The sequence below is a fragment of the Crinia signifera genome, chromosome 8 (genome assembly GCF_055691185.1).
Source record: "Crinia signifera chromosome 8, ASM5569118v1, whole genome shotgun sequence".
Classification (NCBI taxonomy): Eukaryota; Metazoa; Chordata; class Amphibia; order Anura; family Myobatrachidae; genus Crinia; species Crinia signifera.
In genome coordinates this window covers 15,367,671-15,489,566 of record NC_139224.1, presented here as the reverse complement: position 1 = coordinate 15,489,566, position 121,896 = coordinate 15,367,671, and the positions used below count along the sequence as shown (strand labels likewise).

The window sequence follows — 121,896 nt, the reverse complement described above, 5'->3', positions numbered from 1 at the left end:
GCACTTTCGTCATTGATGGCAAAGGCAAAGATGGCCATCCCTACTTCCGGGGATATGATTGGCCGCTTCCAGCTATTCGGCCCTATTATCGGACGTCTGCTGAGATGCCGGTGATCAGCTAACGGAGGAGGGAACCGCATCTTTATTGTAATAAATTCGGCCAGATGGCATTCACATTGGATTACTAGTGAGAGATGGGCATTATAGAGCGAAAGCTGCTCTACAAGCCCCATATACCAGTGACACCACCATAATGTGCAGAGGGCGAGGAGGAGCCTCAGACATTGGCAGGTATTCAATGCGGCTGGCGAGGGGGTTAAACAGCGAGGGTTGCAGAAAACCAGCGATCCTCGTTGTTTTGAATACAGCGCCGGCCGCTCGCTCTATTCAATGTCCTGGGGAAATCCCCAAAACAGCGAGACCCGCGGCTAATGCAGAAAACTCGCTGTATTTAGCCGCGAGTCTCGCCGCATACGCCAATTCCCCCTAACTCAAAAAATGGAGCGAGGGGGAATTGGCGTATGAGGGGGCTGCGTTGAATACTGACAGGGTGAGTGGTGACAGCAAGCAGGAAGCTCTGCTCGCTGTCGCCGCTCGCCCACAGCATTGAATACCCCCCATTATCCGTGTATAATATAATGTGTATAACAATGGCGGAGTCTCAGACATTATTCGTGTATAATATAATGTGTATAACAATGGCGGAGTCTCAGGCACAGGAGGGAACAATGTTTACACTGTGAGCCGCCGCTCTGGGGATGGGAGAGTTCTGCAGAAGAGATCATCACCCCCCCTCCTCCGCCCTTCTCTGGAACTGGTCCCTTTCTAGGAAAATGCTGATAAAGCCGGGGGCGGAGCCTGCAAGAGGCTGTCAGCCAATCAGGGCGCTCCCAGCTCTGTGTTCTCGGGAAGTGTGGAAATTCCCCGCTCTGTGTTCCCGGGAAGCGGTGATACAATGTAGCAGCAGCAGCAGCCCAGCGCCCCCTCCCCCCCTCCGTGTGCGCCTCCGGGAAGCTGCTGCTGCTGCCTGCGATGTATCATCATCACCGCCTGCCGGGGAGCTGCTGCTGTAACTCCTCGCGTTCCAGCAGCACTAAAGCCATTCATATAGTTATATAAATACATCTGCTGGACTCGCAAGGCTGAGAATTTGCAGCCTTGCGAATTAACCAGAACAACCCCCTATATCTGTAGCAGCCACTACTAAGTCCAAAAACCCAGTCGCTCTATACCAGAAACAGGATACATGCTGGGACTTGTAGTTCCACAGTATAATAATCACACACCGGTTACAGCCGCGCTACAGATCAGATACAGTGGGAGAATATAACCGTGCACTGAGCGCAGCGTGGCACAATGCCTGCAGCAGGGACGCGGGATGCTCATTCCGAGTCCATGTCTACATTACCAGCAAATAATGTAAAAACTATGTCGACTTTTTTCATGTCATCCAATAGTGGTCAACCCATTGACGTGCCCTGGGAAGGGAAAGCGCTGTCAAGTGCAAAGGATGTGGCCGACGGGGAGTGGCAAAAAGATTGTGTCCATTGTATAGCGGAGGTAGGGCTATGATGAAGGGATTCAGCCCATTATGAATGCCGACACAGACCGTATGATGAAGCGCACAATGTCGGCATGTAAAGTCTCCCTGCTGTGATAGCCCTGAATTAGCTGCAGTCTAACCTTAAACCTGTAATGCGACATTATGATTGTGGACATTCAGAATGTGGACATGCTTGCTGTCGACATGATGTGCATGTTGACATTTTGAGATCGATATTATGACTAGGTGGCCGTGCGAAAATTTTGCATGCAAATAAAATACAATGAATCTTATAGCGAGGTTGGTGGTTTGTAGTAGGATGAGAGAAGAACCTCTTCAGTTGTAGCCATTGTTTATTAGTCAGTAGCCGAGCAAAATAGATCATCTTAGCCGTGCCGCGTCGACGCATCCGGGGAAAGAACTCCAGGGCCAAAAGTCCATTTTGATCTTCGATACAACGTGCAACTGTGAATTAACAATTTGTCAGAAGCGTAGAACTTTCATTGTGGGATACTGTCACTAGGTCGACACACATGAAGGTCGACATGGGGTTAAGTTGACAGTCAAAAGGTCGACAGGCACTATTTCATGCCCTACCATCCACTAGGGTGTGGTAGGAAAAAAAAATAGTGTGCCTGAAGCACGGTGAGGACAGTGAGCCATTTGAGGAGACGCGGTGCACTTTTTTTTAGTGTCCATGTTGACATTTGGGATAAAAAAAATGTGAAAAACCCCATGTTAACCTTTTGACCTAGTTCATGTCAACCTAATGACCCTGTCGACCTAACCCCAAGTCGACCTTCAGGTGTGTCGACCTTCCCTTGTCAACCCTTTGATCCATACCCCTCGTGCAACATATTTATGTTTGTATTTAACACACTACTGTATTTGTCAAATACACAATTCGCCAACAAAAATCATCTAGAAATTATATATATATATCCCACTGCCACGTGTGTTCCCTATATACATGTCACCAAACATAACAACACAGGGGTTTATTCTAGTTCACTCTTTCTGACAAAATCCTTCTTAGATGGACAAAAGCATGTGCACTGCAGGTGGGGCAGATGTAACGTGCAGAGAGAGTTAGATTTGGGTGGGGTTTTACTTCAAAGTGAGATCTATATTGCAGTGTAAAAATAAAGCAGTCAGTATTTACCCTGCACAGAAACAAAATAACACACAAATCTAACTCTCTCTGCACATGTTACATCTGCCCCCCTGCAGTGCACATGGTTTTGTCCATCTAAGAAGGATTTTGTCAGAAACAGTGAAACTAAAATAAGGCCAAGTGCTGGGATAACTCCGTCTTGTGCATGAAGCTGACAATCGGCTCATAGGACTGAGGGGGATATCCATGGAGACAGGATAATCTGTACGTACACATTGGCCCTTATTCTGGTTCACTCGCCAAGGCAAATTCCTGCTCAAATGGACAAAACCATGCGCACTGCAGGTGGGGCAGATGTAACTTGTGCAGAGAGAATTAGATTTGGGTGGGGTTTTACTTCAAAGTGAGATCTATATTGCAGTGTAAAAATAACGCAGCCAGTATTTACCCTGCACAGAAACAAAATAACTCACCCAAATCTAATTCTCTCTGCACATGTTACATCTGCCCCCCCTGCAGTGCACACGGTTTTGTCCATTTGAGAAGGAATTTGCCTTTGCCAGTGAACCAGAGTAAGGGCCTTTATGTAAGCAAAGTGTCTATAGATTGATAGATAGATATAACACAGGACGGGAAGGATGATTCTGGGAAGAAGCGGAGGAGGGTATTATTTAGGGGCCGCCTGACTATTCCTGCGCTCACCGTTCATTTCCGGATTCCTGGAAAGATCTCTGGGTACTTGAGGACTTTGTCACTGTGGCTTCTAGGAAACGACAATGGTACACAGTCCCTGATGGCAGGGGAAGGGGGGGGGGGGGGGGGGAATGTGTCGGCTCTGTACATTACATTAGCTGTGTAATGACGACAGCTGTTAGATCAGACGTTGGCGCCTCTAGGCATATATAATGGTGGTAGGATTGTGTGACCAGCACCTACACTGGTTGGTATAAGGTGGATCTGCCGTCATACAGAGAGGTCCTGCAGACAGACACACTCGGAACCGGTAAATATATGACGTCACAGGCAGCTCTGCGACCTCTGACCCTAACAGTATGGGGACTGAGTGACCGGACACGCTAGTACACATACATACAAACATACATGTATCTGTTATCGTACCACACACAGTATTTACCCAGCAGCGCAATGCTCCGCAGGACTTCCCCGCACATTGATTTATTAATTAGGTGTAATAAAAAAATAACGATACAGAATTGTTAAACCTCTGACTGATCACTGATCACGTGACCATTCAGGGCCAATCGCAATCACACTATGATTTATTGGCTTAACAGACTGATTCCTAACAAGTGAGCATTGTATGTAAAGCTTCTTCTATACTTACGATTATTATTCTTATATACAGGTACAAACTGAAAACCGTAATATTAGTGTAATCGTATCAGCGCCCCCTATAGGATAGGAAAACCAGATGTTCTCCTGTAATATCTGCAGTATGTCCTGTTCTCTATGTCCAGTGCTACGGGACCCTCGGGGCACCATATAAATAATCCTGATGTATAACACCAACTCATAGCAATATCCAATAGTATCAGAAATAATCCACACGGCCAGTTCATTATCACATCGTAGGACGCTTCATATTACAGGACAGATGGCGCACAGACTGCGTTATAGCCGCGTCTCAGGTCCACACGGCCCCAGTGAGACCAAACTCTCCTCTCAGCTCCACATAGGAATCCAAGTAATAACTGTGATAGCTGGAACAGCCACATTAGGGCTTTATACAGTAACATGCGGGCAAGTGACTGGCGGGGACTGGCACCTGGCACCCGCAGCTAACTCATCATCGTCTCCGAATGTGAAGAAACCTCGACCTAAGGACAACAGATGTGCAAGATATCAGACAAGACACATGCATCCAGCCTGCTGAGAAGCGCTATACATACATGGCACGTACATAGCCGTTACACATGGTGAAGTCATACAGTACATACATACATACATAGCCATTACACATAGTGATGTCATACATACATACATACATAGCCGTTACACATAGTGATGTCATACATACATAGCAGTTACACATGGTGATGTCATACATACATACATACATACATACATAGCAGTTACACATGGTGATGTCATACATACATACATACATACATACATACATACATAGCCATTACACACAGTGATGTCATACATACATAGCAGTTACACATGGTGATGTCATACATACATACATACATAGCCGTTACACATGGTGATGTCATACATACGTACATAGCCATTACACATGGTGATGTCATACATACATACATACATACATACATACATAGCCGTTACACATGGTGATATCATACATACATACATACATAGCTGTTACACATGGTGATGTCATACATACATGGCACGTACATAGTCGTTACACATGGTGATGTCATACATACATACATACATAGCAGTTACACATGGTGATGTCATACATACATGGCACGTACATAGTCGTTACACATGGTGATGTCATACATACATAGCAGTTACACATGGTGATGTCATACATACATACATACATACATAGCAGTTACACATGGTGATGTCATACATACATACATACAGAGCAGTTACACATGGTGATATCATACATACATGGCACGTACATAGCAGTTACACATGGTGATGTCATACATACATACATACATACATACATACATGGCACATACATAGCAGTCACACATAGTGATGTCATACATACATACATACATACATACATACATAGCAGTTACACATGGTGATGTCATACATACATAAATACATACATAGCAGTTACACATGGTGATGTCATACATACATGGCACATACATAGCAGTTACACATAGTGATGTCATACATACATACATACATAGCAGTTACACATGGTGATGTCATACATACATGGCACGTACATAGCAGTTACAAATGGTGATGTCATACATACATACATACATACATACATGGCACATACATAGCAGTTACACATGGTGATGACATACATACATACATACATACATAGCAGTTACACATGGTGATGTCATACATACATAGCAGTTACACATGGTGATGTCATACATACATGGCACATACATAGCAGTTACACATAGTGATGTCATACATACATACATACATACATACATACATAGCAGTTACACATGGTGATGTCATACATACATGGCACGTACATAGCTGTTACATATAGTGATGTCATATATACATAGAAGTTACACATGGTGATGTCATACATACATACATAGCAGTTACACATAGTGATGTCATACATAGCAGTTACACATGGTGATGTCATACATACATAGCAGTTACACATGGTGATGTCATACATACATACATACATAGCAGTTACACATGGTGATGTCATACATACATACATAGCAGTTACACATGGTGATGTGATAGATACATATATACATACATAGCAGTTATACATACATACATACATACATACATAGCAGTTATACATACATACATAGCAGTTACACATGGTGATGTCATACATACATGGCACATACATAGCAGTTACACATAGTGATGTCATACATACATACATACATACATAGCAGTTACACATGGTGATGTCATACATACATGGCACGTACATAGCCGTTACACATGGTGATGTCATACATACATACATACATACAGACATACATGGCACATACATAGCAGTTACACATGGTGATGTCATACATACATAAATACATACATAGCAGTTACACATGGTGATGTCATACATACATGGCACGTACATAGCAGTTACACATAGTGATGTCATATATACATAGAAGTTACACATGGTGATGTCATACATACATACATAGCAGTTACACTTAGTGATGTCATACATACATACATACATAGCAGTTACACATAGTGATGTCATACATAGCAGTTACACATGGTGATGTCATACATACATAGCAGTTACACATGGTGATGTCATACATACATAGCAGTTACACATGGTGATGTCATACATACATAGCAGTTACACATGGTGATGTGATAGATACATATATACATACATAGCAGTTATACATACATACATACATACATACATAGCAGTTATACATACATACATAGCAGTTACACATGGTGATGTGATAGATACATATATACATACATAGCAGACATACATACATACATACATAGCAGTTATACATACATACATACATACATACATAGCAGTTATACATACATACATACATAGCAGTTACACATGGTGATGTGATAGATACATATATACATACATAGCAGTTTTACATACATAGCAGTTATACATACATAAATGTCATTTACAGTAAGTGGCACATATCAGCTACACGTGTGTGTGTGTGTGTGTGTGTGTGTGTGTGTGTGTGTGTGTGTGTGGGTGTAGAGAGAAGTTTAATACATAAATACCACGTACAGACAGTGGCCCATACTGTAGCAATTACACGTTTGCGCGCGTGTGTGTGTGATATATAGATACCACGTACAGACAGTGGCCCATACTGTAGCAATTACACGTTTGCGTGTGTGTGTGTGTGTGATATATAGATACCACGTACAGACAGTGGCACATACTGTAGCAGTTACATGTGTGTTTGATACACTGGTGCCACGTACAGAAAGTGGCGCTTGGCAAATGGGTTTCCCAGCAGAACATTACACTCACTTGCCACAAAAGTCCCTGACAGTACTGAGAAGCTGCAGCTCTTCCTCGTGGTGGTCACGCAGCCAAGCTTCCACCATGTCGGGGTGCCTGGGGTCCACCTCTAGGAAAATATCCCTGTAAGAGTAAGATGAGAACAAGATCAGACCTGTACCCCAGTATGCCCCCCCCCCTGTCTCCAGTGAGCCGGGGTCGGTGCATCACTGTAATGTCTCCTACCCATTAGGTGATAACAGGCGAGGTGCAAGACGCAGGATCCCCTTAATCACATCCATCCCATCAGGACCCCCATCTAATGCGGAATGATCTTCATACCTAGGATCAAGAAGAGACTAAGAAACGACACATCATTGCCCACCGCGGCTACTGTCACAATGTACAGAGCGCCGTGGCTTTACCTGCGGATCTCCGGCTCCAGCTGGGACATGTCCTCTGTAAATATGTAAGGAGGGTTACTGACCACAACACCTACAGGGCCCAGCTCCAAGAGACGCTCCGTGGGATCTGCGAGACGGAAGCCAGCGAGACAGTCGTTACAGAGAGGAAGAGAGGAATTAGAGAGCAGGAGAGAGACTTCCCCTATCTTACCTGATAATATGTCGTGCAGCAGAATCCGGATCCGATGCTGAAGACCAAGTCTGCGGGAAGGACAAGGAATCAGAGCCATGTGAACCAGTGGTTCTCAAACTCGGTCCTCAGGACCCCACGCAGTTCACGTTTTCCAGGTCACCTGACATTACTGACTGACACATTGTAAAAGATCCACAGGTGGAGCTAATCGTTTCACTTGATTCTCTGAGAACCGACTTTGAGAACCTGTGCTGTAGACTAAGTACATTATAGACAACAGAAAGACAGAAAACAACAGCAACTCAGAAAACCAAAGGACAGCTGTGAGTGAGCTCACTTCATCCTCACATCATACTGCTCCTGGCTGCTGAATCTGGCTATTCAGCTGTGATATCACCATTTCTACATCTGCTAAAACTTACCACTGTTAATGCTGTATGTGCACTGTCAGTTTTGAAAATGCCCAGCTGTACCTCTAATGCTCTTCCATTAGATAGTAGGTGTCCCCCAACACTTTCACATAATAATCAGCTGCATTGTGGTTCCCCCATATAATAATAACCGGCTGCTTTGTGGTTCCCCATATAATAACCGGCTGCTTTGTGGTTCCCCATATAATAACCGGCTGCGTTGTGGTTCCCCATATAATAATAACCGGCTGCTTTGTGGTTCCCCATATAATAATAACCGGCTGCATTGTGGTTCCCCATATAATAACCGGCTGCATTGTGGTTCCCCATATAATAATAACCGGCTGCATTGTGGTTCCCCATATAATAATAACCGGCTGCGTTGTGGTTCCACCATATAATAACTGGCTGCATTGTGGTTCCCCATATAATAATAACCAGCTGCGTTGTGGTTCCCCCATATAATAACTGGCTGCGTTGTGGTTCCCCCATATAATAACCGGCTGCGTTGTGGTTCCCCCATATAATAATAACCGGCTGTGTAGTGGTTCCCCCATATAATAATAACCGGCTGCTTTGTGGTACCCCATATAATAACCGGCTGCGTTGTGGTGCCCCCATATAATAACCGGCTGCGTTGTGGTTCCCCATATAATAACCGGCTGCGTTGTGGTTCCCCCATATAATAACCGGCTGCGTTGTGGTTCCCCCATATAATAACCGGCTGCTTTGTGGTTCCCAATATAATAACCGGCTGCGTTGTGGTTCCCCATATAATAAGAGGCTGCGTTGTGGTTCCCCATATAATAACCGGCTGCATTGTGGTTCCCCCATATAATAACCGGCTGCGTTGTGGTTCCCCCATATAATAACCGTCTGCGTTGTGGTTCACCCATATAATAACCGGCTGCGTTGTGGTTCCCCCATATAATAACCGGCTGCTTTGTGGTTCCCAATATAATAACCGGCTGCGTTGTGGTTCCCCATATAATAAGAGGCTGCGTTGTGGTTCCCCATATAATAACCGGCTGCGTTGTGCTATTACAATCAATCACCTCTTTGCGTTGTCCTGCGTCAGATTCACAGCAGCTTCAGTTTTATCAATGGCGATCACCCGCGCCTGGAATACAGACATGAGAGGAGTCACATGGTGATGTGCATGGGCGGGATTCCCAACAGGTAACCCACAACCCCCGGCACTGCTATAACCCATACACATACTGCTGAACCGTATACACAGAGGACTCTGCACCAATAGCGAGGCAGCGATAACCATAGAGCTGTCCTGGAGGTTCCGCTACCTGCATCAGTATGGCTCTAGTTCATCTTTACCGCTATGGTGGAGGGAACTCAACGGGGATAAATAGGTGCTGATACCTGAGGAATGCCCCGGAGTAGCGCCAAAGACACGGCTCCCGATCCACAGCCAACTTCTAGTACCGTGGTCTTCGCAGAACGGCGCAGATCTGCGCCATCCACAACCAATCCCACCAGTTCCTGTGTACGATACAGTAGAGATCACAGTCATGCACGGAGACGGCTGTAAATAGCAGAGAGTTAGGAGTAAACACTGCAGAGTTAGTGTACGGGGAGATGGACGGACCATTCTCCATACTAGAGACATCTATCATTACCTGACAGATATATACAGGTATATACTATACCAGCTACCTGTGCATACGCTGCTCCTCTTACCACTACCGCAGATCTACCAAGCGATGCTCACCCAGAGATGTGACCCCAGATCCCGCAGTGTCGCCCGTTCTGTGCATTATACACCAAGTACTCTGAGATGCTGTAGCACAGCCGCACTTTCCCTGTAAGGTAACATATCTCCTCTTACCTCTGTCTCCGGCCGCGGGATGAACACAGGAGGCCTCATTTGTAACGTCATGTCCAAGAAATCCCACTCCCCAATAATGTACTGGACGGGGACCCTGTAACGGGGAGAACATTACTGTTACTGACGTACTTTGCAGTGGTAGAAGCATTATAAGAGATACGGACGACCACCCTGACCAACAAGAACCCCAATCTCACATGTTCTGAGGGTGGAAATACAAAGCCCAGTACTGTCCCTCTGCGGGTGTCAGCGTCTCATCCTTATGCACACTGTCCTGTAGGTAAGTGGATGTAACACGGGAGATCAGAGCCCAGTAATGTCCCTCTGCAGGTGTCAGCGCCTCGTCCTTATGCACACTGTCCTGTAGGTAAGTGGCTGTAACACGGGAGATCAGAGCCCAGTAATGTCCCTCTGCAGGTGTCAGCGCCTCGTCCTTATGCACACTGTCCTGTAGCTAAGTGGATGTAACACGGGAGATCAGAGCCCAGTAATGTCCCTCTGCAGGTGTCAGCGCCTCATCCTTATGCGCACTGTCCTGTAGGTAAGTGGATGTAACACGGGAGATCAGAGCCCAGTAATGTCCCTCTGCAGGTGTCAGCGCCTCGTCCTTATGCACACTGTCCTGTAGGTAAGTGTCTGTAACATGTGAGATCAGAGCCCAGTAATGTCCCTCTGCAGGTGTCAGCGCCTCGTCCTTATGCACACTGTCCTGTATGTAAGTGGATGTAACACGGGGGATCGGAGCCCAGTAATGTCCCTCTGCAGGTGTCAGCGCCTCATCCCTATGCATACTGTCCTGTAGCTAAGTGGATGTAACACGGGAGATCGGAGCCCAGTAATGTCCCTCTGCAGGTGTCAGTGCCTCGTCCTTATGCACACTGTCCTGTAGGTAAGTGGATGTAACACGGGAGATCAGAGCCCAGTACTGTCCCTCTGCAGGTGTCAGCGCCTCGTCCTTATGCACACTGTCCTGTAGGTAAGTGGATGTAACACGGGAGATCAGAGCCCAGTAATGTCCCTCTGCAGGTGTCAGCGCCTCGTCCTTATGCACACTGTCCTGTAGGTAAGTGGATGTAACACGGGAGATCAGAACCCAGTAATGTCCCTCTGCAGGTGTCAGTGCCTCGTCCTTATGCACACTGTCCTGTAGGTAAGTGGATGTAACACGGGAGATCAGAGACCAGTAATGTCCCTCTGCAGGTGTCAGCGCCTTGTCCTTATGTACACTGTCCTGTAGGTAAGTGGCTGTAACATGGGAGATCGGAGCCCAGTAATGTCCCTCTGCAGGTGTCAGCGCCTCATCCTTATGCACACTGTCCTGTAGGTAAGTGGCTGTAACATGTGAGATCAGAGCCCAGTAATGTCCCTCTGCAGGTGTCAGCGCCTTGTCCTCATGTACACTGTCCTGTAGGTAAGTGGCTGTAACACGGGAGATCGGAGCCCAGTAATGTCCCTCTGCAGGTGTCAGCGCCTCATCCTTATGCACACTATCCTGTAGGTAAGTGGATGTAACATGGGGGATCAGAGCCCAGTAATGTCCCTCTGCAGGTGTTAGCGCCTCATCCCTATGCACACTGTCCTGTAGGTAAGTGGCTGTAACACGGGAAATCAGAGCCCAGTAATGTCCCTCTGCAGGTGTCAGCGCCTCGTCCTTATGCGCACTGTCCTGTAGGTAAGTGGATGTAACACGGGAGATCAGAGCCCAGTAATGTCCCTCTGCAGGTGTCAGCGCCTCATCCTTATGCGCACTGTCCTGTAGGTAAGTGGCTGTAACACGGGAGATCAGAGCCCAGTAATGTCCCTCTGCAGGTGTCAGCGCCTCGTCCTTATGCGCACTGTCCTGTAGGTAAGTGGCTGTAACATGTGAGATCAGAGCCCAGTAATGTCCCTCTGCAGGTGTCAGCGCCTTGTCCTTATGTACACTGTCCTGTAGGTAAGTGGATGTAACACGGGAGATCAGATCCCAGTAATGTCCCTCTGCTGGTGTCAGTGCCTTGTCCTTATGCACACTGTCCTGTAGGTAAGTGGATGTAACACGGGAGATCAGAGCCCAGTAATGTCCCTCTGCAGGTGTCAGCGCCTTGTCCTTATGTACACTGTCCTGTAGGTAAGTGGATGTAATACGGGAGAGCGGAGCCCAGTAATGTCCCTCTGCTGGTGTCAGTGCCTCATTCTTATGCACACTGTCCTGTAGGTAAGTGGATGTAACATGTGAGAACAGAGCCCAGTAATGTCCCTCTGCAGGTGTCAGCGCCTCATCCTTATGCACACTGTCCTGTAGCTAAGTGGATGTAACACGGGAGTTTAGAGCCCAGTAATGTCCCTCTGCAGGTGTCAGCGCCTCATCCTTATGCACACTGTCCTGTAGCTAAGTGGATGTAACACGGGAGATCAGAACCCAGTAATGTCCCTCTGCAGGTGTCAGCGCCTCGTCCTTATGCACACTATCCTGTAGGTAAGTGGATGTAACACGGGAGATCAGAGCCCAGTACTGTCCCTCTGCAGGTGTTAGCGCCTCATCCTTATGCACACTGTCCTTTAGGTAAGTGGCTGTAACATGAGAGACCAGAGCCCAGTAATGTCCCTCTGCAGGTGTCAGCGCCTCGTCCTTATGCACACTGTCCTGTAGGTAAGTGGATGTAACACGGGAGATCAGAACCCAGTAATGTCCCTCTGCAGGTGTTAGCGCCTCATCCCTATGCACACTGTCCTGTAGGTAAGTGGATGTAACATGTGAGATCAGAGCCCAGTAATGTCCCTCTGCTGGTGTCAGTGCCTCATCCCTATGCACACTGTCCTGTAGGTAAGTGGATGTAACATGTGAGATCAGAGCCCAGTAATGTTCCTCTGCAGGTGTCAGCGCCTCATCCCTATGCACACTGTCCTGTAGCTAAGTGGATGTAACACGGGAGATCAGAGCCCAGTAATGTCCCTCTGCAGGTGTCAGTGCCTCATCCTTATGCACACTGTCCTGTAGGTAAGTGGATGTAACACGGGAGATCGGAGCCCAGTAATGTCCCTCTGCTGGTGTCAGTGCCTCATCCTTATGCACACTGTCCTGTAGGTAAGTGGATGTAACACAGGAGATCAGAGCCCAGTAATGTCCCTCTGCAGGTGTCAGCGCCTCATCCTTATGCACACTGTCCTGTAGGTAAGTGGCTGTAACATGTGAGATCAGAGCCCAGTAATGTCCCTCTGCAGGTGTCAGCGCCTCATCCTTATGAACACTGTCCTGTAGGTAAGTGGATGTAACACGGGAGATCAGAGCCCAGTAATGTCCCTCTGCAGGTGTTAGCGCCTCATCCCTATGCACACTGTCCTGTAGGTAAGTGGCTGTAACACGGGAGATCAGAGCCCAGTAATGTCCCTCTGCAGGTGTCAGCGCCTCGTCCTTATGCGCACTGTCCTGTAGGTAAGTGGATGTAACACGGGAGATCAGAGCCCAGTTATGTCCCTCTGCAGGTGTCAGCGCCTCATCCTTATGCACACTGTCCTGTAGGTAAGTGGATGTAACACGGGAGAGCGGAGCCCAGTAATGTCCCTCTGCTGGTGTCAGCGCCTCATCCTTATGCACACTGTCCTGTAGGTAAGTGGAGTTAACATGTGAGATCAGAGCCCAGTACTGTCCCTCTGCAGGTGTCAGCGCCTTGTCCTTATGCACACTGTCCTGTAGTAAGTGGATGTAACATGTGAGATCAGAGCCCAGTAATGTCCCTCTGCAGGTGTCAGCGCCTCGTCCTTATGCACACTGTCCTGTAGGTAAGTGGCTGTAACACGGGAGATCAGAGCCCAGTACTGTCCCTCTGCAGGTGTCAACGCCTCGTCCTTATGCGCACTGTCCTGTAGGTAAGTGGATGTAACACGGGAGATCAGAGCCCAGTAATGTCCCTCTGCAGGTGTCAGCGCCTCATCCTTATGCACACTGTCCTGTAGGTAAGTGGCTGTAACATGTGAGATCAGAGCCCAGTAATGTCCCTCTGCAGGTGTTAGCGCCTCATCCCTATGCACACTGTCCTGTAGGTAAGTGGCTGTAACACGGGAGATCAGAGCCCAGTAATGTCCCTCTGCAGGTGTCAGCGCCTCATCCTTATGCACACTGTCCTGTAGGTAAGTGGATGTAACACGGGAGATCAGAGCCCAGTAATGTCCCTCTGCAGGTGTCAGCGCCTCATCCTTATGAACACTGTCCTGTAGGTAAGTGGCTGTAACATGTGAGATCAGAGCCCAGTACTGTCCCTCTGCAGGTGTCAGCGCCTCATCCTTATGCACACTGTCCTGTAGGTAAGTGGATGTAACACGGGAGATCAGAGCCCAGTAATGTCCCTCTGCAGGTGTCAGCGCCTCATCCTTATGAACACTGTCCTGTAGGTAAGTGGCTGTAACATGTGAGATCAGAGCCCAGTACTGTCCCTCTGCAGGTGTCAGCGCCTCATCCTTATGCACACTGTCCTGTAGGTAAGTGGATGTAACACGGGAGATCAGAGCCCAGTAATGTCCCTCTGCAGGTGTCAGCGCCTCATCCTTATGAACACTGTCCTGTAGGTAAGTGGATGTAACATGTGAGATCAGAGCCCAGTAATGTTCCTCTGCAGGTGTCAGCGCCTCATCCTTATGCACACTGTCCTGTAGGTAAGTGGCTGTAACATGTGAGATCAGAGCCCAGTAATGTTCCTCTGCAGGTGTCAGCGCCTCATCCTTATGCACACTGTCCTGTAGGTAAGTGGCTGTAACATGTGAGATCAGAGCCCAGTAATGTCCCTCTGCAGGTGTCAGCGCCTCATCCTTATGCACACTGTCCTGTAGGTAAGTGGCTGTAACATGTGAGATCAGAGCCCTGTGCGGTTATATAACCCAGAACAATGACACAGCGGTCAGTCTTTATGCCCCTGTCAGGCACATTCTGTGTGTTACCAGGTAACAAAGGACCTGGCACCGTCAGCGCTGTGCCACGTGCAATGTAATCACCTTCTCATGCGCTCCTCTGCCATCCTCTCTATGAGCGTCAGCTGTTCTGCCGAGATGTAAACACGGGACACGTGTGACGGCATGCTGTGAAACTGTGGGTGACATGAAGGACAACACAAGGTCATGTAGAGCACATTGTACATAGACTACGTGTTAGCCGTAGCAGGGAGTGATTACACCTGGGAAACAGGAGGCAGACTGATCATCCTTCATGTACATGTAATGCAGCACTTCTCTTACTGATACATGATGCGCTACAAGGAATCCTATACTTTCTTATAGTCTGTATCCAAGTAATAACCACATGGCACTCACTCCAACAAGGGTGACATCACAGGGCACTCACTACATCACTCCAACAAGTGTGACATCACAGGGCACTCACTACATCACTCCAACAAGTGTGACATCACAGGGCACTCACTACATCACTTCAACAACATTGCGAAGCACTCACTCCATCTCTCCGACAAGCACGACATTGCAGACACAGTGCACTGTCTCCATCTCTACATCACTCCAACAAGTGTGACATCACGTAGCACTCACTACATTACTCCGACAAGTGTGACATCACGGCGACTCACTACATCACTCCGACAAGTGTGACATCACGGAGCCCTCACTACATCACTACGACAAGTGTGACATCACGGAGCACTCACTACATCACTTCAACAACATTGCGAAGCACTCACTCCATCTCTCCGACAAGCATGACATTGCAGGGAGCAGTGCACTGTCTCCATCTCTCCGACAAGCATGACATTGCAGGGAGCAGTGCACTGTCTCCATCTCTCCGACAAGCATGACATTGCAGACACAGTGCACTGTCTCCATCTCTCCGACAAGCATGACATTGCAGAGCGCAGTGCACTGTCTCCATCTCTCCGACAAGCATGACATTGCAGGGAGCAGTGCACTGTCTCCATCTCTCCGACAAGCATGACATTGCAGACACAGTGCACTGTCTCCATCTCTCCGACAAGCATGACATTGCAGAGCGCAGTGCACTGTCTCCATCTCTCCGACAAGCATGACATTGCAGGGAGCAGTGCACTGTCTCCATCTCTCCGACAAGCATGACATTGCAGACACAGTGCACTGTCTCCATCTCTCCGACAAGCATGACATTGCAGAGCGCAGTGCACTGTCTCCATCTCTCCGACAAGCATGACATTGCAGACACAGTGCACTGTCTCCATCTCTCCGACAAGCATGACATTGCAGAGCGCAGTGCACTGTCTCCATCTCTCCGACAAGCATGACATTGCAGACACTGCACTGTCTCCATCTCTCCGACAAGCATGACATTGCAGGGAGCAGTGCACTGTCTCCATCTCTCCGACAAGCATGACATTGCAGAGCACAGTGCACTGTCTCCATCTCTCCGACAAGCATGACATTGCAGGGCGCAGTGCACGGTCTCCATCTCTCCGACAAGCATGGCATTGCAGGGAGCAGTGCACTGTCTCCATCTCTCCGACAAGCATAACATTGCAGACACAGTGCACTGTCTCTATCTCTCCGACAAGCATGACATTGCAGATACAGTGCACTGTCTCCATCTCTCCGACAAGCATAACATTGCAGACACAGTGCACTGTCTCTATCTCTACGACAAGCATGACATTGCAGGACACAGTGCACTGTCTCCATCTCTCCGACAAGCATGACATTGCAGAGCGCAGTGCACGGTCTCCATCTCTCTGACAAGCATGACATTGCAGAGCGCAGTGCACTGTCTCCATCTCTCCGACAAGCATAACATTGCGGACACAGTGCACTGTCTCTATCTCTACGACAAGCATGACATTGCAGGACACAGTGCACTGTCTCCATCTCTCCGACAAGCATGACATTGCAGAGCGCAGTGCACTGTCTCCATCTCTCCGACAAGCATGACATTGCAGACACAGTGCACTGTCTCCATCTCTCCGACAAGCATGACATTGCAGGGAGCAGTGCACTGTCTCCATCTCTCCGACAAGCATGACATTGCAGGGAGCAGTGCACTGTCTCCATCTCTCCGACAAGCATGACATTGCAGACACAGTGCACTGTCTCCATCTCTCCGACAAGCATGACCTTGCAGAGCGCGATATACTCACAGTCTTGGCTCCGAGTGCATGAGCCACAAGTATCTCGCTTGACTCCTCTGGCTCTGGGATTCCATGATCCTGAAAGACTTTTTGCCAATGCAGAGCCAACTGCTCCGCAGTAACCGCGCCTGTCCCCAACTGCCTGCACAGCGCTGGAGCGACTTTGGGAAAGAGGCGGCGCAGGATATAAGGTATAATTGGCATGGCCTGAAACAAAAGACAGATGAAGGAAAGGACAAGGCAGTAACAGGAGCCCAGCGCTGAGCAGTGCAGACTCTGTTCCCAGCTGCGCCTTCATTTCCTAATCTGTTCTAGATAACCTCAGTTTTGGGCAAAGGTAAAAGCTGGTGTTCTATACAATATCAGGCACAACTTAAACCAATTAAGCAATAACGGTGCGTACACACGGGCTATAATCGCTGGGAATATGGTCGCTGAGCAACCATATTGCCAGTGATTGGAGTGCGCACCGGCGCTAAATTGCCAGGTGCGCGCTCCCGTGTTTAGCCCCCTTATGATCACAAGCTCCTGCGACCAGCTGATTCCCTCTGCAGCTCCCCCCGGCAGAGGTTCCCTTACATCAGCAACCATCCTGGTCACTGATGAAAAGGAGACACTGAGCAATATGGGATGCAGTTAAAATCCCGGCGGTCGGGATCCCGGCGTTCAGAATCCCGACGCCGGATTCCCGAACGCCGAAATCCCGACCTCCGAAATGCCGACACATTCTCCCTCCTGGGGTGTCCACGACACCCCTGGAGGGAGAATAAATTAGCGGGATACTGAATCCGAGCAATATATCGCCCCCGTGTGTACATAGCTTTATGATGGTTTTTAAATATGCTTCAAATTTGATATTATGCTTCTCCCAGAATATAGCTGGAAATCTATAACTATAAACACAATTAATTACTCTTGTGATTAAACTTTCAATTTAATTATAAAAAAAAAATAACCTAATATAAAAATAACAAATGTCACAATTCATATGGCCAAAACAGAGATGAAATTCTATCAATCTTCCTTCTAAATATTAGTATTCCATATAGCGGCAATGTCCAATGCTAAACTTACAAATGGTATGCTCTACCTCCCCAAATCCTTTTTCAATGGTTAAGTCCATATATTTCATATGAGGATATACAGTATATAGCAGCACCAAAATCAGGGAAGTGTGTTTTTTTGAAGGTGAACTGTTGTTCCTTTGTGCTCTTACCCCAATCAGAGTCTGGTGAATGTATAATGTCCAATCTCCCCTTCAACGTTGGACATTGCCGCTATGTGGAATATTAATATTAGAAGGAATATTGATAGAATTTCATCTCTGTTTTAACCATATGAATTGTGACATTTATGTTCTTATTATATTATGTTATATTTTTTTATAATTAAATTAAGTTTAATCACCAAAGAGCGATCTCTTAACTAATTTTGTTTTTAGTTCATAAATTAAAAGCTGGTGTTGTTCACTGCGGATGGGGGACATTCCTGAAATGCAGTGAAAACTGCATTGTAGACATACATGTGCACTGCAGGTGGGGCAGATGTAACTTGTGCAGAGAGAGTTAGATTTGGGTGGGGTTTTACTTCAAAGTGAGATCTATATTGCAGTGTAAAAATAAAGCAGCCAGTATCTTCCCTGCACAGAAACAAAATAACTCACCCAAATCTAATTTTACATCTGCCCCCCTGCAGTGCACATGGTTTTGTCCACCGAAGAAGGAAGTTACCACAAGGAGTGAACCAGAATAACCCCCTATATGAGGAGGCCTGTCCCCTGCCAACTTGGGCCCCCCACAGGTACACCCTAAAAGCGGAACCATAATGGATTGCTATTGTCATCCCTTAGTGCTTATTAGACTGTGGGGATTATTCTGGTTCACTCGCAAAGGAATAATCACTCTCTAATAGGGATGGCCATCGACCATTCGAAATCGCCGGGACACGGAGCATAGTTCCGCCCCCAACACCCGTGAAACCCCTCCCCGTGTTTTGATTGGCCCACAGGCCAATCAATCAAACACAATGGATGACCATCGATATGTAAAAATATTGATGATCATCCATTGCATAGTTTAGCACAATCGATGGCCAGTTGCAGAATTGCCATCGATGGCAATGGCAACGATGGCCATCCCTACTCTCTAATGGACAAAACCATGCTGCACTGCAGGTGGGGCTGATGTAACATGTGCAGAGAGATTTCGATTTTGGTGGGGTTGGGTGGGGTTTGTACTACAAACTGATGTCTATATTGCAGTGTAAAATTAAAGCAGTCAGTATTTACCCTGCACAGAAACAATAAAACACCCAAATCTAACTCTCTCTGCACATCTTACATCAGCCCCACCTGCAGTGCACTTGGTTTTGTCCATTAGAGAGTGATTGTGCCTTTGCGAGTGAACCAGAATAACCCTCTATTAGTAAAGTCTCGTGACAACAAGCCATATCTCAGCTGTACATGCGGGCGCGGCCACATTGGTGTGTGGCGAGAGGACCTTGTTTCTTTTCTTTAAGCAGATTTCCCATTATTGGACACTTTCTTGCAGACTATAAACGATTCTCGGTCCCCGTGAGTTACTATCAGAGCAGTCACCCGGGTTCACATGACCACAGGTGACCCAGAGGCGGGAGGCGCTTTGTAGGTATTTCTAGGAATACCGGGCGGGGACGCGCACAATGTCACCTGGGAGATTACAAAGCTGCAGCCAGTAAATATTCTTCTCTGACAGTTTAATGAGAACTGGCTGACGGGCGAGATGTGCACAGACTCGCTATTATGTCATTCCGGTTTGGACTGATTGTGCGGGCGCCAGCACTGTCTCAGGAGAAGGTCAGGATTTTTCCTACTGACGGATGAACCCTCGGCACATTTATATGAAGTCATCCCGCAGTTTGCAGAACCTGTAATGGGGATTCTGGGCTATCCTCTGGCTCCTTATAAAACCGCATGCAGGGATACTCAAGTTCCCCAAACAGTTCACTTTTGCAGGTCACTCGGCAGGTGCACAGGTGCACTTCTTATTCACGGACACATTTTAAAAGTTCCACAGGTGGAGCTAATTATGTCACTTGCGATTCTGTGTGGAAACCTGGAAAACGTGAACTGTTGGGGGTTCTTGAGGGCGGAGGTTGGGAACCACTGGTCTAGTGTATGGCCAGCACAACTCTGGCATTATTAAAGATATTGGGGGAAATTTACTAAAATAGGAATTAGACTTCACACTATGGGCAACCAATCAGATCCTGTCTACTATATTCTAGCGGGTGCTAAATAAATAAGTAGATTCTGATTGGTTGCCCATAGCAATATCACATGTGAAGCCTAATTCCCATCTTAGTAAATTCCCCCATTGAGAGTTATGCAGACCTGCTTCTCCTCTAAATTGCACAGCCCTGCAATCAGATAGCGGTCACCCCGCCCTGTACAAGGCTGCGAATGGCTTGCGAAAATATTACAGCCCTGTGAATTGCTGCTAATCCATTCGCAACTCACTCACCACCTAATGATTTTCTCAGCGGCTGAGCGCGCACCCCATCGTACAGCATCGCACCGCCGGCATCGGCGCGTGTGTGGGCTGCATAAGGTGCGTACACACGGGGGCGAGATATATTGCTCAGTGTCTCCTTTTCATCAGCGACCAGAGATGGTCGCTGATGAAAAGGAACCTCTGCTGGGGGAGCCGCAGAGGTAATTAGCTGGTCGCAGGAGCAAGCTCCTGCGACCAGCGATTACAATGGGGCAGAAAACGGGAGCGCGCATCCTGCGATTTATCGCTGGTGCGCACTCCAATCACTGGGAATATGGTCGCCTGCAACCATATTCCCAGCGATTATAGCCCCTATCGCCCTCGTGTGTACACAGCATTAGACGTACCCGGGGAGTTGGGAATGCCCTCACAGTGACAGAAAAGTGTGGTGTGGTTATTGAACAGTTCACTCCCCCTTAATCTGCGGGCACATGTGAAGGTCCCGCCATATACCGGCCAATATTGGGAGGCAATGCCTTAAATCCTACGGGAGGGGTTCCCAGATCTTAGCTCTGTGACTTTCTGGAAAGCGCTGCCCTGCACAGTAGGCTGCCCCCTAGAGTCCACCATAATCAGGATTTACCGCCCAAGCGTTTCACTGATGCCACATTAGCTTGTAGAAAATAAATGCCACCCCAATGTCTCACACTCTGTGGTCTATGAATACTTAGTACAATGGGCTGAGTCCTCCTGCTATGGAACATACAACATTATATTATATTAATACCATACTTGCCTACCTGACCCTCTCCATGAGGGAGCAAATGCTCTACTCCTGGACTTCCCTGGTAATGTATGATTACATCACCTGTGGGGAGCTGGGTAATTGATCAGAAAGGTGTCACCACAGGTGATGGCAATCCTACATTACCAGGGAAGTCCAGGAGCAGAGCATTTTCTCCGTAATGGAGGGTCAGGTAGGCAAATATGATTATTACTGTTATTATTTAGCCTCAGAGATCCTCACAGAACATCATATAACATGTGTTGCTCCTACCTGGCACCAGAGGGGTTAATAATGTGTTTATAAGTTAGAGGACAGCACACTTCCGGGGTCCCGCGGAAACAAAGACCGGACACTAGTTCCCAGATAAAACACGGTAGTTGCTAAATTGTAGTGGGGCCCAGGAGGAGGCCTTCACTATCCATTCCACGCCACCACTGGTTGCCTTAGTAACCAGGTGGCGAGCGGAGCGGTAACACACGAGTATCACCCACAATATTGTCGTAAAAGTGAGTGAATAAACACAATCTGCTTTTTAGCCACCTTAAGTAACAAGGGAGCACTTTTGTCTCCCGTGCCGGAGCCATTTTGTAAGCGTCAGGTGCAGGCGTCGCAAGGATAGTGGTCTTCACCAGAATGCACTGCGCGCCTCTGCACATATGGGCCTATGGGAAAGACACTTTCTTCACCTGTTCATAGCAATTGTCTATCCCCAAGCAGAAGTCTATCCCCAAGCAGAAGGCGTTCTGCCTTCTGCTTGGGGATAGACTATTGCTATGAACAGGTGAAAAAAGTGTCTTTACCATAGGCCCATATGTGCAGATGTGCGCAGTGCATTCTGGTGAAGACCACTATCCTTGCGACGCCGGCACCTGACGCTTACAAAATGGCTCCGGCACGGGAGTCATGCGTACTGCATGCGCAGAGGTGTGATGACTCATCGGGCGCTATCTTACCGCCCCTGTGGCTGGTGAGTGACTGCAATGGGAACCAATCACATCGAGGAACGATGACATTAGTGGTGTGGCCAAGCATCCAAGCACCACAGGAGGGACCCTAATCATTGGGAGTCCGCTGCCTGGGCAAATCCCCGGCCCTGGGGCAGATAAAGCAGCTCTGGTACCTCAGGGGCTCCTGCAGCCGATGGGCAGAACCACAGGTGAGGCAGTGAGTCAGGTACTGGCTGCCTGTTGTGGTACTACAAATCCCAGCATGCCATGGATGACTGTGAGAGACACTGCTGGTTGGCAGAGTGATATGGATGGATTGACACATGTGGTGAGGAGGGCATTGCATGTTATCCCATATTACATATGTGTAGCATAGTCTTGGCATGTGGTCAGAAGATGGGATTGGGAAATAGCCGGTATGGTTCGGACTGCGGGACTTGTGTGAAAATGACATGAAGGGGGCTCCCAGATTGTCCTGTAGACAGGTGCACCGAACAGCTGTAATACATGTAGATGATGTCATCAGACCTAGTAGCCAGGACAGGTACTGGGGACATGGGATGTGCTGTTATATACAGTAATGTGCATCGCTGGTCTCTCTGCCCACAGGTAGTCTTCGGTATGTGTCACGCGGTGTCCTGGATCCTGGTGACCACACAATCATGAGCGATCGCAGTGTCCCCTCCCCGCTGTATGTGGGGGTCACCGTGGAACCGGCCACTACTACATCAACCTACAATGGCACTAAAGGGGTAGATACCGGTGGGGCATCCACTATGAGCACCTGGCTTCTCTCCCTTGGTATCGTGACTGTGATCGGACTCGCTGTGGCAATGGTGGGTGCCCCTGATGTTTGATAGCTACACAATGTACCACTATAGTCACTCTGTGGGAGTATTAGTAACTGGCGCCTCAGAGATGTTACTGGCTCCTGGTACATTGCTACTCTGCATTGTTATGGGTATTAGATATTGGTTTAGGGCCATAACGGTCAGCCTCCTCTCAGTACGCTGTGCCCGCTGCACAGGCCCGCCTGCGTGTAACGCCCCCGCCGGATACCCGGGCCCGCCTCCTTGTAATGCCCCCACCGGCTGCATGGGCCCTCCTCTGTGTAATGCCCCTGCCGGATGCCCGGGCCCTCCTCCGTGTAACGCCCCCGCCGGCTGCATGGGCCCGCCTCCGTGTAACGCCCCCGCCAGCTGCACGGGCCTGCCTATAACGCACCTGCAGATATATACGCAACCTATACATTGCAGATAACCTGATGTAGATGTGATTCTGGCTCAGTCTATTGATCTCATTTTCAGTCTATTTCCTTTTCACGTCCCTGTCTGTCTCATTCTCTCTCTTTCTCTCGTTCCTATGTCTCTCCAGGTTCTGTACATCAGAAAGCAGAAGAGGTGAGCTCTGTCCCCTCTCTGTGCCTGTCCCCTCTCTGTGCCTGTCCCCTCTCTGTGCCTGTCCCCTCTCTGTGCCTGCCTCTGTCCTGTATCCGCTGCCTTCTTGTGTTTCTCAGGAACCAAATATGACATGTTTGTAACATTCTCCGATGTTTGATGTTTGATCTGTGATGTTTTTTTCTCTCTGACAAAAACCCAATAAATATACCTAAAATAAACAATGTGTATTCTACTGCACATGTGATGTTGCTATAGGCAACCAATCAGAATCTACTTATTTATTTAGCACCCTCTATAACAGGCATTCCCAATCATGGTCCTCAAGGCACACCAACAGTGCAGGTTTTAGTGATATCCAGGCTTGAGCACAGGTGACTTAATTACAGGGTTGCCGACTTTAACATTCTCCTCTCCGGGAGAAGCCCGGAGAGGAGAGTTTCAGCAGCCGCTCAGGGGGCGGGGCTTACGAGTGACATCTCTAAGCCCCGCCCCCATACTGTTAAAAGCAGCAAATTCAGGGATCTCCATTGAGGGGGCGGGGCTAAAATGACGCGATTGTGCCGTTTTAGCTCCGCCCCCTCCTCTGAGACCCGAGGATTGCGGCATTTTAATGCCGCGATCCGGGGGTCAGCGGGGGTCCCCCCTATATCCGGGAGGGTTGCCCACCCTTCCGGGGGCCGGGAGGGGGTACCCGATTTTCGGGAGACTCCCGGAAATTCCGGGAGGGTCGGCAACCCTGCTTAATTAGTACCTGAGTGATTCTGATTAAACCATCTGTGCTGAAGCCTGGATATCACTAAAACCTGCACTGTTGGTGTGCCTTGAGGACCGTGGGTGGGAATGCCTGATCTATAAGATAGTAGACCGGATCTGATTGGTTGCCCATAGCAACATCACATGTGAAGTAGAATACACATCTTAGTAAATTTCCCCCTGAGCATCCAACTCCTCTTGCTGTGTTCAGTTTACAGGTACACCCCCCCCCCCCCCCCCCACACACACACGCACGCTATTAGCTCTCCATAACAGGACACTTTGCAGACTCGCACTGTGCCGCTTGTCCCATTTATCAGACAGTGACCTGCTCTCATTTATTACTAATTATTCTTCGCTTTGAATTCTCTTATTATGGGATGTTTCAGTGTCATTAGTAATCTGTATGTTCTGTGTGCTAATGGTTACAGCACAGGGGGGAGAAAGTGTGTCTGTTATATATAATGAGGGCACTCACTAGTCTTGTTTCTAGAATAGAGTTTTAACCAAACATACCAATTTAACAAAGTGCCATGTGCATGACAGTATGACATGGGCCGACGTTCAGTCTGCGACCTTCTTCAAGTCCCTCACTACCGTCTCCTAAAGTGCACTTTATTATTACTGTGTGTGTGTGTGTGTCTGTAACACACAGTACATCACATTGTGATCTGATACAGATCCGGTGACTCCTGCACATACATTTATTACATGTATAGATCTGTACACACAAATCGATTTGCTTTTGATTCGATGTTAGATTAGATTTTCTATTAGATCTGGCATTAGATCTTTCCATTCGATTTGGCATTAGATCTGTACCTTTGCATTAGATATCAAATTCGATATTCATTCATGGTACATTGTAGACATTAGATTTACTAGATCGAATTCGATATTTCCTTGGCAGCACAGCAGATTTTTCTGTTTGATTTTGTGAAATCGGGAGCGCGCATCGAATCGAAAGTGACACAAAAACCATTCGATTACATTTAGGATTCGATTCGATTTTGCTTCTATAAGCAAAATCGAATAGAAAATCTGGAAGAATCGATGCATGTGTACAGGGCTTTAGGAGCATTCAGCTTGTAGCTTATCCATAGCTCAGTGCTGTGTGGCGGTGTGTGCTGGGATTGTGAGTTCAGTGCCGTGTGGTGGAGTGTGCAGGGATTGTGCGCTCAGAGCCGTGTGTGTGCTGGGATTGTGTGCTCAGTGCTGTGTGGCGGAGTGTGCTGGGATTGTGCGCTCAGTGCTGTGTGGCGGAGTGTGCTGGGATTGTGCGCTCAGTGCTGTGTGGCGGAGTGTGCTGAGTGCGTATGCAGGTATTGTGCGCTCAGTGCTGTGTGGCGGAGTGTGCTGGGATTGTGCGCTCAGTGCCGTGTGGCGGAGTGTGCAAGGATTGTGCGCTCAGTGCCGTGTGGCGGAGTGTGCAGGGATTGTGCGCTCAGAGCCGTGTGTGTGCTGGGATTGTGTGCTCAGTGCTGTGTGGCGGAGTGTGCTGAGTGCGTATGCAGGGATTGTGCGCTCAGTGCCGTGTGGCGGAGTGTGCAAGTATTGTGCGCTCAGTGCCGTGTGGCGGAGTGTGCAGGGATTGTGCGCTCAGTGCTGTGTGGCGGAGTGTGCTGAGTGCGTATGCAGGGATTGTGCGCTCAGTGCCGTGTGGCGGAGTGTGCAAGGATTGTGCGCTCAGTGCCGTGTGGCGGAGTGTGCAGGGATTGTGCGCTCAGAGCCGTGTGTGTGCTGGGATTGTGTGCTCAGTGCTGTGTGGCAGCGTGTGCAGGGATTGTGTGCTCAGTGCTGGGATTGTGTGCTCAGTGCTGTGTGGCAGCGTATGCAGGTATTGTGTGCTCAGTGCTGTGTGTAGGGATTGTGCACGCAGTGCTGTGTGGCGGAGTGTGCTGAGTGTTGTGTGGAGGCGTATGCAGGTATTGTGCGCTCAGTGCTGTGTGGTGGAGTGTGCTGGGATTGTGCGCTCAGTGCTGTGTGGCGGATTGTGCGCTCAGTGCTGTGTGGCGGATTGTGCGCTCAGTGCTGTGTGGCAGCGTATGCAGGTATTGTGTGCTCAGTGCTGTGTGTAGGGATTGTGCACGCAGTGCTGTGTGGCGGAGTGTGCTGAGTGTTGTGTGGAGGCGTATGCAGGTATTGTGCGCTCAGTGCTGTGTGGTGGAGTGTGCTGGGATTGTGCACTCAGTGCTGTGTGGCAGCGTATGCAGGTATTGTGTGCTCAGTGCTGTGTGTAGGGATTGTGCGCTCAATGCCGTGTGGCGGAGTGTGCTGGGATTGTGCGCTCAGTGCTGTGTGGCGGATTGTGCGCTCAGTGCTGTGTGGCAGCGTGTGCAGATATTGTGTGCTCAGTGCTGTGTGTAGGGATTGTGCGCTCAGTGCTGTGTGGAGGCGTATGCAGATATTGTGCACTCAGTGCTGTAAGGCGAAGTGTGCTGGGATTGTGCGCTCAGTGCTGTGTGGCGGAGTGTGCTGGGATTGTGTGCTCAGTGCTGTGTGGCAGCGTATGCAGGTATTGTGTGCTCAGTGCTGTGTGTAGGGATTGTGCACGCAGTGCTTTGTGGTGGAGTGTGCTGTGTGGAGGCGTATGCAGGTATTGTGCGCTCAGTGCTGTGTGGTGGAGTGTGCTGGGATTGTGCGCTCAGTGCTGTGTGGCGGAGTGTGCTGGGATTGTGCGCTCAGTGCTGTGTGGCGGAGTGTGCTAGGATTGTGTGCTCAGTGCTGTGTGGCAGCGTATGCAGGTATTGTGTGCTCAGTGCTGTGTATGTGCTGGGATTGTGTGCTCAGTGCTGTGTGGCAGCGTATGCAGGTATTGTGTGCTCAGTGCTGGGATTGTGCGCTCAGTGCTGTGTGGCAGCGTGTGCAGGGATTGTGTGCTCAGTGCTGTGTGGCGGAGTGTGCTGAGTGCGTATGCAGGTATTGTGCGCTCAGTGCTGTGTGGCGGAGTGTGCTGGGATTGTGCGCTCAGTGCTGTGTGGCGGATTGTGCGCTCAGTGCTGTGTGGCGGATTGTGCGCTCAGTGCTGTGTGGCGGAGTGTGCTGGGATTGTGCGCTCAGTGCTGTGTGGCGGATTGTGCACTCAGTGCTGTGTGGCGGAGTGTGCTGGGATTGTGCGTTCAGTGCTGTGTGGCGGAGTGTCTTGGGACTGTGCGCTCAGTGCTGTGTGGCGGAGTGTGCTGGGATTGTGCGCTCAGTGCTGTGTGGCGGAGTGTCTTGGGACTGTGCGCTCAGTGCTAGACCTGGCATGTTCTGTGCCATGTCCATGTAGCTGATCCCATGTGGCAGAATATAACCATAGAGAGATCTGTACATACCAACATGTCCGTTAATGCCTTACCATGGACTGCGGCCAGCCCCATGTTTCCAACCATTAATCGCCATATCTGCTGCATCTTCTATTTTGTTCCAGGCTGGAAAAGCTGCGCCACCAGCTGATGCCCATGTATAACTTTGATGCCGCTGAGGAACAGGAAGATCTGGAGCAAGAACTGTTGGAGCCAAACCGAGACCTACAGCCACAGGGAAAGGTAACTGTGTTTGTGCTGTACGTAGCGGGCGGCGTGTGTTACTGGGGCCTGTCCTCTATAGACGGCTGGGGTTAGTGCTGTACGTAGCGGGCGGTGTGTGTTACTGGGGCTGTCCTCTGTAGAAGGCTGGGGTCAGTGCTGTACGTAGCGGGCAGTGTGTGTTACTGGGGCCTGTCCTCTGTAGAAGGCTGGGGTCAGTGCTGTACGTAGCGGACAGTGTGTGTTACTGGGGCCTGTCCTCTATAGAAGGCTGGGGTCAGTGCTGTACGTAGCGGGCAGTGTGTGTGTTACTGGGGCCTGTCCTCTGTAGAAGGCTGGGGTCAGTGCTGTACGTAGCGGACAGTGTGTGTTACTGGGGCCTGTCCTCTATAGAAGGCTGGGGTCAGTGCTGTATGTAGCGGGCAGCGTGTGTTACTGGGGTCAGTGCTGTACGTAGCGGACAGTGTGTGTTACTGGGGCCTGTCCTTTATAGAAGGCTGGGGTCAGTGCTGTACATAGCGGGCAGTGTGTGTTACTGGGGCCTGTCCTCTATAGAAGGCTGGGGTCAGTGCTGTACGTAGCGGGCAGTGTGTGTGTTACTGGGGCCTGTCCTCTGTAGAAGGCTGGGGTCAGTGCTGTATGTAGCGGGCAGCGTGTGTTACTGGGGTCAGTGCTGTACGTAGCGGACAGTGTGTGTTACTGGGGCCTGTCCTCTATAGAAGGCTGGGGTCAGTGCTGTACATAGCGGGCAGTGTGTGTTACTGGGGCCTGTCCTCTATAGAAGGCTGGGGTCAGTGCTGTACGTAGCGGGCGGCGTGTGTTACTGGGGCCTGTCCTCTATAGAAGGCTGGGGTCAGTGCTGTACGTAGCGGACAGTGTGTGTTACTGGGGCCTGTCCTCTATGGAAGGCTGGGGTCAGTGCTGTACGTAGCAGGCAGTGTGTGTTACTGGGGCCTGTCCTCTGTAGAAGGCTGGGGGTCAGTGCTGTACGTAGCGGGCAGCGTGTGTTACTGGGGCCTGTCCTCTATAGAAGGCTGGGGTTAGTACTGTACGTAGCGGGCAGCGTGTGTTACTGGGGGCTGTCCTCTATAGAAGGCTGGGGTCAGTGCTGTACGTAGCGGGCAGTGTGTGTTACTGGGGCCTGTCCTCTATAGAAGGCTGGGGTCAGTGCTGTACGTAGCGGGCAGCCTGTGTTACTGGGCCTGTCCTCTATAGAAGGCTGGGGTCAGTGCTGTACGTAGCAGGCGGTGTGTTACTGGGGGCTGTCCTCTATAGAAGGCTGGGGTCAGTGCTGTACGTAGCGGGCAGTGTGTGTTACTGGGGCCTGTCCTCTATAGAAGGCTGGGGTCAGTGCTGTACGTAGCGGACAGCCTGTGTTACTGGGCCTGTCCTCTATAGAAGGCTGGGGTCAGTGCTGTACGTAGCGGGCAGTGTGTGTTACTGGGGGCTGTCCTCTATAGAAGGCTGGGATCAGTGCTGTACGTAGCGGGCAGTGTGTGTTACTGGGGGCTGTCCTATATAGAAGGCTGGGGTTAGTACTGTACGTAGCGGGCAGTGTGTGTTACTGGGGCCTGTCCTCTATAGAAGGCTGGGGTTAGTACTGTACGTAGCGGGCAGTGTGTGTTACTGGGGCCTGTCCTCTATAGAAGGCTGGGGTCAGTGCTGTACGTAGCGGCAGTGTGTGTTACTGGGGCCTGTCCTCTATAGAAGGCTGGGGTCAGTGCTGTACGTAGCGGGCAGCGTGTGTTACTGGGCCTGTCCTCTATAGAAGGCTGGGGTCAGTGCTGTACGTAGCGGGCAGCGTGTGTTACTGGGGCCTGTCCTCTATAGAAGGCTGGGGTCAGTGCTGTACGTAGCGGGCAGCGTGTGTTACTGGGGCCTGTCCTCTGTAGAAGGCTGGGGTCAGTGCTGTATGTAGCGGGCAGCGTGTGTTACTGGGGTCAGTGCTGTACGTAGCGGACAGTGTGTGTTACTGGGGCCTGTCCTCTATAGAAGGCTGGGGTTAGTACTGTACGTAGCGGCAGTGTGTGTTACTGGGGCCTGTCCTCTATAGAAGGCTGGGGTCAGTGCTGTACGTAGCGGGCAGCGTGTGTTACTGGGGCCTGTCCTCTATAGAAGGCTGGGGTCAGTGCTGTACGTAGCGGGCAGCGTGTGTTACTGGGCCTGTCCTCTATAGAAGGCTGGGGTCAGTGCTGTACGTAGCGGGCAGCGTGTGTTACTGGGGCCTGTCCTCTATAGAAGGCTGGGGTCAGTGCTGTACGTAGCGGGCAGCGTGTGTTACTGGGGCCTGTCCTCTGTAGAAGGCTGGGGTCAGTGCTGTATGTAGCGGGCAGCGTGTGTTACTGGGGTCAGTGCTGTACGTAGCGGACAGTGTGTGTTACTGGGGCCTGTCCTCTATAGAAGGCTTGGGTCAGTGCTGTACGTAGCGGGCAGTGTGTGTTACTGGGGCCTGTCCTCTATAGAAGGCTCGGGTCAGTGCTGTACGTAGCGGGCAGCGTGTGTTACTGGGGCCTGTCCTCTATAGAAGGCTGGGGTCAGTGCTGTACGTAGCGGGCGGTGTGTGTTGCTGGGGTCAGTGCTGTATGTAGCGGGCAGTGTGTGTTACTGGGGCCTGTCCTCTATAGAAGGCTGGGGTCAGTGCTGTACGTAGCGGACAGCCTGTGTTACTGGGCCTGTCCTCTATAGAAGGCTGGGGTCAGTGCTGTACGTAGCGGGCAGTGTGTGTTACTGGGGGCTGTCCTCTATAGAAGGCTGGGATCAGTGCTGTACGTAGCGGGCAGTGTGTGTTACTGGGGGCTGTCCTATATAGAAGGCTGGGGTTAGTACTGTACGTAGCGGGCAGTGTGTGTTACTGGGGCCTGTCCTCTATAGAAGGCTGGGGTTAGTACTGTACGTAGCGGCAGTGTGTGTTACTGGGGCCTGTCCTTTATAGAAGGCTGGGGTCAGTGCTGTACGTAGCGGGCAGCGTGTGTTACTGGGCCTGTCCTCTATAGAAGGCTGGGATCAGTGCTGTATGTAGCGGGCGACGTGTGTTACTGGGGCCTGTCCTCTATAGAAGGCTGGGGTCAGTGCTGTACGTAGCGGGCAGTGTGTGTTACTGGGGCCTGTCCTCTATAGAAGGCTGGGGTTAGTACTGTACGTAGCGGCAGTGTGTGTTACTGGGGCCTGTCCTCTATAGAAGGCTGGGGTCAGTGCTGTACGTAGCGGGCAGCGTGTGTTACTGGGCCTGTCCTCTATAGAAGGCTGGGGTCAGTGCTGTACGTAGCGGGCAGCGTGTGTTACTGGGGCCTGTCCTCTATAGAAGGCTGGGGTTAGTACTGTATGTAGCGGGCAGTGTGTGTTACTGGGGCCTGTCCTCTATAGAAGGCTGGGGTCAGTGCTGTACGTAGCGGGCAGCGTGTGTTACTGGGGCCTGTCCTCTATAGAAGGCTGGGGTCAGTGCTGTACGTAGCGGGCAGCGTGTGTTACTGGGGCCTGTCCTCTATAGAAGGCTGGGGTCAGTGCTGTACGCAGCGGGCAGCGTGTGTTACTGGGGCCTGTCCTCTATAGAAGGCTGGGGTCAGTGCTGTACGTAGCGGGCAGCATGTGTTACTGGGGCCTGTCCTCTATAGAAGGCTGGGATCAGTGCTGTACGTAGCGGGCAGTGTGTGTTATTGTGGCCTGTCCTCTATAGAAGGCTGGGGTGAGTTCTGTACGCAGCGGTCGGCGTGTGTTACTGGGGCCTGTCCTCTATAGAAGGCTGGGGTCAGTGCTGTATGTAGCGGGCAGTGTGTGTTAGTGGGGCCTGTCCTCTGTAGAAGGCTGGGATTAGTGCTGTACGTAGCGGGCGGCGTTTGTTATTGTGGCCTGTCCTCTATAGAAGGCTGGGGTCAGTGCTGTATGTAGCGGGCAGTGTGTGTTAGTGGGGCCTGTCCTCTGTAGAAGGCTGGGGTTAGTACTGTATGTAGCGGGCAGTGTGAGTTGCTGGGGTCAGTGCTGTACGTAGCGGGCAGCCTGTGTTACTGGGGCCTGTCCTCTGTAGAAGGCTGGGGTTAGTACTGTATGTAGCGGGCAGTGTGTGTTGCTGGGGTTAGTGCTGTACGTAGCGGGCAGTGTGAGTTGCTGGGGTTAGTGCTGTATGTAGCGGGCAGTGTGAGTTGCTGGGGTCAGTGCTGTCTGTAGCGGGCAGTGTGTGTTACTGGGGCCTGTCCTCTATAGAAGGCTGGGGTTAGTGCTGTATGTAGCGGGCAGTGTGTGTTGCTGGGGTCAGTGCTGTACGTAGCGGGCAGTGTGTGTTGCTGGGGTCAGTGCTGTACGTAGCGGGCAGTGTGTGTTGCTGGGGTCAGTGCTGTACGTAGCGGGCAGTGTGTGTTGCTGGGGTCAGTGCTGTACGTAGCGGGCAGTGTGTGTTGCTGGGGTCAGTGCTGTACGTAGCGGGCAGTGTGTGTTACTGGGGCTTGTCCTCTGTAGAAGGCTGGGGTTAGTACTGTATGTAGCGGGCAGTGTGTGTTGCTGGGGTTAGTGCTGTATGTAGCGGGCAGTGTGAGTTGCTGGGGTCAGTGCTGTACGTAGCGGGCAGCGTGTGTTACTGGGGCCTGTCCTCTATAGAAGGCTGGGATCAGTGCTGTACGTAGCGGCAGTGTGTGTTATTGTGGCCTATCCTCTATAGAAGGCTGGAGTGAGTTCTGTACGCAGCGGTCGGCGTGTGTTACTGGGGCCTGTCCTCTATAGAAGGCTGGGGTCAGTGCTGTATGTAGCGGGCAGTGTGTGTTAGTGGGGCCTGTCCTCTGTAGAAGGCTGGGGTTAGTACTGTATGTAGCGGGCAGTGTGAGTTGCTGGGGTCAGTGCTGTACGTAGCGGGCAGCGTGTGTTACTGGGCCTGTCCTCTATAGAAGGCTGGGGTCAGTGCTGTACGTAGCGGGCAGCGTGTGTTACTGGGGCCTGTCCTCTATAGAAGGCTGGGGTCAGTGCTGTACGTAGCGGGCAGCGTGTGTTACTGGGGCCTGTCCTCTGTAGAAGGCTGGGGTCAGTGCTGTATGTAGCGGGCAGCGTGTGTTACTGGGGTCAGTGCTGTACGTAGCGGACAGTGTGTGTTACTGGGGCCTGTCCTCTATAGAAGGCTGGGGTTAGTACTGTACGTAGCGGCAGTGTGTGTTACTGGGGCCTGTCCTCTATAGAAGGCTGGGGTCAGTGCTGTACGTAGCGGGCAGCGTGTGTTACTGGGGCCTGTCCTCTATAGAAGGCTGGGGTCAGTGCTGTACGTAGCGGGCAGCGTGTGTTACTGGGCCTGTCCTCTATAGAAGGCTGGGGTCAGTGCTGTACGTAGCGGGCAGCGTGTGTTACTGGGGCCTGTCCTCTATAGAAGGCTGGGGTCAGTGCTGTACGTAGCGGGCAGCGTGTGTTACTGGGGCCTGTCCTCTGTAGAAGGCTGGGGTCAGTGCTGTATGTAGCGGGCAGCGTGTGTTACTGGGGTCAGTGCTGTACGTAGCGGACAGTGTGTGTTACTGGGGCCTGTCCTCTATAGAAGGCTCGGGTCAGTGCTGTACGTAGCGGGCAGTGTGTGTTACTGGGGCCTGTCCTCTATAGAAGGCTCGGGTCAGTGCTGTACGTAGCGGGCAGCGTGTGTTACTGGGGCCTGTCCTCTATAGAAGGCTGGGGTCAGTGCTGTACGTAGCGGGCGGTGTGTGTTGCTGGGGTCAGTGCTGTATGTAGCGGGCAGTGTGTGTTACTGGGGCCTGTCCTCTATAGAAGGCTGGGGTCAGTGCTGTACGTAGCGGACAGCCTGTGTTACTGGGCCTGTCCTCTATAGAAGGCTGGGGTCAGTGCTGTACGTAGCGGGCAGTGTGTGTTACTGGGGGCTGTCCTCTATAGAAGGCTGGGATCAGTGCTGTACGTAGCGGGCAGTGTGTGTTACTGGGGGCTGTCCTATATAGAAGGCTGGGGTTAGTACTGTACGTAGCGGGCAGTGTGTGTTACTGGGGCCTGTCCTCTATAGAAGGCTGGGGTTAGTACTGTACGTAGCGGCAGTGTGTGTTACTGGGGCCTGTCCTTTATAGAAGGCTGGGGTCAGTGCTGTACGTAGCGGGCAGCGTGTGTTACTGGGCCTGTCCTCTATAGAAGGCTGGGATCAGTGCTGTATGTAGCGGGCGACGTGTGTTACTGGGGCCTGTCCTCTATAGAAGGCTGGGGTCAGTGCTGTACGTAGCGGGCAGTGTGTGTTACTGGGGCCTGTCCTCTATAGAAGGCTGGGGTTAGTACTGTACGTAGCGGCAGTGTGTGTTACTGGGGCCTGTCCTCTATAGAAGGCTGGGGTCAGTGCTGTACGTAGCGGGCAGCGTGTGTTACTGGGCCTGTCCTCTATAGAAGGCTGGGGTCAGTGCTGTACGTAGCGGGCAGCGTGTGTTACTGGGGCCTGTCCTCTATAGAAGGCTGGGGTCAGTGCTGTACGTAGCGGGCAGTGTGTGTTACTGGGGCCTGTCCTCTATAGAAGGCTGGGGTCAGTGCTGTACGTAGCGGGCGGTGTGTGTTACTGGGGCCTGTCCTCTATAGAAGGCTGGGGTTAGTACTGTATGTAGCGGGCAGTGTGTGTTACTGGGGCCTGTCCTCTATAGAAGGCTGGGGTTAGTACTGTATGTAGCGGGCAGTGTGTGTTACTGGGGCCTGTCCTCTATAGAAGGCTGGGGTCAGTGCTGTACGTAGCGGGCAGCGTGTGTTACTGGGGCCTGTCCTCTATAGAAGGCTGGGGTCAGTGCTGTACGTAGCGGGCAGCGTGTGTTACTGGGGCCTGTCCTCTATAGAAGGCTGGGGTCAGTGCTGTACGTAGCGGGCAGCGTGTGTTACTGGGGCCTGTCCTCTATAGAAGGCTGGGGTCAGTGCTGTACGTAGCGGGCAGCATGTGTTACTGGGGCCTGTCCTCTATAGAAGGCTGGGATCAGTGCTGTACGTAGCGGGCAGTGTGTGTTATTGTGGCCTGTCCTCTATAGAAGGCTGGGGTGAGTTCTGTACGCAGCGGTCGGCGTGTGTTACTGGGGCCTGTCCTCTATAGAAGGCTGGGGTCAGTGCTGTATGTAGCGGGCAGTGTGTGTTAGTGGGGCCTGTCCTCTGTAGAAGGCTGGGATTAGTGCTGTACGTAGCGGGCGGCGTGTGTTATTGTGGCCTGTCCTCTATAGAAGGCTGGGGTCAGTGCTGTATGTAGCGGGCAGTGTGTGTTAGTGGGGCCTGTCCTCTGTAGAAGGCTGGGGTTAGTACTGTATGTAGCGGGCAGTGTGAGTTGCTGGGGTCAGTGCTGTACGTAGCGGGCAGCCTGTGTTACTGGGGCCTGTCCTCTGTAGAAGGCTGGGGTTAGTACTGTATGTAGCGGGCAGTGTGTGTTGCTGGGGTTAGTGCTGTACGTAGCGGGCAGTGTGAGTTGCTGGGGTTAGTGCTGTATGTAGCGGGCAGTGTGAGTTGCTGGGGTCAGTGCTGTCTGTAGCGGGCAGTGTGTGTTACTGGGGCCTGTCCTCTATAGAAGGCTGGGGTTAGTGCTGTATGTAGCGGGTAGTGTGTGTTGCTGGGGTCAGTGCTGTACGTAGCGGGCAGTGTGTGTTGCTGGGGTCAGTGCTGTACGTAGCGGGCAGTGTGTGTTGCTGGGGTCAGTGCTGTACGTAGCGGGCAGTGTGTGTTGCTGGGGTCAGTGCTGTACGTAGCGGGCAGTGTGTGTTGCTGGGGTCAGTGCTGTACGTAGCGGGCAGTGTGTGTTACTGGGGCTTGTCCTCTGTAGAAGGCTGGGGTTAGTACTGTATGTAGCGGGCAGTGTGTGTTGCTGGGGTTAGTGCTGTATGTAGCGGGCAGTGTGAGTTGCTGGGGTCAGTGCTGTACGTAGCGGGCAGCGTGTGTTACTGGGGCCTGTCCTCTATAGAAGGCTGGGATCAGTGCTGTACGTAGCGGCAGTGTGTGTTATTGTGGCCTATCCTCTATAGAAGGCTGGGGTGAGTTCTGTACGCAGCGGTCGGCGTGTGTTACTGGGGCCTGTCCTCTATAGAAGGCTGGGGTCAGTGCTGTATGTAGCGGGCAGTGTGTGTTAGTGGGGCCTGTCCTCTGTAGAAGGCTGGGGTTAGTACTGTATGTAGCGGGCAGTGTGAGTTGCTGGGGTCAGTGCTGTACGTAGCGGGCAGCCTGTGTTACTGGGGCCTGTCCTCTGTAGAAGGCTGGGGTTAGTATTGTATGTAGCGGGCAGTGTGTGTTGCTGGGGTTAGTGCTGTACGTAGCGGGCAGTGTGAGTTGCTGGGGTCAGTGCTGTCTGTAGCGGGCAGTGTGTGTTACTGGGGCCTGTCCTCTATAGAAGGCTGGGGTTAGTGCTGTATGTAGCGGGCAGTGTGTGTTGCTGGGGTCAGTGCTGTACGTAGCGGGCAGTGTGTGTTGCTGGGGTCAGTGCTGTACGTAGCGGGCAGTGTGTGTTGCTGGGGTCAGTGCTGTACGTAGCGGGCAGTGTGTGTTGCTGGGGTCAGTGCTGTACGTAGCGGGCAGTGTGTGTTACTGGGGCCTGTCCTCTGTAGAAGGCTGGGGTTAGTACTGTATGTAGCGGGCAGTGTGTGTTGCTGGGGTTAGTGCTGTACGTAGCGGGCAGTGTGAGTTGCTGGGGTTAGTGCTGTATGTAGCGGGCAGTGTGAGTTGCTGGGGTCAGTGCTGTCTGTAGCGGGCAGTGTGTGTTACTGGGGCCTGTCCTCTATAGAAGGCTGGGGTTAGTGCTGTATGTAGCGGGCAGTGTGTGTTGCTGGGGTCAGTGCTGTACGTAGCGGGCAGTGTGTGTTGCTGGGGTCAGTGCTGTACGTAGCGGGCAGTGTGTGTTGCTGGGGTCAGTGCTGTACGTAGCGGGCAGTGTGTGTTGCTGGGGTCAGTGCTGTACGTAGCGGGCAGTGTGTGTTGCTGGGGTCAGTGCTGTACGTAGCGGGCAGTGTGTGTTGCTGGGGTCAGTGCTGTACGTAGCGGGCAGTGTGTGTAGCTGGCGTCAGTGCTGTACGTAGCGGGCAGTGTGTGTTGCTGGGGTCAGTGCTGTACGTAGCGGGCAGTGTGTGTTGCTGGGGTCAGTGCTGTACGTAGCGGGCAGTGTGTGTTACTGGGGCTTGTCCTCTGTAGAAGGCTGGGGTTAGTACTGTATGTAGCGGGCAGTGTGTGTTGCTGGGGTTAGTGCTGTATGTAGCGGGCAGTGTGAGTTGCTGGGGTCAGTGCTGTCTGTAGCGGGCAGTGTGTGTTACTGGGCCTGTCCTCTGTAGAAGGCTGGGGTCAGTGCTGTACGTAGCGGGCAGTGTGTGTTACTGGGGCCTGTCCTCTGTAGAAGGCTGGGGTTAGTACTGTATGTAGCGGGCAGTGTGTGTTGCTGGGGTCAGTGCTGTACGTAGCGGGCAGTGTGTGTTGCTGGGGTCAGTGCAGTAAGTAGCGGTTAACGTGCATTACTGGAGGCCTGTCACATGGAACTATGGTCCCCACTGGACGTAGGTGAAGTCCTGAATATGACCGCCTCTGCTGACTAGAGAGGGGACCTGGGATTCAGCTCAGTAACTCATAGTAAGTGGCCTCTTTGTATTTGATCCTGCTTATTTCTATTCCGTGCCCTGTGTGACCTTTGCCCTCTCTGTGTTGACATTCTTAGGTCCTTCTCACCAGCCTGTGCCCGCTGCAGAGACCCACCCGCCTGGTTTTCACTGACGTTGCCAACTCCATCAGCGCCTGAGGTGGATTCTGCCTTACACTGGGTGATGCCTAGCACCGGGTGGGATCAGTGTCACTGTGCCTCACAATGTATTCTGTGTCACCGTGCCCTGGGAGATAAGCAGGAGAGTGACCAGCAATGTCACCTCGCTCTGTCATAGTGCTCCGCACACACAGGTGACCTCCTGCACCTGTGACCAGGGCCATTTATTATATACAGCTGCAATTCCCTGACACATAACTATATTGATATCTGTCTGTAGCCTTACATAGCACCCTACAGCCGTGAGAGGCTTACGCAGCATCACATGCTGGGGGACCGCACAGTGTCACATGGTACAGTGTTGGGCGCCCTACCATCGTTCCATTGTGACATGATGCGATCATTGTTGTATACTGCCCCCTGGCTATTTTGGGAACTATTTGAGCTTTTAGCAGCTGGGGATTCTGTCTGATAGGGTGGGCTCAGCACATGTAAGACGCCTGCCTCAGCCCCCCCCCCCCCCCAAGTAAGAGTACTTTGGGGGTCCCATTGCCAGTTTCCCCCTTTATCTTTATTTTGGGACATGTTGCTCTTCACTTGCGCTCTGGTGGACAAGCATTTCTCAGCGCGGCGTCACCAAGGAAACCCACAAAGTGCCACAAGTTCCAATCGCCGCGCCTGATTCATTGCAGCGAATAAAGAGCGGAGATCTAGGAGACAAGCAAAGACTTATCGTGGTGCAGACGGCCGGACAGCTGCTTCCTCCCAAAGACTGTGACCACCTAGCGATGGGATTGTCGGGCAGTCACAAGTCCTTGCGCACGTAACGATGTGGTACAGCCGTACATAACTCACTGGTGACTGTAAGGTTCTGCAGCAGTACACCCTGCCTGGCACTCTGCATAACCCTGGATTATTGCTGCCTATGGGGTTTGCTGACCACAGACCACAATCCCTGCACTCCCCATGGAGGGGACACTGCCGCACTGACACTGCACACGCCTTAATACTGCTAGCTCACACCTCGCTGTCTGTCCTGAGGTGACCGCTGGCCCCACAGCAGTGCACAGGACGGACGGAGCCTCTCACGTCCCCGTCAGATGAGTCTTCATGTTGGTTGCTCTGTTTGGACACAACATAAAAATACGGAAGATAAGCTTCATCACTGCGGGGCTGGTGTGTGACCAAGGGCAAGGCGGGCTGCCACCCCGGATCCTCTTCTATTTATTGGTGGAATCAATATTTCATATTTGTTTAGGACTTCATTAAAATTCCTCCAACCCCAACGATCCTTATTTCCTGCTTTGTGCATGATAAGAGCCGAGGGTCTCTCTGCTTGTGGGCTAAGCTGCAAATTTCTGTGGCTGACGCACAAAAAAATTATCGTGGCTGACTGCTCTGGTATCGATGGTCTCCATCAGGTGTTACATCGATGGTGGGAACCTGTCAGCGGAGGTGGCTGGAGGGAGGCCAATCAGAGAAGGGTTCGCAGTCACGCTGGGGTGGAGCTAAGCTTTGTGCCCCCGATGATGGGAGGAAAAGGGGTGTTTGGTATAGAGAGGAGAGAGGCTGACGCAGGAAAAGGAGGGGTGTCGAGACAGATGAGGAAAATGGGGGAGGGGGGATTATGGGTTACAAAGATGAGCAGAAAATGAGGGTGAGATGGACAGAGATGAGATATGGGGGTGTGGAGATGAGAAATTGGGTGTGGTTGACAGAGCTGAGTTATAGGGGTTGGGGCAGGCGAGAGACAGGTGATGGATGAAGGGGGGGACAAAGGCTTTGAAATTGAGGGAGACAGAGGTGAGAGATATTGGGTGAGGGGCAGATGAGAGATGGGCCTGAGGTCAGGGTATGGAGGCTCTTTGCAAGGTGCACTGTAGGAATAAGTGGGTAGGTAAGAATAAGGCCAGGGGTGAATATAAGGATGGCGATCCTGTAGTGTAGTTATGTAGGAGGTTCTGGAAGCTGCCTGAAGGACTGAGGCGAGGGTTCAGAGGACACTAGGGAGGGATTATCACAGGAGAGGGACCTTCCAATCCCTCTCCAGCAGCCACAAGCCGGCTGTAGTAAGTGCTACTGTGCACATGCCTGGTATCAGGAACTATCACTGGGAGATCATGTTAATACATAGTGGGAATAACTAAAAAGAAGAGACCTGTTGTGGTTGTGCCGTATTAGTACATAGGTCCCATAAGTGGCTAATCGCCCAGACTGACCTTTCCCCCCAGGATCTGTCCGCTCGGGGTGTGAGGATGATGTTCTGCTTATCCGGTGTACTAATGGCCGCAGTCACTGGAGCTGGGGGCAATGATTCCAAGTCACTGACTTGTGACTGTCTGAGATTAATGGCGACATTCACGGAGCGTATAAGGTGGTTTCCTAACGAGGCCGCTGTGCAGTCGCCATGGAGACGTAAGACGCACGGGCCAGTAAGTCTCACACACTAAGTATTCCTTTCATTCTGTGATCTGTTACAGGTGACGGATATGATGTATGTGACGTGAGGAACATGGAAACAGAGAATTTGCTACAGCGTGACAGGCCAGAGGGCAGGGTGGTACAGCGTGACAGGCCAGAGGGCAGGGTGGTACAGCGTGACAGGCCAGAGGGCAGGGTGGTACAGCGTGACAGGCCAGAGGGCAGGGTGGTACAGCGTGAGAGGGCAGGGTGGTACAGCGTGACAGGCCAGAGGGCAGGGTGGTACAGCGTGACAGGCCAGAGGGCAGGGTGGTACAGCGTGACAGGCCAGAGGGCAGGGTGGTACAGCGTGACAGGCCAGAGGGCAGGGTGGTACAGCGTGACAGGCCAGAGGGCAGGGTGGTACAGCGTGACAGGCCAGAGGGCAGGGTGGTACAGCGTGACAGGCCAGAGAACAGGGTGGTACAGCGTGACAGGCCAGAGTGGCACAGCGTGACAGGCCAGAGGGAAGGGTGGCACACCGTAACAGGGCAGGGTGGCACAGCATAACAGGCCAGAGGGCAGGGTGGCACAATGTGACAGGCCAGAGGGCAGGGTGGCACAATGTGACAGGCCAGGGGGCAGGGTGGCACAGCGTGACAGGCCAGAGGGCAGGGTGGTACAGCGTGACAGGCCAGAGGGCAGGGTGGTACAGCGTGACAGGCCAGAGTGGCACAGCGTGACAGGCCAGAGGGAAGGGTGGCACAGCATAACAGGCCAGAGGGCAGGGTGGCACAGCATAACAGGCCAGAGGGCAGGGTGGCACAATGTGACAGGCCAGAGGGCAGGGTGGCACAGCGTGACAGGCCAGAGGGCAGGGTGGCACAGCGTTACAGGAGATAGTGACACAGCGTAAGAGGGTAGGGTGGCACAGTATAACAGGCCAGAGGGCAGGGTGGCACAGCGTATACATAATCACTGGGCTCTGAAAATTAGCAGCCATGTGATCAGGTCTGAATCAGGCCCTTTGTGCACACACACACACACTACTGCACCACCCATACGCTGTGCCACTTTTTGTGCAACCATATGTGCAGTTGAAATACATTGACCACTGTGTGACTATCGCCATGGCGTCTGTCTCGGAATCGGCCCTGTAGAGACCCCTTCTGCCCCACAGTAGCTTTCCCCTATGGGACAATTCTATGTACTGTACTTCTATGTCCTGCTGCTCTTGGAATGTCTGACTGGCAGTCTTCTGTCTTCTCTGCAGTGTTGCTGTCACAGGAGCGCCCTCCAGTGGTGGATTAATAGATTACTATTTGAAAGTAGGTAAAGCAGGTGGGGATTTTCCTCATTGATTCTTCAATGTTTTTACCTTTAAAGTAGAATATTTATGATTAGCGTTACAATCGCTAATACTAATACTTTATGGTAATAGAAGCACAGACTCGGACTATGGTAAAACTAAAATTAAATCATTACTATCACAAAAATAATATTGGATTTAAACTAATTCCTAGTTAAAAAAGGCTTCTTCATATGTGAAAACATTCCTTTTCCTTGTATTTTCTAATGGTGACTGCAAAGTCCTGATTATTCAGTCTGTGCAGTGTGATGCCATTGCCGAGGGTGATTGGGGTACCGGCCATTCATATCCCTGTTATATGTCTCAGATATTTTGGAGATACCCTCCTAAAATCCTGATTTGCCTCTGAATTTAATTTACTAGGGAGGTGGAGAGATGGGGGGGGGGGTAATTTTAAAATGGGGGTGGTGGAATAGGTTAGGCACTAAAGATGGTTTTAGGATTAAGAGGTTGGGGGGGGGGGGGTAGGGGAGAGTGTTCCAAAAAACGAATTAAGAAGTGACTGGAAGGTTGCCAAAATGATATTATTATATTATTCTTTATAATTTTTTTACTTGTTATTTTTGGTTTATGTTTACTATTTTTATTATTATTTAATATTGATCTTTATCTTACTTCTTGTATTGTTCATCCCACTTATTCTATACACTTTATTAGCATATCCAGGTATTTTTTTGCTTTTCGCAACCTTCCAATGTCATAGACAACATCAGTGCTGGTGGCTGCCAATCATAAACTGTGATGACAACTATTGTCCCTCACCACATCAGTAAACCTTGGTATGATATATGAACACAATATTGTTAATTTAATATTTTTTTCTACATTACTCACTAACCTTTTGGCCTAGGGGTGCGTGGACACAATCCTGATACTGTAGGGTGCCGCGGACACAATCCTGATACTGTAGGGGGTGCCGGGGACACTATCCTGATACTGTAGGGGGTGCCGGGGACACTATCCTGATACTGTAGGGGGTGTCGGGGACACTATCCTGATACTGTAGGGGGTGTCGGGGACACTATCCTGATACTGTAGGGGGTGCCGCGGACACAATCCTGATACTTTAGGGTGCCGGGGACACTATCCGGATACTGTAGGGGGTGCCGGGGACACTATCCGGATACTGTAGGGGGTGCCGGGGACACTATCCGGATACTGTAGTGGGTGCCGGGGACACTATCCGGATACTGCAGGGGGTCCCGGGGACACTATCCGGATACTGATGTGGTGCCGGGGACACTATCCTGATACTGTAGGGTGCCGGGGATACTATCCTGATACTGTAGGGTGCCGGGGATACTATCCTGATACTGTAGGGTGCGTGGACACAATCCTGATACTGTAGGGGGTGCCGGAGACACTATCCTGATACTGTAGGGGTGTGTGGACACTATCCTGATACTGTAGGGTGCCGGGGACACTATCCTGATACTGTAGGGTGCCGTGGACACTATCCTGATACTTTAGGGTGCCGGGGACACTATCCTGATACTGTAGGTGTGCCGGGGACACTATCCTGATACTGTAGGGTGCCATGGACACTATCCGGATACTGTAGGGGGTGCCGGGGACACTATTCGGATACTGTAGGGGGTGCCGGGGACACTATTCGGATACTGTAGGGGGTGCCGGGGACACTATCCGGATACTGTAGGGGGTGCCGGGGACACTATCCGGATACTGTAGGGGGTGCCGAGGACACTATCCGGATACTGTAGGGGTGCCGAGGACACTATCCTGATACTGTAGGGGGTGCCGGGGACACTATCCGGATACTGTAGGGGGTGCCGAGGACACTATCCGGATACTGTAGGGGTGCCGAGGACACTATCCGGATACTGTAGGGGGTGCCGAGGACACTATCCGGATACTGTAGGGGGTGCCGGGAACACTACTCGGATTGATACTGTAGGGGTGCCGTACACAGTACTGTCTGCCCTAGACAGGACTATTTATAGCACAACCTACCCTTCTGGAGCTGTGGGGGAATACCCCAAAAATCAGGGGTCTCCCGCAGCTTCCGGGAAGGTGAGTGCAACCGGTGGAATCGTGTGCACCCAGCACTGGGATTGGGGGATATTGGGTTGTTTCACGTTCCCCTTCTGCTGAGTTTCGGAACCACGATGCTGAATGGCGAGATGTAGCGGACACTATGTTGCTCAGCAACCGCTGCAGGACAACAATACTACAATTGTCCAACGCCCACCTCTGTCATTTATATGGTGAGTGCGTAATTCCATCAAACTCCTACGCACCCGTACATCAGTATACGCTGTCATCACACTTGTATTGCATTATATCACTTTTACACACCCGTACATCAGTATACGCTGTCATCACACTTGTATTGCATTATATCACTTTTACACACCCGTACATCAGTATACGCTGTCATCTCACTTGTATTGCTGGGAGAGCATTATATCACTATTACACACCCGTACATCAGTATACGCTGTCATCATACTTGTATTGCTGGTAGAGCATTATATCACTATTACACACCCGTACATCAGTATACGCTGTCATCACACTTGTATTGCTGGGAGAGCATTATATCACTATTACACACCAGTCAGACCGAGAAAGTCCAGCACAGATCTCACTACCCTGTAATGACTGGAAACTTGCTGACATCATAAAGGGTTTGGTTCTAAAGGTCGACACTCTCTAGGCCGACCCTAAATTATCGACATGCACAAGGTCACTGACAGCAGCACATTCCCCACCTCACTGACAGCAGCGCCGCCCCCGTCTCACTGACAGCAGCGCATCCCCTCCTCACTCATCTCGTGAGCGCTTGCCCCTGGCAGGAGCCGGCCGCCGCTCTACCTCCGCCTCCCCCCTCTGTCTATCTCTTCACTGGCTCCCCATTCCTTTCCGAGTTCTCTTTAAACTCCTCACAACCACCTACAAGGCTCTCTCCTCCTCCACAGCTCCCTACCTCTCTTCACTGATCTCTATCCACACTCCATCCCGTCCTCTTCGCTCCATCGCTGACCGCCGACTGACCTCTCACCTAATCACCTCCTCCCACTCCCGTGTCCAAGACTTCTCTCGCCTGCCCCCCTGCACTGGAACAACCTCCCGCCACCCATCAGGCTTTCTGATTCCCTTACCTCCTTCAAGCGCTCCCTCAAAACCCACTTTTTTCGACTAGCCTATCCCTCCTCCTAACCTCTTTTGATCCTCTTATCCTGCCACCGTTCCCCTCCGTTCCTACTTATCCTATTGTTTTTCGTTCGTCCACCCACCTATTTTTAGTATGTTAACTCTTATGAGTAGGGCCCTCCTTCCTCACGTACTCACCCTACCTCTTTACCTCACCTGTGCTCCTGTCCTGTTCTTCCCTTCCTCTACTTCATCTTCAGTCTCCTCGACAATTTTGACACCTACTTCTGAACTGATGCTGATTTTAGTTCTACCAGCTATACCCCTATTTATACTGTATTTTTCAACACACCCTGTACGTTACCTCGTAATTTTTTTGTTTGCTATGTACGGCGCTGCGGACACTTTGCGGCGCCTTATAAATAAACGTACTACTACTACTCACTGACAGCAGCGCATCCCCTCCTCACTGACAGCAGCGCATCCCCCTCCTCACTGACAGCAGCGCATCCCCCTCCTCACTGACAGCAGCGCATCCCCCTCCTCACTGACAGCAGCGCATCCCCCGCCTCACTGACAGCAGCGCATCCCCCTCCTCACTGACAGCAGCGCATCCCCCTCCTCACTGACAGCAGCGCATCCCCCTCCTCACTGACAGCAGCGCATCCCCCTCCTCACTGACAGCAGCGCATCCCCCTCCTCACTGACAGCAGCGCATCCCCCTCCTCACTGACAGCAGCGCATCCCCCTCCTCACTGACAGCAGCGCATTCCCCACCTCACTGACAGCAGCGCCTCCCCCGTCTCACTGACAGCAGCGCATCCCCTCCTCACTGACAGCAGCACATTCCCCACCTCACTGACAGCAGCGCCTCCCCCGTCCACAGCTGAGATTATATATATATATATATATATATATATATATATGTGTATATATATATATACATACAGTGGTCGAAGTGGAAATTTTGAAGTGGGGGTATGGAAAAGTAAAGAGTGAATATAGTGCGCACCTTCGGACACCCCCCTGTCCATCAACGTCCCCTGCCAGACTGCCCCGTTGTACAGGGGTATTACAAAAGCACAATGGGCCTTATTCTGCTTGGAGCGTCCGGCCCGTACGCGTACGTCCCGGGGTTTTTTACGATCTGCGCATGTGCAGATACGCTAATGCGCCGGCGCGAACACTCCACAACGCTTACGGCCGGGCTCTCAACGTGCGAAAAAACCTGTACGCGAGCGTACGGGTAATGGGGCGGCATAGGGGCGTGTTGATGGGAGCGGCCGAAATAATGAGGGAAAATGGGCGTAAATATGGGCGTACACGGGGGTGTGCACCCAAAATGAGCGGTGCTACTACCGCACGATCGACTAAGGCACCGTTCGTTTCGGACGCCAAACAGGCGGCCGCCAACCGCCAGCTAAAACCACCCCTACAGATACCGCTTGCCAGCGTGCGTCTGAGTTGGCTAATTAACGCTGATTACTACTCAAACACATACACCTGAATGTAATAAGCAATGCTGCAGTCTATTAACTACAAACCATGATTTCACTGCCTGCAAGCCACACATGCAGCACGCAAACACATTGGAAGCTTATGTTTCTATACTTCTCCACATTTAAAGGTTTGTTTAATTTAAGGTAAGAATCTTTTTATACGCTAAGGTAGGTATTTGATAAACAGACACATTCACTACCTGCTTTCATAGACTTTACGCAGTAGCACACTCAATCTACACAAGTCGACATGTGTCAACGGCTTCACTCTAATACTAACATAGGTTTTGTATTTAGGATACACTAACATAAACCACATCTAACACCTACAAACGATGTTTCTGCAATGTTTGAAGCCCATGACCACTATTTTCCACACAATCTTTGTATAGTACCCCAAATTATGACCTGTACCACTATCTCATCTGCTATGATTTGGATTTCACTACACTCTGGATGTAAGATGCCACCAATCACATTATTGCACTCTCATCTCTCTAACAAAGGATTCCTACATCTGCTTATGACACTGTCAAATCATATATATTTTAAAAGTTATGCATGTTTGTTCACAAGCTAATTTATCATGTTTGGCCCATTCACACATCTTTTTTTAGGGAGGACACATATGAATTCCTACACAAATGTACCTTTTCACCCTTGTTTGTCTGCCTCACCCACTCCATGAGGAAAGCATTGTTCTGGACCTGCTTTTACCTACTAATGTAGGAGCTACCTCACCTGCACACAAACTGCTTTCTCACCTATTAAGTTGCTCTGCACATGTGCTGACACAAACTAATTAGCAGGGAAAAGTTGGATAGGAACATGGGAATGGCCATGGAGAGGGTTACACATGGGAAACTTCCACCACACTTCAACAAATGTTCAAAAATACCCTGGTCAGTAAGTACACATAAATCTAGTATTTGTTTCACACAAGAAATTACACATACCACAATTTTGATTTAATTTGTAAAATAAATTTATTTGCTGTTCAGCATCACAGCTTGACACTTTAATGTGAGAAATCAAAAAAACAAATAAAATAGACACACAAATAATAAAACAGCCAGAACAAGAGGTTGCATATCTCCAAACATGTGTTACCCTGCAAATGCAATGGTGAAAGAAATAGGGACACCAGAATACGTACTGCAACAACCAGGGTGAATACTAAGCAAGATACACACCACCAAAAAAAAATATCCTGCATTTGTAGAGGTCAAAATACGAACTTTCATGCCCATGGCACGCAAATGGATCGATGGGCAACTCAGGAAGCGGATGTCCAGTGCAATTTAAACCTTTGGCCTCCAACCACAGAGGAAGTGAACCAGGTCTCATTTGGGCCCTTTTTTGCCCCTTTTAGATGGGGCCTTGGGGACAGGGGCCTTTGGGTCAGCTGGCTTTCGGCGTCTTCCCCTAGTCGACACAGGAGGGTCAGCCGAGGTGGAAGGTTGGGGAGCAGCTTGGGGTGGGGCAGCAGATGGGGGATTGTCCCTTAGGGACCTGGCGGTGGACAGCTGCTCCGCAATAAGTTCATTCTGGCGGCTGAGGTGTTGGCCAATGCTTAGCATGCCAGCCGCCAGAGTTTCATTAATGCGGTTCAACGCCTCAACCTGCAGCTGGTTTGTGGCCTTCCACTCCGCCAGAAAATCCGCCACCTGCTGCTGACGGATCGCAGCATCCACCCCTTGCTGCTCGATCCTGTCCAGCGTCACCAACAGGCTCTCACTCAATGTCTCCTGTGGCTGGGGCTGGGGGCGACGTCTTGGTGGAGGCTGGACCACCTGCTCCACCTGTGGCTCTGCAGAGGCCGATGCTGCCGGTACATCCTGACTTTCTGCTTCTGCTAGGATAAGAATTGAAAACAATGTCACCATCACATACGCAATAAAAAATATCTTTCTAAATACAATGCATTACTGTGACTTACCATCAAAAGCAGCAGCAAAGACCTCCACCGGGAGCTCACTGTCCATATTGGAGATCCCCCTGATCTCCCCCACATCGATCACGTCACTGGAGTCCAGCTCCAGGGGGGTAAACTCCAAATGGTCAGGCATAGGACCGCTCCCGGTGGACATGCTGTGGTTGTACCGGTCAGTCATCTTCCTCTTCAGGGCACTTTTGAAGTCAGTCCACCTACAAGTTTAAAAATACAAATATCACCATGAGATATGTGCACCACTGTGCTACGTGTAGGGTTACCACCTAGTCCCTTTAATTCCGGACACATGTTACTTACACAGGTTCTGTGGCAGTTTAAAATTAGGTGAAGTGGAGTCTTGAAGTCAGCCAGCCACAGAACCTGTGTAATTAATATGTGTCCGGAATTAAAGGGACTAGGTGGTACCCCTAGCTACGTGACATTTCCTAGTGTGGGTGATCTTTTGTGCCATGTGTGGCCAAATATTTCTTTGATGGACAAAACCATGTGCACTGCAGGTGAGGCAGGTGTAAAACCCCACCCAAATCTGATTATCTCTGCACAAGTAACACCTGCCTCACCTGCAGTGCACATGGTTTTGTCCATCTAAGAAATATTTGGCCAGAAAGAGTGAACTAGAATAAGGGCCTCAGTTCCTGCTGGAGACTGCTGAACAAATTGCCCTGACAAACACACTAACCTTTTCTTCACCGCGTCCCAAGTTCTGACCACTGGTGCCACCTGGTTCACTTCCTCTGTGATCTTGTCCCAAAGGTTTCTCCTTGCACTGGCACCTGGCTTCCTGGTTGCCAATTCAATCCATTCGCGTGCCCTGGGCACGAGAATTCGCATTTCGGCCTCTACAAATGCAGGGTTTCTCCTTCTGGTGGTGGTATCCTGCTCAGTCATCACCCTAGATGTTGCAGCACGTTTTCTGGTGGCCCCAGCTCTCTCACCATGCACCTGCTGGGTCACACCTGTTTGGAGAGATGCAACCTCTTGTTCTGGCTGGTTGCTTGGCCCTTGTGGAGCTGGTGGAGGTTCACCAGGGCCTGTTACTGAGGGGCCCGCTTGATCTTGCAGGCGACTCCTCTCTTGGGCCCTCCTTCTCCGCTCCTCTTCCCTCTTCTGTAATGCTTGAAGCATGGATTCTGCTTGTGCTCTCTGCAGAGCGTCCTCTGCTGCTGAATCGTCAGTCAGACATGTTTGCAGCAATTGTGTGCTGCATCTGACTGAATATTTATATGTTAATCTCCCGCCACGAACAAGGGGGCGTATATTTTTCCCCGCAAGGTAGATGCAAATTTACGCCGATATTTCCCGCCGATAATTGCCGCTTAAATTACGCAGGTCTCAATGCACCTGATCAATCACCCGTATATGTATATACACAGGTTGTGGAGCATTGTGGGCTACATCGTGAAATGTGTGCACCTGTCATTCCAATGATGAGTGTTGTCAGCTGGTATCTGTTGGAGTTCGTGTATGCTTTGTGAGTCACATTTCAAAACATCACGTTATAATGCTTTCCTTACATATGTAATGTGTATGAAATTGTCATACAGCAACATGTTGCATTGTGGCCCTTTAGGCAGCGTAGTTCTAAGTAGAGGGTTGCGTGTATTATTTTCCGCCTACTGTATATACAGTACTCCTCCCCATGCATATCGCTGTATCGTGCCCCCTTTAAGCAGCGTAGTTATAAGTAGACGGTTGCGTGTATTAATTTCCGCATACTATATATACAGTACTTCTCTTCATGGCAATTGGTGTATTGAGCCCCCTTTAAGCAGCGTAGTTAGGAGTAGACGGGGTGCGTGTATTATTTTCCGCACACTGTAAATACAGTACTTCTCTCTTCATTGAATGCATGCTGTTGGTTGTGGTGTGTATATCGGAACGGTCCGCGTAAGTTTCTATTCGCATCCAGTTTGTTAATGTAAGAAGGATTAATAAAGTTAATACCAAACAAACAATTTTTTACACCAATCAGCAAGCACCAAAAGTGATATATGTACCTGCAATTAATAACTGCGCCATTGCCACCATGACTTCAACCAGGGCTAGGGCGTTTTCTACCCAGGAGCTATTGGCCTTGGTTGAGGTCATGGACTGCCGCCTGGGGCCCAGGGGCCCTTATGTATCCAATATGGAAAAGCGGCGGGCATACAATGCTGCCCGCCGGCTAATTTTCGCCAGGACCGGCGTGGACAGGAGCCTGGCTCAACTGGAGCGGCGCTGGTCGGACCTGCGCCGGCGGCAGCCAGTGTTGCTCAGCACACTTCGCCGCCATATTGCCCGATGTACGTTTTTATTTACTAGTATGCCTGCGTTATTTTGCAAATGTTTTCTGTACTTTTTATAAATGTGTCCCTGAGTATGTGGGTGTATATGGGGGTGTATATGGGTGTATATGGGGGTGTATATGGGTGTATAGGGGGTGTATATGGGGGTGTATATGGGTGTATATGGGGGTGTATATGGGTGTATAGGGGGTGTATGGGGGTGTATATGGGTGTATAGGGGGTGTATATGGGGGTGTATATGGGTGTATAGGGGGTGTATATGGGTGTATATGGGGGTGTATATGGGGGTGTATATGGGTGTATAGGGGGTGTATATGGGGGTGTATAGGGGGTGTATATGGGGGTGTATATGGGGGTGTATATGGGTGTATAGGGGGTGTATATGGGTGTATATGGGGGTGTATAGGGGGTGTATATGGGTGTATATGGGTGTATAGGGGGTGTATAAGGGTGTATATGGGTGTATATGGGGGTGTATATGGGTGTATAGGGGGTGTATATGGGGGTGTATAGGGGGGGTTTAAGTAGTTGATCAGTTTTTGGGTGTAGGATATCAAATAGTTTGCATGATAAATGTCTGAAATTTCACAGCAATGATAATTTTGAAGGTTATGAGCATGACTAATGTGAATTTTTCTTTCCCCCTTTTTTATGAAACCCAATCTTCGATTTCTATGCCATCAACATGAACATTTCAGCACGGGCAAGGGCACGCATTGAAGCCCGGGAGCAGGCAGCCCGGGACCAGGCAGCCGAGGAGGAGGAGGAAGAGGAGGAGGAAGAAGAGGAAGAGGAAGAGGAGGAGGAGGAAGAGGAGGAGGAGGAGGAAGAGGAGGAGGAAGAGGAGGAGGAGAAGAAAGAGGAGGAGAAGAAAGAGGAGGAGGAAGAGGAGGAGGAGGAAGAGGAGGAGGAGGAAGAGGAGGAGGAGGAAGAAGAGGAGAAGGAAGAAGAGGAGGAGGAAGAAGAGGAGACCCAGGGTGCAGTTTTCACCCACACAATTTCCCCATCCCCCACCCCCTCCACAACCCCCACCCCCCCCCTCCCCACCCCATTTCCAACCCCCCTACACCTCTCCACCACCCACCCCCAAACCTCTCCACTCCCCAGTAACACCCAGTACCTCGGGCCAAACACCAGGACCATCCTCCTTGCTCCTGCCTTCCCCAACCACTCCACAGCCAACCAGCGGCGCCCAGGATGGCTCAAGTAGCCGTAAGTAAATAATGTGTCTAATGTTGACCTACACATTTCTACACATAAACAATCACAACAACCACATATGTGTATCCAACATCAACATTAGTTGCAACATATCACTGCAGGGCGACCATGAGGTGTGTCCTGTCCTTCTCCAGGAACAAGGGTCCCCTTGGTGGTTTTTTTGAGTGTGGCCATGCCTCACCCCTTGAATAATTGACATAACAGTACATCCAATGAGATATCCGACATTAGTGGTGTGGTAGTTATGTGGCTCCAGGTGTTGGGTAACTCCAGTTCCCAGCATGATGTGCAACACAGGGCCAGATTATAATGGAGGCGCAAGGGGTCAGTGCCCCTGGGACCCCCTCTAGCTAGGGGCCCCCTGTGGTTGTCATTTTTTTTTTTTTAAAAAGACAATGTTTAAGTTATGTTTTTTTTTTTTAGCTAAATGTTTTGTGCATGGGTGGGGTAGTGCTGCAGCTTCACCTATCTGCCAATGTGACAATGATTTATGGTGCTGAGCATCGGGAGGCAAGGCACACTGATTGCACAAGTGTGCAGTGCATTTCTGGGAGTTGACTAAGTCCCATGACACTTTGCACCAGAGGACAGAGGCTGAGAAGTTTGTGCTGAGCTCTGATTGGTGGAGCTCATTACATACTTCTCAGGTCCATGGAGAACAGCAGCAGCAGCTTAGTCATAGGAGGGTTTTTAATCAGAGGCAGCACTAGGACTGTGAGGTCTCCTCCAGAGTAAGGGGCAGAGGGACAAACACAGGCTTTTCATGTGGTGTGTGTATATATATATATATATATGGTGTCTATTATTATTCCGAGTGCCGCCAACCCCCTGTCTATATATATATATATATATATATATATATATATATATATATATATATATATATATATATATATATATATATATATCCCCTGCAGGTAACCATTGACCAAGTTTATTCTGCCTTTACTCTATGTTTTGACAGTATAATATTCGCCCATGCAGTGTGCGGCCAGTAATGACAAGTGCAAGGGGGCCCCCCGCTCTAAAGTACCCCGGGCCCCCCAAAGGCTTAATCTGCCACTGGTGCAACTTAAATGTAGAGATTGTTTTGGTAATAGTGTGTGAGGCCATGCGGATGCATGCTTTACAAACATAGCTGTAGGCCTATAATTTGTACAGCAATGTCCTAAATTTAAAATAGTAAGGAGTGCTTAAGCCACAACAATGTCATAACCCTTAAATAGCACAGGCTAATTGTGAGGTTAGAGGACAGTCCCCCCAAACCAAAGTACCAATTGGGATACAGCATACATTCATTGATGAAGGAGTAATTGAATTAATGTTATTTACTATGTACAGTATGTGCGTGTTAACATATTTTTTTTTAGTACTGTGTTTACAGCAGACCCATCTTCAATGTAGTTTAAAAATGTATGTGGCCTTCACACATAACTCACAACTTTTTATTATGTACAAATACAACAAACATTTGTGTATGTTATATATTAATTTTTTTTTTTATCCCTTCACTACAGACACTGAACAGCAGCAGGAGGAGGTGGCAGCCCTTATTCGGGAGATCTTCCTGACCCTTTTTTATTTGCAACTTCTTTTTGGCCTACTGGAGGCCCGCATTTAATTTATTTTTATCCCCCCCCCCCCCCCTTATTATGTTTGTTATAAATAAAAGTTTATATTGTGTTATAAATTGCCTGTGTTTTTAATAATAAATATGTTAGAGGGCTTGTAAGGGTAGGTACATACAGATGTGTAATGTAAGTTATATTAGTAATTTGAGGTGAGGGGTAATGATTGATGTGTAAATGTGTGTGTTTTTGAGTAAAATAACACATAGTGAAAATGCATGAATGTTTAATGTTTTTCGATTAAAACATCACACATAACATCAGGGTAGGTATACATGTTACACATTTTGGACAAACTAATTATGGACATAATTTAGTACATATACAGAAACACCAACATAACTTGATTTAAAAGTAACAGCAATATGGGGACACATAGATAGTGATTAAAATGCCACATTAGAACATAACAAATATACATGTAATGTGGTTTAAAATGTAGTTTTATTAGGTATTTATTAAGGTAGACAATTGAGTTAATAGAAAACAATAATTGAATAACAAATAGATTAATTAATCAATTGTCAGATTAGTAGTTGAGAGGCAAGATTTGCAGGTCCATATATGTGAAGGGTATGCCAGCGTGCACGGACGTACGCTCACTCTCACGAGCGGTGACATAAGCTGAGTTTTCCATTGAAAACAATAGGGACCCGTCCGTGCAAGCTGGCGTACGCTCAGATCGCCGCAAGAAGGCGGTGGGGAGACGGAGGAAAGACGGCCGTAGACGGCGCCGTACGCTCAGTTGTACGCCTGTTGTCGGAGTGCAAGGGCTGGCCCGTCCGCGTACGTTGCCGTACGCTCATTTGTACACCACTCCCCTTCTACGTTATTTCTGGCCGTACGTAAGCGGCTGATTTGTGGGTGGACTTAACCCTAACGGCCGCGTACGGCTAGCGTGCGGTAATTGTGAACGTACGCACGTTTGGCCGCTCCGATCAGAATAAGGCCCAATATGTGCTGCTGAGTGATCAGAGAGCATCCTGTATACCGCCCCACTTCGACCACTGTATGTATATATATATATATATATATATATATATATATATATATATATAATCTCAGCTGTGGAATTATTGGGCCAGGCTCCTGAGGCTCCCCATCTGTGGACGTCCAGGACCCCTTCCCAGGACTACAGTTCTATGGCTGCCACTCTACCTATTGCCAGAAGGTAACTGTCATACTGTGTGTATATATATATGTGTGTGTATATATATATATATATATGTATACTTTTTATATATATATATATATATATATACATCTGGCAGGGGTTATGTATGTGTCCTCCCCTACCCCTCCCTTGCAGGAACCTAAACCCCCCATTGCTTGACCCTAACCCACCCTAAACCTATCCCCCCACCCTACAGCATAACCAAACTCCCCTTCTCTGGCCTGACAGTAACTGATACTCACCAATGAGGATGACAGCTGCCGGTATTACGGTGTTGGCATCCTGATCCGTGTCGTTCTTCTGATGGCAGTCAGGATGCCAGCGTTGGTATATTGAATACCGGCATCCCGACCATCGGGATGCTTAGTGCATCCGGTGAGCAGGACGTACAGGGATGTTTTACAGTGCAGAGAAACTTCTAGACTGGTCAGTAATATAGTCCAGGGTATAGAGAGGTCAGTAGTGTAATACAGGGTTGCCGACTTTAAAAAAATCCTCTCCGGGAGAAGCCCGGAGAGAAATCTTGCATTACGCGTTTTGGGGGCGGGGCTTAACTGTGATGTCATTAAGCCCCGCCCCCATTACGAAAAATAGCCTAAATAACTGTTATCCATGGAGGGGCGGGGCTAAAACGTCACGATTGTGCCGTTTTAGCTCCGCCCCCTCCCCTGAGACCCGCGGATTGCGTCATATAAATGCCGCGATCGGGGGGCTCAGTGGGGGTCCCCCTGATTCCGGGAGGGTTGCCCACCCTTCCGGGGGCCGGGAGGAAGGACCCGATTTTCGGGAGACTCCCGCAAATTCCGGGAGGGTCGGCAACCCTGGTGTAATATGTGCAATATGCGATCCTATCTCCCAATTCATTACAGGGGGGCGGAGAGAATTAGATTTGGGTGAGGCATTTTGTTTCTGTGCAGGGTAAATACTGGCTGCTTTATTTTTACACTACAATATAGATCTCACTTTAAAGTAAATCCCCACCCAAATCTAATTCTCTTTGCACAAGTTACATCTGCCCCACCTGCAGTGCATATGGTTTTGTCCATCTGAGAAGGAATTTGCCTTTTGCAAGTGAACCAGAATAAGGGCCAGTGTCCAGGATCTCCCAGTAGAATAATGCCCGGTACACAACAGGACAATGGTGCTCGTAAGGAACGTAAGACCCGCTGACGGCGCCGACGACCCGCCGCGAAAATGCCCCTAATGTGATCGCGATCCGATCCCGACCCCCACCCGCTACAATGGTCGTTTCTGAGATCCTACCTGCAGTGGATCGGGATTGCATCAAAAGGGCAGCGAAATGGCCCAAAACACGGACGATTTACATACAATCGGTCGAGATTGTATCTAAATTGGCTCGTTTTGGGCCATATCGTCCTGGTGTGTACCCCACATAAGTGGTCAAACTCTGGCCCTTATTAGAGGCCTGTGTGTAATGGGGAAGTATAGAATGGGACTGTGCATTTGCAGCCCAGGCAGTAGTCACCGGGAGGCCTGTATATACCCGATGTGACCACATGATGGCGCCAGTGGTACAGCGTCCCTGTTGTAGGATTAATGTGCATTCAGCGTGTTTATCAATTACTGTTATTTTTCAAGTGCGGGAAAAGCGGGAGGCAGAGTGCAGTAAATTAGCTATTTCAGGATGGATGGCAGTCAGGAGAGCTCTTAAATTAAATGCACCTGTAGCTGGCATACAATGGAGGCTGCCATTTTATGGGATGCAGCAATATTCATTAGAATGGCCGCTAATTCCCAGGAATTCTTCTGGGCTCACAGACTGCACCCAGCAAATGTCACTATACAGAGACCTGCCTGTATATGTGCAGCAGCTCTGACCCCGGAGCAGGTGCAGATTTAAGGGGGGGGGGGGGGGGGGGGCGAACGGGGTGGTCGCCCCCCTAGGTCAGTGTAATCACTGCGGGGGGCAAGTGGTATACTCCTCACTGCTGCCATCCGCATCTGCACCCGCACCTACTAAGTAATGATTGTAGTGATGATGGGGAGATGATGACGCCGCCTCTCCCACCCAGTAGCTGATACAGCTGGGCTTTCTCTCCCCATCCTGCCGTCCTATTGGCTGGTGGGCTGTAAATTAGGTGGTTTGCCACCCTGATTGCTCAAAGACAGTGTGGGTTGGGCTGTGTCTGCAGCACTGCCCGGCGGGCACACGGTGTATGTGTGACCGGTTACAGGATGAAGTCCCCTGATGAGCGGGAGCAGCCACAGCCTGGAGCTCCCTTGTTAGTGCACTGTCCGGCTGCACATACTGTACAGTGTGTTTGCAGTGCAGACCCCCCATGCTGGGTTTTCTCTTTGACATTTATTATTGTTTTTTTCTTAATTATTATTATTATTTGGGGGCGGGGGGACAGTCTTACAATTGGAGGAGTCAGGAATGGGAAGGGGAGGAGTCAGGACTGGAGGGGGAGGGTCAAGTTTAAACAGTAAACCGCCTCCCTAGAAGAGAAGTCTAGATCCGCCACTGCCCTGGAGCCGTAGATCACATCCACAAGTCTGTTACAGATGGGAGATCTCCAAATGGTATCCTGCCCACAATGGCCCTTATTCTGGTTGACCCGCAAGGCTGCAAATTTTGGGGACCGATTGAATCAGAATACCCCCCAATGTCTAGGTCGACCACTAATGGTCTTCCATAGTCTACCAATTATACCAGCACTCCCAAATTACCTGTATGTGTGGTACAGTGGTGACAGGGTGCTGTGTGGTACAGTGGTGTAGTGGTGGCAGGGTGCTGTGTGGTACAGTGATGTAGTGGGTGCTGTGTGGTACAGTGGTGTAGTGGTGGCAGGGTGCTGTGTGGTACAGTGGTGTAGTGGTGGCAGGGTGCTGTGTGGTACAGTGATGTAGTGGGTGCTGTGTGGTACAGTGGTGTAGTGGTGGCAGGGTGCTGTGTGGTACAGTGATGTAGTGGGTGCTGTGTGGTACAGTGGTGTAGTGGTGGCAGGGTGCTGTGTGGTACAGTGGTGTAGTGGTGGCAGGGTGCTGTGTGGTACAGTGGTGTAGTGGTGGCAGGGTGCTGTGTGGTACAGTGGTGTAGTGGTGGCAGGGTGCTGTGCGGTACAGTGGTGTAGTGGGTGCTGTGTGGTACAGTGGTGTAGTGGTGGCAGGGTGTTGTGTGGTACAGTGGTGTAGTGGTGGGAGGGTGCTGTGTGGTACAGTGGTGTAGTGGTGGCAGGATGCTGTGTGGTACAGTGGTGTAGTGGTGGCAGGGTGCTGCGTGGTACAGTGGTGTAGCGGTGGCAGGATGCTGTGTGGTACAGTGGTGTAGTGGTGGCAGGGTGCTGTGTGGTACAGTGGTGTAGTGGTGGCAGGGTGCTGTGTGGTACAGTGGTGTAGTGGTGGCAGGATGCTGTGTGGAACAGTGGTGTAGTGGTGGGAGGGTGCTGCGTGGTACAGTGGTGTAGTGGTGGCAGGATGCTGTGTGGTACAGTGGTGTAGTGGTGGCAGGGTGCTGCGTGGTACAGTGGTGTAGCGGTGGCAGGATGCTGTGTGGTACAGTGGTGTAGTGGTGGCAGGGTGCTGTGTGGTACAGTGGTGTAGTGGTGGGAGGGTGCTGTGTGGTACAGTGGTGGCAGGGTGCTGTGTGTACAGTGGTGTAGTGGTGGGAGGGTGCTGTGTGGTACAGTGGTGTAGTGGTGGCAGGGTGCTGTGTGGTACAGTGGTGTAGTGGTAGCAGGGTGCTGTGTGGTACAGTGGTGACAGGGTGCTGTGTGGTACAGTGGTGTAGTGGTAGCAGGATGCTGTGTGGTACAGTGGTGTACTGGTGGCAGGGTGCTGTGTGGTACAGTGGTGTAGCGGTGGAAGGGTGCTGTGTGGTACAATGGTGTAGCGGTGGCAGGATGCTGTGTGGTACAGTGGTGTAGTGGTGGCAGGATGCTGTGTGGTACAGTGGTGTAGTGGTGGCAGGGTGCTGCGTGGTGTAGCGGTGGCAGGATGCTGTGTGGTACAGTGGTGTAGTGGTGGCAGGGTGCTGTGTGGTACAGTGGTGTAGTGGTGGAAGGGTGCTGTGTGGTACAGTGGTGTAGTGGTGGCAGGGTGCTGTGTGTACAGTGGTGTACGGGTGGGAGGGTGCTGTGTGGTACAGTGGTGTAGTGGTAGCAGGGTGCTGTGTGGTACAGTGGTGACAGGGTGCTGTGTGGTACAGTGGTGTAGTGGTAGCAGGATGCTGTGTGGTACAGTGGTGTAGTGGTAGCAGGGTGCTGTGTGGTACAGTGGTGACAGGGTGCTGTGTGGTACAGTGGTACAGTGGTGTAGTGGTAGCAGGGTGCTGTGTGGTACAGTGGTGTAGTGGTGGCAGGATGCTGTGTGGTACAGTGGTGACAGGGTGCTGTGTGGTACAGTGGTGTAGTGGTAGCAGGATGCTGTGTGGTACAGTGGTGTAGTGGTAACAGGGTGCTGTGTGGTACAGTGGTGACAGGGTGCTGTGTGGTACAGTGGTGTAGTGGTAGCAGGATGCTGTGTGGTACAGTGGTGTAGTGGTAGCAGGGTGCTGTGTGGTACAGTGGTGACAGGGTGCTGTGTGGTACAGTGGTGTAGTGGTAGCAGGGTGCTGTGTGGTACAGTGGTGTAGTGGTGGCAGCGTGCTGTGTGGTACAGTGGTGTAGTGGTGGCAGGTAGCTGTGTGGTACAGTGGTGACAGGGTGCTGTGTGGTACAGTGGTGTAGTGGTGGCAGGGTGCTGTGTGGTACAGTGGTGTAGTGGTGGCAGGGTGCTGTGTGGTACAGTGGTGTAGTGGTGGCAGGGTGCTGTGTGGTACAGTGGTGTAGTGGTGGTAGCGTGCTGTGCATTGGAAGAGCAGTGGGAGATTGCTTTGCACCTGATATTTCATCCTCTGAAAGCGCTAATTATTCCCCTCATTAAATGTGACAAATGTTGATGCCTCCTGTTAGCCTCTTATGAGATACCCAGATAATTAGTTGTCATTACACGTCACTAATTGCCACCGGAGCACTTTATTAGAGAGGACAGTCAGGCTGGCAGAGAGTAGGCACTGGGGGGGGGGGGGCTCCTGATGTACAACTGACCTCGTCCCACTTTCCTTATTAACCCTCCGCATACTGCTCTATATGCAGCCAGTCTGAGCATCCACTGTCAGTCATCCTCTGTCTCTCTCCTTGTCCTCACATCACTTTATCTCTCTCTCTGCCTCCAATGTCCTCTAATTACAGGCTGACCACCTAAATGCCATGTACTGTATGTAGCGAGTATGACGCAGCCATTGTGGTTCTTTCTCTTTTGTCATTTATTTGTTCAGTTTCTAGCCCCCCTACACCTCACAGGGGCCCTATGAATAGAGTGCAGCAGCCTCCTGTTCTGTTCCCCTCTCTTCCCCCGCTCCCATCCGTCTATCCCCCCTGTCTCCATCCCTCTCTCCCGACAGCTCACACCTTCCACATTCAGACAAAAGACTCGTGAAACGCGCAGTAAATTGCTGCTTCCTCTCTGCCAGTTCTGAGTGATGCATTTAACACTTAATCAAAATGGTTTGACAATATAAAAATGAGGTTGTGAAATGTCATTATTGTCCCATAATGTACTCCGTTTGCCGAGACTCTCTCTCCCTCTCTAATATATTCCCTGATTATTTTATGGAGGTTTTTTTTTAACTCATTTCCTTGATATTTGTTCATCTTCTATAGATTGAGAATATGTTAATTGTCTGTATTATTTCATCATATCTGTCCTGCAACACAGATCAAAATGCCCCCGAACATAGCTTCCTTTATCGTACAAAGTTGGGTAATGGTAAAGTTGGGGCTTTTGTCCCCCTTCGGGAACCACTGTATTGCTAATATCCTTGGAACCTCAAACGACTGTCCTGTAATGGATTCATATAGTGGTGCAAACAAGAGGTTAATTCATACAAAACAGTGGGATTTTCTTTGCTGTTCTGGAACTCCTCCTCTGGAATATTAATTTAGCTGAAGCTGAGATTAATTGTGCAATATTGATGCTTCCAGACCCGCCTCTCCTTATCCTACAGCTCAGCGAAGCTGGTTATGTGCGACAGTCCAGCGCTGCATTCTGTACAGTCTCTTCTGATCTATGGGCCTTATTCTAGTTCACTCTTTCTGACAAAATCCTTCTTAGATGGACAAAACCATGTGCGCTGCAGGTGGGGCAGATGTAACTTGTGCAGAGAGAATTAGATTTGGGTGGGGTTTTACTTCAAAGTGAGATATATATTGCAGTGTAAAAATAAAGCAGCCAGTATTTACCCTGCACAGAAACAAAATAACTCCCCCAATTCGAATTATCTCTGCACATTTTACAGCTGCCCCCTGCAGTGCACATGGTTTTGTCCATCTAAGAAGGATTTTAACCAGAGTATGATGTTGCCTGGATGACTGCATGCATCACGCACCCAGAAAAAAGGCGGTGTTAGGATCACTGACCCTAATGGCAACTTACCTCTTCCGTATATATCTACTAGCAAGCTGTTAAGAGTACCGCGTTATTGTTAATTCTATTAGTAAATGGCTACAATTTGATAGGTGCACATGGATGTTAACAAAGGAGGTTAATCCACACGTTGATTCCAAACCAAAGTAGTCTTTATTGAAGATAACAGGATACATGTGATAGAAGATAAACAGCACTCAATATGATAAGGTATCAATTTCTTCTGAGCTAAGTACTGTACAGTCATACAGCAATGGGTTGCTCCAATAACAAAGTGACAGGCTTGGAAATAGGCAGAAAATGTTATAGAGTAAAATAAACAACATGCACCTGCAGTCTAAAAAGCCAGACTCAGACATGTCGTATGATTGTGGCTGGTGGTCATGCACAATAACACTCAGTAAAGACACTGCTTGTAGTGTTAACCATTTAACTACATGTCAAAACATTATAATGAAGAGAACGTAACTACCCTTTTCTGGGTGATGACTTGCCCCAAATGTGGTGATCTTATAATTTGTCCATCTCTGTGCTAAAGACCCTCAGATCTACCTCTCCCTTCCTGACCTCCCCACCTCTCTGCTCTCTCCGGTTGTCTCTCAGCTATTTCTTAGTAGTTGTCCCAGTAATTTGTGTAAGACTGAGCTGAGCATGGAAAGTAGGGAAGTAATTATACCACTCCACAAGGCACTAGTTAGACCTCACCTGGAATTTGGAATGTAATTCTAGGCCCCACTTTACATTACTGAGCTGGAGTAAATCCAGAGAAGGCTAACCAAGCTAATTAAAGGGATGGAGTCCTTTAGCTACGAGGAAAGATTAGATAAATTAGAAATGTTTACGCAGGAAAAGAGGCGTTTAAGAGGAGACATGCTTAACATCTACAAATATATCAGGGGACAATATAATGAACTATCAGGCTCCCTCTTTGCTTTGAGGTCAGAGGCTAGGATGTGTGGGCATGTTCTCAGGCTGGAGGAGAGAAGATACCATACCCTTAGAAGGAAAGGCTATCACATCTAGACCATACACTGATAGGTCCTGTAAAAAGAGGTTGAACTTGAGGGACGTTTGTCTGTTTTCAACCTAAACTGCTCTGTAACGATGTAAATCTTCTATCTAAAAGTTCTTCTATCTTACTGACTCTGTGATATCCGCATCTCTGCCCTCTCCCATCTCCATCTTAGACACTTTCTTCCCCAGGAGGCAACAAAGACCCTCATGCACTCACTGGTCATCTCCCAACTAGACTACTGCAACCTTCTCTAATCTTCCACCAACCTCCGCTTCAATCCTTAATGCTCATCATGGTCTCTTCTTCTTCTCCATTCACTCTGCATCTTCACCCCAACGTCTTCCAGGCCCTACACTAGCCAAGGCCATAAAGGACTTTGCCTTGATGATCTACAGATCTTCTCTAATCTCCAAGAAGGTGGAATTCTTGTGGCAATAAAGAATAAATAAAGAATATGTAATGTTCTATTAAAACTAATTGTATCCAATCCTTTACCTTCTCCACATGGATTATCTGTAAATCTGGCATTAATGGAAGCGATGGGATTGGCAGGTTCGGTACTTGTGTATTATCACGGCGCCCATCGCATTGCATACCAAAAGGCATGCGATGCGATATCGCGCGATGTTGTACAATGTCATACAATGCGATGCGATTAAAAATTGTATAAGCACCCTAATGGGTGCTTACAATGTTAAATGCACCCCCAAGCCACTCCCCCACTATAAACGTGAACCCGAAGCGTGGCAGTACGCGTCCTACGACCTTTTCATACCCCCACTATCCACGTCGTGAAGTTGATCTTATAAAGTGTAGTGAGCCACCGAGACCAAAGCGTGGCGAGGGGACGCGGATACCTGTGAAGCCTGCGAGGGGACGCGGATACCTGTGAAGCCTGCGAGGGGACGCGGATACCTGTGAAGGTATCCGCGTCCCCTCGCGGGGCTCGCCACGCTTTGGGCTCGGTGGCTCGCTGCGCTCGCCACACTTTATGAAGTCAACTCCACGCCGACGTAGATAGTGGGGGTATGAAAAGGTCGTAGGACGCGTACCGCCGCCCCTCGCGGGCTCGCTGCACTCGCCATGCTTTGGGTTCACGTTTATAGTGGGGGGTGGCGTGGGGGTGCATTTAACATTGTAAGCACCCATTAGGGTGCTTAAAAGCACCCATTTGGGTGCTTATACGATTTTTTATCGAATAGGGGGCTAAAATCGCATCGCATGCCATCGGGTGCGAGGTATGCGATGCAATGAAAACATTGCACGATCAATATCGGGGGCGCCGTGATAATACACAAGTACCGCAGGTTCTTCAGGGCTTCCTGGAAGGTGGTCGTTAGACCCAGCTTCTTTAGTGAATGGACCAAGGATCTCCTGCCAGATTGCTATCTCCAGGGCTTTCTCCAGAAGCTCTTCCATCTACATCATTTGGTTGGCTCTTTCCTGACCTCTGACCAGTTGCAGCTGACGACTACACTGAGCTCTTCCTCCAAACAGCATACAGTTATCTCTGCAGACATTATTATGTTGGGATGATGGATCACCCAGGCAGACTAAGGCGTTCCGCCACGGTGCACCGCTAGTGTATATATTATGGTGCTATGCACTAAGCGCAGAAGGAATCACATCCTGCTGCTCACACATATCAGGCAGAATCTCCAACTGCACACCTGGCCTTCATGTGACCCCAGCACAGGTATCCCCAGCACAGGTAACCCCAGCACAGGTAACCCCAGCACAGGTAACCCCCGCACAGGTGACTCCAGCACAGGTAACCCCAGCACAGGTATCCCCAGCACAGGTAACCCCAGCACAGGTAACCCCAGCACAGGTAACCCCCGCACAGGTGACTCCAGCACAGGTAACCCCAGCACAGGTAACCCCAGCACAGTTATCCCCAGCACAGTTATCCCCAGCACAGGTAACCCCAGCACAGTTATCCCCAGCACAGTTATCCCCAGCACAGGTAACCCCAGGACACGTAGCCCCAGCACAGGTATCCCCAGCACAGGTATCCCCAGCACAGGAATCCCCAGCACAGGTATCCCCAGCACAGGTAAGACCAGCACAGTTATCCCCAGCATAGGTAACCTCAGCACAGGTAACCCCAGCACAGGTATCCCCAGCACATTATCCACAGCACAGTTATCCCCAGCACAGGTATTCCCAGCACAGGTAACCCCAGCACAGGTATCCCCAGCACAGGTATCCCTAGCACAGGTAACTCCAGCACGGGTATGCTTCAGCCTCACCATGGGGGTTATTCTAGTTCATTCTTTCTGACAAAATCCTTCTTAGATGGACAAAACCATATGCACTGCGGGTGGGGCAGATGTAACTTGTGCAGAGAGAATTAGATTTGGGTGGGGAAGTCGCACTGTTCCGGGATGTGCGATTTCCACGGCACACATCCCGAAACAGTGCGACTTCTCCGGCACACATCCCGGAACAGTGCGACTTCTCCGGCACACATCCCGGAGCAGTGCGACTTCCCCGGCACACATCCCGGAGCAGTGCGACTTCCCAGGCACACATCCCGGAACAGTGCAACTTCCCCGGCACACATCCCGGAGCAGTGCGACTTCCCCGGCACGCATCCCGGAACAGTGCGACTTCCCCAGCACACATCCCGGAGCAGTGCGACTTCCCTGGCAAGCATCCCGTAACAGTGCGACTTCCCCGGCACACATCCCGAAACAGTGCGACTTCTCCGGCACACATCCCGAAACAGTGCGACTTCTCCGGCACACATCCCGGAGCAGTGCGACTTCCCCGGTACACATCCCGGAACAGTGCGACTTCCCAGGCACACATCCCGGAACAGTGCGACTTCCACGGCACACATCCCGGAGCAGTGCGACTTCCCCGGCACACATCCCGGAACAGTGCGACTTCCCCGGCACACATCCCGTAACAGTGCGTCTTCCCCGACACACATCCCGGAACAGTGCGACTTCCCCGGCACACATCCCGGACCAGTGCGACTTCTCCGGCACACATCCCGGAACAGTGCGACTTCCCCGGCACACATCCCGGAACAGTGCGACTTCCCAGGCACACATCCCGGAACAGTGCGACTTCCCCGGCACACATCCCGGAGCAGTGCGACTTCCCCGGCACACATCCCGGAACAGTGCGACTTTCTCGGCACACATCCCGGAACAGTGCGACTTCCCCGGCACACATCCCGGAGCAGTGCGACTTCCCCGGCACGCATCCCGTAACAGTGCGACTTCCCCGGCACACATCCCGAAACAATGCGACTTCTCCGGCACACATCCCGAAACAGTGCGACTTCTCCGGCACACATCCCGGAACAGTGCGACTTCCACGGCACACATCCCGGAGCAGTGCGACTTCCCCGGCACACATCCCGGAACAGTGCGACTTCCCCGGCACACATCCCGTAACAGTGCGTCTTCCCCGACACACATCCCGGAACAGTGCGACTTCTCCGGCACACATCCCGGAACAGTGCGACTTCCCTGGCACACATCCCGGAGCAGTGCGTCTTCCCCGACACACATCCCGGAACAGTGCGACTTCCCCGGCACACATCCCGGAACAGTGCGACTTTCCCGGCACACATCCCGGAACAGTGCGACTTCCCCGGCACACATCGTGGAGCAGTGCGACTTCCCCGGCACACATCCCGGAACAGTGCGACTTCCCCGGCACACATCCCGGAACAGTGCGACTTCCCAGGCACACATCCCGGAACAGTGCGACTTCCCTGGCACACATCCCGGAGCAGTGCGACTTCCCCGGCACACATCCCGGAACAGTGCGACTTTCTCGGCACACATCCCGGAACAGTGCGACTTCCCCGGCACACATCGTGGAGCAGTGCGACTTCCCCGGCACACATCCCGGAACAGTGCGACTTCCCCGGCACACATTCTGGAGCAGTGCGACTTCCCCAGCACACATCCCGGAACAATGCGACTTCCCCGGCACACATCCTGGAGCAGTGTGACTTTCCCGACACACATCCCGGAGCAGTGCGACTTCCCCGGCACACATCCCGGAGCAGTGCGACTTTCCCGGCACACATCCCGGAGCAGTGCGACTTCCCCGGCACACATCCCGGAAAAGTGCGACTTCCCGGACACACATCCCGGAAAAAAAGTGCGACTTCCCGGGCACACATCCCGGAGCAGTGCGACTTCCCGGGCACACATCCCGGAGCAGTGCGACTTCCCCGGCACACATCCCGGAGCAGTGCGACTTCCCCGGCACACATCCCGGAACAGTGCGACCTCCCCGGCACACATCCCGGAACAGTGCGACCTCCCCTGCACACATCCCGGAGCAGTGCGACCTCCCCTGCACACATCCCGGAGCAGTGCGACCTCCACGGCACACATCCTGGAACAGTGCGACTTCCCGGGCACACATCCCGGAGCAGTGCGACTTCCCCGGCACACATCCCGGAGCAGTGCGACTTCCCATACACATCTGTCCGCTGCCCTGTACGGGGACACGCAGGCCAGTGAGCAGGTCTGAATCGGGACCCTTGTGTGTGTGTGTGTGTGTGTGTGTGTGTGTGTGTGTGAGGGTATGGATCATTGGATAGGCAGCAACTAGGTCGACACCACTAGGTCGACATGCATGAAGGTCGACATTGACTGAAGGTCGATATGGGGTTCGGTCGACAGAGTCATTAGGTCGAAATGGGGAAGGTCAACAGTCAAAAGGTCGACATGGGATTTTTCACCTTTTTTTTTTGTCCTGAATGTCGACACTAAAAAAGTGCAATGCTCCCCTCGCATGACTCGCTGCGCTCGGCACACTATTTTATTCTCCCACCATGCCCTAGTGGATGGTAGGGCATGGAATACCGCCTGTCGGCACATGTCGGCTCAAAAAAGGTGAAAAACCCCATGTTGATCTTTTGACTGTTGACCTAACCCATGTCAACCTAATGACCCTGTCAACCTAGCCCCATGTCGACCTTCAGTCATGCCGACCTTCATGCATGTCGACCTAGAGCCCATATTCCATGTGTGAGTCTCTGCGGAGGGGAACCGCTACGTTACATGTCTGCAGTTTCACATCTCTCCTAAATGTCCAAGCGGTTGATGGGAATTGCAGTATAAATCGGTAATTAGCCGCCGCAGAATCCAGCAAAAGTTACACTTCAGTCTATTGCGCGGACAAAGCGGCCAGGGCGAGCGGCGTTATAAATCCGATGGTTTGTTCCTCATTTGTGAGCGCTAATTGCTGGCATGCTGTGCGGCAGAGCTAAAGTGCTGCTGACAGAGAACGGGGCTGGGCCTGAGGGGAAGGGGGGATCATTTGTCTGCACCCCCCTCCCCCACACACACACATTCCCTGTGGCCCCCCCCATACTGCTAGATATATTCTCCCGTATAATGGCGTGATTGATGTGTATCATTGAGCGCACTGAAGTGTTTATGGTTCGATATATTAACGAGGAAGTAAAGCGGCCATTTGTCATTAATACAGCTGACAGCCAGGCTGAATAATACACAGGAAATAACTGGAGTGTTTATACTAAGTGCTCCCTGTCATCCCTCCGCAGCACAGGAGGGGGCGCTAGCACAGCAGGCAGGGAGTGACTGACAGCTCAGCACACCTGCTGCTTACACTGAGTTGATGTGGCTCTTAGCAACCAATCAAATTTTGACTACTATTTTCTAGGCTGCAATAGAGAAATGATAGACATCATCTTATTGGTTGCTATGGGCAAAATTTCATGTTTTCATATTTCGAAGCTTTAGTAAATTGACCCCAATAGCACAAATAACACCAACATTGTGCAACCCCTAATGGGCGAGATGTACTAAGCCTTGAAAAGTTATAAAATAAAGAGTGATAAACCACCAACCAATCAGCTCCTACATGTCAGTTTTCAAACATAGCCCATGACATGGCAGGTAGGAGCTGATTGGTTGGTGGTTTATCCCTCTCCATTTTATCACTTTTCAAGCTTAGTACATCTGGCCCAATGACCAGAATGTGTCCTGTGTCACGCTCAGGGGTTTATTCACTAAGATGGGAGTTCTGCTGAAGATGGGATTGTTGCTATGGGCAACCAGATTCTATCAATCATCTTGTAGAAGGTGCTAAGTAAATAAGAAGTAGAATCTGGTTGGTTGCTTGCTACGGGCAACATCCCATCTTCAGTAGAATGCTCATCTTAGTAAATAAACCCCTCAGTGTCAGGGATAGTGTGCCCTTTCCAGGGTGCTGGGGGTATGGATTGGGCGGCTTGTGTCTGGGCACGGTAATGGTGACTAATTGCATGTGCGTCTGTGGGCCGCGCTCGTGGCGCATCATCAGTTATAGGACGGTACAATAATGACCCAATTTGCATATGCAGAGTAGCTTATGGGCCCTGTCAGGGGTAATGAGCCATTATAATTGCAGTATCTGCTACACTGAGGTGTCATGATAACACAGATATTAGCTGGGCGCACGGACTGGCGCACATGCCAACACACATGATGCGCTCATATCAGTGTGCCGTGGGTCCATGTTGTCAGTTGTCGACAGTGACTCCAAAAAAATTTGAAAGACTCATGTCAAACTTTTCACCCTGTCGACCTTTTGGGGTCTGGTATGTCTCTAACCACCACCGGAGCCCTAGGGCGCAGGTAAAAGTAGTTCAGCACAAGGAATTCACAGGCTTCCTAGCCCCTAGCAGAGCGCAGAAGAACAGATAGAAGGGTCTGCAACGGGGAGCAGAGTCTCTGTCTGTGGCTGTCCATCCAAAAATGTCTGCCATCTTAGACAGAAACTAGAGGTCCCAGCGCTACCCGGAAGTGTGGTCCGAGAGCACTTGCGTGCCTTTTGAATAGAACCCCTGGGCAACGAGCATGTAATCCCCCCCCCCCCAGCAATGAGCATGTATGTCCCCTGGCAATGAGCATGTAAATCCCCATAGCAATGAACATGTAACTCCCCCTAGCAATAAGCAGGTAACTTCCCCTCTGGCAACAAGCATGTCACCAGCTGGCAATGAGCATGTAACTCCCTGTTAACAATCATATAACTCCTCCCTGGCAATGAGCATGTAATCCCCTAGCAACTAGCATGTAACTTCCCCTCAGGCAATGAGCATGTACCCCCCCCCCCCAGCAACAAAACCTTACTGTGGGGCATCATTTGTAGGGGGCATTTTTGTTTGTGGGCCATGGTGTCAGTGGCATATCTGTCTATGGCAAAACATGTAATAGGAATTACAGTGTGTGGCATAACATGTAATATGAATTACAGTGTGTGGCATAACATGTAATAGGAATTACAGAGTGGGGCATAATGTGTAAGGGGCATTACTATAAAAAGGAAAAATGGCTTAGAGGCGGTAAGGGGGGGACAGGGTGCTAAAACATACTCATGTCACCTAGCTACACCTTCAGCCTAGCGTACCTGATGGTTAATACAGCCCTGTTCACAGGGGTATGCTAGTTGCCAACAATGGCATGTGAATTTGGCCCCTCCTGGCTCCCTTCTAGTGCCGGGCTCACACATTTTTGCACATGCAAACAAAAACCCACTAGCCTGGGTGGTTTTGCAGCTAATTGGATCCCCCCAAGTGTCATTACATAACAACACAAATACAGATTATATACATGCATCTGTTCTTACCCCCATTAGAACCCCGAAATCCATATTCCTGCAGCAGAACAAATGGAGCTGTCAATGAAGGAATAGATGCCACAGAATATAGGCACTAATGATATGTGTACCAGCTGGTGAGGTTAAACGGCATTCAGCCAATCGGCAGAGGCTAGATAGTCTTGGCGATCCACATGTGTGCATATGCTCTTACTACATCTATAGATATTAGCGGTGGTACGCTCTTACTACATGTAACCACCTTTTAATTTCAGGTATGTGGCTACCACATGTACTATACTGATTTTATGCTTGTTTCCTTTTAGGGCTCTCAAATGAATAGAGGTACAGCGCGTTTATATAAAAGGGTAAGTTTACTTTTCAAAATGTGAAGAATATAACATTACAATACAAACATTTGAATTCAATAAACAACTTTTTTCATAACTTACGGCTTCAATAATTGACTTTAACAGTAGAACAAGCAGAGCATAACTTTACACAGTATGACGGTTCAATAAATAACTTTGCATGACATGTATAAACTCAATAAACTACTATACTTTCTATCTTTCCTATACACATAGTATGCATGCATTTACACAAAAAGTTACTGTGCGCTGGCCAGCATAAAAAACACTGCATATAGATATATTTGTTGGCGCGCGTTGGGGCCCTTGCTGAAGGTGTGAATAGGCTAATAAGCAACCTGTTTAAATATGAATTTGTCCGCTGGTCTTCACTAGGTGTTCCTAGCACTGTAGAAGTCTATGTCTCTGTCCCTGTAATGTGTGATATTACTCGCACCAAGTATCTGTGTAATTGAGTTTAGATACAATAGTCTGACTTCCTTTGGTGTAGATTGAAACTTTCTATGCTCCTCTAAAGTTGTTTGACTGTCAGCCCAGGGGCAATTGTTACAAAGTCTCCTATTCTGTGAAGTAGGAAGCTTAGGCTACTTCTATGCGGCTGCTGTATTAAGTGGAGCTAACATCAATGTCTGGGGTTCCTGCGTGTGATAGTGCATAATGAAGGTTAGCTCACCCTTCTTGCAGCTCTGATCATCTATCTGGGCAACTGTCTTTTTTTCCTATCTTCTTCCTTCTCTTCCTGCTTTAATGTCTTTGATCTGCCTGCCTTTATTCTTCCTGCACCCAGCCTAGTGTGTACACCTGTCACTTTGTCCCCCCACCTCCCATCTCCCGCAGGGCACTGCTGTTAAAACAGGCAGACCCTGGGTGCGGAGGAGAATATTAGAGTGCTCCTATAAGTGAGTCAGGAGCGCTACTTCTGGCATGGTAATTGTTGGCAACTGTCCAAGGTGGGTGACAGCGGAGGCCCTCCCCCTTTCTTCTGTCAGCACCTCCTCCCGTCTCCCGCTGGTGGCCGTCAGTGATATGAACGGCACCAGGGTGTAGAGGGGTGCGACAGGGGTGGCTCTCTCCCGAACTGGATGGTGGCTATCAGCTGGGCTGGGTGGCGGCTTTCGGCAGGGCTGGGCGGCGGCTTTCGGCAGGGCTGGGCGGCGGCTTTCGGCTGGGCTGGTGATGATGGGCGGCTCCCTCCCTCGCTGTTCACACCTCCTCCCGTCTCCCGCTGGTGGCCGTCAATGGTGAGGGCGGCCCCAGGGTGTAGAGGGGTGTGACAGCGGCGGCTTACTGTTTGTGCTGGGCGGTGACTCCTCTTCTTCGTCTGCGGTGCTTGTGCAGCTTCTTCCTTCTGCCGTCCACGCCTCCTCCCGTCTCCCGCAGGGCAGCGCTGCCAGACAAGCAGGCTGCACCTGGGTGTAGAGGGGCGTGAGCGGGGCTGGTCTCTTCCTCCCGGCGTGTAGGTGGATCTGTGGGCGGCAACCGGCAGGCGGCTTGACAGGCGGTGTCTTCTCCCGGCTGGGCGGCTCTTGTGGATGACGCGCCGCCAGCGCCTCTCCAGACAGCGCGAGGCTCACCCGTCAGCGGCGTCTCCGGTGCAGGTGAGTTGCGCTTGTCAGCGTCTTCCCGGGTTGGAGGCTCTTGTGTCACTTGCGGTGGGCTGAAGGGAGGCAGCTCCCAGTGTGCAGCGGAAGCTTGTCTCTCCGGCGTTGTCCTTCTGATAACATAAGAATGCCGGCACACATAGAAGTTTTGCAGAGCCTGCCTGGGGTCCCTTCCCCGACTCCTCTCCAAGGAGCTCAGCCCGCGCTAATTACAGCTCAATGTCTACAGCGGCGCTGACTGACTCTGTTGGAGGGTTCTAGAAGGGAGCGATCAGCTTCTCTCTATGAGCTCTGACAGTTCCTTTATATACTGTGCTGGGAGGTCAGCTGTGCGGCACGAGAACAGCTGTTCTCCCGCTCAGTGCACGAGACAGCTGACTTCCCGCACTTTTAGTGTCCTCGGGGACACTTACTATACCTGTTTGATTGGCAGCTGGCTGTGGGTTCGCAAAGGGGGCAGCAGCATATGTGTAAGCGCTGCATTACCAATGTCCATGAGTCATTAATACATTCCACTGCCACCAATGCCTTTCGTCCAATAACTTAACACTAAAACACAGTTTTGGCAGAGCCTGTCACTGGCCATAGTTATCTAACATGTATGAGTCTATACCACCCGGTTTTAAACAGTTTCTGAGCAAAATATACATTTTGGTTGCTCAGTCAGCGTTACCATATCTGTGGAAAAGTTCATCACACAACATCAATCCTGAGGTGGAAACTGCTTATACTTTTATAATTACATTTCTTAACATATTTACAGCATGAATATGTTACACTCTTCCCCTGATGATACAAGGCAATAGATGAACTTGGATCATCATAGAAATATTTACATTTATTAATATACAACTTCAGTATTTGCAAAATAAGGCCATACTGCTAAGTTGGCAGGGTAGGTCACTCTTGGGATATATGTGGGTACCCCTAACTGATCATAAGTGACAATGTTTGGGGGCCTACATGCTCTCTTGGGCCTAGTTGTGGTCACTTCCCCAAATGCTTCCCCATCTTCCAAGGTATAGTCACTGGGATAATTCTCTGTTGTATCCTCCTCCCCCACAACCCATTCTTCAGGGACAGGACAGTCAGAGTCATTAATTGTAAAATCCCAATCTGCTACGGCAGGGCTTGGCGTAGGGGGTTCATCATTAAGTTCACTTTCCTCAAGGCTTTTGGCAATGTCTCTTTCATAGTCTTTGAAGTAACAGCCTTGGCCAATTTCATCTCCATTCTCTTCTGGTTCTGTAGAATGATGTATCTGTGCAGTGTCATTTGTAGGCGTTTCTTTTCTTACAGGTTCTGTGTCTCTGTCTTTCAGGTCCTCCATTCTGGTATCTCGTCCAATGGGAAGAAGGTTTTGTCTATGATGGGTCAATACAGCCCCTTCTCCATCCTCTCTCTGGATTTTGTATACAGGTAAGTTCTCAAACTTTTCTAACACCACAAATGGTTCTTCTCTCCAGCGGTAAGAGATTTTGAATTTTCTAGGGTGTCCCAGTCGTCGAAGTAGCACTCTGTCTCCTGGGTGTAAGACATGATCACGTACTTTACGGTCATAGTTAGTCTTGTTCTTCCTCCCTAGTTTGTCTGCTGTCTTTTCAGCCAGTTCATAGGCTTCCTGGAGTTCTTTCCGAAGGGTTTGCACATACTTCAAGTGTGAGGTATTTGACGGATCAGAGTTCAAAGTTCCGAAGCTGATGTCGATTGGGAGCTTTGCTTCACGTCCGAACATTAGGTAGTATGGCGAATACCCAGTGGCATCACAACGTGTGCAGTTATATGCATGCACCAGCCTGGATACATGTTGCTTCCATCTGCGCTTGTCCAATGGATTCAGGGTCCCCAACATATCTAACAGGGTTCTGTTGAATCTTTCAGGCTGGGGGTCACCCTGTGGATGGTATGGGGTGGTTCGTGACTTTTTAATTCCGCAACTTTGACACAGTTCTTTGATAAGTCTACTTTCAAAGTCACGCCCCTGATCTGAGTGCAGTCTGTTAGGAAGTCCATAGTGGATGAAGAATTTCTCCCACAGCACATTAGCAACTGTAACAGCCTTTTGGTTTGGAGTGACATATGCCTGGGCGTATCTGGTAAAGTGGTCGGTAATTACTAGAATGTTGCATTTGTTTCCCGACTCCACTTCCAGGGTTAAAAAGTCAATGCAGACTAGGTCCATGGGCCCTTGGCTCTTTATGTTTACCAGTGGGGCTGTTCTTCCCGGGAGAGTTTTCCTGGCGACACAGTTACCACAGTTCTTGCAATAGGCCTCCACATCTCTCCTCATGTCTGGCCAGTAGAACCGATCAGTTATTAATTTCAGAGTCTTCTCTATCCCGATGTGGCCATGTTTGTCATGAAGAGCTCTCATTACTGTAACACGGTGCTTCCTTGGCAGCACAATCTGCCATTGGTTTCTCCCAGCTTCATGCTTTCGGTACATCACCCCTTTCTTGGTAACCAGGTTCTTTCTCTGTCTTTTCAACAGTTCAGCTTCTTTCCTGACCTCTGGGGGAGTGCTGGGGCTGTGCTTGTGAGAGAAAGCGCACCTCATGCCTGGATCAGCTTGCTGGTCTTGCCTTAGTTGACTCTGCCTCACCTTCGGTAGCCCTTCCATTTCAACTTGGCTAATCCAACAGTAGGATAGCGGTAAGACTTGCGGTGGCAGCCCCAAGCAATCTGCATATCTCTTTTCGGGTGGTTGGTTCACTCCGATGCTGTGGCACATCCCCTTGATGTTACTTGCGGGTACCTCGATCCACTCATCTTCCCCTTTTTCTTCAGGTTGGCCCGGCATGCGGGAAAGAGAGTCAGCATCGGTGTTGTTGACACCTGGGCGGTATTTCAGCGAGAAGTTGTAGAGAGCTAATGCAGCTAGCCATCTGTGTCCAGTAGCATCAAGCTTGGCTGTGCTTTGCACATAAGTGAGCGGGTTGTTGTCAGTGTGGACGGTAAAGGATGCTCCATACAGGTAGTCATGGAATTTATCCACAATACACCATTTCAGGGCTAGGAATTCCAATTTGTGCGTCGGGTATTTTTTCTCGCTTTCGCTCAATCCACGGCTGGCGAATGACACCGGCTTTAGCTCCTTCCCGTGCTCTTGGTACAACACTCCTCCCAGTCCATCCAGCGATGCATCAATATGTAGGACGTAAGTCAATTCTGGGTCCACATAGCTGAGGACAGGTGCCTCTGTTAAGCATTGTTTCAGGGAGTTGAAAGCAGCCTCACATGCATCCGTCCACCGATCTCCAAAGGGTTCACTTGTCTTATAGCAGTCTTTCTTTGACTTTACCCTCTTGTTAGTCGATGGGTATCCCTTGGTCAGATCGGTCAAGGGCTTTGCAATACTGGAATAGTTCGGGACAAACCTGCGGTAGTACCCGCAGAAACCCAGGAATGATCGCAGCTCCTTAAGCTTGTTCGGACGGGGCCACTTCTTCACTGCCTCTACCTTTTCAGGATCGGTCGCCACACCATCTCTGCTGACAATATGCCCCAAGTACTTCACTCGTGATTGGCACAACCGGCACTTGTCAAGCGATAGCTTCAACCCTCCTTCGATCAACCTCTCCAGCACTTTCAGCAGGCGTTGGTTATGCTCTTGAAGGGTTGACCCAAACACGATAATATCGTCCAGGTACACGATGACTTCTCGGTACACCATATCACCCACGATCCTTTCCATTGTCCGTTGGAAGGTGGCTGGGGCTCCCTTGACTCCTTGGGGCATGTTTAGAAACTCGAAGAACCCCAATGGGCAGATAAAGGCTGTTTTTTCTCTATCTTCGGGTTTCATAGGAATTTGATAGAAGCCGTTCCTTAGGTCGAGCACCGAGAACCAAGCGCTCCCTTGTAGGCAGTCTAAAGCTTCGTCTATTTTTGGTACTGTATATTGGTCAGTCACTGTTCTCTGATTTAAAGTGCGGTAATCGACGCACATCCTGATCTTCCCGCTTTTCTTGCGAGCTACCACAATAGGGGAGGCATAAGGGCTCCGGGACTCTATGATAACTTGGTTTTCTAATAGTCCTTTTAAATGCTGCCTCACATCTTCGAAGTCGGCTGGCGCAATTCTTCTTGAACGCTCCCGGAAAGGGGTCTCATCTGTGAGCCTTATATTGTGTTCCACTCCCTTAGCCATGCCGAGATCCCACTCTCCTTCAGAGAAGGCTTGCTTATGCTTTTCAAGTTCTTCAATTAACATGGCTCTATCATTTGGTGTAATGTCGCTCCCCTCAAAACAGTCCTGAAACTTATCTTCCCTTGTCCCCACATAGAAAGAACTTGCATTCGCCTGCTCTTCTTCTCCCTCTTGCCACTTCTGTAACACCTGGTATGTGTGGGTGTTGGTCCCTATTATGACAGGTGTCTCTCCCCTTTCTTTCGACAGGTCTGGACACACTAAAGCGATTAAAGGTGTTTCTAGAGTGTCAGTCTCTTGTGATGACGTCTTGTGCAAACTGAGGTTCACTTGTACATAGCCCAGATAGGGGTACTTTTCAGCACTAAGGCCCCATATTACAAGTCCGCTGAGTGGCTGAATAGGTACTTCTGACAAGTTCTTCTCATACCACTCCTCAAATATTATGGACACTTGGGACCCGCTATCCACTAAGATTCTACACGGCTTGTTGTTAATGGACGCGTTCATGTGGCAAGTGGGCCCTACTAATCCCTCAGGTAATTCCCCATTCCACCAGGAGTTTCCCATGGCGCAGCAAGTTATCTCTAGGGGGCCTATGCGGGGTTCACAGACCTCCCTCTCCCGTTTCCCTGCTCTTGACTTTCTTGGCTCAGGTTGCTATTGTCTGTTCTCCTGCCAGGGTTTCTGTATGTGCCCCGGTTACATTCGAAGGCTCTATGCCCAAACCTTCCACAGTTAAAACATCCCCTGCCACTCCCCCTTCCTAATCCTCTTATCGGGGTGTTGACGTTTGGAGTGGGGGCCTTTGCATTCTGCTTTACAATAAAATCCTCTAACTTTTTATTTTGTTCTTCTAACATTTTAAGGATTTTGGCCTCAAACTCGCTACTTTCAGTGGCGGATTGTACCACCTTTACCTTTTTCACAGTTTTTTCTCTCATTTCAATTAGGACTTCGTCCTGCTTCACTTCCTTAAGTAAGTCATTAAAGGTAGGGGGAGGCTCCCGTACCCCTGAGCATCTTAACTTCTGTGCAACAGGGTCACTAGTTAATGCTCCTCTGAGAAGCTGCTTCATCCTATGTTTGTCTACCTCCGTTTTCTCTATTCCTCCCTTATCCACTATTTTATACAATAACTTGTCTAGGCGGATCAGGAAGGTGCTTAGCTTCTCCCCAGGGTCTTGGAATGTATGGTATAGTCGGGACGTAAGGTCCCCTACGTCTTCCAGGGTCCCAAAAGCATAATCCAGGGCCTCAAAATACGTTTCCAGGGTGGCATTGGGGCTACTGCGCCTGGCTGCCTGGATAATTCCCATGGCGGGGCCCCTCAAACTTTCTACCACCCTTTGCCTTTTAATTTTATCTGGGCACTGCCATTCCTCAGCTTGCTGTATGGCTGCCTCCTTCCATGCCTCGTAGGCTTCCTCTCCCGTGGGTATTGGGATAATCCCAGAAAATATACGCAGCCTACGATAACTTCCCTCATAATGCCATCTTTCAAGTTGTGTTACCACCCTGTCTACTATAACCTCAAATTGTCCGCCACTTACATTGGTGGTTTCGCTTTGGGTATCATTATCCTCTACATCCCTTTCCTCCTTCCCTTTGGCATTTGCATTAGTGGTGGGTTTTTTTGTACTGGCAGGCCCTTCTGGTTTTACTGGCCCTATTATATGCCATTTCCTCCCTGTTTCTTCGTTAGCTAAAACCATTGCCGGGAGTAAGCTGGGGTCTAATTCTCTCAGATTCTCTATGAGAAATGCTGTTACCTTCCCCAAGGCTCCCTTCCATTTGTCCACTATTTTTGGTTTAAGTATACCATACAGTTTGTCTGCTTGTTCTAGTACCTCTTCATCTAAGAACTCCGAAAAGTTTCCTGCTATTCCTAGGCATTTCCTAGGGTCCCTATCTTTTTGTATACACCACTCGTGTATATCCGTTCCTGTTAAAGCCTCCATTTTATACGTGTTAGGTAAACAGGAAATCCTATCAAATCTCAGCTCCAGTGCCTCCAAATGTAACCACCTTTTAATTTCAGGTATGTGGCTACCACATGTACTATACTGATTTTATGCTTGTTTCCTTTTAGGGCTCTCAAATGAATAGAGGTACAGCGCGTTTATATAAAAGGGTAAGTTTACTTTTCAAAATGTGAAAAATATAACATTACAATACAAACATTTGAATTCAATAAACAACTTTTTTCATAACTTACGGCTTCAATAATTGACTTTAACAGTAGAACAAGCAGAGCATAACTTTACACAGTATGACGGTTCAATAAATAACTTTGCATGACATGTATAAACTCAATAAACTACTATACTTTCTATCTTTCCTATACACATAGTATGCATGCATTTACACAAAAAGTTACTGTGCGCTGGCCAGCATAAAAAACACTGCATATAGATATATTTGTTGGCGCGCGTTGGGGCCCTTGCTGAAGGTGTGAATAGGCTAATAAGCAACCTGTTTAAATATGAATTTGTCCGCTGGTCTTCACTAGGTGTTCCTAGCACTGTAGAAGTCTATGTCTCTGTCCCTGTAATGTGTGATATTACTCGCACCAAGTATCTGTGTAATTGAGTTTAGATACAATAGTCTGACTTCCTTTGGTGTAGATTGAAACTTTCTATGCTCCTCTAAAGTTGTTTGACTGTCAGCCCAGGGGCAATTGTTACAAAGTCTCCTATTCTGTGAAGTAGGAAGCTTAGGCTACTTCTATGCGGCTGCTGTATTAAGTGGAGCTAACATCAATGTCTGGGGTTCCTGCGTGTGATAGTGCATAATGAAGGTTAGCTCACCCTTCTTGCAGCTCTGATCATCTATCTGGGCAACTGTCTTTTTTTCCTATCTTCTTCCTTCTCTTCCTGCTTTAATGTCTTTGATCTGCCTGCCTTTATTCTTCCTGCACCCAGCCTAGTGTGTACACCTGTCACTTTGTCCCCCCACCTCCCATCTCCCGCAGGGCACTGCTGTTAAAACAGGCAGACCCTGGGTGCGGAGGAGAATATTAGAGTGCTCCTATAAGTGAGTCAGGAGCGCTACTTCTGGCATGGTAATTGTTGGCAACTGTCCAAGGTGGGTGACAGCGGAGGCCCTCCCCCTTTCTTCTGTCAGCACCTCCTCCCGTCTCCCGCTGGTGGCCGTCAGTGATATGAACGGCACCAGGGTGTAGAGGGGTGCGACAGGGGTGGCTCTCTCCCGAACTGGATGGTGGCTATCAGCTGGGCTGGGCGGCGGCTTTCGGCAGGGTTGGGCGGCGGCTTTCGGCAGGGCTGGGCGGCGGCTTTCGGCTGGGCTGGTGATGATGGGCGGCTCCCTCCCTCGCTGTTCACACCTCCTCCCGTCTCCCGCTGGTGGCCGTCAATGGTGAGGGCGGCCCCAGGGTGTAGAGGGGTGTGACAGCGGCGGCTTACTGTTTGTGCTGGGCGGTGACTCCTCTTCTTCGTCTGCGGTGCTTGTGCAGCTTCTTCCTTCTGCCGTCCACGCCTCCTCCCGTCTCCCGCAGGGCAGCGCTGCCAGACAAGCAGGCTGCACCTGGGTGTAGAGGGGCGTGAGCGGGGCTGGTCTCTTGCTCCCGGCGTGTAGGTGGATCTGTGGGCGGCAACCGGCAGGCGGCTTGACAGGCGGCGTCTTCTCCCGGCTGGGCGGCTCTTGTGGATGACGCGCCGCCACCGCCTCTCCAGACAGCGCGAGGTTCACCCGTCAGCGGCGTCTCCGGTGCAGGTGAGTTGCGCTTGTCAGCGTCTTCCCGGGTTGGAGGCTCTTGTGTCACTTGCGGTGGGCTGAAGGGAGGCAGCTCCCAGTGTGCAGCGGAAGCTTGTCTCTCCGGCGTTGTCCTTCTGATAACATAAGAATGCCGGCACACATAGAAGTTTTGCAGAGCCTGCCTGGGGTCCCTTCCCCGACTCCTCTCCAAGGAGCTCAGCCCGCGCTAATTACAGCTCAATGTCTACAGCGGCGCTGACTGACTCTGTTGGAGGGTTCTAGAAGGGAGCGATCAGCTTCTCTCTATGAGCTCTGACAGTTCCTTTATATACTGTGCTGGGAGGTCAGCTGTGCGGCACGAGAACAGCTGTTCTCCCGCTCAGTGCACGAGACAGCTGACTTCCCGCACTTTTAGTGTCCTCGGGGACACTTACTATACCTGTTTGATTGGCAGCTGGCTGTGGGTTCGCAAAGGGGGCAGCAGCATATGTGTAAGCGCTGCATTACCAATGTCCATGAGTCATTAATACATTCCACTGCCACCAATGCCTTTCGTCCAATAACTTAACACTAAAACACAGTTTTGGCAGAGCCTGTCACTGGCCATAGTTATCTAACATGTATGAGTCTATACCACCCGGTTTTAAACAGTTTCTGAGCAAAATATACATTTTGGTTGCTCAGTCAGCGTTACCATATCTGTGGAAAAGTTCATCACACAACATCAATCCTGAGGTGGAAACTGCTTATACTTTTATAATTACATTTCTTAACATATTTACAGCATGAATATGTTACATACATCTAGAGATATTAGTGGTGGTACGCTCTTACTACATCTATAGATATTAGTGGTGGTACGCTCATACTACATCTAGAGATATTAGTGGTGGTACGCTCTTACTACATCTAGAGATATTAGCGGTGGTACGTTATTACTACATCTAGAGATATTAGTGGTGGTACGCTCTTACTACATCTACTGTATAGATATAAGTGGTAGTATGCTCTTACTACATCTAGAGATATTAGTGGTGGTACGTTATTACTACATCTAGAGATATCTGAGGTGGTACACTATTACTACATCTATAGATATCTGCGGTGGTACACTATTACTGCATCTATGAATATCAGCAGGGGTAGGCTATTACTACATCTATAGATATTAGCGGTGGTACGCTCTTACTACATCTACTGTATAGATATAAGTGGTAGTATGCTCTTACTACATCTAGAGATATTAGTGGTGGTACGTTATTACTACATCTGGAGATATCAGCAGTGGTACGCTCTTACTACATCTACAGATGGTATGCTATTACTACATCTATAGATATTAGAGGGGGTATGCTCTTACTACATCTAGAGATATTAGTGGTGGTACGCTCTTACTACATCTAGAGATATTAGCGGTGGTACACTATTACTGCATCTGTGGATATCAGTGGTGGTACGCTCTTACTACATCTACTGTATAGATATTAGTGGTAGTACGCTCTTACTACATCTAGAGATATTAGCGGTGGTACACTATTACTGCATCTGTGGATATCAGTGGTGGTACGCTCTTACTACATCTACTGTATAGATATTAGCGGTGGTACGCTCTTACTACATCTAGAGATATTAGCGGTGGCACACTATTACTGCATCTGTGGATATCAGTGGTGGTACGCACTTACTACATCTACTGTATAGATATTAGTGGTAGTACGCTCTTACTACATCTAGAGATATTAGTGGTGGTACGTTATTACTACATCTAGAGATATCTGAGGTGGTACACTATTACTTCATCTGTGGATATCAGCAGTGGTATGTTCTTACTACATCTACAGATGGTACGCTATTACTACATCTATAGATATCTGCGGTGGTACACTATTACTGCATCTGTGAATATCAGCAGGGGTACGCTAGTCTATTACTACATATAGGTATTAGTGGTGGTATGCTATTACTACATCTGGAGATATCTGTGGTACGCTCTTCCTTAACATCTCGGGATATCAGCATGGTATGATTTTTCGACATCCTGGGATATCTAAAGATATTAGCGGTGGTACGCTCTTACTACATCTATAGATATTAGCGGTGGTACGCTCTTACTACATCTATAGATATTAGCGGTGGTATGCTCTTACTACATCTAGAGATATTAGCGATGGGACACTATTAATACATCTAGAGATATTAGCGGTGGTACACTATTACTGCATCTGTGGATATCAGCAGTGGTACGCTCTTACTACATCTACAGATGGTATGCTATTACTACATAATAGATATTAGGTGTGGTACACACTTACTGCATCTAGAGATATTAGCGGTGGTATACTCTTACTACATCTGTAGATATTGGCGATGATATGGTCTTACGTCATCTACAGATATCTGCGGAGTTCACTATTACTGCCTCTGTTGATATCAGTGGTGGTACGCTCTTACTACATCTAGAGATGGTACGCTCTCACTACATCTAGAGATATTAGCGGTGGTACGCTCACTACATCTAGAGATATTAGTGGTGGTACGCTCTTACTACATCTATAGATATTAGAAGTGGTACGCTGCCTATTACTACATCTGTAGATATCTGCGGCGGTACACTATTAATTCATCTGTGGATATCAGCGGTGCTATGCTCTTACTACATCTAGAGATGATACGCTCTTACTTCATCTATAGATATTAGCGATGGTATGTTATTACTACATCTGGATATATCTGTGGTGGGGGGGGGGATCTTAGAATGCACACCCGATTTACATGAGGTGCTATCATGCTGGGACTTGTAGTTCTGCAAGTATATTTGTATATCATTTGTATATCTGTGGTGGTACGCTCTTCCTTAACATCTTGGGATATCAGCATGGTACAATTTTTCGACATCCTGGGATATCAGTGGTGGTATACTCTTACTCCATCTGGGGATATCAGTGGTGGTATGCTCTTACTACATCTATAGATATTAGAAGTGTTATGCTATTATTACATCTGGAGATATTAGCGGTGGTACGCGCATGCTACACCTGGAGATATCAGTGGTGGTATGCTCTTACTACATCTGTGGATATCAACAGTGGTAAGCTCTTCCTATGTCTGGGGATATCAACAGTGGTACGCTCTTACTACTTCTGGGGACATGTAATAATTACTTCTGGGGAAGTAATAATGCCACTGTATAGGTCATTGGTACGACCTCATCTAGAGTATTGTGTTCAGTTCTGGAGGCCATATCTCCAGAAGGATATAAATACATTAGAGACTGTACAAAGAAGGGCAACTAAAATGGTGCATGGCCTACATCACAAAACGTACCAGGAAAGACTAAAAGATCTTAATATGTATACTTTAGAGCAGAGGGAAAGGGGGGACATGATAGAAACTTTCAAATACATCAAGGGTTTTAACAAGGTGAAGGTGGGAGACATTCTTCACAGGAAGAGGAGCAGCAGAACACGAGGACATGCACTGAAACTAGAGGGAGGAAGATTCAGGGGAAATTTGAGGAAGAATTACTTCACAGAAAGAGTAGTAGATAAGTGGAATAGCCTCCCATCAGAGGTGGTAGAGGCAAATACAGTAGTACATTTAAACATGCTTGGGATAGGCATATTGATATCCTTACAAAAAAATAAGGATCAAATATGGTTTGAGGTAACATGTTTAAAAAAGGGGCAGACTAGATGGGCCAAGTGGTTCTTATCTGCCGTCAAATTCTATTTTCTATGAGTGGTGGTACGCTCTGACTACATCTGGGGATATCAGTGGTGGTACGCTCTTACTACATCTGGGGATATAAATGGCGGTACGCTCTTACTACATCTGGGGATATCAGTGGTGGTAAGCTCTTACTATATCTGGGGGCATCAGTGGTGGTACGCTCTTACTACATCTAGGGATATCAGCGGTGGTACCCTCTTACTACATCTGGGGATATCAGTGGCGGTACGCTCTTACTATATCTGGGGATATCAGTGGCGGTAAGCTCGTACTATATCATGGGGCATCAGTGGTGGTACGCTCTTACTACATCTGGGGATATCAGTGGTGGTACAGTCTTACTACATTTGGGGATATCAGTGGTGGTACGCTCTTACTGCATCTGGGGATATCAGAGGTGGTACGTTCTTACTGCATCTGGGAATATCAGTGGTGGTACGCTATAACTACATCTGGGGATATCAGAGGTGGTATGCCCTTACTACATCTGGGAATATCAGTGGTGGTACGCTATTACTACGTCTGGGGATATCAGAGGTGGTACGCTATTACTACGTCTGGGGATATCAGAGGTGGTATGCTCTTACTACATCTGGGGATATCAGTAGTGGTACGCTATTACTACATCTGGGGATATCAGTGGTGGTACCCTCTTCCTACATCTGGGGATATCAGTGGTGGTATGCTCTTACTACATCCGGGGATATCAGTAGTGGTACGCTATTACTACATCTGGGTATCAGTGGTGGTACCCTCTTCCTACATCTGGGGATATCAGTGGTGGTATGCTCTTACTACATCCGGGGATATCAGTGGTGGTACGCTATTACTACACATCTCGGGATATCAGAGGTGGTATGCTCTTACTACATCTGGGGATATTTGTAATGGTACGCTCTTACTACATCTGGGGATATCAGTGGTGGTACGCTATTACTACATCTGGGGATATCAGCGGTGGTACACTCTTCCTACATCTGGGGATATCAGTAGTGGTACGCTCTTAATACATCTGGGGATATCAGTGGTGGTACGCTCTTACTACATCTGGGGATATCAGTGGTGGTACGCTACTACTACATCTGGGGATATCAGAGGTAGTACGCTCTTACTACATCTGGGGATATCAGTGGTGGTACGCTCTTACTACATCTGGGGATATCAGAGGTAGTACGCTCTTACTACATCTGGGGATATCAGTGGTGGTACGCTCTGACTACATCTGGGGATATAAATGGTGGTACGCTCTTACTACATCTGGGGATATCAGTGGTGGTAAGCTCTTACTATATCTGGGGGCATCAGTGGTGGTACGCTCTTACTACATCTAGGGATATCAGTGGTGGTACAGTCTTACTACATTTGGGGATATCAGTGGTGGTACGCTCTTACTGCATCTGGGGATATCAGAGGTGGTACGTTCTTACTGCATCTGGGAATATCAGTGGTGGTACGCTATAACTACATCTGGGGATATCAGAGGTGGTATGCTCTTACTACATCTGGGAATATCAGTGGTGGTACGCTATAACTACATCTGGGGATATCAGAGGTGGTATGCTCTTACTACATCTGGGAATATCAGTGGTGGTACGCTCTTACTACATCTAGAGATATTAGTGGTGGTACGCTCTTACTACATCTATAGATATTAGTGGTGGTACGCTCATACTACATCTAGAGATATTAGTGGTGGTACGCTCTTACTACATCTAGAGATATTAGCGGTGGTACGTTATTACTACATCTAGAGATATTAGTGGTGGTACGCTCTTACTACATCTACTGTATAGATATAAGTGGTAGTATGCTCTTACTACATCTAGAGATATTAGTGGTGGTACGTTATTACTACATCTAGAGATATCTGAGGTGGTACACTATTACTACATCTATAGATATCTGCGGTGGTACACTATTACTGCATCTATGAATATCAGCAGGGGTAGGCTATTACTACATCTATAGATATTAGCGGTGGTACGCTCTTACTACATCTACTGTATAGATATAAGTGGTAGTATGCTCTTACTACATCTAGAGATATTAGTGGTGGTACGTTATTACTACATCTGGAGATATCAGCGGTGGTATGCTCTTACTACATCTACAGATGGTATGCTATTACTACATCTATAGATATTAGAGGGGGTATGCTCTTACTACATCTAGAGATATTAGTGGTGGTACGCTCTTACTACATCTAGAGATATTAGCGGTGGTACACTATTACTGCATCTGTGGATATCAGTGGTGGTACGCTCTTACTACATCTACTGTATAGATATTAGTGGTAGTACGCTCTTACTACATCTAGAGATATTAGCGGTGGTACACTATTACTGCATCTGTGGATATCAGTGGTGGTACGCTCTTACTACATCTACTGTATAGATATTAGCGGTGGTACGCTCTTACTACATCTAGAGATATTAGCGGTGGCACACTATTACTGCATCTGTGGATATCAGTGGTGGTACGCACTTACTACATCTACTGTATAGATATTAGTGGTAGTACGCTCTTACTACATCTAGAGATATTAGTGGTGGTACGTTATTACTACATCTAGAGATATCTGAGGTGGTACACTATTACTTCATCTGTGGATATCAGCAGTGGTATGTTCTTACTACATCTACAGATGGTACGCTATTACTACATCTATAGATATCTGCGGTGGTACACTATTACTGCATCTGTGAATATCAGCAGGGGTACGCTAGTCTATTACTACATATAGGTATTAGTGGTGGTATGCTATTACTACATCTGGAGATATCTGTGGTGGTACGCTCTTCCTTAACATCTCGGGATATCAGCATGGTATGATTTTTCGACATCCTGGGATATCTAAAGATATTAGCGGTGGTACGCTCTTACTACATCTATAGATATTAGCGGTGGTACGCTCTTACTACATCTATAGATATTAGCGGTGGTATGCTCTTACTACATCTAGAGATATTAGCGATGGGACACTATTAATACATCTAGAGATATTAGCGGTGGTACACTATTACTGCATCTGTGGATATCAGCAGTGGTACGCTCTTACTACATCTACAGATGGTATGCTATTACTACATAATAGATATTAGGTGTGGTACACACTTACTGCATCTAGAGATATTAGCGGTGGTATACTCTTACTACATCTGTAGATATTGGCGATGATATGGTCTTACGTCATCTACAGATATCTGCGGAGTTCACTATTACTGCCTCTGTTGATATCAGTGGTGGTACGCTCTTACTACATCTAGAGATGGTACGCTCTCACTACATCTAGAGATATTAGCGGTGGTACGCTCACTACATCTAGAGATATTAGTGGTGGTACGCTCTTACTACATCTATAGATATTAGAAGTGGTACGCTGCCTATTACTACATCTGTAGATATCTGCGGCGGTACACTATTAATTCATCTGTGGATATCAGCGGTGCTATGCTCTTACTACATCTAGAGATGATACGCTCTTACTTCATCTATAGATATTAGCGATGGTATGTTATTACTACATCTGGATATATCTGTGGTGGGGGGGGGGGATCTTAGAATGCACACCCGATTTACATGAGGTGCTATCATGCTGGGACTTGTAGTTCTGCAAGTATATTTGTATATCATTTGTATATCTGTGGTGGTACGCTCTTCCTTAACATCTTGGGATATCAGCATGGTACAATTTTTCGACATCCTGGGATATCAGTGGTGGTATACTCTTACTCCATCTGGGGATATCAGTGGTGGTATGCTCTTACTACATCTATAGATATTAGAAGTGTTATGCTATTATTACATCTGGAGATATTAGCGGTGGTACGCGCATGCTACACCTGGAGATATCAGTGGTGGTATGCTCTTACTACATCTGTGGATATCAACAGTGGTAAGCTCTTCCTATGTCTGGGGATATCAACAGTGGTACGCTCTTACTACTTCTGGGGACATGTAATAATTACTTCTGGGGAAGTAATAATGCCACTGTATAGGTCATTGGTACGACCTCATCTAGAGTATTGTGTTCAGTTCTGGAGGCCATATCTCCAGAAGGATATAAATACATTAGAGACTGTACAAAGAAGGGCAACTAAAATGGTGCATGGCCTACATCACAAAACGTACCAGGAAAGACTAAAAGATCTTAATATGTATACTTTAGAGCAGAGGGAAAGGGGGGACATGATAGAAACTTTCAAATACATCAAGGGTTTTAACAAGGTGAAGGTGGGAGACATTCTTCACAGGAAGAGGAGCAGCAGAACACGAGGACATGCACTGAAACTAGAGGGAGGAAGATTCAGGGGAAATTTGAGGAAGAATTACTTCACAGAAAGAGTAGTAGATAAGTGGAATAGCCTCCCATCAGAGGTGGTAGAGGCAAATACAGTAGTACATTTAAACATGCTTGGGATAGGCATATTGATATCCTTACAAAAAAATAAGGATCAAATATGGTTTGAGGTAACATGTTTAAAAAAGGGGCAGACTAGATGGGCCAAGTGGTTCTTATCTGCCGTCAAATTCTATTTTCTATGAGTGGTGGTACGCTCTGACTACATCTGGGGATATCAGTGGTGGTACGCTCTTACTACATCTGGGGATATAAATGGCGGTACGCTCTTACTACATCTGGGGATATCAGTGGTGGTAAGCTCTTACTATATCTGGGGGCATCAGTGGTGGTACGCTCTTACTACATCTAGGGATATCAGCGGTGGTACCCTCTTACTACATCTGGGGATATCAGTGGCGGTACGCTCTTACTATATCTGGGGATATCAGTGGCGGTAAGCTCGTACTATATCATGGGGCATCAGTGGTGGTACGCTCTTACTACATCTGGGGATATCAGTGGTGGTACAGTCTTACTACATTTGGGGATATCAGTGGTGGTACGCTCTTACTGCATCTGGGGATATCAGAGGTGGTACGTTCTTACTGCATCTGGGAATATCAGTGGTGGTACGCTATAACTACATCTGGGGATATCAGAGGTGGTATGCCCTTACTACATCTGGGAATATCAGTGGTGGTACGCTATTACTACGTCTGGGGATATCAGAGGTGGTACGCTATTACTACGTCTGGGGATATCAGAGGTGGTATGCTCTTACTACATCTGGGGATATCAGTAGTGGTACGCTATTACTACATCTGGGGATATCAGTGGTGGTACCCTCTTCCTACATCTGGGGATATCAGTGGTGGTATGCTCTTACTACATCCGGGGATATCAGTAGTGGTACGCTATTACTACATCTGGGTATCAGTGGTGGTACCCTCTTCCTACATCTGGGGATATCAGTGGTGGTATGCTCTTACTACATCCGGGGATATCAGTGGTGGTACGCTATTACTACACATCTCGGGATATCAGAGGTGGTATGCTCTTACTACATCTGGGGATATTTGTAATGGTACGCTCTTACTACATCTGGGGATATCAGTGGTGGTACGCTATTACTACATCTGGGGATATCAGCGGTGGTACACTCTTCCTACATCTGGGGATATCAGTAGTGGTACGCTCTTAATACATCTGGGGATATCAGTGGTGGTACGCTCTTACTACATCTGGGGATATCAGTGGTGGTACGCTACTACTACATCTGGGGATATCAGAGGTAGTACGCTCTTACTACATCTGGGGATATCAGTGGTGGTACGCTCTTACTACATCTGGGGATATCAGAGGTAGTACGCTCTTACTACATCTGGGGATATCAGTGGTGGTACGCTCTGACTACATCTGGGGATATAAATGGTGGTACGCTCTTACTACATCTGGGGATATCAGTGGTGGTAAGCTCTTACTATATCTGGGGGCATCAGTGGTGGTACGCTCTTACTACATCTAGGGATATCAGTGGTGGTACAGTCTTACTACATTTGGGGATATCAGTGGTGGTACGCTCTTACTGCATCTGGGGATATCAGAGGTGGTACGTTCTTACTGCATCTGGGAATATCAGTGGTGGTACGCTATAACTACATCTGGGGATATCAGAGGTGGTATGCTCTTACTACATCTGGGAATATCAGTGGTGGTACGCTATTACTACGTCTGGGGATATCAGTGGTGGTATGCTATTACTACATCTGGGTATCAGTGGTGGTACCCTCTTCCTACATCTGGGGATATCAGTGGTGGTATGCTCTTACTACATCCGGGGATATCAGTGGTGGTACGCTATTACTACACATCTCGGGATATCAGAGGTGGTATGCTCTTACTACATCTGGGGATATTTGTAATGGTACGCTCTTACTACATCTGGGGATATCAGTGGTGGTACGCTATTACTACATCTGGGGATATCAGCGGTGGTACACTCTTCCTACATCTGGGGATATCAGTAGTGGTACGCTCTTACTACATCTGGGGATATCAGTGGTGGTACGCTCTTACTACATCTGGGGATATCAGTGGTGGTACGCTACTACTACATCTGGGGATATCAGAGGTGGTACGCTCTTACTACATCTGGGGATATCAGTGGTGGTACGCTCTTACTACATCTGGGGATATCAGTGGTGGTACGCTACTACTACATCTGGGGATATCAGTGGTGGTACGCTACTACTACATCTGGGGATATCAGAGGTGGTATGCTCTTACTACATCTGGGGATATCAGAGGTGGTACGCTATAACTACATCTGGGGATATTAGTAATGGTACGCTCTTACTACATCTGGGGATATCAGTGGTGGTACGCTATTACTACATCTGGGGATATCAGTGGTGGTATGCTCTTACTACATCTGGGGATATCAGCGGTGGTACGCTCTTACTACATCTGGGGATATCAGTAGTGGTACGCTCTTACTACATCTGGGGATATCAGTGGTGGTACGCTATTACTACATCTGGGGATATCAGTGGTGGTACGCTCTTACTACATCTGGGGATATATCAGTGTTGGTACGCTCTTATTGCATCTGGGGATATCAGCGGTGGTACACTCTTCCTACATCTGGGGATATCAGCGGTGGTACACTTTTACTACATAAGGGGAGAACCAGTAACCAGGTGGCTCATATCTGGGTCTTAAACATGGTTGATTTGCAGCCCGGTTCTTTCAGAGAGAAAAATAATCACACGGGTGCAAACAAGACGTTCTTTCTTTCAATAAATCCATTGTTTATATTGCAATGACAGAAGGTGATTTCTGTTGTGAATGTCGCCCGTACGTGTACCCAGAATGCTTCACTCCCTCTGCAGACAGTGACAGGAGGGGGCCGAATATGGCCAGTTACCAGTGATGTTATTTAGTATCGGGAAGGACGTGATTTAAAAACAGGACCGAGATGCAGTTAAGAGGCAATTCTATTCTCTATTAACCCAAATCAATGGAAGGTTCCCGGGAAGCATTAGCCCAGGAGGGCAGCAGCTCCAGGGTTAGATAAAGATGTCTGTGGGTTTATTAGCACTGACAGCTACGGGAAGAGGGAGCCAGGGAGATGTGATCAGAAAGCAGCTTACAAACTTGTATTTTTCCCTTATCTACGGACAGAAAAAACAGAGCGAGATAGAGAGAGACAAGCACCAAGTATTCACCATTATACCGGTACAGAGGGAACAGATACCGTGCACACGTGGCCAGGTATTCACCATTATACAGGCACAGAGGGAACAGATACCGTGTACATGTGGCCAGGTATTCACCATTATACAGGCAGAGGGGGAACAGATACAGTACCGTGTACACGTGGCCAGGTATTCACCATTATACAGGCACAGAGGGAACAGATACCGTGTACACGTGGCCAGGTATTCACCATTATACAGACAGAGAGGGAACAGATACCATGAAAACGTGGCCAGGTATTCACCATTATACCGGTACAGAGGGAACAGATACCGTGTACACATGGCCAGGTATTCACCATTATACAGACAGAGAGGGAACAGATACCATGTACACGTGGCCAGGTATTCACCATTATACAGGCACAGGTGGAACAGATATAGTACCGTGCACACGTGGCCAGGTATTCACCATTATACAGACAGAGAGGGAACAGATACCATGTACACGTGGCCAGGTATTCACCATTATACAGGCACAGGTGGAACAGATACAGTACCGTGCACACGTGGCCAGGTATTCACCATTATACAGGCACAGGGGGAACAGATACAGTACCGTGTACACGTGGCCAGGTATTCACCATTATACAGGCACAGAGGGAACAGATACAGTACCGTGCACACGTGGCCAGGTATTTACCATTATACAGGCACAGGGGGAAGAGATACAGTACCGTGTACACGTGGCCAGGTATTCACCATTATACAGGCACAGGTGGAACAGATACAGTACCGTGCACACGTGGCCAGGTATTCACCATTATACAGGCACAGGTGGAACAGATACAGTACCGTGCACACGTGGCCAGGTATTCACCATTATACAGGCACAGGGGGAACAGATACAGTACTGTGCACACATGGCCAGGTATTCACCATTATACAGGCACAGGGGGAACAGATACAGTACCGTGCACACTTGGCCAGGTATTCACCATTATACTGGTACAGAGGGAACAGATACAGTACCGTGCACCCGTGGCCAGTTATTTACCATTATACCGGCACAGGGAACAGATACCATGTACATGTGGCTAGATATTCACCATTATACAGGCACAGGGGGAGCAGATAATGTGTACATGTGGCCAGGTATTCACCATTATACCGGTACAGAGGGAACAGATACCGTGTACACGTGGCCAGGTATTCACCATTATACAGACAGAGAGGGAACAGATACCATGAAAACGTGGCCAGGTATTCACCATTATACCGGTACAGAGGGAACAGATACCGTGTACACGTGGCCAGGTATTCACCATTATACAGACAGAGAGGGAACAGATACCATGTACACGTGGCCAGGTATTCACCATTATACAGGCACAGGTGGAACAGATACAGTACCGTGCACACGTGGCCAGGTATTCACCATTATACAGGCACAGGGGGAACAGATACAGTACCGTGTACACGTGGCCAGGTATTCACCATTATACAGGCACAGGGGGAACAGATACAATACAGTGCACATGTGGCAAGGTATTCACCATTATACTGGTACAGAGGGAACAGATAACGTGTACACGTGGCCAGATATACAGCATTATACCGGCATAGGGGGGACATATACCGTGTACACATGGCCACATATTCACCATTATACAGGCGCAGGGGGAACAGATACAGTACGATGCACCCGTGGTCAGGTATTCACCATTATACCGGTACAGAGGGAACAGATACCGTGTACACATGGCCACGTATTCACCATTATACTGGCACAGGGGGAACAGATACAGTACCGTGCACCCGTGGCCAGTTATTCACCATTATACCGGCACAGAAGGAACAGATCCTGTGCACACATGGCCAGGTATTCACCATTATACAGGCACGGGGGAACAGATACTGTGTACATGTGGCTAGATATTCACCATTATACAGGCACACGGGGAGCAGATAATGTGTACACATAGCCAGGTATTCACCATTATACCGGTACATAGGGAAAAGATACTATGTACATTTGGCCAGGTATTCACCATTATACCGGCACAGAGGGAACAGATACCGTGTACATGTGGCCATGCATTCATCATTATACCGGCACAGAGGGAACAGATACTGTGTACACGTGAGCAGGTATTCACCATTATACCGGTACATAGGGAACAGATACCGTGTACATGTGGCCAGGTATTCACCATTATACCGATACAGAGGGAACAGATGCCGTGTACATGTGGCCAGGAATTTACTATTATACCGGTACGGAGGGAACAGATGCTGTGTATATGTGGCCAGGTATTCACCATTATACCGGCACAGAGGGAAGAGATACAATGTACACATGGTCAGGTATTCACCATTATACAGATGGGTACTGGGGGAACAGATACAGTGTACCCATGGCCAGGCATTAGACAGATACAAGGAGAACGGGTTGGGATCATTTGGTCTATTGCATTATGGTCGAAAGTCATTAGGTCGAATCCATTAGGTCGACATGCTAAAAGGTCGACATGACTCTAGGTCGACATGGGAAAAGGTCGACATGATTCTAGGTCGAAAGGTCATTAGTTCGACAGGTCATTCGTTCGACAAGGTCATTAGTTCGACATTGTATATGTCGACATTCACAAGGTCGACATGGGGTTTTTCACTGTTTTTTTACCTGAATGTCAACACAGTCGACATGGACACAGTTTAAAGTGCACTGCATCCCCTCGCATCGCTCGCTGCGCTCGCGATGCGTCGGGCACGGTGCCTCGCTACGCTCGGCACACTATTTTATTCTCCCACCACGCCCTAGTGGATGGTAGGGCATGAAATACTGCCTGTCGGCACATGTTGGCTCAAAAAACAGTGAAAAACTCCATGTCGACCTTGTGAATGTCGACATAGACTATGTCGAACTAATGACCTTGTCGAACTAATGACCTGTCGAACTAATGACCTTTCGAACTAGAATCATGTCGACCTTTTCCCATGTCGACCTAGAGTCATGTCGACCTTTTAGCATGTCGACCTAATGGATTCGACCTAATGACTGTCGACCATAATGCAGTAGACCAAATGACCGCATCCCAAGGGGAACATATACCGTGTACACGTGGCCAGGTAGCCACTATTATACAGACAGATACAGCAGGAACAGATACCGTGTACACATGGCCAGGTATTCACCATTATACAGGCACAGGAGAACAGATACCGTGTATATGTGGCCAGGTATTCACCATTAAACAGACACAGAGGGAGCAAATACTGTGTACACGTGGCCAGGTACCCACCATTATACAGACACAGAAGGATCAGATACCGTGTAAACGTGGCCAGGTATTCACCATAATACAGACACAGAGGAAACATATACAGTGTACCCGTGGCCAGGAACTCAACATAATACAGACACAGAGGGCACAGATACCGTGCACCTGTGGCCAGGTACTCACCATTATACAGACACAGAGGGAACAGATACCATGTACACGTGACCAGGTATTCACCACAATACAGACACAGAGGGAACAGATACCGTGCACCCGTGGCCAGGTATTCACCACAATACAGACACAGAGGGAACAGATACCGTGCAACCGTGGCCAGGAACTCAACATAATACAGACACAGAGGGAACAGATATCCGTGTACACGTGGCCAGGTATCACCATTAAACAGACACAGAGGGCACAGATACCGTGCACCCGTGGCCAGGTATTCACCATAATACAGACACAGAGGAAACAGATACTGTGTACCCGTGGCCAGGAACTCAACATAATACAGACACAGAGGGAACAGATACCGTGTACACGTGACCAGGTATCACCATTAAACAGACACAGAGGGAGCAAATACTGTGTACACTTGGCCAGGTATTCACCATTATACAGGCACAGGGGGAAGAGATACTGGCACTTGTGTATTATCTGGGCGCCCGATATATCGCATCACATGCCACTAGTTAAGGGATGCGATTGGACCCGATTTTGAGCCTTTCCCGGGCAGAGTGTACAATTTTAATATTGCGCCGCAGCACATGCTTTAACTAGTGGCATGCTATGTGATGCAAAAACGATTATATCCGATATTACATTGTACAGGCACCCTGATGCCTGATTACAATGTTAAATGCACCCCCAGACCTGATTTTTAATTGTACACCCACCCTGATGGGTGGTTAATATGTGAAATGCCCCCCCCCCCCCCATTGTTAACGCCACCCCAGTATCAACGCCAACCCGAAGTGTGGCGAGCGCAGCGAGCCCGCGATGGGCGGCGGTACGCGTCCTCCGACCTTTTCATACCCCCACTATCCACGTCGGCGTGGAGTTGGTTTTATATAGTGTGGCGAGCGCAGCGAGCCACCGAGCCCGAAGCGTGGCAAGTGGACGCGTATTACTTCACATGTATTCCGCGTCCCCTCGCGGGGCTTGGTGCGCTCGCCACGCTTCGGGCTCGGAGGCTCGCTGCGCTCGCCACACTATATAAAATGAACTCCACGCCGACGTGGATAGTGGGGGGATGAAAAGGTCGGAGGACACGTACCGCCGACCCTCGCGGACTCGCTGCGCTCGCCACGCTTCGGGTTGGCGTTGATAGTGGGGTCGCGTTAACAATGGGGGCCATTTAACATAGTTATCACCCATCAGGGTGGGTGTACAATCAAAAATCGGGTCTGGGGGGGCATTTAGCATAAAAATCAGGTCCAATCGCATCGCATCGCATGCAATATGATTGTATGCGATGCGATGCAACACGATTTTTTAACGTGCGATGAAAAAAACGGCGCCCAGATAATACACAAGTACCGAGATACCTTGTACACGTGGTCAGGTATTCACCATAATACAGACACAGAGGGAACAGATACCTTGTACACGTGGCCAGGTACTCACCATTATACAGACAGAGAGGTAACAGATACCGTGTACACGTGGCGAGGTACTCACCATTATACAGGCACAGGGGAACAGATACTGTGCACCCGTGGCCGGTACTCACCATTATACAGACACAGAGGGAACAGATACCGTGTACACGTGGCGAGGTACTCACCATTATACAGGCACAGGGGAACAGATACTGTGCATCCCTGGCCAGGTACTCACCATTATACAGGCACAGAGGGAACAGATACTGTGTACCCGTGGCCAGGTACTCACCATTATACAGGCACAGGGGAACAGCTAGCGTGTACAGGTGGCCAGGTACTCACCATTATACAGACACAGAGGGAACAGATACCGTGTACACATGGCCAGATACTCACCATTATACAGACACAGAGGGAACAGATACCGTGTACACATGGCCAGGTACTCACCATTATACAGGCACAGGGGAACAGCTAGCGTGTACACGTGGCCAGGTACTCACCATTATACAGGCACAGGGGAACAGATACTGTGCACCCGTGGCCAGGTGCTCACTATTATACAGACACAGAGGGAACAGATACCGTGTACAAGTGGCCAGGTACTCACCATTTTACAGGTACAGAGGAACAGATACCATGCATCCCTGGCCAGGTACTCACCATTATACAGGCACAGGGGGAACAGATACCGTGTACACGTGGCCAGGTACTCACCATTATACAGGTACAGAGGAACAGATACCGTGCATCCCTGGCCAGGTACTCACCATTATACAGGCACAGGGGGAACAGATACCGTGTACACGTGGCCAGGTACTCACCATTATACAGGTACAGAGGAACAGATACCGTGCATCCGTGGCCAGGTACTCACCATTATACAGGCACAGGGGGAACAGACACCGTGTACACGTGGCCAGGTACTCACCATTATACAGGTACAGAGGAACAGATACCGTGCATCCCTGGCCAGGTACTCACCATTATACAGGCACAGGGGGAACAGATACCGTGTACACGTGGCCAGGTACTCACCATTATACAGGTACAGAGGAACAGATACCGTGCATCCCTGGCCAGGTACTCACCATTATACAGGCACAGAGGGAACAGATACTGTGCACCCGTGGCCAGGTACTCACCATTATACAGACACAGAGGGAACAGATACCGAGTACACGTGGCCAGGTATTCACCATTATACAGACACAGAGGGAACAGAAACCGTGAACACGTGGCCAGGTACTCACCATTATACAGACACAGAGGGAACAGATACCGTGTACACGTGGCCAGGTACTCACCATTATACAGACAGATAGGAAACAGATACTGTGCACCCATGGCCAGGTACTCACCATTATACAGACACAGAGGGAACAGATACTGTGCACCCGTGGCCAGGTACTCACCATTATACAGGTACAGAGGAACAGATACCGTGCATCCCTGGCCAGGTACTCACCATTATACAGGCACAGAGGGAACAGATACTGTGCACCCGTGGCCAGGTACTCACCATTATACAGACACAGAGGGAACAGATACCGAGTACACGTGGCCAGGTATTCACCATTATACAGACACAGAGGGAACAGAAACCGTGAACACGTGGCCAGGTACTCACCATTATACAGACACAGAGGGAACAGATACCGTGTACACGTGGCCAGGTACTCACCATTATACAGACAGATAGGAAACAGATACTGTGCACCCATGGCCAGGTACTCACCATTATACAGACACAGAGGGAACAGATACTGTGCACCCGTGGCCAGGTACTCACCATTATACAGACAGATAGGAAACAGATACTGTGCACCCATGGCCAGGTACTCACCATTATACAGACACAGAGGGAACAGATACCGTGTACACGTGGCCAGGTACTCACCATTATACAGACACAGAGGGAACAGATACCGTGTACACGTGGCCGGGTATTCACCATTATACAGACACAGAGGGAACAGATACTGTGCACCCGTGGCCAGGTACTCACCATTATACAGACACAGAGGGAACAGACACCGTGTACACGTGGCCAGGTACTCACCATTATACAGGTACAGAGGAACAGATACCGTGCATCCCTGGCCAGGTACTCACCATTATACAGGCACAGGGGGAACAGATACCGTGTACACGTGGCCAGGTACTCACCATTATACAGGTACAGAGGAACAGATACCGTGCATCCCTGGCCAGGTACTCACCATTATACAGGCACAGAGGGAACAGATACTGTGCACCCGTGGCCAGGTACTCACCATTATACAGACACAGAGGGAACAGATACCGAGTACACGTGGCCAGGTATTCACCATTATACAGACACAGAGGGAACAGAAACCGTGAACACGTGGCCAGGTACTCACCATTATACAGACACAGAGGGAACAGATACCGTGTACATGTGGCCAGGTACTCACCATTATACAGACAGATAGGAAACAGATACTGTGCACCCATGGCCAGGTACTCACCATTATACAGACACAGAGGGAACAGATACTGTGCACCCGTGGCCAGGTACTCACCATTATACAGACAGATAGGAAACAGATACTGTGCACCCATGGCCAGGTACTCACCATTATACAGACACAGAGGGAACAGATACCGTGTACACGTGGCCAGGTACTCACCATTATACAGACACAGAGGGAACAGATACCGTGTACACGTGGCCGGGTATTCACCATTATACAGACACAGAGGGAACAGATACTGTGCACCCGTGGCCAGGTACTCACCATTATACAGACACAGAGGGAACAGATACCGTGTACACGTGGCCAGGTACTCACCATTATACAGACAGATAGGAAACAGATACTGTGCACCCATGGCCAGGTACTCACCATTATACAGACACAGAGGGAACAGATACCGTGTACACGTGGCCAGGTACTCACCATTATACAGACAGATAGGAAACAGATACTGTGCACCCATGGCCAGGTACTCACCATTATACAGACACAGAGGGAACAGATACCGTGTACACGTGGCCAGGTACTCACCATTATACAGACAGGAAACAGATACCGTGTACACGTGGCCAGGTACTCACCATTATACAGACAGATAGGAAACAGATACTGTGCACCCATGGCCAGGTACTCACCATTATACAGACACAGAGGGAACAGATATCGAGTACACGTGGCCAGGTACTCACCATTACACAGGGGAACAGATACTGTGCACCCGTGGCCAGCTACTCACCATTATACAGACAGATAGGAAACAGATACTGTGCACCCATGGCCAGGTACTCACCATTATACAGACACAGAGGGAACAGATACCGTGAACACGTGGCCAGGTACTCACCATTATACAGACACAGAGGGAACAGATACCGTGTACACGTGGCCAGGTACTCACCATTATACAGACACTGCGACATTAGAGTGATTTCATTTCACTCTCCAGCATCCTGTTATTTGCCGGGTAGTGATGAGAAATATGCATCCATCATTATCTTGGTAATGACATCTAATAAGTAAGTGCAGCCATGTTGTTTGCTGCATATGCCGCGCTGGAATATTGCCAACCATAATTATCATGTTAATTGCCTGTCATTACCAAAATATGACTTTAAGCGGAGCACATCTCAATCATCAGGGTAACGGTGCGTCAGGAACCGAGACGCGCTAACCCTGGACAGCTGCGGAATATACACATATATATTATACATACATACATACTGTATATACTTTTATACATAGGGGTGTTTACATTTTCTGCCCCAGCTCCGGCTGCTGTGCTGTCTGGGAACCACTAGAGGGCAGCTGATGCATTTACCACAGACCACATGTAGTGGAATCAGTCCTTATTGTGACCATTGGTCATATAAACCAAATGCTGCTTTTCCTGAATGGTGCAGCCGGATTAGCAGATTTATCGCAAGATAAATATTTATAATGATAGGCTAAACAGATGATGGCGGATTCAGCTCTCGAGGCTGATTGGCTGATTTCCAACCATTTATTGTGCTGGTACTGGATGGAAATGTTGGCAGCGCGCCAGCTCAGAATATTCTGGGACAGTAACAATGGCTTCCCGAAGTTTTGTGACACCTCCTCTTCAGAAGCCCTCACAGCAGGGCATTATAGTACCTGTCACCATGCACCTTATTGCAGCAGGTCTGGTGCTTATGTGTCTCACAGCAGCACTAGCCATTATAGTACCTGTCACCATGCACCTTATTGCAGCTGGTCTGATGCGTCTGTGTCTCACAGCAGCGCCCGTCATTATAGTACCTGTCACCATGCACCTTAGTGCAGCGGGTCTGGTGCTTATGTGTCTCACAGCAGCACCAGCCATTATATTACCTGTCACCATGCACCTTATTGCAACGGGTCTGATGTCTCTGTGTCTCACAGCAGCACCCATCATTATAGTACCTGTCACCATGCACCTTATTGCAGCGGGTCTGGTGCTTCTGTGTCTCACAGCAGCGCCCGTCATTATAGTACCTGTCACCATGCGCCTTATTGCAGCATCACCTTGCTGAGGTCTGATGTCTCTGTGTCTCACAGCAGCGTCCGTCATTATAGTACCTGTCACCATGCGCCTTATTGCAGTGTCACCTTGCTGGGGTCTGATGTCTCTGTGTCTCACAGCAGCGCCCGTCACTATAGTACCTGTCACCATGCGCCTTATTGCAGCGTTACCTTGCTGGTGTCTAATGTCTCTGTGTCTCACAGCAGCGCCCATCATTATAGTATCTGTCACCATCCACCTTATTGCAGCGTTACCTTGCTGTAGTCTGATGTCTCTGTGTCTCACAGCAGCGTCCGTCATTATAGTACCTGTCACCATGCGCCTTATTGCAGCGTCACCTTGCTGGTGTCTGATGTCTCTGTGTCTCACAGCAGCGTCCGTCATTATAGTACCTGTCACCATGCACCTTATTGCAGCGTCACCTTGCTGGGGTCTGATGTCTCTGTGTCTCACAGCAGTGCCCGTCATTATAGTACCTGTCACCATGCGCCTTATTGCAGCGTCACCTTGCTGGGGTCTGATGTCCCTGTGTCTCACAGCAGTGCCCGTCATTATAGTACCTGTCACCATGCGCCTTATTGCAGCGTCACCTTGCTGGGGTCTGATGTCTCTGTGTCTCACAGCAGCACCCGTCATTATAGTACCTGTCACCATGCACCTTATTGCACCATCACCTTGCTGGGATCTGATGTCTCTGTGCCTCACAGCAGCGCCCGTCATTATAGTACCTGTCACCATGCGCCTTATTGCAGCGTCACCTTGCTGGGGTCTGATGTCTCTGTGTCTCACAGCAGCGCCCGTCTTTACAGTACCTGTCACCATGCGCCTTATTGCAGCGTCACCTTGCTGAGGTCTGATGTCTCTGTGTCTCACAGCAGCGTCCGTCATTATAGTACCTGTCACCATGCGCCTTATTGCAGCGTCACCTTGCTGGGGTCTGATGTCTCTGTGTCTCACAGCAGCGCCCGTCACTATAGTACCTGTCACCATGCGCCTTATTGCAGCGTTACCTTGCTGGTGTCTGATGTATCTGTGTCTCACAGCAGCGTCCGTCATTATAGTACCTGTCACCATGCACCTTATTGCAGCGTCACCTTGCTGGGGTCTGATGTCTCTGTGCCTCACAGCAGCGCCCGTCATTATAGTACCTGTCACCATGCGCCTTATTGCAGCGTCACCTTGCTGGTGTCTGATGTCTCTGTGTCTCACAGCAGCGCCTGTCATTATAGTACCTGTCACCATGCGCCAAGCGTATCGGGAACACTCCAAATTACCATTGTAAAGCTGTATATTATATTCCTATCCTGTAATACTCCTGACCTGGTGACCCCGAGCGCCCAGGACAGAATTGTCTTGGTTTTGGGGCTTGAAAAATATGTTTATGGATACATTTACTAAAGCTTCTATAAATGGAATTAGGTGATATTGCCCATAGCAACTAGTTAGTCTATAATTTCTCTATTGCATCTTAGAAAATGATTGACAGAGTCTGATTGGTTGCTGTGGGCAACATCACATCCTTTAATGTTTAGAAGCTTTAGGACATTTACCCGTTTTTTTATTAAATTGCCAAGAAACCGATTTTATAGCAATAGAGCGAGATCCAGCAGGGAAGCGGTTAATGTCCGCCCAGGATTAAGCGGGTCATGCCGGCGCTGCGCAGTTATATGGGCGCGGTCTCACTGATCGGTATTGGCAGAATGTGGCAGTCCTCCCCCAGCGCACCGGGAACTGACTGAGCTTTGCTAATAGTATCCAGCAGCGAGAGGGAGACGATTCATTTGTTTATTTTGCTAATATCGAGTGAACAGCTGTCGCACCGGCGCATGCGGCGGATCATCGGCCTGAAGTTAATTGCTGTATCGGAGGGTTGTGCGAATCTGCTGCACATCGTATCTGTGCTGTCTCATTCCAGCACAACAATGGCTTTTCCGGCCGTTGTCCATGGCGACGCTTCCAATCGATCTTCATTTACTGTGCTGTGCGGAACATTTCTGCCTCCTTTGTGTGGGGCAGTGCGGGCACATAACATTTGTGTTACCAACCATAGGAATGACCGTCTTATGTAGAATTGTGTTATCATGGCAGCGGCAGGCTATAGGGGGCCACACAGAACTGTGCTTAGTTGGCGGAAGTGATGGCTGGGCCTCCCATGATGGCTGGGATCGCCCCATGTTCTGTCTTCTTACCACATTTATATTTATCATTCTTAACATCTGTTTATATATCGCCTGCATATTCCGTTGCGTTTTACTTTTGGAAACAAAAACACTAGTAAATGGACAGACAGAGGGTTATGAGGGCACTGCTTGCAGCTTACGCTCTCACTTATTGATATTCATCTCGTCTTGGCATGGGGCCCGGGACTGACAAAATTTGAACCCTGCCATGTACCTGAGGACGGGGTGGGCACCAGGAAGGCTAAAAATGTACAAGGGATTATTGTGCCATGAACTCTCTTCCACAACCTCACCTTTACCTGTTCCTTACCCAGTTTTCAGCCTCCTGCACAGCTGTTTCTGTTTCAGTTAATGACTGTGTTTCAACCTACATATACAAATGAGGATCATTAGCACCTGTTTGGTGTGATTGGCTTCTCATACACCTGACTATAATCCTAGCTAATCCCTGGCTGTGTACAAGTGTACCTAGGATAAGTAAAGTTGTTTTTGAAGGCAAATGGTGGTGACACGAAATACTACTGATGTGTTTGGTTCCGGTTGATAGACCTACAGTGCCTACTGTAGGTCGACAGTTAATCTGTTGACACCAATGGATCAATAAGCAGACATTGACAAAGGATTTTGTTTACTTTTTCCTGCTTTAAGATCCACGTCGACTAAGATTTTAAACGGTACAGAATCCGAAGTACGGCAAGTAAAGCGAGCAATGATAGGGTATGCGCTACACTCTTTGGGGGTTCATGTCGACAGGTGTCGGCATTGACACATAAAACCAAGAAAACTCATGTTGCCGTTTTCAGATGTCGATCTTTTCCAACCGTCCGTCTGTCTGTAGGGACGGCCATAAAACACTCAGCATTTCCCCGGCCAAGCGCTGCCACCGCCCCGTCCCTCCCTCCCTGCTGCAAATGGCCCGCCGCGGCCCGTTCGCAGTCCAGGTTTGCACATGCACAGAAATGCGCAAACCCCCTACCATCTGGGAAGGGGCCCAATTCAAATCACTGCGTGCGATCCAGAATCGGCACTGGCGGCTCTCTACCAGCTCTGGGGGTTGTGGAACAGAGATGGTTGGAGATCTGTAATTACTCCTCATTAAAGCTGCACCAAACCCGCAGGAACCGAGGGAACAACCAGCCGCAGCTTCATGCTCCAAACGTGACAACTGCATTCGGTTTTAGTTTCTCTATTATTGTATCTGGGTTCACGTCACAAACCAGTAATCCAGACAGTGGCAGCGACAAGTGATGTATGTGCAAATGAATTCCTTATAATTTGATGCCCCGACTCTGCTGCCTGCGACTGACTCATTTTCGGCACGCCCCTGCTATATTGCCAGGGGGGACAGTGTACCTTCAGCTAGGGAATTTAATTAAGTTGAAGCATGAAGACATTCTGGTGGGCAATGTTTGTGTTCTGCGCACGCTGTGCATCGTGCCGGGAATCAGACAGACCCTTTACAAAGAGCCAAAGTAGATAATCAGGGCTCAGTGGAGTAAATCCAGCCCAAATATCTCCCGTTCCGGGTGTGCGCTCGCCGTGCCACCGATATGCAGTGAAACGTTGGCGTGTTCATTATTGTCATATTAATTATACAATTTCAGCTTCTCGTGACTAAGGTGAGATTCCTGAGCGGAGTTCGGATGAGACGTGGCAGAGATATTGTTTCCCAGGTGTCTGTGTCTAACGCCCGTCTGCAACTTTATGCCAATGCCAGTAGAGAGCTCATTCCTGGGTCCAAATGGGCAAGGACTCATTTGGATGCAGTTGGCCCCTTCCCCCTCAGGGTGTCAGTGCACTGTACCTGCTGCACCAATGGTAGTTCCGACTCTGCATGACACCTGGAATACAATAACATATACCCAAGGCTGTTGCAAGCCTTGTCAGCAGCCCAGACGACCCCCCCATACACCTGCCCTACTACGCTCCCCCTACCCCCCTCTCCCCTCTGCTCACCCTGTCCGGACGCCCCAACGTTCACCACCAGCTCCAACCTGGTCCATGCGGGTGTGTGTGTGCGACCGTCCCACCGCGAGTGTAGGGGAGAGGGGGGGTGGTTAGGGGGCAGTCGGTCACCTCTCTGACCCGGTTGGGGGGGGGGGGGGCTGTGGGCGTGACAAACTGGCTCCACGGTGGGTGCAATGGACGCCGCTTCCATACAAAGTGCCGCCCTCCAGTGGCCTAAATGCCTAAACCTGCCTAGTGGTGGTGCTGGCCCTACCTATACCAGCAACGCTCCTGCAGGGCCACGCCCCATTTTCGCTGCTGTGGGGGCCTGGTCAGCGGCTCTGGGAGCTGCTAGCCATGCCCACAGCCCTTTTGGCTGCAGGAATAGTGTCTATCCACGGATGACAGGGGGGTGGACTTCCTCCACCTCAGTGCGTTCTATCAGCGCACAGTACATAGCTGCAGTCACTGGGGTCAGGCAGGAGAAGCGCAGATTGGAAATGAAGGAGCTGCCTAATTGCAATGCTGCAGAAATAATTATAGCATCAATTATTTAAAGATAGTATTTCATTCACTGTTTTATAATGAGGGATATTGATTATCATAGAGAGAGAGAGAGAGAGACTTATAGGTCATATTTGGAGGTCTCCCTGTGGCAGATTCCTGTCAGTGATCACATGGAACAGCCAACCGGGTCATTGATGGGGAGAGTGGGCAGCACTTGCGATGGTTGTGGGGGGAATCATGCCCCATCCAGAGGGTAAGGGGGGAGAATGGTCAGCACTTGCGATGGCGGGGGGTATTGCTCCGTGTAGGGGAGTAGGGGCAGTACTTGCGATGGCAGGGAGTGGGGGGGGGGGGGTAAGTATTGCCCCATGAGGGGGGGGGCAAGGGGGAGAATGGGCAGTCCTTACTCACTGTCACATTTACAAGACCACCTAGCTGGCACACAGGGGTAGTCCTTACTAACTGTCACATTTCCCAGACCACCTAGCTGCTGCACAGGGGAAGTCCTTACTGTCACATTACCATACCTCCCAACTGTCATGATTCCGTCGGGACAGTCCCGATTTTCGGGTCCTGTCCCGACGTCCCACCCGCGGCAGGCATTGTCCCGCTGCGGGGGGTGGCAGTTGGGAGACCCCCCAATCTAGTAGAATAGACGCTGTGCGCTCTCTCTCTCTCTCTCTCTCTCTCTCTCTCTCTCTCTCTCTCTTGGGGCCTTATTCTAGTTCACTCTTAGAGGCAAATTCCTTCTTAGCTGGACAAAACTATGTGCACTGCAGGTGGGGCAGATGTAACTTGTGCAGAGAGAGTTAGATTTGGGTGGGGCTTTTCTTCAAAGTGAGATCTATATTGCAGGAGACTCCCTGACACAGCAGCAATCTCCCTCTCTCCCTCATTAGTCTAGCAATCTCCCTCATGTCACCTAGCCCACATTATACTGTTACACCATAGTTACCTTCCCTCCTGCATTCTGCAGGAGACTCCCTGACATAACAGCAATATCAATCTCTCCCTCATTAGTCTAGCAATCTCCCTCATGTCACCTAGCCCACATTACACTGTTACATTTTTAGGGAAAAAAGGAATGAGAAATAAATACATTTACATTGAATCATCAGCGCCATTTCCCAGCACTTTACCAAGTATAGACTGTAGTATATCTTACTAACTGCTTTGGGGATCATCTACATTTGGATAGAAGTAATTTTAAAAGGTTCTTCTCAGATGTAGCAGTACACAGCCACGCTTCTAGGTGCCACGTTCACAATCTCTTTTCACAATCTCTCCATGTATGGAACTAGCCACGCCCTTTGGGTGGAGCTTGACACACCCCCTCAATGCTGCACTGTGCAAAATTATACTAACCAATGTAATCTCCCTAAAACTAGTTTTTAAAAGTAGGCAAGTATGCCTGCAGTGCATGGGCCTTATTCTAGTTCACTCTTTCTGACAAAATCCTTCTTAGATGGACAAAACCATGTGCACTGCAGGGGGGCAGATGTAAACTGTGCAGAGAGAATTAGATTTGGGTGAGTTATTTGTTTCTGTGCAGGGTAAATACTGGCTGCTTTATTTTTACACTGCAATATAGATCTAACTTTGAAGTAAAACCCCACCCAAATCTAATTCTCTCTGCACAAGTAACATTTGCCCCACCTGCAGTGCACATGGTTTTGTCCATCTAAGAAGGATTTTGTCAGAAAGAGTGAACTAGAATAAGGCCCATAGTTTTGTCCACTAAGAAGGAATTTGCCTCTAAGAGTGAACTAGAATAAGGCCTTTGGTCTCGCTTTCTGTCCTGCATGCTCTATTTTGCTCTCTCTCGCACTCTCTCTATCACCCTCCCTCTCTCACTTTCTCTCACTAACTAACTCTCTCTCATTCTCAAACGCTGTTGCTTACTCTCTCTCTCGCGCGCTCTCTCTCTCTCTCGCTCTCTGCCCCTCAGTTTGGTATTACGAGTTGGTAGAACCATAACTGCATCATGTCCCTGGGGTGGGCGAGGACACTTGGGTTTGACAGGCTGTTTATCCTGCAGACACAGAATGACGGGGGGAGATGAGGAGACTGCCAACCAGCTTCTCTGTATGGCTGCATCGTCTGCAGCAGCCTGGAGGAGAAACATTAGCGGACAAATGGAACAAGGAGATGGAAACATCAGAGAAAGTGTATACAGGATGAGGGAGACTCTCAGTGTATGGGGAGAGTGTACAGGATGAGGTAGATTCTCAGTGTATGGGGAGAGTGTACAGGATGAGGGAGACTCTCAATGTATGGGGAGAGTGTACAGGATGAGGGAGACTCTCAGTGTATGGGGAGAGTGTACAGGATGAGGGAGACTTTCAGTGTATGGGAAGAGTGTACAGGATGAGGGAGACTTTCAGTGTATGGGGAGAGTGTACAGTATGAGGGAGACTCTCAGTGTATGGGAAGAGTATATAGGATTAGGGAGACTCTCAGTGTATGGGAAGAGTATATAGGATTAGGGAGACTCTCAGTGTATGGGGAGAGTGTACAGGATGAGGGAGACTATCAGTGTATGGGGAGAGTGTACAGGATGAGGGAGACTATCAGTGTATGGGGAGAGTGTACAGGATGAGGGAGACTCTCAATGTGTGGGGAGAGTGTACAGGATGAGGGAGACTCTCAATGTGTGGGGAGAGTGTACAGTATGAGGGAGACTCTCAGTGTATTGGGAGAGTGTACAGGATGAGGGAGACTTTCAGTGTATGGGGAGAGTGTACAGTATGAGGGAGACTCTCAGTGTATGGGGAGAGTATATAGGATTAGGGAGACTCTCAGTGTATGGGGAGAGTGTACAGGATGAGGGAGACTATCAGTGTATGGGGAGAGTGTACAGGATGAGGGAGACTATCAGTGTATGGGGAGAGTGTACAGGATGAGGGAGACTCTCAATGTGTGGGGAGAGTGTACAGTATGAGGTAGATTCTCAGTGTATGGGGAGAGTATACAGGATGAGGTAGACTCTCAGTGTATGGGGAGAGTGTACAGTATGAGGGAGACTTTCAGTGTATGGGGAGAGTTTACAAGATGAGGGAGACTCTCAGTGTATGGGGAGAGAGTACAGGATGAGGGAGATTCTCAGTGTATAGGAAGAGTATACAGGATGAGGGAGACTCTCAATGTATGGGGAGAGTGTACAGGATGAGGGAGACTCTCAGTGTATGGGGAGAGTGTACAGGATGAGGGAGACTTTCAGTGTATGGGAAGAGTGTACAGGATGAGGGAGACTTTCAGTGTATGGGGAGAGTGTACAGTATGAGGGAGACTCTCAGTGTATGGGAAGAGTATATAGGATTAGGGAGACTCTCAGTGTATGGGGAGAGTGTACAGGATGAGGGAGACTCTCAGTGTATGGGGAGAGTGTACAGGATGAGGGAGACTATCAGTGTATGGGGAGAGTGTACAGGATGAGGGAGACTATCAGTGTATGGGGAGAGTGTACAGGATGAGGGAGACTCTCAATGTGTGGGGAGAGTGTACAGGATGAGGGAGACTCTCAATGTGTGGGGAGAGTGTACAGTATGAGGGAGACTCTCAGTGTATTGGGAGAGTGTACAGGATGGGGGAGACTTTCAGTGTATGGGGAGAGTGTACAGTATGAGGGAGACTCTCAGTGTATGGGGAGAGTATATAGGATTAGGGAGACTCTCAGTGTATGGGGAGAGTGTACAGGATGAGGGAGACTATCAGTGTATGGGGAGAGTGTACAGGATGAGGGAGACTATCAGTGTATGGGGAGAGTGTACAGGATGAGGGAGACTGTCAATGTGTGGGGAGAGTGTACAGTATGAGGGAGACTCTCAATGTGTGGGGAGAGTGTACAGTATGAGGGAGACTATCAGTGTATGGGGAGAGTGTACAGGATGAGGGAGACTCTCAATGTGTGGGGTGAGTGTACAGGATGAGGGAGACTCTCAATGTGTGGGGAGAGTGTACAGTATGAGGGAGACTCTCAGTGTGTGGGGAGAGTGTACAGGATGAGGGAGACTTTCAGTGTATGGGAAGAGTGTACAGGATGAGGGAGACTCTCAGTGTATGGGGAGAGTGTACAGGAAGAGGGAGACTCTCAGTGTATGGGAGAGTGTACAGGAAGAGGGAGACTCTCAGTGTATGGGGAGAGTGTACAGGATGAGGGAGATTCTCAGTGTATGGGGAGAGTGTACAGGATGAGGGAGACTTTCAGTGTATGGGGAGAGTGTACAGGAAAAGGGAGACTCTCAGTGTATGGGGAGAGTGTACAGGATGAGGGAGACTCTCAGTGTATGGGGAGAGTGTACAGGATGAGGAAGACTCTCAGTGTATGGGGAGAGTGTACAGGAAGAGAGAGACTCTCAATGCATGGGGAGAGTGTACAGTATGAGGGAGACTTTCAGTGTATGGGGAGAGTGTACAGGATGAGGGATACTCTCAGTGTATGGGGAGAGTATACAGGATGAGGGAGACTCACAATGTATGGGGAGAGTATACAGGATGAGGGAGACTTTCAGTGTATGGGAAGAGTATACAGGAAGAGGGAGACTCTCAGTGTATGGGGAAAATGTACAGGATGAGGGAGACTCTCAGTGTATGGGGAGAGTGTACAGGAAGAGGGAGACTCTCAATGCATGGGGAGAGTGTACAGTATGAGGGAGACTTTCAGTGTATGGGGAGAGTGTACAGGATGAGGGAGACTCTCAGTGTATGGGAAGAGTACACAGGATGAGGGAGATTCTCAATGTATGGGCAGAGTATACAGAATGAGGGAGACTCTCAGTGTAGGGGGAGAGTGTGGAGGATGAGGGAGACTCTCAGTGTATGGGGAAGAGTACTCAGCATGAGGGAGACTCTGTATGTATGGGGAGAGTACACAGAATGAGGGAGACTCTCAGTGTAGGAGGAGAGTATACAGGAAGAAAGAGACTCTCAGTGTATGGGGAGAGTATACAGGATGAGGGAGACTCTCAGTGTATGGGGATAGTACTCAGCATGTGGGAGACTCTCAATGTATGGGGGGAGTACACAGAATGAGAGAGACTCTCAGTGTAGAAGGAGAGTATACAGGATGAAAGAGACTCTCAGTGTATGGGGAGAGTACACAGAATGAGGGAGACTCTCGGTGTATGTGGAGAGTATACAGGATGAGAGACTCTCTGTGTATGGGGAGAGTATACAGGATGAAAGAGACTCTCAGTGTATGGGGAGAGTATACAGGATGAGGGAGACTCTCAGTGTAAGGGGAGAGTATACAGGATGAAAGAGACTCTCAGTGTATTGGGAGAGTATACAGGATGAGGGAGACTCTCAGTGTAAGGGGAGAGTATACAGGATGAGGGAGACTCTCAGTGTAAGGGGAGAGTATATAGGATGAGGGAGACTCTCTGTATATGGGGAGAGTATATAAGATGAGGGAGACTCTCAGTGTAAGGGGAGAGTATACAGGATGAAAGAGACTCTCAGTGTAAGGGGAGAGTATACAGGATGAGGGAGACTCTCAGTGTAAGGGGAGAGTATACAGGATGAGGGAGACTCTCAGTGTATTGGGAGAGTGTACAGGATTAGGGAGACTCTCAGTGTAGGGGGAGAGTATACAGGATTAGGGAGACTCTCAGTGTAGGGGGAGAGTATATAGGATGAGGGAGACTCTCAGTGTAGGGGGAGAGTATATAGGATGAGGGAGACTCTCAGTGTAGGGGGAGAGTATATAGGATGAGGGAGACTCTCTGTGTATGGGGAGAGTATATAGGATGAGGGAGACTCTCAGTGTATGGGGAGAGTATACAGGATGAGAGACTCTCTGTGTATGGGGAGAGTATACAGGATGAAAGAGACTCTCAGTGTATGGGGAGAGTATACAGGATGAGGGAGACTCTCAGTGTAAGGGGAGAGTATACAGGATGAAAGAGACTCTCAGTGTATTGGGAGAGTATACAGGATGAGGGAGACTCTCAGTGTAAGGGGAGAGTATACAGGATGAGGGAGACTCTCAGTGTAAGGGGAGAGTATATAGGATGAGGGAGACTCTCTGTGTATGGGGAGAGTATATAAGATGAGGGAGACTCTCAGTGTAAGAGGAGAGTATACAGGATGAAAGAGACTCTCAGTGTAAGGGGAGAGTATACAGGATGAGGGAGACTCTCAGTGTATGGGGAGAGTATACAGGATGAGGGAGACTCTCAGTGTATGGGGAGAGTATACAGGATGAGGGAGACTCTCAGTGTATGGGGAGAGTATATAGGATGAGGGAGACTCTCAGTGTATGGGGAGAGTATACAGGATGAGGGAGACTCTCAGTGTATGGGGGGAGTAGACAGGATGAGGGAGACTCAGTGTATGAGGAGAGTATACAGGATGAGGGAGACTCTCAGTGTATGGGGGAGAGTATACAGGATGAGGGAGACTCTCAGTGTATGGTGGAGAGTATACAGGATGAAGGAGACTCTCAGTGTATGGGGAGAGTATACAGGATGAGGGAGACTCTCAGTGTATGGGGAGAGTGTACAGGATGAGGGGGACTCTCAGTGGATGGGGAGAGTATTCAGCATGTGAGAGACTCTCAATGTATGGGGGGAGTACACAGAATGAGAGAGACTCTCAGTGTAGGAGGAGAGTACACAGGATGAGGGAGACTCTCAGTGTATGGGGAGAGTATACAAGATGAAAGAGACTCTCAGTGTATGGGGAGAGTACACAGAATGAGGGAAACTCTCAGTGTATGTGGAGAGTACACAGGATTAGGGAGACTCTCAGTGTAGGGGGAGATTATACAGGATTAGGGAGACTCTCAGTGTAGGGGGAGAGTGTACAGGATGAGGGAGACTCTCAGTGTAAGGGGAGAGTATACAGGATAAAAGAGACTCTCAGTGTATGGGGAGAGTATACAGGATGAGGGAGACTCTCAGTGTATGGGGAGAGTATACAGGATGAGGGAGTCTCTCAGTGTATGGGGAGAGTATATAGGATTAGGGAGACTCTCAGTGTATGGGGAGAGTAGACAGGATAAAGGAGACTCAGTGTATGGGGAGAGTAGACAGGATAAAGGAGACTCAGTGTATGGGGAGAGTATACAGGATGAGGGAGACTCTCAGTGTATGGGGGAGAGTATACAGGATGAGGGAGACTCTTGGTGTATGGGGAGAGTTCACAGGATTAGGGAGACTCACAGTGTATGGGGAGAGTGTACAGGTTAATGGAAACTCAGTGTATGGGAAGAGCACACAGGATGAGGGAGACTCAGTGTATGGGGAGAGTACACAGGATGAGGGTGACTCTCAGTATATGGGGAGAGTGTACAGCAGGGGTGGCCAACCCGTGGCTCTTGAGCCACATGTGGCTCTTTTCTCAATGAGATGCGACTCCTGCACACACAGCACTGTGAGAGTATACAAGAAGAAAGAGACTCTCAGTGTATGGGAGAGTACACAGAATGAGGGAGACTCTCGGTGTAGGAGGAGAGTACACAGGATTAGGGAGACTCTCGGTGTATGTGGAGAGTACACAGGATTAGGGAGACTCTCAGTGTAGGGGGAGAGTATACAGGATTATACAGGATTAGGGAGACTCTCAGTGTATGGGGAGAGTATATAGGATGAGGGAGACTCTCAGTGTAAGGGGAGAGAATACAGGATGAAAGAGACTCTCAGTGTATGGGGAGAGTATACAGGATGAGGGAGACTCTCAGTGTATGGGGAGAGTATATAGGATTAGGGAGACTCTCAGTGTATGGGGAGAGTAGACAGGATAAAGGAGACTCAGTGTATGGGGAGAGTATACAGGATGAGGGAGACTCTCAGTGTATGGGGGAGAGTATACAGGATGAGGGAGACTCTCAGTGTATGGGGAGAGTGTACAGGATAATGGAAACTCAGTGTATGGGAAGAGTACACAGGATGAGGGAGACTCAGTGTATGGGGAGAGTACACAGGATGAGGGTGACTCTCAGTGTATGGGGGAGAGTATACAGGATGAGGGAGACTCTCAGTGTATGGGGAGAGTTCACAGGATGAGGGAGACTCACAGTGTATGGGGAGAGTGTACAGGATAATGGAAACTCAGTGTATGGGAAGAGTACACAGGATGAGGGAGACTCAGTGTATGGGGAGAGTACACAGGATGAGGGTGACTCTCAGTGTATGGGGAGAGTGTACAGTAGGGGTGGCCAACCCGTGGCTCTTGAGCCACATGTGGCTCTTTTCTCAATGAGATGCGGCTCCTGCACACACAGCACTGCCCCTTGCCTCCTCTGACTGTGGCACAGTCAGGAGGCAAGGGGCAGTGCTGCTGGTTTGGGAGCCAGCACACAGCGGAGTAGCACACAATCACTGTGGTCTCTGTTAACGGCGGCTGTCAGCTCTTCCTGCTGAGGCCTGTTACCCATGACAGTCAACTCTACCATCTGCCCATCACCATGGTGACACACCGCTGAGCTCACTGTTAACAATGGCTGTCCGCTCTTCCATCCCCCCCCCCCCCTTACCACCTTGGCAATCCCAGCCGTCTTGCTTGTATAAACATTTTAAGAGGAGATGCCAGGGAAGACCCTTTTAGTGGCCATTTCAGCTCCTCAGGGGTGTGTTTATGCTGCTCTCTCCAGTGTTTCACCCTATTGGACCAGCTTCTTTCCTAGGTTTGTTAGTTATTTTAGTCACTAGTGGTAGTGCTGCAAGAATAATACAGTAATGTCTCATTTGGTGTTTTGGATTGTTAAGATTAAAATAAATGTGTCACAAGGTGCTATAAATATTATTATTATTAAACTAGCAGCACATTTATGCTTTTTTTATTAGTTTTTTTTAAACTAGCAGCACATTTAAAGTTGAGCTGACACAAGATGGTTTTATACAGCATAAATGTGCTGCTTTGTGACCTTGTGGAAACTAGACCACGCCCATTTTTTTTGCATGGTATCGGCATTTTGTCTTACCTTAACACATTTTTTGGCTCATTGCCTCTAATTAGTTGGCCACCTCTGGTGTACAGGATAATGAAAACTCAGTGTATGGGGAACGTTTAATGTATAACACTGTATTCTCGGGTCAGGTTATGTAAGGAGGCCCCCTACACCCCATTATTACTCCGAATGTATTGTATCCCCTTCCACAATCCTGTAGTTCTTTTTTTTATCTTTTTAGTCATTTTTAGGGGCAGGGGATAATTTTCTGGAGAAATAAGAGATGAAAAAGTCCTGTTTTGAGCCCAGTCTGATATTGGTTGAACCTTTCTCAGATCTAAACCTGAGCTGATTAAAAGAAACTGAACGTTAGCAGTTTCAAAAATAAATGGTCAACACGAAATGGACGTGGTTATGATATTGCTCCAAGGAAGAAAAGAATATCCTCTATATCATCAAGACAACTGCCTATAGATTGCCCGATAAATTGTCTCAAAGTGTCATGGAGGAGACCCAGGAAAAGGCCGGCGGCACTGCAGAGACCAAAAGGCACGATCACCAATCCGTCAAGCCCATCGCTGGAGTTACAGGCCAATTTCCGCTCATCACCGCTCTCTGGCTAGCAACGATTTTACATCCAGTATTTGATCAAATGAAACGGGGAGGGGTATTTATACTTCCCTGTTATTTATCCCACCCCACCGTGACCAATACAAAGATGGAGGGAGACCTCCATCTTTATATTTATACTTTATTTATGAGATCCAGAAAGATGGGAAAAGTGATTAACCGAAGGAAAGATTTTCCTTTATGTACGTATATGGAATCTCGGGTTTGGACGGAGCAGGAACCTTCCAGCTAGACAACACGTCATTGGGTAACGGGTCAACAGGACCATTATATGCCCTAGATACCTATGTGAGACCCAGTTCTATGACATCATTCGCACATGGAGATGCAAATAAAATACCTATGACATACAGTACTGTAGTGTTTTCCATCAAAGTGAGGATACAAATGGTGTGGTGTGGGTACAACCTTCTGACTTCTTCAGGGGCGGATTGGCCACAGACCTTACAGAGAAGATTCCCATAAAGTACCAACCAATTAGCTCCTAGCTGTCATGTTACAGGCTGTGCTTGGAAAATGACATTTAGGAGCAGACTGGCTGGTACTTTTTCTCCTTCCACGAGCCACCGCTGCATCTGGGAGGGACAATAACGCGATGTGGCTGAATCATGTCATCGTGCTTTGCATAGCTGGAGTATGTGTCCACGATGATGCAATGGTGCAACCACACCTCCCACTTCCTTTACCACATCACGCTACCACCTCCACCTACTTTACCAAGCCACACCCCCCAGTTGTGACAACAGGCTACCGGAACCTCCGCAACCATGGAGAAGTGTAGAGTGTGACACACCCTCTGCAGATGCGACATTTATACTTTAGTAGGACGCATCCCCGGTGATAATGGTTTCCCGCTTGTGAGAACAAACAAACTCCACACTTATTGAGCCGTATTCAGACCCATTTGCTGAGTAAGCCGTGCACATGGACAAGGGGCGTGCGTTCGGCTGGGCGGCGTTAACCTGTTTGCTGGGCTCTGAACACTTGCAGCTCAGTGATCAGGTCTGAATCAGGCCCATTGTGCCTAGGAATTGAGCTCATAACTGTAACCGCTCTGCCAACCGTGCTATCCCACCCTCCCAGCGAGTCATGTGTGTGTTTATGTGATGGATGTAACATGCTTCCAGCACTTATGTGTACAAGATGGCGTCAGGTGCACTAGGCCTCTCTGGTGTTGCAGTGTGTGGTAGCCTCGGCTGTATATAATTCTGTACTAACAGAGGGAGATTGGGTGATAACACGTACATAGAAATAATTCATGGTAATAATAACAACAATTGTGCTCCGCTCTGGGTGCGCTGCGCCCCTGCTAGTAATGCAGAGCTATTTTTGGGTTGGCCCCATCCTGACAGAGCTGAGCCCCCCTCTCCGTGCCGCCTGGCTGCGCCTGTGAGTGAGGTCTGAGGCGTGTGAGCCGGGGTGTAGCAGTCTGCTGGGGTAATTAGTGAGATAAGGATGGAAATCTTGGTGCACATTCCCAGACACAAATCGTCCTTCCCGGAGGGGGAAACAGCTCAGAGAGCACAAACTTCCCGACATATACACATACACGTCTGCCTGTCAGCCCCCTCAACGGCTGCTGCTGCACCTCATCCTTACCCAGCTGCTGCTGCACCCCATCCCTCCCCGGCATATACACATACACGTCCGCCTGTCAGCCCCCTCCACGGCTGCTGCTGCACCTCATCCTTACCCAGCTGCTGCTGCTGCACCCCATCCCTCCCCAGTGTATACACATACACGTCCACCTGTCAGCCCCCTCCACGGCTGCTGCTGCACCTCATCCTTCTCCAGCTGCTGCACCCCATCCCTCCCCAGTGTATACACATACACGTCCACCTGTCAGCCCCCTCCACGGCTGCTGCTGCACCTCATCCTTCTCCAGCTGCTGCACCCCATCCCTCCCCAGTGTATACACATACACGTCCACCTGTCAGCCCCCTCCACGGCTGCTGCACCTCATCCTTCCCCAGCTGCTGCTGCTGCTGCACCTCATCCCTCCCCAGTGTATACACATACACGTCCGCCTGTCAGCCCCCTCCACTGCTGCTGCACCTCATCCTTCCCCAGCTGCTGCTGCACCTCATCCCTCCCCAGTGTATACACATACACGTCTGCCTGTCAGCCCCCTCCACTGCTGCTGCACCTCATCCTTCCCCAGCTGCTGCTGCTGCTGCACCTCATCCCTCCCCAGTGTATACACATACACGTCCGCCTGTCAGCCCCCTCCACTGCTGCTGCACCTCATCCTTCCCCAGCTGCTGCACCTCATCCCTCCCCAGTGTATACACATACACGTCCGCCTGTCAGCCCCCTCCACTGCTGCTGCACCTCATCCTTCCCCAGCTGCTGCTGCTGCACCCCATCCCTCCCCAGTGTATACACATACACGTCCGCCTGTCAGCCCCCTCCATGGCTGCTGCTGCACCTCATCCTTCCCCAGCTGCTGCTGCTGCACCCCATCCCTCCCCAGTGTATACACATACACGTCCGCCTGTCAGCCCCCTCCACTGCTGCTGCACCTCGTCCTTCCCCAGCTGCTGCTGCTGCACCTCATCCCTCCCCAGTGTATACACATACACGTCCGCCTGTCAGCCCCCTCCACTGCTGCTGCACCTCATCCTTCCCCAGCTGCTGCACCTCATCCCTCCCCAACATATACACATACACGTCCGCCTGTCAGCCCCCTTCACTGCTGCTGCACCTCATCCTTCCCCAGCTGCTGCACCTCATCCCTCCCCAACATATACACATACACGTCCGCCTGTCAGCCCCCTCCACGGCTGCTGCTGCTGCACCTCATCCTTCCCCAGTTGTTACTGCTCCTCATACTTCCCCAGCTGTCACTGCACCTCATCCCTCCTTGGCTGGTGCTGCACCTCACTCCTACCCAGCTGTATCTGCACCTCATCCCTCCCCATCTGTCACTGCACCTCATCCCACTTCGGCTATGGCTGCACCTCATCCCTCCCCGGCTGGTGCTGCACCTCCTCCCTCACCGGCTGCAGCTGCACCTCATCCCTCCCGAGCTGGTGCTGCACCTCATCCCTCCCCGTCTGGTGCTGCACCTCATCCCTCCCCGGCTGGTGCTGCACCTCATCCCTCCCCGGCTGGTGCTGCACCTCATCCCTCCCCGGCTGGTGCTGCACCTCAATCCCTCCCTGGCTGCTGCTGCACCTCATCCGTACCTGGCTGTCGCTGCACCTCAATCCCTCCCTGACTGCAGCTGCACCTCATTCCTCTCCGACAGTCGCTGCACCTCATCCCTCCCTGACTGCAGCTGCACCTCATCCCTCTCCGGCAGTCGCTGCACCTCATCCCTCCCCGGCTGGTGCTAAGCGGACAAGGCTCCGTGCTGGGCTTACTGTACATTTTCCTATCATTCCATGCACAGTAATAATCCGTATATCATTATATCACCTGCACAGAGGGTTTCTGCCTCTCCCAACATTGTCAGCGAATAGGCCCCAAATCAGTAACTGCGCTCCCCACATGCTCACACCCCCATCCAACAGAGCCAATCAGATTCTGTCTATTATTTTCTACGGTGCTATATGGGTTGGGATCGTTTGGTCGAATGCATTATGGTCGAATGTCATTACATCGAATCCATTAGGTCGAATTGCTAAAAGGTCGACATGACTCTAGGTCGACATGGGAAAAGGTCGAAATGATTCTAGGTCGAAAGGTCATTAGTTCGACAGGTCATTAGGTCGACAAGGTCATTAGTTCGACATTGTCTAGGTCGACATTCACAAAGTCGACATGGGGTTTTTCACTGTTTTTTTACCTGAATGTCAACACAGTCGACATGGACACAGTTTAAAGTGCACTGCATCCCCTCGCATCGCTCGCTGCGCTCGCGATGCGTCGGGCACGGTGCCTCGCTACGCTCGGCACACTATTTTATTCTCCCACCACGCCCTAGTGGATGGTAGGGCATGAAATACCGCCTGTCAGCACATGTCAGCTCAAAAAACATTGAAAAACCCCATGTCGACTTTGTGAATGTCGACCTAGACAATGTCGAACTAATGACCTTGTCGACCTAATGACCTGTCGAACTAATGACCTTTCGACCTAGAATCATTTCGACCTTTTCCCATGTCGACCTAGAGTCATGTCGACCTTTTAGCAATTCGACCTAATGGATTCGATGTAATGACATTCGACCATAATGCATTCGACCAAATGACCGCATCCCATCTCAGATCAGTCTTCACCTTGGTACATAACCTGCTAGTGATTAATTCCCCTGCAACAAACATGTTACGCTCCCGCCATCAGGGATGGAAAGGTCACTCAGCCTCCGTCATGCTGACAAAACTCCAGGGAGACAAATGTAGCGGGTCCCAGAGTAATCTGTGTGGCCGGCAGGCGCGGGCTGCTCAGATGTGACCTGGAGATATTCCCCGAGAATGAGATTATTCCCAGTTATCATTATCCCCAGCCGGGAAGGTGGAATATACATTATATATTGTACAGCGCTATATTCAGACCTCTGATAAACAGCACTGATTCAGATCTGCATGATGGGCTGCGAGTGTTCGGCGCCCAGCGAGCAGGTAGCCGCCGCCCCACTGCCACCACCCCAGTGCTCAGCTGTGCACACAGGGGAACAATCATTCACCATCGGATGATTTCCCCCCTGCTCGCAGCGCTGAGTAATCCAGGACTCACTCTGGGCTGCAATGTCCATGGGGAGAAGGAGGCCACTGATGCTGTCCGCGTCCATCCCTCCAACAGCTGGGTAACGCCTGCATCCGGGAAACCCTGGAAAAATCCAGCGTTACACCCCCAAATGCTCCTTACAATGTCTTGTATACACCCGAGAATCAATTGGAAAGTCAGATTATTGTGTGTAGAAAAGGGAAGGTGATGACATCACAGGTGTCCTCAGCACAGGTAAGTAGTGCGGAGCAGAGAGAACCGGTCGGGCAGGTGTCCTCAGCACAGGTAAGTAGTGCGGAGCAGAGAGAGAACCGGGCGGGCAGGTGTCCTCAGCACAGGTAGGTAGTGTGGAGCAGAGAGAACCGGGCGGGCAGATGTCCTCAGCACAGGTAAGTAGTGCGGAGCAGAGAGAGAACCGGGCAGGCAGGTGCCCTCAGCACAGGTAAGTAGTGCGGAGCAGAGAGAACCGGGCGGGCAGGTGTCCTCAGCACAGGTAAGTAGTGCGGAGCAGAGAGAACCGGTCGGGCAGGTGTCCTCAGCACAGGTAAGTAGTGCGGAGCAGAGAGAACCAGGCGGGCAGGTGTCCTCAGCACAGGTAAGTAGTGCGGAGCAGAGAGAGAACCGGGCGGGCAGGTGTCCTCAGCACAGATAAGTAGTGCGGAGCAGAGAGAACCGGTCGGGCAGGTGTCCTCAGCACAGGTAAGTAGTGCGGAGCAGAGAGAACCGGGCAGGTGTCCTCAGCACAGGTAAGTAGTGCGGAGCAGAGAGAGAGAGCCAGGTGGGCAGATGTCCTCAGCACAGGTAAGTAGTGTGGAGCAGAGAGAGGACCGGGTGGGCAGGTGTCCTCAGCACAGGTAAGTAGTGCGGAGCAGAGAGAGAGAGAGCCAGGTGGGCAGATGTCCTCAGCACAGGTAAGTAGTGCGGAGCAGAGAGAGGACCGGGTGGGCAGATGTTCTCAGCACAGGTAAGTAGTGCAGAGCAGAGAGAGAGAGCCAGGTGGGCAGGTGTCCTCAGCACAGGTAAGTAGTGCAGAGCAGAGAGTGAACCGCGCGGGCAGGTGTCCTCAGCACAGGTAAGTAGTTCAGAGCAGAGGGAGAACCGGGCGGGCAGGTGTCCTCAGCACAGGTAAGTAGTGCAGAGCAGAGAGAGAACCGGGCGGGCAGGTGTCCTCAGCACAGGTAAGTAGTGCAGAGCAGGGAGAGAGAGCCAGGTGGGCAGGTGTCCTCAGCACAGGTAAGTAGTGCGGAGCAGAGAGAGAACCGGTCGGGCAGGTGTCCTCAGCACAGGTAAGTAGTGCGGAACAGAGAGAGAACCGGGCGGGCAGGTGTCCTCAGCACAGGTAAGTAGTGCAGAGCAGAGAGAGAACGGGCGGGCAGGTGTCCTCAGCACAGGTAAGTAGTGCAGAGCAGAGAGAGAACGGGCGGGCAGGTGTCCTCAGCACAGGTAAGTAGTGCGGAGCAGAGAGAGAACCGGGCAGGCAGGTGTCCTCAGCACAGGTAAGTAGTGCAGAGCAGAGAGAGAACCGGCGGGGCAGGTGTCCTCAGCACAGGTAAGTAGTGCGGAGCAGAGAGGGAACCGGGCGGGCAGGTGTCCTCAGCACAGGTAGGTAGTGCGGAGCAGAGAGAGAACCGGGTGGGCAGGTGTCCTCAGCACAGGTAAGTAGTGCGGAGCAGGAGGTAAGTAGTGCGGAGCAGAGAGAGAACCGGGCGGGCAGGTGTCCTCAGCACAGGTAAGTAGTGCAGAGCAGAGAGAGAACCAGGCGGGCAGGTGTCCTCAGCACAGGTAAGTAGTGCGGAGCAGAGAGAGAACCGGGTGGGCAGGTGTCCTCAGCAAAGGTAAGTAGTGCGGAGCAGAGAGAGAACCGGGTGGGCAGGTGTCCTCAGCACAGGTAAGTAGTGCGGAGCAGAGAGAGAACCGGGTGGGCAGGTGTCCTCAGCACAGGTAAGTAGTGCGGAGCAGAGAGAGAGCCGGGCGGGCAGGTGTCCTCAGCACAGGTAAGTAGTGCAGAGCAGAGAGAGGACCAGGCAGGCAGGTGTCCTCAGCACAGGTAGGTAGTGCGGAGCAGAGAGAGAACCGGGCGGGCAGGTGTCCTCAGCACAGGTAAGTAGTGCGGAGCAGAGAGAACCGGTCGGGCAGGTGTCCTCAGCACAGGTAAGTAGTGCGGAGCAGAGAGAACCGGTCGGGCAGGTGTCCTCAGCACAGGTAAGTAGTGCGGAGCAGAGAGAGAGAGCCAGGTGGGCAGATGTCCTCAGCACAGGTAAGTAGTGCGGAGCAGAGAGAGGACCGGGCGGGCAGGTGTCCTCAGCACAGGTAAGTAGTGCGGAGCAGAGAGAGAGAGAGCCAGGTGGGCAGATGTCCTCAGCACAGGTAAGTAGTGCGGAGCAGAGAGAGGACCGGGTGGGCAGATGTTCTCAGCACAAGTAAGTAGTGCAGAGCAGAGAGAGAGAGCCAGGTGGGCAGGTGTCCTCAGCACAGGTAAGTAGTGCAGAGCAGAGAGTGAACCGCGCGGGCAGGTGTCCTCAGCACAGGTAAGTAGTGCAGAGCAGAGGGAGAACCGGGCGGGCAGGTGTCCTCAGCACAGGTAAGTAGTGCAGAGCAGAGAGAGAACCGGGCGGGCAGGTGTCCTCAGCACAGGTAAGAAGTGCAGAGCAGGGAGAGAGAGCCAGGTGGGCAGGTGTCCTCAGCACAGGTAAGTAGTGCGGAGCAGAGAGAGAACCGGTCGGGCAGGTGTCCTCAGCACAGGTAAGTAGTGCGGAACAGAGAGAGAACCGGGCGGGCAGGTGTCCTCAGCACAGGTAAGTAGTGCAGAGCAGAGAGAGAACGGGCGGGCAGGTGTCCTCAGCACAGGTAAGTAGTGCGGAGCAGAGAGAGAACCGGGCAGGCAGGTGTCCTCAGCACAGGTAAGTAGTGCGGAGCAGAGAGAGGACTGGGCGGGCAGGTGTCCTCAGCACAGGTAGGTAGTGCAGAGCAGAGAGAGAACCGGGCAGGCAGGTGTCCTCAGCACAGGTAAGTAGTGCAGAGCAGAGAGAGAACCGGCGGGGCAGGTGTCCTCAGCACAGAAAAGTAGTGCGGAGCAGAGAGGGAACCGGGCGGGCAGGTGTCCTCAGCACAGGTAGGTAGTGCGGAGCAGAGAGAGAACCGGGTGGGCAGGT

General features: G+C 49.7%; 3 protein-coding genes and 1 long non-coding RNA gene across 7 annotated transcripts; 2 read left to right on the top strand and 2 right to left on the bottom strand.

Moving 5' to 3' along the window:
- Positions 1 to 3,801: 3,801 nt before the first annotated feature.
- Positions 3,802 to 21,998, bottom strand: HEMK1 (HemK methyltransferase 1, mitochondrial release factors N(5)-glutamine). Of its 2 annotated transcripts, none has more exons than XM_083155805.1 (11): positions 21,747 to 21,998; positions 17,229 to 17,426; positions 15,118 to 15,209; positions 10,153 to 10,246; positions 9,687 to 9,806; positions 9,365 to 9,429; positions 7,918 to 7,967; positions 7,728 to 7,833; positions 7,549 to 7,644; positions 7,333 to 7,446; positions 3,802 to 4,495 (listed from the first exon to the last, which is right to left on the bottom strand). In XM_083155805.1, exons 2-11 carry the CDS (start codon positions 17,421 to 17,423, stop codon positions 4,465 to 4,467), a joined length of 963 nt encoding a protein of 320 aa, XP_083011931.1. In that variant the 5' UTR covers positions 17,424 to 17,426; positions 21,747 to 21,998; the 3' UTR covers positions 3,802 to 4,464. The 2 variants fall into 2 exon arrangements, with proteins under 2 accessions (XP_083011931.1, XP_083011932.1); XM_083155806.1 differs by lacking the exon at positions 21,747 to 21,998 and adding an exon at positions 21,490 to 21,541.
- A 409-nt stretch (positions 21,999 to 22,407) lies between these two features.
- Positions 22,408 to 39,020, top strand: C8H3orf18 (chromosome 8 C3orf18 homolog). Of its 3 annotated transcripts, none has more exons than XM_083155804.1 (5): positions 22,408 to 22,751; positions 23,033 to 23,259; positions 23,798 to 23,823; positions 27,989 to 28,106; positions 37,693 to 39,020. In XM_083155804.1, exons 2-5 carry the CDS (start codon positions 23,086 to 23,088, stop codon positions 37,771 to 37,773), a joined length of 399 nt encoding a protein of 132 aa, XP_083011930.1. In that variant the 5' UTR covers positions 22,408 to 22,751; positions 23,033 to 23,085; the 3' UTR covers positions 37,774 to 39,020. The 3 variants fall into 3 exon arrangements, with proteins under 3 accessions (XP_083011930.1, XP_083011928.1, XP_083011929.1); XM_083155802.1 differs by having other exon boundaries at positions 22,409 to 22,632; XM_083155803.1 differs by having other exon boundaries at positions 22,410 to 22,649.
- Positions 39,021 to 40,411: 1,391 nt separating this feature from the next.
- On the top strand, positions 40,412 to 62,159 carry LOC146026944 (uncharacterized). The gene is made up of 3 exons (XR_014454589.1): positions 40,412 to 41,475; positions 60,897 to 61,014; positions 61,992 to 62,159. It is a non-coding gene; the product is annotated as an uncharacterized LOC146026944 (long non-coding RNA).
- A 13,962-nt stretch (positions 62,160 to 76,121) lies between these two features.
- On the bottom strand, positions 76,122 to 77,486 carry LOC146027204 (paraneoplastic antigen Ma1 homolog). The gene has a single exon (XM_083158160.1). It carries the CDS (start codon positions 77,484 to 77,486, stop codon positions 76,122 to 76,124), a length of 1,365 nt encoding a protein of 454 aa, XP_083014286.1.
- Between the last annotated feature and the right edge of the window lie 44,410 nt (positions 77,487 to 121,896).

Bases quoted from the DNA above. Each gene is read 5' to 3' on its own strand.
- C8H3orf18 (XM_083155802.1), top strand. The intron at 23,260-23,797 runs GTGGGTGCCCCT...ATGTCTCTCCAG, and splicing joins TCGGACTCGCTGTGGCAATG to GTTCTGTACATCAGAAAGCA. The intron at 23,824-27,988 runs GTGAGCTCTGTC...ATTTTGTTCCAG, and splicing joins TACATCAGAAAGCAGAAGAG to GCTGGAAAAGCTGCGCCACC.
- HEMK1 (XM_083155805.1), bottom strand. From the start codon at position 17,423: ATGCCAATTATACCTTATATCCTGCGCCGCCTCTTTCCCAAAGTCGCT. The intron at 10,247-15,117 runs GTGATTACATTG...TCCCCGTTACAG, and splicing joins GCAGAGGAGCGCATGAGAAG to GGTCCCCGTCCAGTACATTA. The intron at 7,447-7,548 runs GTAGGAGACATT...TTACTCTTACAG, and splicing joins CGCCTGTTATCACCTAATGG to GGATATTTTCCTAGAGGTGG.
- LOC146027204 (XM_083158160.1), bottom strand. From the start codon at position 77,486: ATGGAGGCTTTAACAGGAACGGATATACACGAGTGGTGTATACAAAAA.